At 44.7% G+C, this 144,179-nt stretch overlaps 4 protein-coding genes and 1 pseudogene across 5 annotated transcripts; 2 read left to right on the top strand and 3 right to left on the bottom strand.

Moving 5' to 3' along the window:
• Positions 1-25,735: 25,735 nt before the first annotated feature.
• Positions 25,736-26,873, bottom strand: LOC308650158 (proto-oncogene Mas; the record flags this gene model as incomplete). Its single annotated transcript, XM_081296174.1, has 1 exon — positions 25,736-26,873. Exon 1 carries the CDS (start codon positions 26,708-26,710, stop codon positions 25,736-25,738), a length of 975 nt encoding a protein of 324 aa, XP_081152300.1. The 5' UTR covers positions 26,711-26,873.
• Positions 26,874-65,654: 38,781 nt separating this feature from the next.
• On the top strand, positions 65,655-73,269 carry LOC308649792 (mas-related G-protein coupled receptor member H-like). The gene is given in 4 exon segments (XM_081295634.1): positions 65,655-65,806; positions 66,998-67,358; positions 71,017-71,494; positions 71,496-73,269. Coding segments are annotated over 2 exon segments (999 nt in total). The 5' UTR covers positions 65,655-65,806; positions 66,998-67,358; positions 71,017-71,047; the 3' UTR covers positions 72,048-73,269.
• A 10,941-nt stretch (positions 73,270-84,210) lies between these two features.
• Positions 84,211-91,124, top strand: LOC308649766 (T-complex protein 1 subunit alpha-like; annotated as a pseudogene). The gene is made up of 9 exons (XR_014024434.1): positions 84,211-84,316; positions 84,856-84,966; positions 85,351-85,532; positions 85,759-85,884; positions 88,913-89,088; positions 89,448-89,571; positions 90,029-90,221; positions 90,350-90,498; positions 90,822-91,124. The product of XR_014024434.1 is annotated as a T-complex protein 1 subunit alpha-like (transcript).
• On the bottom strand, positions 91,032-107,783 carry LOC308649765 (acetyl-CoA acetyltransferase, cytosolic-like). Its single transcript, XM_081295585.1, has 9 exons — positions 107,645-107,783; positions 106,874-107,008; positions 103,994-104,175; positions 101,912-102,029; positions 94,218-94,361; positions 93,443-93,565; positions 92,397-92,551; positions 91,791-91,901; positions 91,032-91,394 (listed from the first exon to the last, which is right to left on the bottom strand). Exons 1-9 carry the CDS (start codon positions 107,697-107,699, stop codon positions 91,224-91,226), a joined length of 1,194 nt encoding a protein of 397 aa, XP_081151711.1. The 5' UTR covers positions 107,700-107,783; the 3' UTR covers positions 91,032-91,223.
• Positions 107,784-118,777: 10,994 nt separating this feature from the next.
• Positions 118,778-122,215, bottom strand: LOC308650206 (pre-mRNA-splicing regulator WTAP-like). The gene is made up of 3 exons (XM_081296210.1): positions 122,017-122,215; positions 121,731-121,885; positions 118,778-120,047 (listed from the first exon to the last, which is right to left on the bottom strand). The coding sequence occupies exons 1-3, from the start codon at positions 122,040-122,042 to the stop codon at positions 119,464-119,466; spliced, it is 765 nt and encodes a 254-aa protein (XP_081152336.1). The 5' UTR covers positions 122,043-122,215; the 3' UTR covers positions 118,778-119,463.
• Positions 122,216-144,179: the final 21,964 nt, after the last annotated feature.

Genomic DNA, 144,179 nt, shown 5'->3' with positions numbered 1-144,179 from the left:
ATATTAAAAAGACAACATTTTCCAGGTGTGACGGCACACGCCTGTAATCTCAGTGGCTTTCGAGGCCGAAGCAGGAAGATTGCAAGTTCAAAGCCAGCCTCAGCAACTTAGTGAGGCCTTAAGCAAATGAATGAGACCCTGTCTCTAAATAAAATACAAAAAAGGGCTGGAGATGTGGCTCAGTGGTTATGTGCCCATGAGTTCAACCCCCAGTACCAAAAAAAAAAAAAGACAAATTTAAGACTCTTAGGTCTTGGTGAAGGAGAAAAGATACAGACCAATGGCATATAAAATGCATTCAATGAAATAAAAGCAGAAATTTTTCCTGACCTTGAGAATAAGATGGAAATGCAGGTACTGGAAACATTTTTTTTTAATTAAATATTTTGATACAGGGGATTGAACTCAGCGGCAGTTTACCAATAGGCTACATGCTAAGCCCTTTAAATTTTTATTTTTATTTATTTATTTTTATTTTGAGAAAGAGTCTTAACTAAGTCGCTTAGGGCCTTGCTAAGTTGCTGAGGCTGTCCTTGAATTTTCGATCTTCCTGCTTAGCCACCTGAGCTGCTGAGTTTACAGGTGTATACCACGGTGCCTGGCTAGCAAATCAATTCCAAAAGAACTATGTGTGTAGCTATGGCAGCCTACAGAACAGAAAGAGAGAGAGAGAGAGAGAGAGAGAGACAGAGAGAGAGAGATCCATCTCAAATAAACAACCTAATGATACATCTCAAGGTCTTAGAAAAACAAAACAATTCCAAGCCTAGTAGAAGGAAAGAAATAATAAAATAGAAATAGTGAATTAAATAGAAATTAAAAGAACAATAAAAGGATTAGTGAAACAAAGGGTTGATTCTTTGAAAAATAAATGAGATTGATTACACTTAGCAAACTAACCAAAGGAGAGAAGACCCAAATTAATAAAATCAGAGATGGAAATGGAGATATTATAAAGATGCAACTAAAATCTAGAGAATCTTTAGGGGCTAGTTTTAAAACTTACATTCCAATATATTAGAAAATCTAGAAGAAATGGGTGAATTTCAAGATACATATGACCTTCAAGTGAGCCAAAAGGACATAGATAACTTAAATCGACCAATAACAAGCAATGAAATGAAGCAGTAATAAAAAGCCTCCCCAAGAAGAAAAGTCCAGGACCAGATGGATTTACAGCTGAATTCTACCAGATCTTTAAAGGAGAACTAAGGCCAATTCTCCTCAAATTGTTACATGAAACAGAGAGGGAGGGAATGTTTCCAAATTCATTCTACAAAGAGAGTATCACCCTGATACCAAAACTGGATAAGAACACTTCAAGGAAAGAAAATTATAGACTAATATCCTTGATGGACATAGATTCAAAAATCCTTAGTGAACTATTAGCAACCTAATTCAAGAACATATCGTAAAGATCACACACCACGATCGAGTTGGTTTTATTCCAGGAATGCAAGAATGGTTCAACATATGCAAATCAATAAATGTAATCCAGCACACAGATAGAACCAGTGCAAAGTGCAAAAACTACACGATCATCTCAATAGATGCAGAAAAAGCCTTTGACAAATTCAATACCCCTCCATGATATCAAATCTGAAGAAACTTGGAATGGAATTAGACATAATAAAGACTATATATGGCGAACTCACAGTCAAGGTCATACTGAGTGGGGAATAACTGAAAGTATTTTCTCTAAAATCAGCAACAAGCAAGATGTCCACTCTCATGACTCCTATTCAATGTAGTGCCTGAAAATTTAGCTGGAGCTGTTAAACAAGAGAAAGAAACAAAGAGATACAAATGGGAAAGAAATAAAACAAATATCCCTATTTGCGAATGATATGATCCTATACTTATAATATCCTAAAGGTTCCATCAGAAGATTTTTAGAGCTGATAAACAAATTCAGCAAAGCAGCAGGATACAGAAATCAATAGCTTGTTTATATATCAATAATAAATCTGCTGAGAAAGAATTTAGGAAAATGAGATCTTTTAAAAAGAAACTATTCACAAAAGTTTAAAAAAATATGTAAAACATCTAATCAAAGAAGTAAAGACCTCTACAAAGAAAATTACAGAATTCTTCAAAAAATTGGAGAGTATACTAGAAGATGGAAAGCCCTTCTATGTTCATAGACAGGCAGACTTAATATTGTTAAAATGGCCATAGGCAATCTATAAATTCAATGCAATCCCCCATCAAAACACCAATGATATCCTTCACAGAACTAGAAAAAGCAATTCTAAAATTCATACGGAAAAGAACAAAAGACTCAAAATATCCAAAACCATCCTGAGTAAAAGCAGCAAAACTGAAAGCATCATAGTACTTGATTTCAAATTAGACAACAAAGCTATAGGAACAAAAACATCATGGTTCTGGCATAAAAACAGATACACAGACCAATGAAATAGGATAAAAGACACAGAGACAAACCCACAATACTAGAGTCATCTTGTTTTTGACAAAGGTTCCAAAAGGATATGTTGGAGAAAAGACGGTCTCTTTAACAAATGGTGCTGGGGAAACTGGATACCCATATGTAGAAGAATGGAGTCAGATGACTCCCTCTTATCCTGTACAAAAGTCAACTAAAAATGGATCAAAGATCAGGCAGTAGACAGAAACTTTGCAGCTGCTAGAAGAGGACATCACGGGAAGACTTCAATGTACAGGTACGTGCAATGACTTCTGAATAGGACTCCTCCAGCTCAGGAGATAATAGCAAGAATTAATAAATGGGATGGCATCAAATGTGAAAGCTTCTGCACCACAAAGAAAATATTTAACAGTGTGAGGAAACAGCCAACAGAATGGGAGCCAATCTTTGCCAGCTACTCTTTTGACAGAGGTTTAACATCCAAAAAAAAAAAAAAAAACGCAACAGCAAAATATCCCATTTAATAAATGGGTAAATGAACTGAATGACATTTCTCAAAAAAAAAAAAAAGTAAAAATGGTGAACACTTAGGTGAAAGATATTCAAAATCAGTCATCAAGAAAATGCAAATCAGGGGGCTGGAACAGCAGCTCAGTGGTAGAGCACCTGCCTCACACATGTGAGGCACTGGGTTCTATCCTCAGAACCACATAAAAATAAATAAATAAAGATATTGGGTCCATCTACAACTAGAAAAAAATATTTTTTTTTTTTTAAAAAGAAAGAATGCGATCCTGTTGCCTCAGCCTCCTGAGCCTCTGGATTACAGGCATTTGCTACCATGCCTGGCTAAATATCACCTTCTTAATACAGCTTTCTCTATTTTATGTAAGAATAACCATCAACCCCCTTCCTGACCTAGCCTCCTTACTATGCTGAATTTTTCACTCAATTATCTATCATTAGCCCTGGCAGGCAATATATGTGTTGTTTATTGTCCAACTCTCCACTTCCTAATATGTGGAACAGAACCTTGTTATAGTTACTGCAACTGGAAAGAATTTTATAGATGTTCAATAAATGACAACTTTCTGAGGTAATGGATGACTATGAGAAAAGATAATAGAGAAGTTGAGAAGGACATTTGATGTTACTTAACTGACAATTTCAGAGCAGAAAAGTGAAAAACAAAATAGAACAAAGCATTGTGAGGTGAGAATGAGAAAACACATCCGTTGATGGCAAAGGTTAAAGTGGTTCAGAATAAATAAATCACTGGATTAGCACAGTTTAAAAAGACTGCAGAACTGAGCCCAGAAAGAATGGCAAGCCATATATAAGCCCAAGAAAATAGCTGAATATCACCTGCAATACTAGAGAAGGGACGATTTCTAAGTGTAGTTTCCCCCACAGAGTGTCATTGAATATGTCATTCCCTTGAAAAGTGGTCAAATAAAAGAAGCATGGTCTAGTAGGATTTGAAAAGGCTGGAGTAACCACTTTCAAACAGACTTCTTTACTGCAGGATTTCTTGTAGCTTTTAACAAGTATAATATTAACCTCTGAGAGAAAGTACAACATACAGGATTTCCTTGCCTTAACCACATCATCTTTTTTGGTTATATATGTCTAGTTTCACTTTTGTCACTAATTGTTATGTATTCTGTTATATTTTGTCACTGATTTACCTATTCACAAAGTAATAATGTCTTTCCAAATCCCAAAACCCCTTTTACTACTATAGTTAAACCAAGTTTGAAATCTAAGAATCAGAATACACACAGGCCAACTGTGATTTATGATTGTTCAATATTTGCTACACTTTGTTTAGGATATATCATAAAGGTTCCACTTGGGAAATAAAATCCTGAAATGTTAAAAAAAAAAAGAAAGAAAATGAAAACCAGGGGCTGGGGTTGTGGCTCAGTGGTAGAGACTTGCCTAGTACGTGTGAGACACTGGGTTCAATTCTCAGCACCACATATAAATATACAAAATAAAGGTCCACTGACAACTAAAAAAAATTTTTTTTTCAAAACAAAAAAAGGAAATTCGAATCAAAGCCACACTGAGATGCCATCTCACTCCAGTCAGGATAGCAATTAAATAACAATAAATGCAGGCAGAGATGTAGGTGGTGGCAGGGAACGCTTATACACTGTGGATGGGAGTGTACATTAATACAGCCACTATGGAAATGGTATGGAGGTTCCTCAGCAAACTAAAGATAGAACTACCATGTGATCCAGCTGTACCACTCCTTGGTATCTACCCCAAAGAGTCGAAGCCAGCACACAGTATCAACACTTACAAAGTATGACTATCCCATCACAGCACAACTCACAAGAGGCAGGCCGTGGATCCAGCCCAGGCGTCTGTAGAAAGATGAATGGATAAAGAAAACGTGGCATATATACATGAAGGAGTTTTACTCAGTCAAAAAAGAAAATGAAACTTTGTCATTTGCAGGAAAATGTATGAAACTGGAGGGCATTATGTTAAGTGAAATAAACCAGATTCAGAAAGACCACATACTGTGCATTTTCCCTCACATGGGGAAAAGTAGGAAAAGAAGGGAAAAAGAAAAAAAAGAAAAAAGAAATGTCATGAACGAAGAAGGGAGGGCCCCTGGGGAGGGAAGCGGTGTGTAAGGGGAGGTGTTAGGGAGTGACATTGATCAAATCATGTTAGATGCATGGATTAATATGCCATAATGAAACCTGCCATTCTCTTTGATTAATATGCACCAACAATTGTTTAAAAAAAGACTAAGAGAAAGTACATCAAAATGTTAGTAGTTTTGCTGGTGTGGGTCATTTAATTCTCTATTTTCCACTTCCCAGGTATTTTATAATAAGCATCTTTCAATGAGCTGAAAAAGATGGCATTACTAAGCAAACTCACCTGTGGATGCAGGGGGAACCCAGAGGCAGCTCCCAGCCAAGGAGGGCACATGGACCGGCCTGGGACTCTGCCAGGGCAGGGCAAGGAACTGGTCGGAGCCCAGAGGATTCAGCTGTCTTTGTCCCTGTTGCTATTGTTACCTGAGTCCTTGCTTTGTCCTCCAGGATGGTGTGGGATAGAAGGTGAGGATGACAGAGTTCACTCAGAACATAAGACACCCCCCACCCCACAAGAGAAAGAGCCCCAGAATTAGGAAAGCACCATAGCTGTGGAGACCTTTATAATTAGAGACCCTCCTCTTTTCCCTGTACAGTTGTCTCTGGGGCTCCCATGTTGACTACACCTGCAGAGCAGCCTGGGATGGTTAGCTCAAAGCCCACGGCCGTTAGACTCCAATTCTGACACATGTAAGAAATATAGTCCAAAGCAACATAGTTTTATCCGTTGAGAGCCTGCCTACTTTATAAACCCATAAAACTGTCCAACATCTGCTCCTCATAGATAAGGCAAATCCTGCTTCTCTAAGAGACCCTGCAATTAACCTCTCCAGATAAAGAATCAATAGAATGTATTACACACATCCTAATATACACATAATGCAGTGTGTGTGTGTGTGTGTGTGTGTGTGTGTGTGTACACAGAGGGGGAGAGAGAGAAGAGAGATACAGAGAAAGAGAGACAGACAGACGCTCAGTTATGGGGCTGAGAAGTCCCAAGATCCACAGTGGACAAGCTGGAGACCCAGCAGGAACAATGGAGTAAGTTTCGGCCCCAGTCTGAGCCCTATGGAGGAGAAGATGAGTGTCTCAGCCAAAGACAGCCAGGCAGGGACAGCAAAGTCTCTCTCAGTGTTTTTTGTTCCAACAGGCCTCCAGCAGATTGGATGAGGCCCACTCACATTGGAGAAGGCCATTTGCTTGACCCGGCCTACTGATTCAAATGTTTATTTCATCCCAGAAACATCCTCAGACATAACAAAATAATGTTTAACCAAATATATGGGCTCCCCATGACCTATCAAGCTGATACACAAAATTAGCCATCACAAATCCCAACTGTTGTGTCCCTTTAACATTTTCTGGCCCAGAGACACCCCACCTTGTAGCTGAACAGCATCACCCAGGCACACAAGCCCTCTCTGGGAATTGCCTGCCTTCTTCTCTTTCTGGGTGCTCATCCCACCCCAATTGTCTCTGGGGTTCTACGTGGAGGGAAGCTGCCCTCCTGCACCCTGCCCCAGCTGGGGCCCTGATACTTGCGGTGCAATACTGCCACCTGGTGGTCCTGCCTCTTCCTTCATCAGCCCCCAAACCCCTGACCTGAGGGCAATAGTCTAGTCTAGTCTCCCTGAAGAGCTCTCTCTCCCCACTCTGCCCGGTCTTGGGACTCTTGGGAAAAGATTGTTTACCTCCAAATCACCATGTGCTCTGCATCAAATCTGCCCCAGAGTTTCTTTATTTTCTTATCTCTAGGCCAGAAATTCTGGGCTTGAGGGGTTTGGGGAAGAGAGACTCGCAGGTAGATGAGAGGCACAGTCTTCCATCTTCTGAGCTTCTCTCCACCACGTTTGCAAAGATGGAACTTAAAACTCAAGCCACTTCTCCAAGTGGTCCCAAGCACTGGGGAGACTAGGAGACCCGCCAACTGCCCTGTCTGAACTTCAAAATAAGAACAGAATGAAGCCGTGGAATTCAAAATGAATATATACGCTGAAAGTTAAAGCACTCTCTAGATTCTCCTGACTGTAAACTGCTAAAGAAGTTTATTAAAAATAAATTTTTTAAAAAATTTTTGCTGGACTTGGGAGCCCCTGACTTGGCATGGTTTGGATAAAGAACTCACAAGCATGGTATGGAATTTAGAATCTGAGCTAGGACCACACTGTTTGTGCTTAGCACAGTGTACGGCATGTAGGAGATGCTCAATAAATGTCTGAGCTAATTTGAGTAGATAGTGTAAAGAATTAGGACGACTACTTTGAGCCATATACTGTAAAGGACTATTTTTCTTCCAGCTGGACTCAAATAATCAAATAATGTGACATGGAAAGTATAGTAGTCAATTTATTGTTGTTTTCTTTTTCGACAATAATATAAAGCTCTGGTTTTAGTAAGGTTTGCAAAATAAATATTGAAAGAGGAAAAAATTTCCTTCTTAACCAAACATTCAAGACTTCTATATTTAAATAGTGAGGCTCCCCCCACCCTAAATACCCTCAGGAGGTAGCATTATTACATAACTCCATCTATTGCCAAAACATAATGCAAATTAACTAAAAGGTCAAAACTGTACATTTTTAAATCTCTTAAACATTTTTTTTTTGATGATGGGAAAAAACAAGAAAGGCAACTGCCCTCTGATCTTTCATTTATGTTAAATTTGGCAATTAATAAATATACTTAGAAATGTTATTCCCTTCATAAAAATATTAAGCGAGAGGGATTGTTAATGTTCCCCATAAAAAGATGATGGACAGAACTTATAAAATGCTATTTACAGACTTTCTGCAAAAAGCTAAAGAACAATTTATTTGGCTTATTAGCTCTGCCTATCTCTGAAAGCCAACAAAACTGCAGCCCCCAAGTTGTTAAATGTCAGAAGCCTGTGATCAAATGTCTTGATATCCACCATCTGTCTGAAGCTATTATCTGTGAAATTTTATTTGCTTCTGCCAAATGTAATGTTCCTCCAAAACACAAAGTGGCTGGGATTCGCTCTTGCTTCACAGTGATCTCTAGCACTAAAATGAGCACCTTGGTGGGACCTGAGGGCATGCACTGGCTCCCACTGTGGACAGTCTCAGTGTCCTCAGCCGCAGCTCAGCCTCAATCAGCTCAGCTCATGATTGGGTTAAGGTGACAGAACCCCTTCTTTTAACCAAAGGCTGCAGCAAACCCCTCTGGTGAAATATCACCCACACTTCTGTAGCATTTGAAACCTGAGGTCCCAGGTCTCCAAAGAATCTATGGAGAGAGATGCATTTTTATATGATTGGCTTCTTTGTAATCCCATGTATTTTGTTTTATGCATTTCTAAGAGGGACTCGTGGCCTTTATCAGATTAATAAAGGAATCTGACATACATTTCTCATATACAATATTCAGAATTCAGCCCCAAAGTAGGAGGCATAAAAGAAATAGGACCAAGCATAAAAGTCAATTGCATTTTGGTGCTCTAGCAACAAACAGGAAGCATAATTAAAACAAAGCAAAACTTCCACTGTCTACAATAGCAACAAAATTATCGGGTGCATAGAAATAAATTTAATAAAATGTGTACAAAACCATTAGATAAAAAGTTGTAAAAACTGTTGAAAGCTATTTAATAAGACCTATAAATGGAAAAATATATATATGTTTAAAAACATTTAATCTCATAAGAGCATAATTCTCCCCCCAAATCATATGTGTGTGTGTGTGTGTGTGTGTTACAACTCCAAACAAAATATTTTCTGTTTTAAAAACAGCTGTATTTGGGGCTGGGGTTGGGGCTCAGTGGTAGAGTGCTTGCCTAGTACATGTGAGGCACTGGGTTTGATCCTCAGCACCACATAAAAATAACTAAATAAAGTTATTGTGTTCATCTACAACTAAAAAAACATTTTTTTAAAAAAAGCTTTTTTCAGATATAATTTGTATATCTTACAGGTCTTCCATTTGAATGTACAATCCAATGGTTCTTAGTCTGTGCCTCAATAGGATTTTCATGTCAGCTGAAAAGAGATTCTAAAATGTATGTGGAATGTCAAAGGCTTAAAATAGGTTAGTTCCCAGAGGACAGGATTTATGTGAAAGTGATTTATTGAGAGGCACTCCCAGGAAACGGGTCATGCAACAGGGAATGTAACGGAACCCAAAGGGACATGGGCAGGACACCGGCCGCTTTTGCTTTATCCCTTTTATGTAAAATGGAGAGGGTGAGGAATTGCCTGAAACCCACCCAGGCTTACACAAAGCTCTGCAGTGAAGGCATCGTGGGCTTGCCCTAGGCATTCTTAAGAACTGATCAGTGGGGGCTGGGGTGGTGGCTCAGTGTAAAGCACTCGCCTGGCATGTGTGAAGTCCTGGGTTCGATCCTCAGCACCACATAAAAATAAATAAAAAATAAAGATCCATCGACAATTAAGAAAAAATTGACCAATGGAACCAAGTCAAGGCCCCCCAGAGCCATGTCCACTTGAAGTCCCTGAAGGAGGACCCTTCCTTACCTTTTCCTGGTAGCTAATGGCAAGTTCTGGAATCCTTGACTCATGGACTCCAACTTCTGCTTGTCTCTTCACATGGCCCCCACTGTGGACACCAGCCACTGGATCTGGGACCCACTCTAATCCAGTCATAATCTTCATGATAATTTAGCTAATTACATCTACAAAGACCCTATTTCCTCACAAGCCCACAATGTGATGTTCCAGATCATCACATTCAGAACCTGAATATGGGGACAGGTAGGACTCTATTCCACCTAGTACAGCATGCATGACCAATAATCATAAAAAGACACCCCTCCTCTGAAATGAGTCAGTAAACACAAATTAAGTCTGAACTAGATTCCATCTTCTACCCTCTACACTGGCCAAGATCGACAAGCAGAGAGAGAGGGTGTGAATCAACTAGATTCATGTATTGTGGATGGGAATGTCAGTTGCCCACTTTGGAAGACATTCTAGTATTATTTTGTAAATCTGACCCAGCAGTCTCACTTCCGTGTATAGACTCAAGAGAAATTCTTGCACAAATATACAAGAAGACATGCATTTTAAAAAAACCTTTTTAAACAGCAGTTTCCAGCTTAAAAAAGAAAAACTGGAAACAGCCCACTGCAAAGAGAAGAAGATAAATAAAGTGTGGGAAAAAGCTATTTGCAGAAAGCGCCAGACTAGACTTATTTTTTTTTCCCTCTGTGGAGCTGGGGATTGAACCCAGATTGAACCCAGGGCCTGTTACATGCCAGGCGAGTCCTCTACCACTGAGCTACACCACAGCACACAATACCATTTTTATAGATCTCAAAAACACACAAAAATCAGCTGTCCATCATATCACCTACTTGTGTGATTAGCAGTTACTTGCAAAAGAGAGTAAGGAGAATATTCGGACAGTGGAGGAAGAAGGCAGATCAGTTATTTTTTAGTAGTTCTTTTTAATGAAAGCTTTCTTTGTTAATTCACTTAACATTCACTGAGATACAAAACCTTTCAAAGACCAGGCCTCCCCAGAGGCTTGCTGCTTAGGAGGAAGGGGTGCATGGGCCTGCTCTGGATCAATCTGGCAAAAGAAGGTCTCCAAAATGGGGCATGGGCCAGGGTGCATAGGGACTCTATATTTGTCTTAAACTATTTCGGCTCTTTGATAAAAGATGTAGATCTGACTAACTATTACATAATTCATCTTTTATTCATAATTTTGTGATCTGTTAGCTCTTATCTTTCCTGAACCATTTCTTGCTTCTTGGTTCACGGCTTCGTAGATGCCATGTCCATCGGCCTTCTGTTCTATCATCGAATTCCACTTCTATCTTCTCAAGATGCCCTTCATGTTTCCGAACCCATCTGTGTTCTGTTTTCATTCTGTACCCTCCAACTTGCCAGGTTCTGCTCTGGAACGCTTCTGTCACTTGCTTCCCTCTGGGACAGGACCCCAGGATCTGTTTCCAGCGGGAACAACCACCAGGTGAGAAAACCCCACAAGTAGGGTTTCCAGAGACTTCCCACAAGCAGCATCCTGGCCCCAGAGCTGAGTCTTCCACTACCTAGCTCTTTTCCTGTTGTAGGCAGGGGTAGCGCAGCTTCAGGCAAACTTCCTTTAAAACCTGAAATGAGAACATTGGAGCCGCCCCAGTTCCATTTTTTCCATAAAGTTTAACCATAACATACCAAATCGCAGCAGCTGGGCTGGAGGAGGAAGACAGAATAACAAGGAAAGGGCCAGAACATGGAGCTTTAGTTTTCCAAACTCTGTGCTACTTATCTCTTTGAAAGACATTCATCTTCCCCAGGGATTCCTCACATCATATACATCACACATAAATTTCTCAATTTCCTTTTCAGGATAAACTGTGGAAGCAATTATTTGGTAAGCATAGGAATGAATCTAATGTTTGAATAAAATGAAGAGCACAAGGTATGGAGTCAGACTGTCACAGTTTGGATTTTGGGTCTACCACCTACTAGTTGTTGGATATTGATTTGTAAAATTGAGAGGATAATAGTATGTCCTCATCAGATGGTAAGGATTAAATGAGATAAGCACCTGAAAGTCTAAGAAAAGTGCCTGGTAAATACTAAAGACTATTAGGGTAGTCTCCTCTTATTCAAGTGGAGTATGTTCCAAGACCCCCAGTGATCCCTGAAACCTTTGATAGTACTGATCCCTACTATGCTTCTTCCTACAACCCTTCAACATTACCACTTAGTATGAGAGTTGATCTGTCCTTCTGTGTTTCATATCCTGGACCTCCTTTGTATCACTACTCATATTTGGGAACCATTATTGAGTAAAATAAGGGTTATTTGAAAAGAAGCACGGTGAAACCTCAACCGTCAATCTGATAACAGAGATGGCTACTAAGTGACTAACAGGAAGGTAGCATATACAGTGAGGATACCCTGGACAAAGGGAGGATTCATGTCCTAAGCGGGATGGAGCTGGATGGCACAAGATTTTATCATGCTACTTAGAATGGTATGTGATTTATAACTTATGATTTATATATTTCTGGACTTTTTTATTTAATATTTTCAGACCACAATTGACCACAGGTAACTAAAGCTGAGAAGTGAAGGAAAGGTGTGAATAAGAGGGGACTACTGTGATCTCTACTTCTCACAAGGCAGTCATTTACACAAAACAGAGTATCACAGGAATAGCCTGTTGGTAATCCTTCTGAACTCAGACTCATTAAGAAAAGAATATTGCTATAAGATATAAGGAAGATTCATCACATAAAATCAACCCTTCCCTTCCGTTGAAAACACAGAGAGTACCACACATATTTAAACCTAAAGCTACCCAAGGCTTTATAAAGAAGTTTGGCCTGTTAATTTCTTGTGAGAAATCATAGATTTGAAAAAATGAAGATAGCCTTGTCATTATGTAATTGATTATTGTTCATTGACTGGTTCACATGTAGATCATGCAAAGCCATACATACCACTTAGCTCATAATTACAGGGGTACGGATTGATGATCAATGCGGTGTCAATTGAATGAAAAAAATCTTAATATCTCAGATGAATATTTGCTATCCTGTGGTTGATCTCTTTTCTGAGTTTTCTATTTTGTTACTTCTCTCTAAAACTAGAACAAGGAAGAGCAAGGGTGGGGCCCAGACACCTTGGACTTGGGTCTGGAACCAGTAACTGAAAATCCTTTGATCAAGGAGAGAGCAGGAGGGTAATGTGTTAGGTGCAAGTTTATGGGGAAGGGAGTGAGCGTAGAATGCCTGGTGGCCAAAGGCACGGGGCAGAATGGACACTTGTCATTTCAGGTTGTGGGGTGTGGAGCCTAACTCTCACAGGGGAAGGGGAGGGGGATAGAAGCTCCTACTTCCTGCCCCCTGGCAGCCAGGATGGAGAATGTGAACCCGATGTTTCCAGTGTCACTGGGTGGCATGCAGAGGCAGCAGACAGGGGCAGCCTAACCTCCGGGACCGTGTGGGCAGTGCCAGCAATAGCAGGCTGGCGGGGCTTGGCTCATGGGAGACTCAGCCTCCATGGTACACAGCCTAGAGCCTCCCTTTCTGCAGGTCTCTGAGCACTGCTCTTCTTTAGACTGTGACATGGCACAAATGCAGCACAATATAACACAGCCCAACACAATGCAGTGCACCACACCATAATGCAGTACAACACCACACAATATAACACCGCACAAACACAAAAAATTCAGCACAGCACAGTACAGTGCAACACAGCCAATCCAACACGACACAATAACAGCACCACCTCCTTGCTATAGTCTAGATCTGAAATGTCCCTCAAAGACTCATGTGTTGAAGGCTTGGTCCTTAGCCAGGGGTGCCACTGGGAGGTTGGGGACCCTTCAAGAGGTAAGCCCTCATTGGAGGAATTCAGGTCATCTTGAGAGGGATATTGAGACTCCTTGTCCCCTCCCTGTCCCTCTTTGCCTTGCGGCAGCCAGGATGCAGCTCACTACCTCATGCACTCCCACCATGATACCCTGGGCCTCACAGGCCCACAGCAGCAGTCCAAGCAACCATGAACTGAAACCTCTGAAACTGTGAGCCAAAATAGACTTTTTCACTACTTAAGTTGATTTATCTCAGGAAATTATTATAGCAACATAAAATCAGCATGATAAAATAATGTATAACAACATAACACAATAGCAACCTTCGCAATGAAGCACAGCTCCCCAGAGGGAGGAGGAGGAGAGGGAGACTGTCAAGGTTCACGGGCTTGGAGCTGTGCTTCCCAAACAGCCGGGAGGAAGGGAACTTTCCACTGGTTTCCATTTCCAATCCTTTGTAGATCATTTCTTTTGCAAATTATGATAAAAAAATTGCTGAAAAAAATGGAACAAGAAGGCAAGTTTATTTAAATGCAAGTCCAGTGTTTTAAGTATAGACCTGGAGTTGCCCAGTCTGATTATACAGAGGGCAGTAAAAGCTCAGGCTCACCCCTCCAGCACTAGGCAGCCTGAGAGTCCTCTGCCCAGCAGTGGACCTTCCCGACTGAACTCCTGTCCCACTCCCAGGCTGTGACCTATTCGAGGGCTGAGGCCTCTGTTAGGGACACTTCCTGAAGAATGCAACCCCGGGGAAGAGCCCAGTCATCCGACAGATCCTTCCAAACCCCACGTCAGCCTCCACCTGCCTTCCCCACCAGGCCCTTGGTGGAACTCAGACCAGCTGATGAGCACTGGGAAGTCACTTGGGGTCACCAGTGTCATCTGAGAGAGGGCACAGGTTCATCGAGTCTTGCAGGCCACTTCCCCAGAGTCGCCATTCTGTTAAATCCTCCATGCTGCTGTCACTGGGCGAGGAGGGGAGGCGCGAGGGCCGAGAGGTGCTTGCCTCTCTCGCCTCCGTCCACCCAACCTTACCACCGTAGGGGAAGGGCCGGAAGTTGGTGCCCTAGTCCGTTCAGGCTGCTGTAACAAATTCCTGTAGACTGGGGGACTGGGGACAACGGTTCTGGAGGCCGGAACCAAGATCAAAGCATGGCAGAGCTCTCTCTATCTGGGGAGGGCCACTTCCTGGTTCCCAGCCGGTGCCTTCTGGTTGGGTCAGCACATGGTGGAGGGGAGCAGGCTCTCTGGGGCTTCTTTTAAAGGAGCACTGATCCTGTTCACGCTGGCTTTGACCACAGGACCTAAGGACCTAACCCCCAATACCACCACACTGAGGGTTTATCGGGCAGGACAGTTCAGACCACAGCAGTTGGGCATAAGATCTCTAAGAAAGGCCAAAGCAAGCAGAGGCAGCCTAAGAGTGATGATACTGTATGGGTCACTGTGGACAGGGTGCCCAGCAGCTGTCCTCCCCCTTACTGAAGTACAGTCCCAGAGAAAATGGCAGGATGTGGAATATGGAGAGGGGCCACAGGCTGATGGCCCAACCTTGACCATGCAAAAGTAACACTGACTCTCCTGCCTCACGTGTCTCACAGAAGAGCCTTCAAACCTGAAATCTGACCAGGAAACGCCCTTGATCCTGGTCTGTAGAAATAAAAGGCAAGAATTTGAGGTGCTAAGTCCTCCAGAAATACAATGAGCACTGTCGTATACTCCCTAGGGTAGTGAGTGCTTCTCTCAGCCAGATGCAGAAAGGAAAATCACCTCTCATAGATTTTATCTTTTCTTGGAAGAAAGACAGGAAGCACTAGGTAGCTCAGTTCAACTTTTGCTAAGGGGCCTGGAGGCTTTTAATGATGTTTCGTTGGGCCATTAGACCATTTTATGTGTTTTAAGAAATGTTTTTAGCTTTCTAAATTTGCCTAAGAGAAAATCATTCTAAAAGGCACACTTTGATCCAAAGCACACATCAATGTATCAGTGTGATAACAGTGTGACAATGACCTTTGCAACTGCACTGCTGAAATATTTATCCCACAACTTGGGACAAGGCTTATGTTCCTTGTTGAGCACAGAGCTTGCAAGTGTTAATAAACTCAATATTAGGAATTTTCTGGTTTTGAATTTGTTAGCAACTAGATTTCATTCACACTGTACCCAGAAGCCATATGTGAGATCTTCATCCTTCTGAGAACCCAACAAAAAATTTTTATGCATGAATATTTCATTTCTGATCTCCAAAAAAATTCTAATAATTCTCCATCAATGCAAATAATATAGTTTGGTATGAGTGATTAAAATGGTCCCTGAACATATAACTGGAGTTACATTTATAGCTAAATTACCTTCCACAGAAAATCTCTCTCTTATTTTCTATATCACCTTGTGATTTACCAACAACCAAATTTGTCAACTTTATATCAATCTCATCCACCAGGTTTGAGACAGGATGTCTGTTGGTCCTGTTACAAAGTTAAATCCACCAGGAAACAATGAAGATTTGCCACTTCTGAGGTCAAAATTATCAAATGAATATGTTATGACCACAAGAAAGAGAGTTCCAGAAAGGGGATCCCCCAAAACACTCTGGGTCAGGGGTACAGCCACTGCCAAACCGGGCCACCACATATTTTTGTACAGCCTGCATTATGGTTTAGATACGAGGTGTCCTGCAAAGCTCATATGTGAGATAATGCAAGAAATTTTAGAGATGGAATGACTGGGTGATGAGAGGTTTAACCTAACCAGTGCATTAATCCTCCTGATAGGAAATACCTGGGTGGGTAAGTAGGCAGGGGGTGTGTGGCTGGAGGAGAGACAGGTCTACGGGGGCCTGCCTTTGGGGTGTATATTTAGTCCTTATGAAGCAGAGCTCTCTCTCTCTCTCTCTCTCTCTCTCCCCCCCCCACCGCCCCCCACCATGTCCTAAGCCACTTTTCCCCACCACACTCTTCCACCATGATGTCCTGCTCCACCTTGAGCCTGGGGAATGGAGTCAGCTATCTATGGACAGAGGACCTCTGAAATGGTGAGCCTTAAAATAAACTTTTTCTCCTCTAAAATTGTTCTTGTCAGGTCTTTTGGTCACAGCAGTGAAAAGCTCACAAAAATAGTCTGCAAGCTAAAATTAGTTTTCCAGAGTATATTTTTGCTGTAGTGAAATATGCATAACATACACTTGACTGCCTTGATGATCTTAAATGTTCAGAACAATTGTGCTCCCTGCGTGCACACTACTGTGTGATGGATCCTGAGAACCTTTCGTCTTCCTAGACTGAAACTTGGTACCACTGACCACTAACTCCTTCCCTCCCCACCAACCCCCACCCTTCATCTTTCGCCTCTGCTCTAAGGACCTCCCACGAGTGGAATCAGACAGCAGCTGTCCTTTGGTGCCTGTGTATTTCACTTTGCATAATGTCCCCAGGGAAGAGCTAATGTTTCTTTCTTTGGTGGTGCTGGGACTCGTACCCAGAGCCTTGCATATACGCCACCACTGAGCTGCATCCCCAGCCCTTGGAAGAGCCAACTCTTGCAGGTTACAATTTCCACATGTATCATTTTGCTTACTTGGCACAGCTACTTTATGGGATAGGGGATTTTACCTGATTATAGCAGATGCTGTTGGTTAGCCCTGCAGTCACCTCTGGGGTCACCTGCAGGCAGACGCTGCACCTGTCCCCTCTCCCCCATCCCGGGTCTCTCTGCCTCAAGGTGTTGAGCACAGGAAGGTGCAGAAAAGCTGGGTGCATATTGATAAATGACCTCTTTCAATGAGGGCCAAGAGCCCAGGGGTCAGTGTCATGTCCCTTTTGTCTCTCCAGGAAGGCAGCTCTGAGGTGGGTCCTCTCTGTCCTGAGCCCCTGCACCCCGTCCACAGCCCTGAAGGCTTTCTCCTGCCCCATCTGGACTCCCACTCCCTGTTGACCTCCCCGTGACTCCTCAGCAAGTTACTGGCTTCAAATCCCCGGCCAAGGATCTGATTTGGAGGGACTCCAACTAAGTCGCCAGTCAGGCAGATAAAGTAACTAAAGCTCACAGGGACTAACGTGTTGGCTTTTGCACAGCTGCTAGCGGAGAGTCAGGCTTCCAGTCCTGTCATCTCACTTGAAGCAAGTATTCTTCCCTCTGCTCCTCCTGGAAGGTCTCTGCGTCTGGTGTTGGCTGAAAAGTACCAGAAAAAAGTAACAGGAAGGGAGTGTGGGCCACAGGCTTCCCTGCAGGAGTGCCTGGGCACCTAGAAAGTGCTAAAGACCTCATAAAAGATGCTAAAGACCTCACTCAGACGGCTTTGCGAAATGCTGAACCCAGGGACTGCCCTGGTTCAGCAGGATGTGCCCGATCTGTTAAGATTGCTTATCATAGAAAAACTCAAGATGTACAGAATCAAGGGCGTGAGAGCCTGGAGGAGGGGGGCATCACTTAAGTACTTCCCACCTGTGTGATTAACAGTGCAAAACAGACACACCCCAAACCCAACCAGCTTCCTTTGTGAAGGCTGTGTCACTCAAAACTCACCAATCAGAAACTAAGGCATGTCCTACATAGGAGAAGGGGATTTTTTAGGAGCTGCATCATGAAAGTTTGACTCTTCCAGAAAAGATTGCTTCTTTGTGCCTGACTCTTGCCTCTGAGCAATTGAATTGTTTGTCTCTTATAGGGTAACGTCTCTAATTTAGGTTTGGATGGTTTTAGTAAAAGTTTGTTTAAATAAAGCTTATTAAAATAATAGGTAAAATTTCATAGTAAATCCTAGAAAAGTGAAGTTCAATTTTTTAAAAAATTTTGACTTTATGGAAATTTATCATGATTTCAACCATGTGCTCATTATTTTTAGCAAATGAGAACTCAGTAGTTGATTTTGGCCTCCTGGGGAGGCTTTTTCTCTTGACGCTATATCTCAGAACATAGTCACTGTGTTGTAAGAAGGTTAGGCGAGCCAGATGCAGTGGGGCACACCTATAATCCCAGAAGCTGAGGCGGCTGAGGCAGGAGGATCTCAAGCTCAAAGCCAACCTCAGCAACAGTGAGGCACTAAGCAACTCCGTGAGACCTTGTCTCTAAATAAAATACAAAATAGGGCTGGGGATGTGGCTCAATGGCTGGGTGGCCCCTGAGTTCAATCCCTGATACCACACCCCCAACACACACATGCGCGCGCGCGCACACACACACACACACAAAAGAAGCTCAGGCCACATTAAGGGACTTGGTAGAAACTCTGGTGAACCTCTTTGGCCACATCCACAGCCAAGAACCAGCCATGTGAGTGTGCCATCCTGGATGTCCTGCATAGTCAAGCCTTCGGGTGGCTGAATCCCCAAGCCATATCTGACCGTGACTTTCAACTGCAAGAGACACCGAATGAGAAGCTGAGCTCACAGGATCCCAAATGTTTTGCAAGATTGCCAGTGTAACCTTTTGACCTGCTGCAAGAGTCACAACGCGCACCCACAGCAACACTGATGAGGCAGAGAAAGAGAGACTCCAGCGCCAAGCACGAGGGCAGCCTGTCCTCAGAGGAGCCTTTGTTAACAAAAGCTTTCCTACTAGGAGATTGTGTTCCCCACACAACCGTGAAATGCTAAGGAGTCAAGTGTTAAAAAGAAAAGAAGCCTCCAGTTGTGGGACCAAGGGACCTGCTCCCCTCCTTTCTTCACTCCCACCGCCCTCCTCACCCCTGATTCAGTGGCCTGAAAACCTGGGTGTCCAGTCTTACGATGCACCTTCCATGAGCGTCCTAAGACTGGACAGCTTGACGTTGGGCCCTTCCCAGGGATGGCTTACACAGACAGCCCTTAGCTGGCGATGGCTCCCCTCGTGACTTCTCGACTGTACCCCGTTCTCCTTCAGGACAAACTGTCCTTGGAATTTTGAATTTGGATCCTTCCCCAGGCTGGTGACATGCAGACCCACCCTCTCTCAAGATGCTGGACAGTGGCAGAGAGCCACAGCTCCTGGTCAGCCACGAGACCACAAGGGCAATGACTGAGACTCCAGGGTGCTGTGTCGCCAGGCTGTGATGCTCAGAATTTGGGTGGAGTAAATGCAATTTTGACTCAGGATAGTTTCGATTTACAATGGGATCATCAGATGTAGCCCCATTAGAAGTCAAGGAATGCTTATAATTTTAGAAGGGTTGAGTTAAAAACACAAAATTTAACCTAAAGAGATAATTTTCCTCATGATATTGTAGGGATCCCATAAGGCACCTTCCAGGTGTGTGTGTTTTTTTTTTTAGATAAACATGACAGTGGGGTATATTTTGACATGTTATAAAAACGCAGGATGTAACCTATTACAATTCTGATCCCATTCTTGGGGTTGGAGGTGATGTGGAGTTACGCTGGTCGTGTGTTCACATGTGAGCATGGGAAAGTTATTTCTAGGTGTTCTTTAAACAACTCCATGAAGGCAACTGACGAGTCTGTCCCCATCCCGGCTGGGCACTGGGGACTGTTGGGCACAGAGAATGGGAAGAATGGCATAGGACAGCTGTGGCTCTGCAGTTGCTCACGTCAGTGCCAACAATGTTGTCTACAGAGAGACAACCGGTACATTTGAGGCAGGTGAAAGGGTCGACGTGGACAGGCGGGAGACCTGGGCTCCTTCCAGGTCAGTTTCAGTGTCGCGGGGCTGAGAACCTACAGACACAGCCAGGCCTCCTCGAGATCAAGACAACTGCTGTGTAAACAGAGAAAAAGAAAAAAGGAACAAACTGATAGTGAGACGCCTACTGCCTGGTACCCAGACTCCCACCAAAAAAGGCGCGGTAACCTGATTGAACCAAAGAGAACATGAAGAGCTTGTGAACACTGAACGCCTTGCCCAGGACTGGACAGGGCCTTGCTCCCTGTAGGTCCAGAGAAACCCTAGACCGCAGCCACTCTCTGGTACCCCTCTCCTGGGAGCCCTCCTCTCTGGGAGCTCTGCTTTCTTCCCATTACTCAATGACTCCTCTTACTTTGCTCTTGTGGTTTAGAAGTGGAGTCCCCCAGAAGCTCAGGTGTGAGACACTGCATGGTCAATCCCTAATGGGATTAACTGGGTGGTGACTGGAGGCAGGTTGGGTGCGGCTGGAGGAGGTGGGAACTGGGGACACGGCTTTGGGGTATGTTTTGTATCTGGAGAGTGGAGACCCCTCTCAGCTGCTTCCCTCTGCCACACTCTTGCGCCATCACGTCCTGTCTCACCTGGAGCCTGCTATCTATGGATTGAGACCTCCCAAGCCCTGAGCCCTTAAACAAACTTTTCAGCCTCTACAATTGTTCTGGTCTGATCTTTTAGTTACAGCAGTGAAAACATTTGCCCTCCCGGCTGTGTGGGTGGATTTCATTCTTCAAATTCGTGTAGCAGGGAGAAGGTAGTCCCAGCCACCCTGCTTCCCCAAAACCCTGGCCTTCCCGGCCTGGACTAAAGTTGATGGTGCAGGACGGAGAGGGAAGAGTGCTGTCAGGAAGTCAGTGTGTATGTGTGGGGGGGTACCCAGCCAGGAACGTGCGGGCTCCCCCCCAGCGTGCGAGTTCCCCTCTGCAGAGAGATGCAGCTGGTCACGTGGCAGTGGGGGCCTGTGGAAAGTTCTTCCATCTGCTTCTGATTCCCTTGTGTAAAGGGAACAAGTCATCAGCTGGGAGAGGAAGGGGAAGAGATGTGGAAGGTCTGGGAAGGAAGGTCCACGGTGGTTGACGAGGAACTCAGCTTCTAGAAGGCTCTTCTGAGTCACTGATGCTTGACCTGGGTGTCGATGAGTAAACGGAGTTTGCTAGATGTAAATTAAAAAGAAGGGGGAAAGGGGAAGCCAGTCTACGCAAAGGACAGAGTCCTGCTTTGGTGACAGAGTAACCCGTGCTGTTTACTGAGGAAGGAACATGGCACCGGGGTGGGGGACAGACAGGTTGTATCTGAAGCACTCGCAGGGCAGCAGGGAAGATGGACTTCGGTGGTTGGACACACACAACTGGAGCCCAGCAGAGTTCTGCCCAGGAAACATGGATTTGAGGGTCATTGAATCTGTGTTCAGAAGAAGGGCAGAGGCCAGCAAGCAAATCATGGAGAACCTGGCAGGTGGAGGGAGGAGCAGGACGAGAGCCATGGAAGAGAAGGGGAGATTCCAGATCAGTAGGGTAGGATTCAAAATGAGAGCTAGAAGAAAAGTAGCAAACTAGAACCCAAGAGAAGTCATGTGTTCAACAGTGTGGTCATCTGTCAAATGCTACGATAGGCTAAGAAAAAAAATGGTTTGAAATGGACTGTCCCCTCCCAAAACTGTCCCCTCCCAAACGCATGTTGTGATATGGTTCCATGGGGGTGGTGTTGGGAAGCCAGGCCTGTAAGAGGTGACTAAGTCATTAGGAGGGAGGGGGGGTGCTGAGGGAAGGACAGAGGGGGAGCCCCACTGAGGTGACACGTGGCCAGACGCTGAGGGAGAGGAAGTGAGCAGAGCCTGGGCACAGTTTTCTGGGTGGGGAGGAAACGTATATGCACAGCGCCCAGAAGCAGCAGCATCTTGGCATCTCTGAAGATTGGCAAAGAAATCAGGGGCTGCAGGAGAGAGCAAAGGGCCAGTGAGGGGGCACTCAAGACTCAGACAGGGGCCAGCACGCGTGGAAATGTGGGGACTGCCGCAAGGACTTCAGTTTGAATTATTGAAAAAAAAAAAAAAGACTTGGTGGTAATTCAGGAGCATTCTTGCCGGGGAGGCAGGCGGGGGGGGGGGGGCGTGGGGGTCAGGAAGGAAAGTCTTCAGACAGGGGAAAGTGTGACTGAGGTCACAGCAAATGTGGGGAGGGTCTGAGGCCACTGCCTATGGCCTTTCTTTTCAGTAGTCTGTGACACAAGTTATGAGGAGCAGGTGACAGGGATCCATGCCCCTGAGGGGAAGGCTCCGGATGCAGAGGTTGAAGAGGGGGGGAGTTGGGAAGAGCAGCCCCCCATGAGGACCCGGGTCTGTAGGAGCCCAGCTCTGATGGGCCCTGGGACTTCCTCACCCCAGTAGGCAGCCTGGCTTGGAGCTGAGTTAACGGGCAGGGTACAGGACATGGAGCCGGGGGCAGGGAATTGAGGAGCAGAGTGAGGGAGGGACAGGGACAGGGACAGGGACCCCAGAGCGCTGAGTGGGAGGGAGAGGAATGAGGCAGAGACGCGGTGGACTCAGGGATCGGGAGGAGAGAGCTCAGTGTGTAGGGACCCCAGGCAGCAGGAGTAGAAGGTGGAGTGGGCGAGGCCAGGAGGTCAGGACCAGCCTGCAGAGGGCGAGACTGCAGCCGCTCTGAGGAGAGGAGCCGGGGCCTGAGCTGACCAGAGGCGGGCACCAGTGGAGGACTCTCCTGGAGATAAGGAATGACCAGCTGGGAGAGGGCCAGGGAGTGGGGCGAGAGACAGCCTGGGAGCCCTGTTCCAAAGGACATGAAGAGTGCAGTGGCAGAAGGTCAGGGACAACCCCAACAGAGAGAGATGAGGCAGAGGTGGCCAGGACAGCACGCATATCCAGGACCAGCCACTTGGCAGAGGGCACAGAGAGCGGATTTGCCGTGTGCTTGCCACCCTCAATCTTACCTGTCTTCAAATCCCGCCTGCCTTCAAGAACCCAAAGATCACTTCAGGGGGACATTCATTTTTTACTACAAAAAATGCGACTTGGCTGGGGGTGTGACTCGATGGTGGACCCTTGCCCAGCAGGCTTGAGGCACCGTAACCAAAATAAAAATGAAAAACTAAGACATCTGGCTCCTTCTTGCCCCTCACCACCGTTGCTCCCGGCATCTCCACACAGATGTCTATGTGCGGCTTGGAGCTGCAGCTGGGTGGGGGCGTTCTCTCCTGTGGCAGAGGTCAGGGCCTTCTGCTTGCCTGTCTTTGCCTTGTTCACATTTTGGGGTTTTGCAAATCACTTGGGGCATGAATGCTGCCATCCTTTTCCCTTGGTTAAGGACAGGTGTCACCTCTGAAAAATCTCCCTCACTCCCCAAAATTCTCAGAAATGGCACCTAGTAACCTACAATGTCTGAAGCTAATTGTCTAAATGCCCAAAGGGTATGAATTATCTAGGCTTCTCTCTGTATTTGCAAATTTTCTTGAATCTTATTTTAGTTTTAGTTAAATAAGGATACTTAGGGGATGGGTTTGGGTGAAGAGCGAGAGGGATTTGTCTTTACAACACAACCAGACGCCAAATCCTACTTCTTTGTAAGTCATCACCCTTAAGAAGTTTAGAACAGTCTTCATGTTCATAACTGAACTCAACTTCCCCACTTTATTTGCAAGAAAGCAATAGATGGAGGCTTCAGTTTGTTCACTGTATTTTCCTTGGGTAGAAATCTAGAACCCCTTGTCTTGAACAGTCTTGGGTTCCTCTTGGAGACAGAGATCCATGGTATGGTTTAAAAGTGTGTCCCAAACTCGGTGGCCGTTCTGTGGCACTATGGGGTGGTGGTGGAACCTCTAGGTGGTGGCACTTATGAGAGGAAGTTAGGTCATGGGGGGCATGTCCCTGGCAGGCTCCTGGAGCCCCAGCCCCTTCCCCTCCCTCCTTGTTTCCAGCTGCCCTGAGATGAACAGGCCCCCTGCACCATGCACTCCGGCCATGATGCCCTGGGCCACCCCAGTCCAAAGGATGGGGGCCAAGCACTGTGGACTGAAACCTCTAACCCACGAACCAAGGTGTGACTTTCCCCCTGTAAGTCCATTGCCTCAGGTACTTTTCGCAACAAAAAAAATCTGAGGAGCACAGCCCTCTGGGCACGGGATGAGGTTGACCCCCGTCTCTAGCCCAGAGCCCAGCACTCAGCACCGGGGAGATGACCGGAAACAGAGGGAAACCACTCTGATCCCCAGATCCTGTTCTTTCCCAGGGAAGAGGCTCTGTTTTCTACCAAAAACAAGATCGTTCTAAATGTCGCTGCTCCGGGCCCCATCTGGGCTCCTGACGGCAAGCTGCCTGCTTTCTGAGTCACGTGTCGTCACCCACCGAAAAGCCTCCTGCACCCAGCTTGGCTGGCAGCGAGGTCCCAGCTCGGTGGGAGAGACTCACACATCTCCCCCAGCAAAGCTGTCCCCGCGCGTAAGGGTGACGGTTGTTTCTGAGGACAGGGACGGAGAGGAACAGGCAGCAGGAGAGAGCCATCATCTCCTCACTGGTTCTCTGGCCCTTTGAAGGACAAAGATTTAACATGGATATCAGTGGGCTTCTGGTGGACTTGAACATTTTGCTCACATGAAGGTTCACACGAGGCACGGCCATTTCCAAGGGGAGATATAACCATGCCCGCAGTCCTAGCCAAAGCCGGTTTCTCACTAACACACGGGACCAGCTGCCTGGGGACAGCAACTCTGGGCAGGCAGGAGGCAGAGCCTGCCCTGGGCCCGAGCTGAGTAGAGATGCTGGAGGAGCCGTGCAAAGATCTGTCTTGAGGAAGAACCTCCAGATCCCTCCGGGTGTGGCTGCCTCCCTGACAGCCCTGCGGCTGGGCCTCCTTCCAGGAACGATGGACGAAATGCCTCAAGAAGAGAGGCATCGAGCTGCAGACGCCTGCCCAGGCTGAGGTGAGGACTTGTGGCTACCAATCACCCACCCTGGAGGGGGGTCTTCGGAACACAGCCGGCCTCGCGAGCTTGCGTCTGAGGAAGTTGACGTGCCAGCCCCGAGTCACAGCAGCCAGGGATTCCCCCCGGGAAAGGAAGCCGCAGGGAACTCCCCAGGCGGGCAAGTGCCTGTCTTCACAGCTGACACCAGGCTCCTAAGGTGCCACGCCACGAGAAGCTGTCACACTGCCAGCCAAAAGGCCTTCGCCCAACTCCACCCAACATTTTAAAGATGTGACAATGTCTGGGCAAGATAGAGCTGTGCGCGTGCCCTTTACCAGGCAGAAATGAGTGCTTTGTCTCCCACTTGAGGGCGTGAGGAGGGTGTTTATTGAACATCTGACCACGTGCCAGGTCTTGACATAGCTCCACCTCACCCTCACAGCGACCCTGGGAGTCCAGACAGCCTCTGTGATTATTTCATAAGTGAAGGAGGGAGGGAGGGAGGCGTAGGCAGGTCAGAGCACCCGCCTGATGCCACGGGTGCAGACGGCAGAGTCAGGCTAAGCCCCGGTTCTTCCCTCCACGCTGCACACTTTGTTGTGGTCCCTCTCCTGGTCACAGCTATGGAGTAGCTTTTGTGAATCATAATAAAACGCCACCAGAAGAGCCAGCAAGAGCACAGAGGGGATTGTTGAGTACAGAAGTGACAGAGGCCTGCCGCGGACTCAGGCTTTTCCAGAGGAGACAGGACAAGAGCAGACTCTCACGGCTGTCAGCGTCTCATGCATAGGAAAAGGGCGTCCTTCTGGGATCAGGAGTTTAAACACGCTTAAGTCAGTCACCTGTGCTCCACCACCTCTGTCCACACTTCTGTCCTCCTCAGGCCTCAGACGACCGTCTCGATGGAGATGGTGTGGCCATTGCCCTCCTGGCGCTGAGGCTGCATTTCATCTTTGAAAGCCCTGGTCAGAACCACTTTTAAGGACTCCTTGAACCGCTTCTTCTTGCTGCTGCCCACAAAGAAGTAAATGAAAGGGTTGGCGCTACTGTTGATGGTGGAGAAGAGCAGAGAGAGGTTGTGCAGGTTCCCGAACGTGGACCAGTACTCATAGTACAGCAGGTAGAGGACTCTCATGGGCACGGCGAAGATGAGGAATATGATGATGGTGACCGTGATGACCATGTACAGCTTGGAGGAGTGCGACGTCCACGTGTTCTTTCGGATCTTCACCACCAAGATGGTGCTGGACACCAGCATAAGGGGAATGAAGACCAAGAAGCTCAGAACGGCTATGAAGATGATGACCGCCCTGCAGTCACTTCGGGAGTGACCCTCTTCGCTGTCGATGCACATGACATATTCCATGGTGGTCACCAAGCAAGAAAGCGCCCACAGGAGGGCACAGACCAATGCCGACTGGTGCTTGGGACGGTGGCATCGGTACCAGATGGGGTAGAGGACTGACAGGCACCTCTCCACACTGATGGCCGTCAGCAGATAGAGGCCCGTGTTGTAGCCAAACAGGAAAGTCACCGATAACGTGACGATCGTGTAGTAGTGGCCAGAAGAGAGCTCATAGTCTAAAGCATAGTCGATGGACAGGATGAAAATACAGAAGAGCAGGGAGATGTCTGCGATGGACAGGTGGGTGATGTAGACCGTGAAGGGGCTTCTCCTCATCCGGAAGCAGAGGAACGAGAGGAGAATTCCATTTCCCACCAGCCCCAGTGGGGAGATGCCCATGATGACCCAGTGCACCACTGGGATGTGTGGACGCGGACTCCCCACGGAGGCGTTCCCACTGCTCGAGGCGTTCAGGGACGCTTCCGCGACAGTCGGGGTCACGTTGGACCCATCCATGAGGAGACCTCGGCGGGATGCTTCAGGTGACGGTCTGTGAACAAGCCGGACAAACAAACAGTGAAAAGTGGTGCATTGAAATAAAAGGGAGATTTCTGCTGCGAATCCTGACCTCCAGGTTACTTTTAAGAAGTTCAATGGACTGTGTGGCTCTCTAATGCCGATAAGATGAGACATTCGTCAAGAGAAAGAACTGATTTGGTGATGTTTCCGATCCCCGGTCGCCCCTCATCCTGGGTTACCATCTGCCTGTGGCTCAGAGCCAAGTTCCAGTTGGTGAGCTGGGTGCTTGCCTCCCAGTGGTGTGATCCAGAAGCCCAGGGGATCCTGTCCCTCTGCCATGCAGGTGGGATTCAGGAAATTCCTTCCAGTGGGGCAGGTTCTCCTTCACAATTAGAAGACAAAGACCCCCCCCCATAACTTCAGGAACCCAGAACAAGGACCAGAACTCACTCTACCATGAAGTTAGAAGTTTGCAACTGTGCTCCTCAAGTTCACCCGTCAAACAAGTGCTCAGTGCCAGGTGCTGTTCTAGGCACCGGGACACAGCAGTGCAGGGAACAGAACACACACCAGCCTCTTGGAGTTTCAATTCCAGTGGGAAGGCTGTCAATAGGCAAAGATAAACCACAATGTAAACAAGTTGATGTCCGAGCACAACAGGTGCCGTGGCGGAAAGCAGAGCTGAGCTGGAGAAGAGCAGGCTGGGGTTTCTATTTTGCCTGGAGTGATGGGAAAGATGCCACTCATAAGGTCACTCTTGGGCAAAGACAAGAAGAAGGTAGCTATCCAGCCCTGCAGATACTAGGGAAGACCTTTCTAGGCAGAAGGATCAGCAAGAACAAAGGCCCGGAAGCAGGAATGAGCTGGATGTTTGTAAAGAACAGGAAGAAGACCAGTATGGCCCAAACAGCATGAGCAGGGGCAGAATCCAGCATTCAGGCAGGACAGACAGGTGACGGGGCCAGATCCAAAATAGTGCATAGACTATCGCAAGGATTTCACTCTCACTCCCAGTGAAATTAGAAGCCACCAGAAGGTTCTGAGAGGAGTGACTAATAGGACTCAAGAGTCAACAGCCTCTATGTTCAGGTTAGACTCCAAGGGCTGCACAGCAGGAAGAGAGAGGCCAAATTGGGGCTTTTGCATCAGCCCAGACAGAGAGGACAGTGACATGGACTAGACCATAGACAGCCATACCTAGATGGAGCCTGGATACAACTGGATTTGCATGTGGACACGATGTATGTTCTGGTAGAAAGAGAGGATAAGTGTCTAGCCATTTGTTGAATGGACCAGACAGCAGTGGAGCAAGTTGGAGACTTCTGGAGCTTGAGAGCCTAGGAGACTGCCAGTGGGGACATCCAGTGGAGTACCAGGAGCTGGGGACAGTTGTATGCAGGGATCTAAATGTGGGTGCTGTGTGCAAACAGGCGGAACTTGGAATCCTGAGGTCGGATGGGTATACCTGCAAAACGCCAGTCACTGAAAAGGGGAAGAGGTCTAAGGGCTGAATCTTGGCAGGTTTCAAAGTGTAGAGAGGAGAAGGAAGAAGCGATGGAAACCGAGAGGGCTCCATCAGGCTGAGTGTCCTGAGAAGGGAGGGTGCATCCAGGGGGCAGCCAAGCGTTCAAGGAAGGCAAAGGGAGTGGAATCAACTGAAGCTTCAGCGGATCCTACTGGAAGCTCAAGTGAGATGAGAAGCGGAACTCGGCCATGGGGGCGGAGTCGTTTCTGACCCTGATGGAAGCCATTCTGGTAGAGAGGGGAAAGCAGCCCTGGCTAAAGTGGATTTAGAGAGAATGCGTCAGTGGAGACAGGGTATGGACAAGCCTCCCGGGGCTGGGGAGGGAGGGAGATTTGATAAGCTGAGAGGAATACCCAGCAGGAAGCAATTGAGGCTTCAGGAACGTGCGAGTCTAGAGCTTGGGGATCGCTGGCCTGTGCTGGACAAGGAGCCCCATTAATTCGTGGTGACACAGAGCAGAGCTGTGGCCCAGATGCAGCCTGGTGGGTCGCTGTGGTTGCAGAAGGGGTAGAAGGAAGTTAGATGTTCTCCCTGAAGACACAGGGTCTCTTTTCTCAGCAAACTAAGGCCAAGGTCATCAGCTAAGGGTGAGGAGAGATTCAAGGTTTAAGAAGAGAGGGTGAGAGTGACATGATCAAGTGAAAGAAAAGACCAGGAACAGACAAACAGCAGGACGGCAGGCAGGCCTCGGAGTCCAGCAGCCCACGCTCAGGAGTTTGAAGGACGATAATCCAGCTCGGGTGTGCTGCACCCGGCTACGACCCTGTTGTCCAGGTGCCAGGATGGACCAGGATCTACCCAAGGTTGGAAATATAGATTGGTACAACCGAGAGCAGGGCCCGTGGAATTGAAGTGCAGGGCAAGCGATGGCTATGCCCATGAGCTGGGAAAGACAACAGGGTAAGGAGAAAAGTGAGACCAAGAGGAAGATGACAGCAAACAGCAGCGGGAGCATCAGAGGTAGATCCCAGCTGTCCAGGGATGTGGAGGAGGGGCAGTAGGAGGTGGGGTGTAACTGAGCCGGGTGGCATCGTTCTGGGGTTCTTGGTGTGAACAAGTGCAGGGCACAACCCGCCCAGGAAAGGCTGAGGGAGAGTGCAGGACGAGATCAGGTGGGGTCAGGACCTGCAGCCAGAGCTACCAACATAGATGTCGAGATCGCTGAGAAACAGTGCTGGAGCACAGGCCTCCTGTAGGGAACCACGCTGTGAGCCCAGTGCTGAGCTCGCAAGGACCTGGGAGAGCCACTCGGAGGTCTGCAGGTGCCACGGCGAGACGGCTGGGGGGGGGGGAGTTGATGGCGCATGTCTCAGAGCTGGGTGTTGTGCGGCTGCTGATGTTTGAGAGACGGGGGAGAGGAAAAGAATAATCTGGAATATTCAAAAAAGTCTAATCAGCTCTGTCCACTAGAAATGGAGCATGAGCCACACGGGTAACTGAACTTTTTCTAGTGGCCACATTAAAAAGGCAGGTGGCTCTGATATAAGGGGGCTGACTCACAGTGCGGTTGGGAGGGAGAGCAAGGGAGGAAGATTACCTCTAGATAGGGAATAGGGGTGGAAGGGAAAGGGAAGGAGAAGGGGAATAGCATGGATGGTGAAAGGAGACCCTCATCATTATACAAAACACATGTATGATGATGTGAATTTGATGTCAACATCCTTATATACAATCAGAGATTTGATAAATTATGGTATAATGGTGTATTAAGAATTGTAATGCAGAAGAAATAAATAAATAAATTTAAGAGGTTAAAAAAAAAAGGCAGGTGGAATGAGGGAGACCTGGGCCAAGGGTGGGCGCTCACACACACATGGCAGGAAGGTGCATCTCAGGGTCTTCAGGGGCTTATGGGGCCAGGTCTTGAGGGATCAGTAGGAGACTGTTAGCTGAGGGAGGGGGGAAAAGCACTGAAGGAAAGAGAAGAGCACAGGCAGGGGCAGGGAGACGGGAGGGCACCCAGGGAGACTGCACGGTGGGTGAGGTTCCACAGGGAAATGGACAGCTGGGCAGAGCACGTCGGCTGCTCCTGCCGACTGCTTATCCAACTCTGATGCTTTAAAAATTCCCAGGGGTTGTATATTAAACAAATCTAGGGCTCCAGCATTTAAGAAAGCCTTGGATGGGTTTTATTTAAATGAGCACATTGCTAAGAATTCACCTTTGACGTCTTCCCCAGCCAAACTGACTTTTAGCCTCTGAGGAGAGGGGCCTGGAACCCAGCGGGCCCTGCGTGCTCGCCACCCCTGACCCTGTCCTCCTCGGGGCTCTTTGGTCATCTCTGAGTTACTGGTCTCTGTGGGTGGATGTCTGGGGTATTGAGGTTGGGAAGGCTTAGGGGAGTAGGAGAGTAATTGCTGTCAGCTGACAATGCCACCTGGCTCAGAAGTTTTCACTTTCAACTCCCCAGCAACCAACAGAGACCACGGAGTGAGCGCTCAGAAAGCAGTGAGGATGAGTGGAAGCACTGGCACTGCAGGAGGCCATCAGGGTGACCTCCTGACTCCACGCCCATCCAGTTCTATCCAGGCTCTGCCCAGACACGCACCCATGTTTGAAAATACAGCAATTGTATTTGCAGCGATGTGTTGACCTGGCAGGGACAGTGTGTGGTGTGAGGACAGCTCATCCTAACAGCCCCTGCCGCCCCGGAGCTGGTCAGTAACACAGTGACCAGAGCCTCAGCTGGGAGCAGAGTGCCAGAGGAGTGGAGCGGCGACATCGCCCTTGGAAGGCAGGGCTGGGGCACCCGGGAGGGTCTCATCTCCTCTCCTCCTGCTCATGGGGGCACCTGCTGGGGAGAAAGAAGCCGGTGGAGCATCAGAGGACCACGGCAGGCTCAAGGCCACAGCACCCTTGCCTCCCCGCACTGTCCCTTGCCCCCAGCCAGGGAGGCTGGCAGGGAAAACTACGGGCAATACCAAGGCCCGGCTCGGAGCTGCTGCCACGCCCAGCACCCGGCTCCACATCTGCACTTGCTTTACTGTGCCTGGTGCTCCCAGGCCCACGGGGTGGCAGTGTCTGGAAGCTCAAGTGGGTCCTAGGAGGAGAGATGGCCTGACTCCCATCCAAAGAGGAGCCAGTCTCCCTCTCGAAGGAAAAACAAGAAAGTCTGTGGGCCACGGTCAAACCCAACCCCTCACTTCACAGATGGAGAAACAGAAGGCATAGAGTCGGTTTGTCACTGATGTGGGAAGCCCTGGGCGGGGCCCCAATCCTACCCCTGACTCCCCCAGCTGCTCTGGGGCCTCCCATCTTCACTTCCGTGCCTCCACGGCCCCTGTGCTTGGGCTTTCCAAGCTAGTCTGCCTCTGGTCCTTCCTACTGGGGGACCACAGGCCCCACATTCCCTGAGGTGACCGGCGACTCTTCCTGAAGACTTCTAGTTGCAGCGGCGGGACCGGCCTCTGTGAGCTCTGCCCTTCAGGTCCACGGTGGGGTGGCCCGTGGACTGATCAAACGCCCCTGTGCAGGCTTGGTCATAAAGTAGCCTCTGTTCATTCACACATGCAGCTCTACTTGGAGTCAGCTGATTCCTGTCTGGGACACTCCCTTTTAGTCTTCTTCAATGTCTCACACACCTTTTAAAAATTGAGACCAGTTTTTATGACCTGCTGTGGCCTCCTGCTTTTCCAGCCCATGTCATATTGGAACATTTTCCCTGTCACTGTGCTCTCTAAAACATGGCTTTGTCATCACTTTCACATGTACCAGGAGTTCTGTTTACCTGATCTCCTGGCTTTGGACATAACAGTTGTGTGGTTTTCCAGCATTATTTTTAAGACAAAGCAGGGTACAGCGTCCCCTCTTATCCACAGGGGGCACGTTTCCAGCGTCCCAGGGATGCCTGAAACCACGGACTATTCCACACGGATACACAGTAGGTTTTGCCTTACATATATGCCTATGAGAAGCTTAATTTGTGAGCTGAGCACAGGAAGTGATGAACAACATAACATACAACACTGCAAATAATAATAAAATGAAATAAATTATTAAACATACTATAATAAATTTACTTAAAACCTATGGATCTTCTACTTCTGGAATTTTTCACCTACTATTTCCAGACTGGGATCGACTGTGGGTAGCTGAGAGTAGAAGGGGAAGCCTCTGCAACGGACTCTGGTGGGTACAAGTTTTGAGCACATCTCTCAGAACATTCCCCAGAACATATTTCTGAAAAGTGGAACTGCTGGGTCAAAAGATATATTTTTTGAGATTTAAAGTCATATTTAAAAATTATCTTTCAAAATCACCATATCAATTATACCAACAGAAAGGCTTTCTTTTTCACAGTATATATGCCCCTCTATTCCCACAATATGTTCATTTGTTAGAATTTCTAAATTTGATACATGTTGAAAATGACCTCATTTTAATTTGCAGGTATCTGCCTGTGAATGGTCTGGACATTCTATAATGTTAACATTTCCTTGTATTCTTCTTTAATGGATAATTTTTGCGCTTTTTATCCGTGTCATTTATTGAGCTGCAAGAATTCTTTGTAAATATAACACTTTGTGTCATAAATTCTTTCCCCCCAGACACTGGAGTATTTTAGAGAAAACATTGAGGGATGCCATTTGGAATTTTCTTAAAACCACTACTTTACTATGAAGTCTGACTGTCTTCTCTCATTCTCCTGGGTTTAGAGCTTGAAGGAATTGTGTAGATCCTGCCGCCCACCCCCTTGTCTTACAGGAGTGGAAATTAACTTGTGACCTGTCCCAGAACACAGGACTGGGTAGTAGCCAGAGCCCAGAGTGCCCAGATCCATGCTGTCACTGTTTCCACCCCACATGCCCGCTCACTGTCGATGGTCCATTCATGTGTGAGGGGCACACAGCCATTCATGCAGATGGCAGAGCTTTGGGGACTTCTAGTAACGGCCTGTGTGTCACCAGAAGACACCATCATCACTTGATTGTCAGTAATGATCTTTATCAAAAGCCTCAAAGGAGGGCCTTTTTCTTTAACAAAAGATGGATCGTATTTATTACAGGTAGGGTCTTTATGAAGGCACCATCTATCCAATGCCAAGCCTGTAACGGCAGCCTGACAAACAAGATGAGTTGTTTTCAGAAGCACTGCCTCTGTCCCCACTTTAGTCGGTGAAATGAGGGACTCGGTCTTCACCACATGAGCAAACACTTCTGAGGACAAGAGTGACTGGCCTCAGCTTGTAGAACGAGGACTGACGTCCAGGGGAGGTCCAGGTGTGTCTGTTCATCAGAACTAACGACAGAAATGAGCCAGCTCATTCAACAGCCAGTCCTTGTCCCAAGTCCCCAGAGGGGGTAGACCTTCTCCACTCTCTACCTGTCACACTCACGATGCAGCTGTGGGAGATGCGCCACCTCTCCTCACTTCTATCTCAGCCGCTAGGGCCTGGACGCGCTTTCTCACCCTGGACTCCCCTTCTGCCTTCCTGCGGTCTTCTCTGTCTCTTTATTGAACCTCTTCTTAAAATGCTCCTGGGCCTCAGTGTCCCGCTGCCTCTTGGGCCCCTGTCCTTCTTACACTCGGGGCTCCCTGGATGACACATACACCGATAAAATCTGAATTTACGGATCCTGTGCAGACCTCTCCCCAGATTATGAGACCCCTGTGACCAGCAGATCTGGACATCTCCAGCCTGGCCTTCCACGGGGCACTCCAACCCCGGCCAATCCCAAACAGAAACAGACCTTCCCTGCTGTTCTTACTTCCTCCGTTATGCTTAATATTCCAAGGCAAAAAAGCTAGACATTTCACCAAGTGATAATCTTGGATGTCCACCGCACGAGTCCTTAGAATCGCCATTTCTTTAAGGAGCCTGGTTCCTTTACAATAAAGCAGTGTGTTTAGAAGCCAAGGTCTAAGTGCTAAATGTGCTCATTGCTGTTGGGTGTCACTGTTCCCAGGCCCTCTCAAAGGCAGGGCTAAGGAATACACATGTATTAGGACACAGATGCATAGTCATGCAGACACACAGACCTACAGATGCATATACATATTCTATGTTATACATAACTATACAGAACCATACACACCATCATCTCAGTGTTTATTAATACCACCAAGCTCGTCCTCAACTTCTCCATCCATGAGTTTGTAACTTCCTCCCCTGACAGTGAGGCCCCTGGCTCCCATTGTCCTCCATGTGCTTACTTCTGTGATCAGTCCCCTGTGTGTCAACAACCTGTACCCCACTCCTGCCTACAAGACTCCTCACTTTGCTGGGATATTTCACTTCATGTCAGGCCACCACAGCCCTGGCCCCATGCACCAGAATACACTCTGACCCAGCAGGGGCTTTGACACCCAGGTCCCCTCCACCTCCCATGCAGATGTTCTCCTGCCCTGCCTGGAGTGACATCCCCTGCATTGTCACCACCCCCACTGCCTGGCTGGGCTACCTCACCTGCTCAGATGCCAGCAGCACCCAGCCACTGCGGCTGGTCACAAGCCAGGCTGACCACCAGAGAAGGCAGTACTTAACACACACCACCCAAAGAAATCCAAATAACCATAGGCAGTACCACATCTGGGTGCAAAAGAGGCTTCCCCTGCAAATCAGTGGTCTTTTATTGCATCCTTAAAACATTGCAAATCAGTCAGATGCAGTGGCGCATGCCTGTCTGTGATCCCAGCAGCTCTAGAGGCTGACAGGAGTTTTGCGAGTTCAAAGCCAGCCTCAGCAATGGTGAGGCACTAAGCAACTCAGCGAGACCCTGTCTCTAAATAAAATACAAAATATTTTATTTATTTTATTTTGGGGGGGGGGATGTGGCTCAGTGACTGAGTGCCTCCGGGTTCAATCCCCAGTACTCCCCCCGCAAAATATTGCAAATCAGTTTTATAATCTGGAATCTAGTTTCTGCAGCTGCATAACTAACTCTTATTCATTAATTTGATGAACTGTTCCTTTTCCAGAGACATATTCATCACCCCAAATTGTCTGACATCCTTGTTTTTAACTTGCTGGATGGAAGTAGCTGAATGTGAACCAAGTTCTAATGTTTCCTTGAAGATGAATCATCTTTCTAGCTTGGAGATGTGGAATAAGCAACACCTGGCCTCACCCAAGCCCTGCAGATGCATGGTTCACCCAAGAAATTTTAGACTTCCACAAGGGTCCCGTTCTCCTGAGTGACAGTGCTGCTGGGGAAGTGCAGCACACAGACCGTGCCTTACAACAGAGCCACTGTGACACATGAGGACAGACAGGGTGCACAGCAGCCAGTTCCCTTCTGCTCCCCCACCATTTGCCAACCAGAGCCTCTTCTCTTTCCAAGGAGACCAAAGTCCCTCTTCAAGGTTCCTCTGGGGCCTTTCACAATAACTGTGTGTATTTTCTGAAAGTCAACAGCCCCATTGCTGAGAATGGCCTCCATTCTCAGTCGTTTTGGCAAAGTGCAAAACAGATTTTCGAGAGGGGTTTTGACATTGTTCCAGTTACAATGCGGAGGCTGCTTCCTGTCCTGCCTGTGTCTGGGGCTGCTGGGCCCAGGAGCCATGCTTTTAAGCAAACTGACCCCAGAAGCAAGCCCTGGGACAAGCAGGGTGGCCTCTCCGGACCTCGACTCCTTCTCATAATCGGTATTTGAATGTGCTTCTGGAAGCCTGGGTGTAAGAAATGTCAGAGATTGAAAAGCTGGAGATGAAGCAGTTCTTTGCCAAAGTCTCATGGAAATGCCAAAATGAGATAAGGAATCCGCTCACGGGAAAGCAAGCATGGCGGTTCCCATGGATGGTGAAGGGTGTGGCTCGCAGAGCCATGCCGGGGCAGGTGCACCCACAGCGGGGCATTTACCTCTCAGTGAAGGTGAGAGGACACACGGATGGTGGGGTGACGGGAGGGCGAGGAGAACCACACGGGGGGGGGGGGGTTAAGTGCTGTGCCTTTCTGTGCTCGAGCTTTCTCTAGAGACCCAAGAAGCAGACATCCCGATCACTTGAGCAGTCCTCCATGGCCCCAGATGGCAGCCCACCACCCTGAGAGAGGGCAGGGTCGGGGTGGGTGAGAAAGGAAGGAAGGAAGGGAAGGAGGGAAGGAGGGAGGGAAAGAGAAAAGAGAAAGCCAGCAGAACTCAGGTTCCCGAGTGGGCAGCTGAAACCTGTGCTTATCCCCAGGCAACCACCAAGAGAGCCTGAGCCTGGGCTGCCCCTTCCAGGTGGGAGATCCTGAGGAAAGGACGAGTCCTCCCCTCCGTGTGTGTGCAGTAACCTGGGCAAACAGAGACCCATGTGTGAGATGGAGTTTCCAGGGCAGGGAAGGTGGAGGATGGGAATGCGTGGCGGGAACATCCGTCCTGGTGTTCATGCATCTCCCCACCTTCCCAGCGCCAGAGCCATCTGCACGCAGAAGCAGAGACTCCTGGCTCCCTTTCCAAGGGCTCAGCAGGACCAGCTTACAACACTGGTCTCAAAAGGGAGGGGACAGATTTGACCCCTCTGAGACATTTGTTTGCATGTCTGGAGATATTTGGGGTTATCACAACTGAGAGGAGCATGCTAACTTCATCTAGTGGCTAAACATCTGATGAAGCACAGGACAGCTTCCACAACCCAGAATTCTCCCTCCCAAATCGTCTGCAGTACCAAGGCTGAACGACCCTGCTCCGGGGCAGGCTTGCTGCTGCCTGCTAACTGTTGCTCACAGAGCCCAACAACACCTGTACGTCCCAGCTTACCCCGCCCACCTGCCTGGGAAACGTTGCTCAGATATTCACAGCAAAGATTGAGACTGAGCATGAGATTCTCTTTAGCAACACCTTGTCACCACTGGGATGCATGTGACTTCTGAAGTCAAAAGCTAAGACTAACACCGGTCGGTGCTCACCAAGGAAAGGCAAAGAAAACATTGATTCCGCTCACCTCAATCATGCCCAGTGGCATCTAGTCAAGTGATTTCTCCATAGGAGTCAAATACAGTCACACCCCCGTGAGTCCCAAACTCCTGTATCCATCCTAACACCAAAGGAAGCAACCTCGGCAACCTGCAAGCTCACCCTCGGATCTGAGAATGGATCCTAAGATTCTTCCCTCCTCGTGAGTCAAAACAGCACGGAAGTTTTGACCCTGAAGTTGAGAAACAGTGTCTGGGCACAATTCACCCAGCAGAGAAGCACGTTTTCCAGAATGAAGGCAGAAGGAGACAGAAGCCCTGCCAGCACACAGGGACAGCCCTCATCCAGCGCTGCAGAGGCATCAGCCCAGGAAGAGCTGCCCGGGCGGCTCCCCAAGAGGGAAGGTCTGACTCTGGTTGTCAAGGGCATCCAGAAAATCAAAAACTGGGGTGCACACTCACTGGTGTCCTTCACTCTGGAAGGGTCAGAGGTGACAACAGGGGCAGCGTCCCATCACATCCTGCGATGTCGATGCCCCACCGACCGACAGGTTCTCCGGTCCCAACATCCCCAAGGACGGCTGCAGCCTCCGGCTCTCAAGAAATCAGAGTTGCTCTCCGACTGCTGCGAGTCCTTGAGATGTGCCAAGCAGATGGTCCCACGCTTATCAGCAGAAGCCGAACATCAAATGGCATCATTCGGTGACACACTCAAGTGAAAATCTCCAGGCTGATCCAGAGTGGGAGTGCGCTGGGATGACACAAGGTGCTGAGCACGCTGTGCCGCTGTGGCCAGCCAGCCTGTGGAGACGCCCGCCGCTGTGCAGGAGAAGGGTGACCCAGAGAAATGCCACGTGGCTGGGCAAATCAGATAGAACCACTCAGTTTCCTAGCCCAGCCAGCCTGCGACTCGTCATGTGACCTCTGCCGAACTCTTGAAGGCTCAGTCTCCTTAGCTGTAAAGTGGATCTGACAAAATTCCCTCCCGAGGTATAATGCCTGAGCGAGATGTGGGTCCGGGCTGCACAGAGGGAGGCACAAGGTTAACTAATTAGCTATTCCTCCCCTTCCTACAAGCCATTTGCAGGGACTATCATGCCCAGTTTAGCACAGAAGTCCTTTTACTCCATGGCCCTGTCCCCTTTCTCTCAAGGGACCCAGTGTAGAGCTGAGCAGGAGAATTCCGTCCGGATCATTTGGATCTCAGGTAGCCAAGTCCTGCGGTAATGACCCCTGAGTCCAGTGGGATCAACTCGGAAGGAGTTCCGGAAGATGTGGGAAAGCAGACTTGGGTGGCATGTGCAAACTTGAAGCAAAATGCTCTACAGGAAGGTGACCTGGACTCTGGGGCCACCCCACCCCACCCCCTGCCACCACAGGGGAGGGGCCAGGGGAGAGAGGGTCCTTCCCTGCAGATTTTCAAACTGCAGCCCCGAAAGGAGGCAGGGGGTGGTGGCAAGTGCATTTGCATTACCTGGCCTTGATGTTCCAGGGGAGGAGAAGGTCCACCTCCTGAGAACTCACCTTGCCCAGAGGACAGTCAGAGGCTGAAAGGAAAACAAGGACGTCTGTCTGAAGCAAACTGCAAGGTAGAAAAGAAGGAGCTGTGGGATGGGATCCTTCTTACCACCAGGAGGGGACAGGCTGCTGAGAAGCCTCAAGGGAGAGGAGGGAAAAGCCAGGGGGAAGGGGTGGAACACGCTCCCTGCCCCTCTGCCCATACTTGCTTCTTCTCAGCTCAGAGGCTGTCCAGATTTGGTGGACAGTTGTCCCTACAGGTGCTGCAAAACCCTGAGCAGAGTGACCAACTCGAAGGGAGTCTCCGACGTCATTATTTAAGTCAACAGAACAGAGGACCTCAGCGATATGCTTTTTCCAGCTCATAAAAGAACAGAGATGTCTGTCCACACTGCCAGAGGACAAGTCGCCCAACTCAGAAAACGACAATCACCATGCAAATGAGGAGCCAGCCAGCAGGAAGCTGGGGTGGCCAGGTGAAGGGGCGTCTTAGAGGGGCTGGCCACGGGCTGCTGGCCAGGGGTCTGGAGAGGACGTCTCTCTTCCCCCAGAGTGGGTGGCAGGGGAAGGCGCCAATTGTTTTGTGACTAATTGGCCCCACTAACAAAGCAGGAACTATGGCAGATGGAGCCGGGGCTTTCATTTGTGGTACATAATGATTTATACTTACAGAAAAGACAGCAACTCACAGTAAAAATAAAACTGCTTGCATTTAAGCCACAAATAGGTTGGCTATTTCTGTGCTTGGTTTGTCTTTGTGAGTAATCTTCTTGAGAGGTGGGGAGAGTTTGGGGTGAGGGAGGTGTAGCGAGAATGGGTAACAGGTTGGGCGCCGGGGTACACCCTTGTCATCCAAGTGGCTTGGGAGGCTGAGACAGGAGGATGGAAAAATTCAAGGGCAGTCTCAGCAACTTAGCAAGAACCTGTCTCAAAATAAAAAATAAAAAAGACTGGGGATGGGCTCAGTGGTAAAGCACCCCTGGTTCAATCCCAGTACCAAAAGTAAATAAATAAATAGAGAGAGAGAGAGAGAGAGAGAGAGAGAGAGAGAGAGAGAGAGAGAACACCAACTAAGTCTCAGGAAAAGAAGGGTCTGTGGCTCCCAACTTCCTAAGTGGAAGTTCCAACTTGCATTTCATGAGACAAGTCACCTTTCCAAAGTTCTTTCTCTCCTTAGAGACTCTCTCCCATCAAACAGAGAAACAGAAACAGGTAGAGGGGGCGGGGAAGGGGCTGTGGGAATAAGGGAGGAGGAAGCCTAATACAGAAGGGTGGACCCACGAGGAGCTGAGTGGACCTGTGAGTGGGGGCTATTCCTTGCTTCCACGGGGGGCCCAAAGCCTCCAGTTACTACGGGGCTTCCCAAGGTGCCAACCCCTGGGCAGGGGCTGAATCCCAGGTGTCAGGCCTATGATTAGGGGAAAACGGCCATTAAATGTTTTGCAAAGGCCCAGCACCCGCTTCAAGTTAGGCGGGCCCAGTGCTCATCTCCATAGGAAGCTGGCTCTGGAGTTAGGTTTGCCAACGACACATAACTAAGCACAAGTTGTCTTGGTTCACCATTTGGGAGCAGAACAATGTCAGGTATGCTAGAAATTTGGACTTGCAAACTTGACTGGAGTGATGAGTGGTTCTGTGTCCCATCTGTTTGATTGACAGACTCTCAGAGCAGAACCCGTCCGCCCTCTGCCCTCTGGTCCTGCAGCAGAGTTCTTGGATCTCAGGGGTTAGATAAAAGTCCAAGATAAAACCCTGAGAACAAAACTCTCTCAGGCCAATCTGATCCCCTCAGCCTCTCTGATCCCTTCAGCCTCGGGAAATCTCTGGGCTTCCTGCCTATGCTGCCGGGGGATTGGCTGGGGCTGTTCCAAGTTCTGACCTTTACCTTCAATGCACATTTCTTAAATGTCAAGTCTGAAGAGGTGGTGGCATCTCCTGTTTTCCTCCAGCTAGACGGGTCCACGAGGTGGGGCACAGCAAGAGCATTCTGGACGGCACAGCCACAGCCATACATGGGGAAGACCCACCAGCACTGAGGGAAGCAGCCCTCTGGCTAAACCCCAGGACGGGTGCAAACCGACCACAGCAGCAGATTGCATTCAGATGGGGAGGGGCCAAGCTCCATCCCTGAGTGTCCCCAGCCTCCCCCTGCACTCCAGGATTAGAATCTGCCCTCGAGGAGACTCTTCCCATCCAGCACAAGGGCCTTCAAGGAGCAAGAAGTAGACGTAAAGTGACCCAGAATGAGGTGAGCAGTCCTGACCACACAGCCCTCTGTGCTGAGGTCCCAGGAATATGCAGCAGTTGCTGTCCCCAACAGGAGGGCCTGAGACCCTGCCTGCCACGAGTACAGATCATTGCAGCTGACAGGCAAGGCCTCGCTGGCTCCACCAGGAAAACTCCCAAAGCAAGCATAATCGGAATAAATAAATGCCCTTTCTGAGTCCCCCAGAATCACCAGTGTCATGTCTGCAGGGCTGGCTAAAGTTTACAGCAGGGGAGAATAACTAGAAAACTAACTGAGTGAGGTGTTGAGAAGGATGGCCTGCACCATGGTGCCCGGTTGACAGGGAGAGTGCTAGTGGCTCCAGGGGAGCCAGGACAGGTGGGGAGCAGGGAAGGGCACCCCTCCCCCAGAGGGTATGTCTGGGTCTGCCCAAAAGGTCTGCAGACTCCAATGGTGTGGGAAAATACCCTCACCACTGTAACCCCACACACTTCCTCTCCACCGAGGATCCTTGTGCAAAGAGCCCCGAGATGCAGAGGCCTGCACCCGTCGCCATGATCTCTCCAAAACAGACATCCCCTCAGATAGTCTGCATTCAACTACAGGTGAGCCTATAGGAACGTCAAGGATAATTAATTCCCTACAATCAAATCTGAAGATTGCTTGTGCTTAATGTGACGTGTCTGCCCTGCCTCCATCTCAACACCATCTTGATTACTATGGCTACATGGTAAGTCCCCCAAATTCCATTTTTTGCTCCCAGGCGTTACATGAACATTTGTTAAGTGCTTGATCTTTTATCCCCATTTTATGGATGAGGAAAGTGAGGCTTGCAGGGCCTAAATAACTTGCTGACTCCCATGATGGAGCAAGGGTAGAATAACTCCAAGTCTGAAATTCCCACCTTCATCTAGGACGGGAAAGTCGTAAACTATAATCTCTTCTCTATTTTCCACTCTTCTTCCTCTCATTTTCTTGCCTTCATATATCCAGAACATCACACTAAAGAGTGAAATTTTGTTCTTTAAAGATATTTGGAAATAAGTACAGGGTGGGAGAGGCTCAAAAGCTTGTACTAATAGTTTATAAATTCCTAGTAGGGACTTCAGGACATCTGCAACATTAACATCTCAGTGTGTGGATATACAGCTGATAATACACTCCCAAAGGATGCTTTATAGTGTCTATGTTTTGGGAAATAGAGTAGATGTCTGAAGCCTTAGCATTTATTAAAGGAGGATTTCAAGTTACAGTATTCTACTCTGCCTGACTTGAAGACTTATGATCAAGTAATCCAGATAGTGTGGTTTTGACAAAAGAACGAAGTAGAGTAATGAGTGCAGCAATAGACTCACACATGCAGGACCAAATGATTTTCAAAAAGTTAAAAAAGTGGGGGGAGAAAAAGCGATTCAATGAGGAAAATAAAGTCTTTATAGAACATGTAAATAGTTACATAAAAAAACTCAGTCCCAACCTCATACCATATAACAAATTTAAATTGAGATCATAGATCTAAATATATAAACTAAAATTACAAATTGTATTAGTCTACTTTTCCATTGCTATAACTAAACACCTGAAGTTAGGTACTTATAAGAAAAGAGTCTTATTTATCTCACAGTTTGGGAGAACAAAAGTTCAAGATCAGCAGGCCCCATTCATTTGACCTCTCTCTGGTGAGAGCCTAGTGATGGATGGCATCATGGCAGGAGAGCATGTGAGAAGCACCTCAGAAGAGACAGGTCAGAGAGAGATTCAGGTGTCAGGCTTGAACTTTTATAACAACATATTCTTGAAGAAACTACCCAGGGTCCCATGAGAACTATGTTCATTTTTTCTGAGGACAAACCCCCAATGACCTAACCACCTCGCAGCAAGCCCCACCTCTCAAAAGGTTCTGCCACTCACCATGGCCACCCCGAGGGCCCAGCTTCCCACACATGAGCTCTTGGGGAACACATGGAAACCATATCCAGACTGTAGCAGAAAGCTTCTAGAGACTGCATAAGACAACATCTTGTGGACTTTCTTAGGATACAGCGTTAATTCAGAAAGGAAGAAAGGAAGGAAAAGAGGGATTGAGGGAGAGAGAGAAAGAAAAGAAAGAAGGAAGGGAGGGAGGAGAGAAAAAAACAAAGGAAGAAAAACTGATAAAATGAACTCCTTCAAAATTAAAAACCTCTGCTCATCAAAGGCACAGTTAAAAAAAAAATTCCAGGCAAGCCACAGACTCAGAGAAAATGCTTTTTTAAAAAAAAACTTTTTTCTTTTTATGATTTTCTCAATTGTTGGTATGATATCTCCCTCCCCCATGTCTTTCCATAAAGCTACAGACGTCACATATAAACACACATTTTGGGGAGAAAGACTATGACACAGCTTATATTCTTGGGTACTTCCACCAGAGGACCAGTGAGTTAATTAAGGCATCTACATGCAGCAGAATTCCTTGATTTCTACTTTTGCATTGGAAGGGGAAAGAAAAATAACTTTCAATTAATCATAAAAGACATAGTTAACTGAAAGGACTTTATGATTTAAAACTTGAAGCAGATGCTCAAAGCTATAGTTTCTTTCTTGGGGACATGGATTCTAAAACCTTAATATTTTATCAATCTTACCAAAAAAGATGGACTCTATGTTAACAGTAATGTTTGATGCCCTGGCTCTGACGCCAAGGCCACCCAGTACCTCCTCTGAGCAGGGTATCCATGCAGGCTGTGAGACTGGGCCTCTCAGAGAAAATTCTTGCAAGATTTCTGACAAAGGATTTATACACAGAATGTATAAAGACTTTCTTCAACTGGAAAAAAAGAAAACAGGACATTTGAAAGATAATTTGGTTTTTAGAAATGGGCAAAAGTCTTGAACAAGTACTTTACAAGAGCAGACATACTATTGGCCAATAAGCTCCTGAGAAAGTGCTCGACCTCATTAAACATCCGGGGACTGCAGATTAAAAGCTATGAAAGGCTATTCCATAGCCATTAAAATGCAGGTGCAAAAGATTATGAACCAAAGGCTGTTCACACCGTATGTTGGTGAAGATGTGGATCATTAGAAATCTGAAGGTATTTCCTTGGCTCCCTGGTGTTGCATCACCACTTTGGAAAACTCAGTGGGAGTTCCTGAAACATGAGACAGACATCTGCCATGTGACCCTGAAATTTTACTCTTGGGTATTTATCTATGAGAAATTCAAACCTGTATCCACATGAAGATTCAGATAAGAATGTTTATAACCATCTTACTTATAAAAACTCAAAACTGGAAACAGTGCAGATGTCCATCAGGAGGAAACTGGATCTACAAACTGAAGTATATTCATACAATGGAGTACTATTTAGCAATAAAAAGGAGGAACCTTTTGTAACAACATGGATAAATCCCAAAATCATGGTGCTGAGTGACAGAAGTCACACACACACACACACACACACACACACACACACAAAGATAGTCTGTAAAATTCTAGAAGAGGTGAAATTTGTCTATAGTAATAGAAACCTGATCATTTTCCACTGGAAATGGCAGGCTGGCTGGCAGGGGACATGAGGGCACTTTCAGAGGTGAGGATGTGCCAGGTCTTGGTGGGGGTGTGGCCTGTGTGGGTATATGCATCTACCAAAATGGACCCAGGAGCATAATAAAAATTTGTGTATTTCACTACATATAAATTTGACTTCAACGAGAGTATTTCTTAGCTCAAAAAAAAGTGTTATAGCTGAGTTTAGTCACCGGAATCTTCACACATTTTTCCCTCAGTGGCTAAGGAAAATGATTTGAGTGATTTGCTACTAAACTGCAATATACACATTCAGGCAGGAGCCCACACTGTATCAAATGGAAATGCCTTCTTTGCAAACTCTGAGGAGAAATAAGATTCTGGATTTATTTCTTCTGTGATTCCAAGTGACACACTAAAGTTCCCTGCTGTTTCCTCGCTTCCGTTTCTTCTTTCCAGCTGCTCCACGCCCAAATTATTACTCAAGTAGCTTATGGTATCTGCAACAATTTTGTGGGGTGGAATAAGACTAAAAAATTAATTGCAAGTAGAGGAGTTCAGCATCAGCCTGAAGCCTCGCAGCATCAGAACACTTCAATCATCTAAGCCCAGCACTCCTTAAACTGGCCCTGGATTTCTCTGGCCCACTTAAGATTTCCCCTGGGGAGACTCTCTGGGTCCAGGCTAAAACAGATGAACATGCTCAGTCTACAGAAAGCTCATGTCAATTTATAAGAAAAACTACTGACTCCCAACAGAAAAATGAGCAAAGACACAGAAAATATCCCCTCTCATGATTAGCCAAACAAATGCAAATTTTACAAATGTATTTACTGATTTCAGAGGTTTAAAAGTTAAAATTCCCAATGCTGGAAAGGGTTCCCTGAGAGGTGCTCATAGATGTTGCTAATGCAAATAGTCGTTAATAAATTCTGGTAAGCAACCTGGCAGAATCGCTAGGGCCTTTCTGGGCCCCAACAGTGGCCACCGGTAGAGACCAAAGTATCAAGCAGTTTCCATCATTTTAATAACTGGAAAATTTCCTTGTCCTCTGGATCAGCACCCAATCTGCTACAGAGACACTTGGCCCTCTGTCCCCTACCTAGATTATCATCACATGCTCTCCCTTGTCTAAACATCATGCAAAAATCAAGTTGAGAAAGAATATTTTTGGAGCCTTGCCTTGGGTTCATTCTGCTGGCTGTTCTGAATATTCCCTGGGTGCAGCCGCATACTTGGCCAGCAGTATTTGGGCTGTTCACAGAACTGTAACTTCTAAATTTTCCTTTGGAGATAATGATCAGCATTCCGAGGCTCTACAGAAAAGAGATGTAAAAGAATCAAAACTGTGTTCACAGGTTGACTAACACCCTTCCCACCACACTAACAAAGTCGCCTCTCCAATTTCTGCACCTGGAATAGTTGCATTTCTCCTGAGCAGCAGCCAATTACTTTGTATTGATGGAATACTATAAATTGGGTAATAGGGTATTTTTTTTTCCTTTTCATGCTCAGAAGTCTTAAGACACATATTTGACCTGCCTTTGCAAATGTACCATAAAAGAAAAATGTTCAAAATTACTAATTTAGTCAGAAGTCAGCTTTCTGCCAATAACTGCGGATTTTGGCAAACAATGCCTTTTCATCCAAAAAATCCTTAAAGATACTGAGAAAAGGAAAAAAAAGACACCTCCAAATGATAGTATACTGCATGCTAGGGATGCTACAAGAAACTTAAATGGTGGCAACACTGAATCCTAGCAGAGGGAGTTCTCTAAATTCCATGGTTGCATACATTAAATTACATTAGAGTTACTTGTTTATGGATCTGTTTTCTCACAAAAATTTGCTCCTTGAAGCAGGAACTGTCTTACTTGTTTAATGTTGGTTGAGCCAACAGATAAGTTGAATAAATCAAGTATGTTTAGAATTGGTACCCTAATTTCCAATATTGCTTGTCTTCTCATTCTTTTTATCATGTTGGTCTAATTTTTCCAGCCAGACTCTAAGTCATTTGGGAAAGGAACTGTATTGAGTCCACAGGGCTGAGAATAAAGTAAGGGCTGATTACTGATAGATGGTCTCACAGATGTCTGGCTCCCTGTGACGGTTAGTAAACCTATCAGAGCCCTTGTTGATATTTTGTTGGACCAATCTGTCTCTGTTGATCATAACTAACGCTTAGCAAGTACTTTCCCTGGATGTGGCATGACACAACACTAATGACTTATGTTTGTTTAGGGTATATGTGGGACATCTTTGTCATTACCTTCATATTTTAGAGGGTAAGCAACTTGCTAACTTTCTTTATTAAAACCAGAATGATGTATCATGACGCAGTATGCATTTACTAAGCAATTTTGGTAAAAAATTGCAAAGAACTTGCTGCATCGGTCTAAAATTAACTTGCACAACACCCAAATGCTATACCACATACAGGGCCCATTGCTGAGTGTCCCAAAGAGAGATACTTAACATCTGCAACCCAGAAAAGAATGGTTCAATATTTCGGGTAACTGTGACAACAGACAAGCTACCCAGCTACCATCAGTTACTCCTAAAAAAATATTGTAGTAAACAAAATTAGAAATGAGTGTTGCCTACAAAAGTGTAAAATAGACAACTTGGTCTCAATTTTCATCATTATTCAAGGGAAAAAAGAAAGTACGGTGAACTTCCAGAGGCTGACTTGACCGTGCGTGTGTGACTGCATGTCACCTTGACCTTTGGAGATTTGCTCTTTATTCTGCAGACTCACCACCAGGTAAAGTGGCTAAGAAACAAGATTGTCAAGCCCACCCTGCCGAGGAGCCTGTATTGTCCAATGAGAGACAAGGGATTTTCAGCATTTCCTGTTGAGTTCTCTCCCCCTATGCTCTGGTGACAAGGAAAATTCAGTTGACCACGGGCCCATGTTAGGCCACCTCAGGTCACTGACTGAGTCAGAAGATGCCAGTGTCACTATGTCCTCTGAGTCCTGAGACAGGGCAGGTTCAGAAGTGGGCGTGAGAGTTTGGAATCCTATGTGCTGAGAGGGAAGGATGGATGATGATGAATGCAGGAGACCCCCACAAACAGGGCAAGATGCATGAGCCCTGCCAAGGGCTCCCCACCCCCCAAGGAATCCGTGGAACCATGCAGAAAGGTCAGGTCAGAGGACAGAGGCTTGTGGATGTAGATCAAACCGAGCCCAATCCAGGCTCTTATCAAGATTCACTTGAATTACATTCAAATCCCTTAAATAGTTCTCATACCCTGGGATTGTCAACAAAACAAAACTGAGGTGAAAGATCTAGAAGGCTCTAGAACAGGAAGCCTTTCCTGACCAAGATCTCCAGCATGGCTCCTCTGAAGCTGCATTCTCCCACCCTGAGCACACAAGAGAGAGAAGCCCCTTTGCACTCATAGCTTCCCTCATGGAGACGTGCCCTCCTGGGAGCCGCCTTGCTGTACATGAGCACAACAGGGAAGCTTGCGGCCAGTGGGACCTGACCACAGGCTGCTACCAGGTGATTTTTAAGCCTCATACTCTGCAAATGGACCCATTTATACTCCTTCTACCCCAACGTGCACAGAGGGACAACCCAGTCACCCATTCCCGTCTCCACCTCCAGCCAGACATGAACACCTGAGTTCCTGTGGCCAGAGCAGGGCTCAGCAAACATTCCGTGGTGGTTCTTGGTGGAAGGGCCCAGGGAAGAGGGGGCAGTGGGACACACGTGGCCTCCTGTGTGGGACCTGCCCGTGTTTTCCACCCCATTCTACCACTATCGACCTCGAGTAAAGCCTGGGTTTCTTCCTCTGCAAGATGGAGACAATGACATGCCCATCTCATGAAGCTGCAAAGAAGGAAGTGGGGTGGTGCAAGACATCATTGGTAAGATCAGGGTAATTGACATATCTATTTCTTCAGATATTGTGCTAAAAACTTTCGAAATCCTCACTATTAACTACTTTGAAAGATTGGAGTAATTGCAGTCCAGTGGAACATGCTTCTAGATCATTCCTGAACTCATCTTTCTCTCCATGGGTTCTCAGGAACCCTCTTGGAATCAGTCATTTGGTAGACCTCACCTAAAGCCACTCAAAAGGCAGGGCACATGTACCTCTGGCTCTGAATCACACCTGCACCAAGGGACCTGCGAGTCAGGGTTCTTAACCTCAGGAACACAAATAGGCACCCATCAAGTGGAGTAGAAAGAGAGACGTCACCAGCTCAGAACCTCCGGGAGGACGAAATCAAAGGCATCAGGAGGTGCTGGAAACCACAGCCCGATCCTGACAGCAGAGCCAGCCCCGCAAAGACACGCTGCTGCCTCTTCCCAGTGCAGCCCCACAACCCTGGTACCCAGCACCCTGCACGCACGCGTCGTCTTCTGCTGTTGTCACCCCTACTACAGACAGCACCTGTGACCCTACCCCTTCTGGGCAGCACAGCAGAGGCAAAGTCAGGACCAGGTCTATCTGACTGGCTGTGGCACATCAGATGTCCCTGCCCAGCAGAAGGAGGGCTGGGAAAGGGAGACTGTCCCACGGCGGGAAGTTCCCCCAACATCAGAGGGGCTCAGACACCAAGAGCAGCAACCACACTCCACTGCAGGTTCTCTTGGCCTCTCCAGCCCCGTCAGGCTCCTCATGGCAGGCAGTAAGGGTCCTAGACTACCCCACACTGCTTTAGGCCAGTGAAGGGGGTCCCTGCCCTGAGCCCTCCCTTTAGACTCCCCCATAGCCTTCTCCATCCTGTCCCACCCCAAGATCAGAGGCCCCAGGGCCCAGGCTGTGTGCCTGCCTCCTGATGGAGGTCATATTCAGAGCACCTGCTATTCCAGCCAGAAAGCTCTGAGCCTGCTTCCCAGGCCAGCTAAGCCTTATCCCTTGAGGATAAAGAGCTGCCTGTGCACACACCCCTGGGCTAACGGTGGCCAGGCTGGGGCTGTGTGCAGTGATGTGCTTGAGTTCCCAGGGGTACCCATAATGTGCAAGTGAGACCCCTCATGGTGAGGGGCAGAGCCAAGTTCAGGAAGAGCCTAGGCAGGCTCTGAAGAGTTTAAAAATTCTAAATTTGTAACTAGACTTCCAAATGTTACAGAAGTGCATGTGTCAAGGGGTAGAGGGGCTGGGGATGTCGCTCAAGCGGTAGCGCACTCGCCTGGCATGTGCGGAGCACTGGGTTCGATCCTCAGCACCACATACAAATAAAATAAAGATGTTAAAAAGAAGATAAGGGATAGAATATATTTCACTTAACAGTGCAGTAGCTTGTTAAAAAGAACTTTTGTTGGAGTAGAATATACATAAGATGAAAAATCACCGTTTTAACCATTTTTAAGGTGTACAACTTAATGGCTTTAGGTACGATCACAATGTTGTACAACTATCACTTCTATCCATTCCCAGAACATGTTCATCATCTTGAGCAGCAACTGGGTAACCATTAAACACTAGCTCCCCACCCCACCCACCCCGCCCACCACTCCCCTTCTCTGTCTCTATGGATTTACCTGTTCAGGTGCCACACTCAAGTACAATCATCCATCATTTGTCCTTTTGTACCTGTCTTACTTCACTCAGCCTGTTCCCAAGGTCCTTGCGTGTCACAGCATTCATTGTGTATCAGAATTCCTTTCTTCCTTGAGTCTGCACCGTGTTCTGTTGCGTGTGTAGACCCCATTGTGTGCATGCATTCGTTCATGGGTGGACACTTGGTTGTTTCCCCAAGTGGCTGCCGTGTATCAGGCTACTGTGCACATCGGCGCAGTGGGATCTGTCAAGTCCCTGCTGTCACTGGTGGATCAAATGGCAATTCTCTGTTTAACTATTTGCACCATGACAGGTGACCTTGGGATTGCTGCAGGCTCAGAAGCCCCCTGGGAGGTCATCTCAGGACCCTAGCTCCATCTAGCTCTACTGTCTGCACTCTGAAGCCACCCCAGAGCAATGGCTGGGCTCCCCTGAGCTCCCGACCTGTCCCCTACAGGTCTGGACAAGGGCTACAGAAGGATGAACCAGGGCATACCTCCAGCGACCCCCTCCTCCAGCCACATCCCGCCTGCCTGCGGATACTACACAGGTAGTTCATTCAAACTAGGAAGAAATGACGAGGTTACAGCTCTCACCATCCAACCATTTCACCTCTGAACACTGCATTTTCAGGAGCTTTGGGGGAGCACCCCATATGGGAACCATAACACAGCCCTTGAGTCACACCTGAGTTTATGTTCGTGAGGAGACTTTTGGGAAGTCCCTCAGGAAACAGGAGGGGACTGGAGGTCCAGTCCATTGCCAGGAGCCAATGATGTCTCTCATGTCCTACTTATAGGACCTCCCCAACAGCCCAAAGACGGGCTTGGAGGGTTTCTGTGCTGGTGCCAGTGGGAAGTGCTGAAAGCTCCCGTCCCGTCCTGCTCCCAGCACCCTGTGCGTCATCTGGCTGCCTCTGCCTTATGTTAAATGGTCAATGGACAGAAAGTGTTCCCCTAAATTCTGGGAGCCGTTCTAGAAAATCATCCCCCCGCCCTGAGGAGGGGGTCTTGGGAACCAAAGTTCATAGTTAGGAGTCACATGGGAGGCCCAGACTTGTCCCTGACCTCTGAAGTGGGGAGCATCTTGTAGGCTGGAGCCCACTCTGTGGGATATGACGCAGACTCCAGGCAGACACTGTCAGGATGGGATTAAGTCGTAGGATATCCATCAGGAGTCTGCAGAGAACTGAACTGACTATTGTCATCAGCCGGGCCTGGGAGCCTGGAAAGAAGCACATCTCCTTTCCCTTCTACGGCTTCGCCCCTCATCAGCCTCGACTCCCCAGGCTCCCTCTTAAAACAAACTGTCCATGCTCCAGTGCTCCAGGGGAGGCCAATGACACTCCCAGCCAGGCCTTGGAAGTTCCCAGAACCCTGCTCCCTCAACCAGGGCTGCAGCTAACTCTTAGACTCTAACTCCAGCCAGGGTGTGCAGGGTCCAGGCCCTGGCCCTGGTTCACACACAGAAGCCTTAGCCTCGGGCTAGAGCACCACGGTAACAAGCTCTTCCGAGAAGAAAAATACATCAAAACACGTTTCAAAAAATAGCATCCCTCCCTCTCTCTTGGGAAAGTGGAGTTTGGGGGACTTCACCAGCAGGCAAGGAGCTGCCCCTCTGGGTACCTTACTTTTGGGTGCCATCAAGTGATGGATTTTTTCCTCCAGAAGATTTCTTATAAAGGTGCCCAGCAGGCGGTCAGCCATCTATTCCCAGACAAGTCTGTGGTATAAAACAGTATTTGCTGATTAAGAATAAATCCACAGCTTCCAAAACAAACTGCTCAAGGACTTTGAGTTAAAGATAACAAGTTAATCACACGCACTTACAGTCCACTAAGATGAAAGGGAGGGGACTGGCAACATTAGCAGACGAGAAATATGAGCAACACTTGGGGAGTGATAGTTGGCTCTGGGAGTCAGAACTTCAAGATGGCCCCAGATTCCTGCCTCCAGTGGAAACACCTGGTAGAATCCTTTCCCCTGGAGTGTGGTCCCTAATCAATTGACCAAATTAATGAAAAGTAATGTTATCCTAGTGGGCCCTAATCAGGTCAGTCTTCTAAAGGGATCTGGAGAGTCAATCAATTTAAACTCAGAAACTCAACTAAAAATGTATCTGTGAGGATGTTTTAGCTGAAAATACCAGAAGTTAACATTGGAATTAGTTCTTAAAATAATACATATTTTCTTGCTCTATCACTAAGCCCAAAGATAGAGCAGCGCTAGAGGGGCTGGACCAGGTGCTGTCCCTGTCTCCCTCTGACATCTTTAGTACTGCCTCCTCCTGAGCTGAATCCTGAGGTGACAGGGCTGTCCCAGGTGTCTCACCCACCCCTGGAAATGCCAGAAGGAAATCGTCTCCTAAGTGGCTCTTTTAGAGTCCAGGACATTTCCCCCAAGCCTTCAGCAGACATCCGCTCAGGATTCAGAGCCAGAGCTGAGCGAAGCATTCCTGTCTGAAGCTGGAGGGATGGGATCTGTCACAGGGACCCTGCTCACCTTGGAACCCTCCCCTCTCAAGGCGCAAGCTGCCTCTAGAGGGAGGAATCCTCAGGAATGAGCAAGTTTACATGGACCCTGGGAGGACAAGCCCCGGGTCTTTGACACCAGCAGACCTGTGAGTCAGGTTAGGGATCAGATTAACATATTTTCAGATCTACAGGGGCTTAGAAAGAGAGCTCAACCACTTTAGGTTAGACACTTCTTAAGACAGGCACACCTATTACAATGAGGGCTGTTTGGATCTTGATATGGAAAAAGAAAAGGGGGTGAGCGGCGTATTTGAGATAGTGAGGTAAATTTGAATAGGAAGTGGAGAAGGACCAAGAGCACTGCTAGTTCTGATTGTGACAATGGCATTATGATCATGTAAAAGGATGCCAAATATTTTTGAGAGTGTAGGAGAGAAACGACACGATGTGTGCGATTTGCTTCTAAGTTTTTCAACAATAACAAAAAAAAAAAAATGAAAGAGAGAGAAGGCGTAGAGGAAGTAAGTCTGGCAAAACACTGAACTTGTTCCAGCTAATAAGTGAGGAAGGAATGGGAGACGGAGGACATCACTGTTCTGAAACTCCGTGAAGTGATCATAGACCTCTGCACCACTGGCAAGGTTGGCCAGAAAACTGTAGGTGGGAGTCGGGGGAGACCACCCTGTGCCTCCCAGGTGTTCAGCAGCATCCTCGGCTCTTCCCACTGGGTGCCAGGAGCACCCACACTCCCTGGGCACCGTGATCAAAGATGTCTCCAGAAGTTGCCAAGAGTCCCTTGGCGGCGGGGCTGAAGGAGGACCACGGCCATCTGATCCAGGTGATCACCATCAATGGCCAACAGCACCACAGAGGCGAGACAACCTGGTGGCTGGAAGTGCACACTCAGGAAATAATCCCCCAGAGAGACTGGATGTGAAACAAACTGAGGTTCTCACACATGGAGACAGGGTGGTGGCTGAGCTCCCCGGAGATGTGGGCCAAAGGTCCAGAATTCAGAACCCTCCATGAAACAAATGAGCAAGTTTTTTCAACAAAGACTGCAAGAAAAAAAAAGGTGTGTGTGCGTGGCAAGGGGGCAGGGGGACACCTAAAGACTAACTAAAGGAGGCTTAAGAGACATGTAGAATCATAAATGAATCTTATCTGGATGTCGACTCCAACAACAAGCTGTATTTTATATATTATAACACCAGGTGGATACTTAATGACTTTAGAGAACACTGCTATTTTCTCAGGTATGGTAAAGGTAGTGTGGTTAGGATGTTTTTGTGTTTTGGTTTTGCCTTTCTGTTTTATAATTGTGTAATGAAATATTTACAGATGAAGTTATGCAATACCTGGGAATTGCCTTAAAATACCCAGTGGGCAGGGTTCAAGCTGAAGCCCTAGTGACCTTGTGTTAATTGCTGAAATTTGGTAAAAGGGGCATGGGCACCTGCAACACTCTTTTCTCTACTTTGGCATATGTTGGAAATTTCCCATAATAAAAAGTTTTGCAGTACTTGTGAGAGAGCATTAGGCCTTGCCAGAAACTGAGGCAGCACAGATAGACCCTCTCGCCCTTGAAACCCTGATTCTTATGATTGGACTAGGAAGAGAGCAGGCATGTTGCTCAGGGCAGCAGGCATGAGTTTGTTAGAAGGGACAGGGAAGGGAAAAGGAAGAAAGTGGACCCTCTCAGGGGAGTGAGGGTCGGCAAGTCCCTCCTGCCCTCTGTTTTATTGAGGGGTCTCCGGAAACTTCCAGAATCCTGCCCAGGCCCACTTCTTGACTTTTGACTGACAGCAGGATGACATCAGACTTTCAAGTCCCCACTGCCATGACAGCCCTAGGTCACTTTGGCTCGTGCTGATCAGTTCTAATTGGGACCTGCTTTTACAGATTTTATAGTTAAGGGAAATTATCCTTATGTCCCTGAGTTCTGCAATCTTGTCACAAAAATCCCCCGACACTTTCAGGGTCAATTTTTTTATCAGCATTTCAAGCCTGCATTTCCTCTGAAGATAACAAGTTGTTTTCTAAGGAATGTGACATATTCTGTCTACTTAAAGCAGGCAGGGCTGCAGGTGAATTGCTTCCTAAGAGAAAGCTTGTGGGGGTCTGCACAGGGGGCCCACTTTATAAAAGTGTTCCAGTGATTTCATGTTCCCACTGCTCATGTCTCTCTGTTCCACACGAAATTCACCTCCCTTACACCCTGTCTTTGGAAGCCCCTTGGGATGGCCTATAGGAAAAATAAACCAGAGGGTCCCTAACACAGACAAGTGACCAAGGAAGGTGAGCGTGGCCAGCTGGCTGGGAGCAAGGCCTGACTGAGAGGGCGAGAGCTCCCAGAAAACCCAGGCAGATAGCTCAGAACATTTGCATCTTTACCACATATTTTAAGGCACATGACACACGGAGTGGAAAAAACAAGGACGATGTGAGGAAAAGATAAGAATAGATAGAAAAATGTGAACATTGAAATGTGAGGCCCTGTTTCACTCTGGTGAAAAATAAGAATTCGCTCTTCGAGAAAATATGAAGCAATCGCAGTCCCCCTGTTGAACCTTCGGTGGAGAATATGTCTATGACAGCTGTCCCCACCCATTCCTCATCCAAGGTTCACTTTCTGGGGTTTCAATTAACTACAGTCAACTGCAGTCCAAAACACTAAACGGAAAAGTATAGAAATAATTCTTGCTTCCTTCATTTATTTGTTTGTTTGTTTTGTGCTGGGGATGGAACCCAGGGCCTTGAGCATTCGAGGCACCTGCTCTATACTGAGCTATGACCCCAGTCCCATAAGTTTTACGTCCCGCAATTCTGAGCACCACGAAGAAATCTCACACCATCCTGCTCCTTCCCTGAATCTTCCTTGTCCAGCTGTCTGCCCTGATAAAATATAGCAAGTATATTTTGTGGTACCAGGGATTGAACCCAGGAGCATTCTGCCCCTTTTTTACAATTTTGAGGCAGGGATGCTCAGGCTGGCCTTGAACTTGCACTGATCTTCCTGCCTCAGCTTCCCAAGTAGCTGGGGTTACAGGCGAAGGCAACCACATCTGGCCATTGAAGATACGTTGAAAGAAAGACCACACTCACATAAATTTTATCATAACATATTGCTATAATTGTTCCATTTTATGAAGACTTATTGTTGCTGATCTTTGGGCCTCCTTTATAAATTAAGCATTATCATAGGTCTGTATGTATAGGGAAAACAGTATATATAGGGTTCAATTCTACCTGCTTTTTTAGGCATCCTCTTGGGGTCTTGGAACCTTCTGAGGTTTAGGGAAGGCAACTGAATTACAAGAAAAAGAAACTTGACTAAAAACTAGATTTAATTACACTGAGAGGGTCGGGGCTGGAGAGGAAGTGGTGAGATGAAGCAAAACCCCAACTGGAAGAAATCAATGTTTGAGCAAGAAGGGTAGAGCGCACCCATTGTTTTTATTTTTATTTTTTATTTTTATTGTTGGTCGTTCAAAACATTACATAGTTCTTAATATATCATATTTCACAGTTTGATTCAAGTGGGTTATGAACTCCCATTTTTACCCCGTATACAGATTGCTGTATCACATCAGTTACACTTCCATTGATTTACATATTGCCATTCTAGTGACTGATGTATTCTGCTGTCTATCCTATTCTCTACTATCCCCCTTCCCCTTCCCTCCCCTCCCCTCCCCTTTTCTCTCTCTACCCCCTCTACTGTAAATCATTTCTTCCACTTGTATTATTTTTCTCTTACCCCTCCTTTCCTCTTATATGTACTTTTGTATAACCCTGAGGATCACCTTCCATTTCCATGCGCTTTCCCTTCTCACTCCATTTCCCTCCCACCTCTCATCCCTGTTTAATGTTAATCTTCTTCTCAAGCTCTTCGTCCCTACCCTGTCCTTGGTTACTCCCCTTATATCAAAGCAGTCATTTGGCATTTGTTTTTTAAGGATTGGCTAGCTTCACTTAGCATAATCTGCTCTAATGCCATCCATTTCCCTCCAAATTCTATGATTTTGTCATTTTTTAAAGCAGAGTAATACTCCATTGTGTATGAATGCCACATTTTTTTTATCCATTCATCTATTGAAGGGCATCTAGGTTGGTTCCACAGTCTTGCTATCATGAATTGTGCTGCTATGAACATCGATGTAGCAGTGTCCCTGTAGCATGCTCTTATTAAGTCTTTAGGGAATAGACCAAGAAGGGGAATAGCTGGGTCAAATGGTGGTTCCATTCCCAGCTTTCCATGAAATCTCCATACTGCTTTCCAAATTGGCTGCACCAATTTGCAGTCCCACCAACAATGAACAAGTGTTTTCCCCGCATCCTCGCCAGCACTTGTTGTTGTTGGACTTCATAATGGCTGCCAATCTTACTGGAGTGAGATGGTATCTTAGGGTGGTTTTGATTTGCATTTCTCTGACTGCTAGCGATGGTGAGCATTTTTTCATGTACTTATTGATTGATTGTATGTCCTCCTCTGAGAAGTGTCTGTTCAGGTCCTTGGCCCATTTGTTGATTGGGTTATTTGTTATCTTATTGTCTAATTTTTTGAGTTCTTTGTATACTCTGGATATTAGGGCTCTATCTGAAGTGTGTGGAGTAAAGATTTGTTCCCAGGATGTAGGCTCCCTGTTTATCTCTCTTATTGTTTCTTTTGCTGAGAAAAACTTTTTAGTTTGAGTAAGTCCCATTTGTTGATTCTAGTTGTTAACTCTTGCGCTATGGGTGTCCTATTGAGGAATTTGGAGCCCGACCCCACAGTATGTAGATCATAGCCAACTTTTTCTTCTATCAGACGCCGTGTCTCTGATTTAATATCAAGCTCCTTGATCCATTTTGAGTTAAGTTTTGTGCATGGCGAGAGAAAGGGATTCAGTTTCATTTTGATGCAAATGGATTTCCAGTTTTCCCAACACCATTTGTTGAAGATGCTATCCTTCCTCCATTGCATGCTTTTAGCCCCTTTATCAAATATAAGATAGTTGTAGTTTTGTGGATTGGTTACTATGTCCTCTATTCTGTACCATTGGTCCACCGCCTGTTTTGGTACCAGTACCATGCTGTTTTTGTTACTATTGCTCTGTAGTATAGTTTGAAGTCTGGTATCGCTATACCGCCTGATTCACACTTCCTGCTTAGCATTGTTTTTGCTATTCTGGGTCTTTTATTATTCCATATCAATTTTATGATTGTTTTATCTATTTATACAAGAAATGCTGTTGGGATTTTGATTGGCATAGCATTGAACTTATAGAGAACTTTTGTTAATATCGCCATTTTGATGATGTTAGTTCTGCCTATCCATGAACAGGGTATATTTTTCCATCTTCTGAGGTCTTCTTCTATATCTCTCTTGAGGGTTCTGTAGTTTTCATTGTATAGGTCTTTCACCTCTTTTGTTAGGTTGATTCCCAAGTATTTTATTTTTGGGGGGGATATTGTGAATGGAGTAGTTGTCCTCATTTCCGTTTCAGAGGATTTGTCGCTGATATACAGGAATGCATTTGATTTATGCATGTTGATTTTATATCCTGCCACTTTGCTGAATTCATTTATTAGCTCTAATAGTTTCTTTGTAGACCCTTTTGGGTCTGTTAGGTATAGAATCATATCATCTGCAAATAGTGATAATTTAAGTTCTTCTTTTCCTATTTTTATGCCTTTAATTTCTTTCGTCTGTCTAATTGCTCTGGCCAGTGTTTCGAGGACTATGTTGAACAGAAGTGGTGAGAGAGGGCATCCCTGTCTTGTACCAGATCTTAGAGGGAATGCCTTCAATTTTTCTCCATTCAGAATGATGCTGGCCTGTGGCTTATCATAGATTGCTTTTACAATGTTGAGGTATGATCCTGTTATCCCTAATTTTTCTAGTGTTTTGAAGATAAAGGGATGCTGTACTTTGTCGAATGCTTTTTCTGCATCTATCGAGATGATCATATGGTTCTTATTTTTAAGTCTATTGATGTGGTGAATAACATTTATTGATTTCCGTATATTGAACCAGCCTTGCATCCCAGGGATGAATCCTACTTGATCATGGTGTATAATTTTTTTGATATGTTTTTGAATCCGATTCGCCAGGATTTTATTGAGGATTTTTGCATCTAGGTTCATTAGAGATATTGGTCTGTAGTTTTCTTTCTTTGAAGTGTCTCTGTCTGGTTTAGGCATCAGGGTGATGTTGGCCTCGTAGAATGTATTTGGAAGTTCTCCCTCTTTTTCTATTTCCTGAAATAGGTTGAAAAGTATTGGTGTTAGTTCCTCTTTAAAGGTTTTGTAAAACTCTGCTGTATACCCATCCGGTCCTGGGCTTTTCTTAGTTGGTAGTCTTTTGATGGTTTCTTCTATTTCCTCTATTGTTATTGGTCTGTTTAGGTTGTCTATATCTTCCTGACTCAATCTGGGCAGATCATATGACTTAAGAAATTTATCTATGCCTTCACTATCTTCTATTTTATTGGAGTATAAGGATTCAAAATAATTTCTGATTATCTTCTGGATTTCTGAAATGTCTGTTGTGATATTGCCTTTTTCATCCCATATGCTAGTAATTTGAGTTCTCTCTCTTCTTCTCTTTGTTAGCATGGCTAAGGGTCTGTCGATTTTATTTATTTTTTCAAAGAACCAACTTTTAGTTTTGTCAATTTTTTCAATTGTTTCTTTTGTTTCGATTTCATTAATTTCAGCTCTGATTTTAATTATTTCTTGCCTTCTACTTCTTTTGCTGTTGTTTTGCTCTTCTTTTTCTAGGATTTTGAGATGAAGTATGAGATCATTTATTTGTTGGTTTTTTCTTTTTTTAAGGAATGAGCTCCAAGCAATGAATTTTCCTCTTAGAACTGCTTTCAATGTGTCCCATAGATTCCGATATGTTGTGTCTGTGTTTTCATTTAACTCTAAGAAGTTTTTAATTTCCTCCTTAATGTCTTCTATAACCCATTGATCATTCAGTAACCTATTGTTCATTCTCCAAGTGATGCATGATTTTTCCTTCCTTCTTTTATCGTTGATTTTCAGTTTCATTCCATTATGATCAGATAAGATGCATGGTATTATCTCTACTCCTTTATATTGTCTAAGAGTTGCCCTGTGACATAATATATGATCTATTTTTGAGAAGGATCCATGTGCTGCTGAGAAAAAAAGTGTAACTACTTGATGTTGGGTGGTATATTCTATACATGTCAATTAAGTCTAGGTTGTTAATTGTGTTATTGAGTTCTATAGTTTCCTTATTTAACTTTTGTTTGGAAGATCTGTCCAGTGGTGAGAGAGGTGTGTTGAAGTCTCCCATGATTATTGTATGGTGGTCTATTAGACTCTTGTACTTGAGAAGAGTTTGCTTGATGAACATAGCTGCACCATTGTTTGGGGCATATATATTTATGATTGTTATGTCTTGTTGGTGTATGGTTCCCTTGAGCAGTATGCAGTGTCCCTCTTTATCCCTTTTGATTAACTTTGGCTTGAAATCTATTTTATTTGATATGAGTATGGACACTCCTGCTTGTTTCTGCAGTCCATATGAGTGGAATGATTTTTCCCAACCTTTCACCTTCAGTCTATGTATATCTTTTCTTATCAAATGCGTCTCCTGTAGGCAGCATATTGTTGGATCTTGTTTTGTGATCCATTCAACTAGCCTGTGTCTCTTAATTGGTGAGTTTAAGCCATTAACATTTAGAGTTATTATTGAGATATGGTTTGTTCCTCCAGCCATATTTGTTTATTAATGTTACAAAACCTGATTTGTTTTCCTCTTTGATTACTTTCCCCCCTTTACTGTCCTACCTCCCACTGTTGGTTTTCAATGTTATTTTCCATTTCCTCTTCCTGTAATGTTTTGCCAAGGATTTTTTGAAGAGATGGTTTTCTAGCTGCGAATTCTTTTAACTTTTGTTTATCGTGGAAGGTTTTAATTTCATCTTCCATCCTGAAGCTTAATTTCGCCGGATACACGATTCTTGGTTGGAACCCATTTTCTTTCAGTGTTTGAAATATGTTATTCCAGGATCTTCTAGCTTTCAGAATCTGTGTTGAGAGATCAGCTGTTATCCTGATTGGTTTACCCCTAAATGTAATCTGCTTCCTTTCTCTTGTAGCTTTTAAAATTCTCTCCTTATTCTGTATGCTGGGCATCTTCATTATAATGTGTCTAGGTGTGGATCTCTTATGATTTTGCACATTCGGCGTCCTGTAGGCTTCTAGGATTTGGGATTCTGTTTCATTCTTCAGGTCTGGGAAGTTTTCTCGTATTATTTCATTGAATAGATTGTTTATTTCTTTGGTTTGGAGCTCTGTGCCTTCCTGTATCCCAATGACTCTTAAGTTTAGTCTTTTAATGTTATCCCATATTTCTTGGATGTTCTGCTCATGGTTTCTTAGCAGACTTGCTGAGCTGTCTATGTTCTTTTCAAGTTGAAATACTTTGTCTTCATTGTCTGATGTTCTATCTTCTAAGTGATCTACTCTGCTGGTAGTACTGTCAATTGAGGTTTTAAGTTGGTTTATTGCTTCCTGCATTTCTAGGATTTCTATTTGTTTGTTTTTTATTACCTCTATCTCCCTGTGAAATTGATCTTTTACTTCCTGTATTTGTTTATGTAGTTCCTTGTCAAAGTGATCTTTCATTGTCTGATTTTGCTGTCTCATGTCTTCCTTGAGACTCCAGATCATCTGAAGCATGTATATTCTGAACTCTTTATCTGACATTCCATCTGTTGCAGCTATTACCTCTTCTAGAGTTGAGTTGACCTGCATTGCTTGTGGTCCTTTCTTTCCTTGTCTTTTCATACTGCTTGCGTTTCTTTCTGCTTGGTGAAACTGTTGTGTTTTTGAAATTTTCCCCCTATTTATTTATATTGCTCTTGTATAGTTGGGAGATCTCCCTTGTAGGGCGGGTAGTGGCTGTGCTCCTCCTCTAATTAGGGTGATCTATCTACCACGCTGGTTGGTCACAGGTCTGCCCACCCTGCGGGCGCGGGTGGCAGCTCTGCTCTGCCCCCACTCCAATTGTGGAGACGTAACTACCACGCCCTCGGGTGGTTGGTCCTGATCCGGATGTGGGCGGCAGCTCTGCTCCGCCCCTACTCCAATTGGTGTGATGTGTCTACCATGCTGGTCAGCCTCTAAGCCTGTTCCACCGGTGGGTCGCAGTTCTGCCTACCTTGCGTGCTCAGGCGGCAGTTCTGCTCAGCCCCCACTCCCAGTGGGGGTACCTGACTGCCTCTCCAACGGGTCGCTGGGCCTTTTCCGGACACGGGCGGCGGCTCTGCTCCACCCCCACTCCAACCAGTGTGACGTGACTGCCTCGGTGTTACTTGTCCACCACACTGGCAGGCTACCGGGCCTGTCCTGCCAGTGGGACGCAGGTCTGCCTACCTTGCAGGCTCAGACGGCGGCTCTTCACAGCCCCCACTCCAAATGGGGTGATTTGGCTACCGCTCCCTCGGGTCGCTGGTCCTGTTCCAGGCGAGGGCGGCTACTCTCCTCGGCCCCAGCTGCAGTTGGGGTGTCGTGATACCACGCCGATGGGTCACTTGGCCTGCTCTGGGCACAGGCGGCAGCTCCACTCTGCCCCCCAGGCCCCCACAGCACCCAGCAGGACCCGGACCAAGAAGCAGTCCCCGCAGGTTCCCCAGCCCTGGGCCAAATCAGCTTCGGGAGCCAAAACCCAGCCTCTCCGATCCCGGCCACGCTCCGCTAGGAGCAGGCTCCACAGAGCAACCCCCGCGGGTTCCCCAGCCCCAGGCCAAAGCAGCCCCGGGAGCCCAAGCCCGGCCGCTCCAAACTCTCCCAGCTCGGTGCATGCTCCGCTAGGAGCAGGCCCAAAGACGCAGTCCCCGCGGGCTCCCCAGCCCCGGGCCAAAACTGTTCTGGGAGTCAGAGCCCAGCCGCCCCTCAGCGCACGTTCCACTTGGAGCTGGCCTCAGCACGCAGTCCCCGCAGGTTCCCCAGCCCTGGGCCAAAGCAGCCCGGGGAACCAGAATCCGGCTGCTCAAAGCCCGGCGCACGCCTTGCCAGGAGCGAGCCCCGAGGAGTATTCTCCTCAGGTTCTCCAGCCCCGAGCCTGAGCGATCTGTCTGCGAGACGCAGGCAAATACCAGCCTGAAATCACCTGTTCCGTAGTTGAATGAGCTGAGATCAGTAGAAAACAGGGATGATTACATCAGCTCTCCAAGATGGTGGCTGCTGTCCTCCTCCGTGGTCCGACCGGTGTCGAGAACCGAACTGGACCGCTTCTCTCCTGTCTCAAAGCTGGAACTCAGCACTAAGCACGGCCATTGCACCGCTGGCAGGAGCCCCCAGAATCCGCATCGCTGTACTCCCGCTCTGGTACCTCGCCGCTACTCAGCGCGCGACGCAGACTCCATTCGCGGGGCGGTCTGCCGACGAGGATCTGCTACCCTCCGTGCGGAGAAATCGCCCGCGACCGAGCCCCCGCAGCCAAACCCCGCGCTGTAAATCCCGCGATGTAAATCTGTCCTCTAGATTCTGGAGCACCTCAATTTCACTGGAAATTCCCAACAAGGTAGCCTTCAGCCGTTTCACCTCGTCTTTCTCCCGCACAGTGACGCGGCGTACTGGGGTGATGCATTCCCATCACCGCCATCTTCCCAAGGTACATTCACCCATTTTTTTTTAAATGAAGGGATGAGTCCAGAAGAAATCTCCTGAAAAATCCAAAATAGCTGTTATTTTAAAAGTAGAACAGGAAGTGACAGGAATACGCTCTCTTTGCAAAATGTAAGCCTTTAATGACTCTAATTTCTAACTATATTCCCATCGTGATCCATTTTCTCTTGCTGTTTTCCAAATATAGTGGCCTAAAACAACACTTATTTATCATGTCAGTTTTGTGGGTGATGCATCCTGAGCTTTGGATCCTCAGCTCGGCTCAGGGTCTCACTGGTGGGGGTCAAGGTGTGGACTGTGTCTGAGGTATAGACGCAGGAGGGGGATCCTCTTATTCAGAGCCTCGGGAGAGCAGGACTGAAGCTCTGGGTCCTGGAGGCCGCCTGCAGCTCCCTACCATGCAGCCCTCCCCGTGGGCACTCCCCAGAGCAGGAGCCCCACTCCCCAGAGCCTAGACTGTGGGGAGCCATTCTCACACGTGACTGGGCGACTCCCGGTTTGGGTCTGAGGCGCTCTGCCTGTGTCAGAGCTTTCCCGGCCCTCTCCTGATGAGAGAACCCGTCCGTGGGGGGTGTGACTGACCACTGACCCCGGGGGCCCAATCACTGACCCTGACCTTGGAGTGCGCCCCCCCCCAACCTTCATTGGATGGAATTCTCCCCTGAATTTCTTGTTCCCCAATAAAAGGCTACTCCCTGGCGTGCTCTCTCTCTCTCTCTCCTGCTAGCCCTGAGTAATCCTTGCTGCCCTGCCGGGCAGTTAGAGGTAGGAACCAGAGAGGGGAGCCATCTCGGACCTAGCAATAGAAAAAGGTAACTGAGTCTGTGTGTTTTTTTTTTTTTTTTAAAGAGAGAGTGAGAGAGGAGAGAGAGAGAGAGAATTTTTAATATTTATTGTTTAGTTCTTGGCGGAAACAACATCTTTGTTGGTATGTGGTGCTGAGGATCGAACCCGGGCCGCACACATGACAGGAGAGCGCGCTACCGCTTGAGCCACATCCCCAGCCCGAGTCTGTGTGTTTTATTTCGATCTCTGCTAGCTAACTTTTATGCCAAGAACCTCATTAATGAAACCATTGCGCTGGCCGCATGGTGGAACTAGACCATGGTGCAGCCCAGTGTAACCTCGCAGCAGCTCTGCCCTAGCCCTGTCCTCAGGGTCTGTCTTCTGTGCTTGACTCCCTGGATCTTGCTGGCCATGTAACAACCCCTCCCTGGGCTAGCATTTCTGGAGACAGTGAACTTGATAGAGAGTTTGTCTTGCAGAAGATGCAAACTCACTAATGGGAGTCTGTCCTCCCACCACCGTGGCCTCTACAGGGCTCTCACACTCTGGGCCTCTATCCACCTGCCCTAACCGCCTCAGGGCCAGGCACCTGAGTTCTTTCCAGGAAACCACAGTAAAGCCTGTTGCCCACAGTCCCCCTCTCCCTCTGCCTCTTCTCCAACTCCAGTGCTTCCCTGTGGGACCCGAGAGCCATGCCTGCCTCTGCTTCTTCCTTTATGACAATCATCTTCTTGTCTCCATGTTACGGAGGTGATTAAAGCAAATCCCGAGGACTCTTAGAACAGGGTTCTCTCAGCTTGACCATTTTCAATTGATTAAAAGCAAGCCCCGGGGCTGGGGATGTGGCTCAAGCGGTAGCGCACTCGCCTGGCGTGCGTGCGACCCGGGTTCGATCCTCAGCACCACATACCAACAAAGATGTTGTGTCCGCTGAGAACTAAAAAATAAATATTAAAAATTCTCTCTCTCTCTCTCTCTCTCTCTCTCTCTCTCTCTCTCTCTCTCTCCTCTCTCACTCTCTCTTTAAAAAAAAAAAAAAAAAAAAAAGCAAGCCCCAAGTTCTCCCCCCACTCAAGGGGAGGGGATCACAAAGGGGATCACAAAGGGGATCACTCACAGCAGGGAGCTTGTCTTCTGCCCCTACCGTTTGATTTTTAAAAATATATCGAAAATAATCACCTGCCTGGTGTGGTTTCAGGGACAAGGAACAGAGCTGACCACAGTGACACCATCAAAACATGGCTCCACATGGCTCCACCGAAGCTGGTGGCACCAGCCTTGCTGGAGCTGTCCTGTCAGGATCCAGTTTCTTCTGCAAGCCTCCTTTCAACCCCCTCCTTGGTATCTCATGATCACAGGTGAGCCCTGCAACCCCAAGAAAGAACAGGTGGGGAGCAGCAGTCACCAGCAAAGACAATCCCCCAGGAATGTCCCCTCCCACTCTGCAACCCACACCCCATGCCCTTTGGTCATTACCACCCACAGAGAGGTGGGGTGGTGAGGATCTGGGTGGGATGTGCCTTGGTTGCTGTGGGCCTCGCCAACCCACGCACCTGCCACAGCTGGTGGGCCAGGAGCATGGCGCCCCAAGGTTGTCCTTGGTGTGGAGATGTTGGGGAACACAAAGGCTTCCCGAGCCCGCAGTGCCAGGTGTGCAGAACAACATGCATTTAAAAGAGTAAAATCTGAACCACAAGAAATGTCTTGGGCTCACTGTCGGGGAGCAGAATGGGGCGTTTTCTGATTGGCTGGGGCTTGAGGAGAACTGCCCTGACTGGTGAGTCAGTCTCTATCTAATTGATTGACAGGACTCAGAGGAGGGTTGGCTCCACCCTCTGTCCTCCAGCGTGGCCAACAGGACTTCAGATCTCACTGGCCAGATCTGAAGCCAAAATAAGACCCCGAGAACAGACTGTTGCCAGACTGAACTGCGGTCTTCCAGTCTTCAAGAATCTTGTCTGCTGGACAAGGATCTGCAGAAATAACAGGCCCTAGGGAAGGACTAGGGATCACCAAAGTAGCTCCGCACAACAAAACCCCAAATCCGTGGCCGGTGACTACTCCCACTCACTCCCTGCAGAAAGATCACAGCGACTCAGGTTTGTAGGGAGGGCCCTTCCTCCCCAGTCCTCAGCAAGGGGATGTACTGGGTGGGAGGAGAGAGCCCACCCTCAGGGAATCCCAAATTCCAGGGCTACTTCATGGGGCCCTGACCTTCTGCCTGCTGAGTTCTAAAGCAGAAGCATTCTGTTCCCCCTGCAACCACAGAGTGTCCCCTAAGAATATCTATAAAACCGAATTGTTCCCCTGAATGCTTCTATCATTTCATGGATGTCCCCTCCTGTCCTGTGCATGTGTAGGTGAGCGCGTGTGTGTGTGTGTGTGTGTGTGTGCGCGCGCGCGCAGAGTCCTGGGTCTACACACAGAGTGTTGGTATCATTTGGAAAAGTTAAACAGAACCAATAGTAAAATGTGGTACTGCTCTAGCACCACATACTCATTGTAAAATCATTCACTGTAACATTGTCACACAGATATGAGCTTCTTGCATTGCCTGAATGCTATAGTCTCCAAGAGAGGCTGAAAGGAAACACTGGAAAAGCCAACAAATAACATGTTTCAGACAACATGGTCAAAAGCAGAAATGGGGGTGACTTTGCAAAGAAGGTGACTGCCCCCCTGTGACCACAAGAACACACTGGAATCTTCATGGAAGTTTCTATCCCACTCCCAGGATGAACTGGGCTTCTCCTTGGAACTGCTCCTACCTGCTGGCCCTCCCACCCCTCTGTGCACCAGAATCTCTAGGGACAGTTAGGGATGATGTAGACGGGAGAATGGGGTGCATGGAACACGGGGGGCAGAAGTGGAGTCAGAAAGCCCCTGCATCCAGGAGAGGCTGTGACAGCAGGTTGCAGAGCTGGGGCAGGCCCCTGGAGCCCGAGTCCTCAATGCCCACATTGAATGGGGACGACCCTGACCTCACAGGACCCCTCTGACCAGCCCATGAAAAAGACAACGAAACCCCCAACACATGTAAAGCATGATCTTACTGGTTTATTTCGACTCTCTTACCCTGTTTTTCTTTTAAATCCAGGCTCACTCCCACCACCAAGAATAATAAGACATAAAGTTCGAGGAAGGACCTTTTTGTTTTCTAATGCACTGAGTCCAGGCAGAAAGTCAGTGTGGGCCGTATTATGCAGAGAGCGCCGTTCCCTTATTTGTTCATATTTCTTTCTAGGCGCGCTGTAAGCAGCGCTGGCCACCACACAGGGCTGCAGGGCCTCCAGACCTGGCCTGGCCTGGCCCTGGGCAGACTGCTGCTCGGAGCTCCCTCAGGGATACTGGCCTGGTGGGAAAATATCCCCTGTAAGATCTTGAAGCTTCCCTTGCTGCTCTCCTTTTGCCCTGGGCCCCTGGCAGGGTCCTTGTGGCTGCTGACTTAGTGGACGGGAAGGAAGGAAAGAGAACTGAGCTTGGGTGAGGAACATTCAACATTCACCCCTTTTTGGGACCAGCTCTGAGGCCAAGCTGCTGGCCCAAGGGCCTGAGCTTCCGGTGGAGAGGAGGAAGAGCACAAAAGAGCTGGTGCATTCTTACAGGTCAGTGAGAACACTGGCCCCCACCTGAGAAGAAAAATGGAAACACAGAGCGACATACCCAGGAAGAAACAAAAAATATTAAGAACAGGCTTATGAAAACGTACAGCCTCACTAATCATTAGGCATGCCAATCAAAACATGTAGATGTCAATTTTTCCTTCTCCGTTTTGTATTGTTTTAGGAAGATGCCTAGTACTGAACGGTTGAATTGTGCAAGCTCTCTCTTGAGCAGCTTCTGGAAACAAATTATTTTGAAAATGGTCAGAGTGGGGACTGACATGCATTCAACATTTGCTCTGGTTCGGAACCATAGCGTAGGAGCAATCTAAAGAATGAGATTATCAATCTCCTCAACACCCATGGGATGTACCACCATTATCTCCATGGTATAGACAGGGAAACAGAGATTTGAAGAGACCAACAATTTGCCTGAGGTCAGATAATTAGTAACCTGGAGGTGCATGTCAAACCCAAATCTCTGAACCCAAAGCCCATGGTCATGACCACCATGTTTTTCTGTCTCAAAGCCTTAAAATCCCATATGAGTAATTGTTCCTGTAATAATTCATCCCAAGGAAGTGATCAGAAATATAAGACAGATATACAAGGGTACACCCTGTACTGAAATTATGGAGGCTTATTAACTGCAGATGTTTTCTAATAGGGGAATTATTTTTAAAATAATAAACAAAAGATTAAATATCATTATGTAGTCACTCATCAGCAGTCATATTTTTGAAGAAATTTTAATAGAAACAAAATGTTGATGATATGATGTTAAGTTAAAAAGGCGGGTATAAAACCACATAGACTATAGTTTCCAAGACATGTGAACAAATTAACAGAAGTTATCTTTGGGTTGACAATGAATAATTTAAATTTTAAAATAGGTAGAGAGAGCTGGGCACGGTGGCACATGCCTATAATCCCAACAGCTCAGGAAGCTGAGGCAGGAGGATCACAGATTTGAAGCCAGCCTCAGCAACTTAGTAAGGCTGTAAGCAATGCGGTGAGACTCTGACTTAAAATAAATAAAAAGGGCTGGTGATGTGTGGCTCAGTAGTTAAGTGCCCCAGGATTCAATCCCCAGTCCCAAACACAATAGGTAGGAATTTGCATCCCAACACAAAGAAATGATAAATGTCTGAGATGACGGATAAACCAATGACCGTGACCTGATCATCACACATTAACTGTGTATAGAAAAAGCACAGCACACCCCCTAAACATGTATAGTCACTACGTGTCGATTGAAAATAAAAGAATTCATCTTTGGGTGGTGAAATGGGAAAATTGATTTTTTTTCTTCTTTTTGCAAAGTTTTTGAAATAGGTCGTTATTATTTTTTGCATTCAGAAAAATGCAAAAGAAGTTGAAGCAGAGGCTCCTCTTCCAGGGTGGATTGGGTTTGCCAGAGTAAGAGGGGAAGATGTGGATGGTAGAAAAGGAGCAGGAAGGACTTAGAGAAGGGCCAAGCCACAGACTGCCTGGGACAGGAGGGACAGTGTGCTTCTGAGACTTCCAATAATTGGCTCTCCTGCCCGTTCCCTTCCCATGAAGCCTTACAAGGTAAGCCACAGGAATGCCCTGGGGCCCTGGGGCTGCTTGGGGAAGGCAGGGGTAGAAGGACATTCTCACCAGCCACTGTGGTTGGTGGTGGTGGAGAGGGAAACCCCAGAGTCACTACTGGACCCAGAGACAAGAAGGGGCACAAGTGAAGCCAGCCCAGGGTGGGAGGAGGCCAGAGGGGGGCAGGTCCTGGCTGAGGCTGTTTCCCCCTTGCACAGCTGTGAATGGGGAAAGCAAACCACTTTCCTTCAGTTCTTACAGCAAGCAGCACAGAAGGCTTCTGGGACCCCAAAAGGACTGGGGATTCTCCCTACCAGCAAGCAGGCCATCGGTTCTGCAGCCACAGACACCTCCCAGGTGTCTCCTGCAATTCTAGTGAGTTCTCCAATTCCAGCCTCCACCTGGAGACAGTGTCAGATGGCACCAGCTGAGGACTGGTGCCCACCACTGCTCCCCATCTTCAGATGCCAGTCCCAAGCCCCAGGAAGTTTCCCCTGTGCTTCTGTCTCACAATATAAACCAGGGTCCCTGCGATTGAACCTTCGCTGGGTTCTATTAATTTGCTCAAGTGGCTCACAGAACTCAGGGGAACATTGACATTTAGTGGTTTATTTTAAAGGACGTCACAAAGGATGCAGATGGAGAGGTACATGAGTGAGGTCTAGAGGGACACAGACTTCCATACTCTCTCTCTGGGAACCTCCGTGTGTTCTGCAATCTGAAGCTCTGTGGACCTGTCCTCCCAGGTTTTATGGAGGTGCATGACATTGGCATGATTGGTGACATCATTGGTCATTGGTGATCAATGACCTTCAACCCCTCTTCCCCCACCCCGCCCCCCGCAGGTTACAGGGTGGTGCTAAAAGTCCCAATCCTCTCATCCTGCCTTGGTCTTTCAGTGACCAGCCATATCCTGAAGCTGCCAGCCACCAGCCACTTCATTAGCATGCAAAAGACACATTACTTTGGAGATTCCAAGGATTTCATGAGTGTATGCCGGGAAAAGAGAAAAGACCAAATACATATTTCATAGTATCTCAATTGGTTATAGCTAAGGTTCACTGGCTGTCCTGGACATGCAGCCAAGTCTTAGAAAATGTGTTCCAAGTTTCCAAGGAAGACTGACAAGTGACTCTTAACACAGTCCCATCTGTCAAGATGAGATGGCTTATCCTTTGCTGTCAAGAGTCCACACAGAGAAACAATCTAGAAAGCCCTGTAAGCCCTTCCCTGAATCCTGTTCCTACCCACGTCTCAGTGGGCTGGGGTCAGGGAATCTTCAGGCAACCAGGACACCAGGTAAGGACAGAGAAGTGTGGACCAGGCAGTCCTGGGCCCTGACCCCACAATCCTGCATGCCCGCCCACCCTAGGTAGCCCTTGTCCCCTGAACCCCAGTTCAACAGAGCGATCCTCTTTTCTTCCTCCCTCCCTATTGGCAGCTGGATCATCCTGTCAGCCAAGCCCAAGAGGATGACCCTCAATGTACAGGAGAGAAAGACACAAACAGCTGTTAATTGTGTTTACTGGTGCCTAGAAACTGTTGGGGGGTTATGTGGATATTATAAACAAAAGCCAAGGCATGGGAAAGGAAGAGTATCTCAAGAGAGAGATGGGGCACAAGTTTCTAGACACAACCATGAGCGCTTACTTCTTTGCGCATGGGCTTTTGATCATTGGTACGTTTTTTATCCTTTTTTTTATTTTGGATCCTTTCTCCTAGCTCTGTCCTCTATTTTTGGTAAGAACCCTGTGAAATCTCTTACAGGAAGGCAGGGGACAAATTAGGAACACAGTGGGTTTTTCCACAGGGCCAGAGAGAAAGAATCCTGGTTGGAGGCAATGGCTGGAGGTGAGGTTAGAAGCCCGGCCTTGAGTTCAGTGGAGGAAACCTGGAGATCACAGTGGACTCTGCCTGGGCGGAGAACAGAAGGGGAGAGGAAGGGGGGCAGGGGGTGGTGGGGAAGAAGACGGGAAAACACAGCAGCACACTTCCTCCCACACCACTGTGAGGGAGGATCAAAAACCAACTCACTGTGGGATGCACAGCAAAGGACACCATCAGCTCCATCTTCCATTTCTGACCACAGGTGTGCAGGAGGAAACCAGCGATCCCCAAGAATGGAGCCATGGGCAGTGACCCTGAATCCTTCGGAACCCACACTGATTCCCAGAAACGCCTCCCTGGATGGAGCAACCTGGTCATCAGAGCAGGTGAGGGAGCCCCTGTCAGAGGCTGAAAGAGAGCACGGCCATGTCTACCTTTCCCTGCTCATCCGTGTCCCCGGAGTCACTGGGAACGGACTCCTGATACTGTTTCTCATCTTCTGCGTCAAGAGGAAGCCGTTCACCGTCTACCTTCTGCATCTGGCCATTGCCGACTTCATGGTCCTTCTCTGCTCGTCCATCTTCCAGCTGGTGGACAGCCTCCACCTGCCCAATGACACCTGGCTGAGCTACGTCCTCCTCCTCATGATCTTCGGCTACGACACGGGTCTGCACCTGCTCACTGCCATCAGCGTGGAGCGCTGCCTCTCGGTGCTCTACCCAATCTGGTACCAGTGCCGCCCGCCGCCCGAGGCACCCGTGGGCCGTGGCCTGCGCACAGCTGTGGGCACTTTCGGTGCTGGTATCCGGGTTGGAGAACTTCTTCTGCCTTCTGGCAGCGGAGCCGAGATTCCCAGAGTGCCCACACGTGTGCGCCTTCTCCTGGGTCTTGACCTTCCTTGTCTTCGTTCCTCTCATGATCTTCTCCAACTTGATCCTCTCCGTCCAGGTCTGCTGCCACCTCAAGTCCTGTCTACCGGCCAAGCTCTATGTGATCGTCACGGCCACCGTGGTCTTGTTCCTGGTCTTCGCCATGCCCATGAAGGTCCTGTTCATCATCGTCTACTACTCCAACCCTAGCCACGAGTCTGTGTGGAAGTTCTTCCCCTATCTGCACCTGCTGTCCACCATCAATTGCAGTGTGAATCCAATTGTCTATTTCGTGGTGGGTGGTCTTAGGAGAAGGAAAAGTAGAAAGTCCCTGAAAGAAGCGCTGCTGGAGGTCTTTGAGGAAAAGCCAGAGCCCACTTCAGGTGGGAACGCTGCCCCTTCCTCTCCGACCTCGAGGTCCTGAGGACACTCTTGAGGGTCGGAAGCTATCCCCGTGGGAAAAGGTAACATGTTCTGAAAACACCTCTCTGCTTTCCCACCTGCAGCTCACCTAAGATAAAAATCAGTTCCTTGGTTCCTCCTGGGAATTAGTAATAGCAACAAGACCACAGTCCCCACGATCCACCTGGCCACTGCGGCTTCGTGACAGCTAACCTTTTAGGACACTTATTCTCCTCCAGGCACCAAGCCCCGCGTTTTGCACACATCGTCTCATTTCATGTCTCAACAACCTTAGGAATCAACACTGTTACACGGCCATGAAAGGTGAAGGAGGTGCGGCTCCCAGAGGGTTAGTAAGGTTACGGAGCGTGGAAGGCCCAGCTGGAACGGGACCCGCAGAGCCCGACCCCAAGCCCTTCCTTGCACCATGGTACCCAGGACTGTCTTTGAGAGGTGATATCTTAAACTGTTTGCACTAATGCCTTCAACACCACTCCCCACTGTCTCTCCCTTGCGTCTTCTTTCAGACCTTGTGCTCCTGATTAGTTAGAGGAAAACGTTTTCTTCTTAGAAAGGAATGTGAATTGTTGGAGACGCAAAGATGACTCTGAATACTTACAAGGGACTATCGGCCTGTCCTATAGAAGTGTCCCTATTATTTACATATTAAGAATTCATCCCGGTTCAATCTCCAACACCACAAAAAGAAAAAAAAAAAAAAAGAATTCATCCTGGGATGCGTTGGGGAATAGGAGAGCTATCCCATAAGTCCTTTAAGAATGTCGTCTTGTAATAGTGAACAGGAACTGCCAGGCTTGGTGGCACATGCCTATCATCTGGGCAATGTAGCAAGACTTTGCCTCAAAATAAAACTAAAAGTGGCTAGGGATGTAGTTTACTGGTAGAGTACTTGCCTAGCATGTGTGAAGCCCTGGGTGCAACCCTCAGTACTAAGAAAATTTAAAATATAAAACAAAAAGCAAGGGAATTTCAAAAAGAATCACTGAAGCTTTGCTTGAACATGGAAATTTTCACTTTTGTCTGTCTGTCTCCCTCCCTCCCTCCCTCCCTCCCTTCCTTCCTTCCTTCCTTCCTTCCTTCCCTCCTTCCCTCCTTCCCTTAATCTGTGGTATGGATATATCCATAAAATACAACAGATGGAAGAATACTTTCTTTGCAAAATGTGTACAAAACAAAACCATGTATTTTTCTAGAGAATTTCAGCGCATGGCTATTTCACCATCTCTTCAGCCCACCATTCCTCATTTCTCAATTCAGTTCTGAGTACCCGACTTGAGATGCTGCCAACTCTTTTTGGAATGAGGTGTTTTCTTTTTTTTATTACAAAGAAAACATTTCCTGTGGTCCCAAGGCCCTCTTGATGGACTTCACTATTATAAGCCAAGCCCCAGCACTTTCCAAGACTATTTATAGATTTTGCTCATCCAGCCATATTCTTACTGGAATTATCTTGCAGTCCAACCTGATCATCATGTAACAAATTCTTAAAGTTAATTCCACTTACCTACAGATTTTGCTGAATAGACTATGATTTGGTGGCACTAGGACAGTTCCAACAAATGATTATCACCAGGATGTACTTTTTTAGGATGTACTTTTAATAAACACAATAGTGGAATGATTAAAATATGGAATGCTCAATCAAATTGAGCACAATGGGGACTACCAGAGGCTGGGTGGTGACAACTGCAGGGTACAAAATTTCAGTTAAGAGGAATAAACTTTCAGGACCTACTGCACAGCATGGTGACTGGAGTTAATAGTTAATAATAATGTATTGTATATTTCAAAATTGTTAAAAGTGTGGCTGTGGCTCAGTGGTGGAACACTTGTTCAGCATGATAGAGGCCCTGGGTTCAATTTCTAGTAACAAAAACAATGATAACACCCACCCCCTACCAAGGAAATTGCTAAAAGGGTAACCTTTAAATACAAAAATGAAACAAAACACCACACAAAATCATAAAGTCTGCAGGGTGGTGATATGTTAGTTAGCTTGTCCTCGTCACTGCATAATGCATACATAGATCACATCACATTGTATCCCACAAATACAAAAAATTATTTGTCAACTAAAAAATAAAAAATTGAAAAGCAAGGCTTGAGGAAGAATTTTACATTCATCATTTATTTAACCAAACATTTACTGAAGGCCTCTTAGTTGCCTGAGACTGCTCAGTGGGTAAGTCACAGCCCTGGCCTCAGGGTCTCCCAGCCTGAGAGCTGAAGGGACCAGACTCCTACAGAGTTATTATGCATCTTCCCCAGGATCACAAACTGTGCCACAGACAGCAGGTGCTCAAGAAATATCTGGTCCATAAACAAATATATAAATATAAAATAATATAATAATAGCTGACAAAAATCTTTCCTATAAGGAACTAAAGATATTTTATGGATGGGTTCTCCTAGTTAAATACACAATTAATAACAGAGATCAGTCTACATTGGGAGATGCCCAGGTTTCTCAGGTCTCCCAGTAATACAGAACATGAAATCAAACATTTGCTTCAAAAGTGACATGGAATCAGTGTGAGAAAAAGGACAAAGTCTCATTGAAAAGCTCTCAGAACTGACCTGTGGTTTCCAGACTTTTTCAGAAGGCCTCCTTGACATCTAACAGGAGCTTTTGAATGTTTCTTTTGATATTTTTAACTTATATTTATTTATATCTCCATCATTGATGTGGTTCACCAAAACAAAGTAAATACTAGAGGTTGAAATAATAACTACAGATGGTTGGAACAGGGTAAATATAGTAAGGAAAGAAGAGCCATATTGGAAAGCTCAGACACTTCCCATGAGGGCTGGTGCAGTTGTTAAAGGTAAGGCATCCATTTGTTTCTGAGTTTTCTGGAAGTCAAAGCAAAAAGAAAAAAAAATGTTTAGCAATGAGGGTCGAGCTTATGGTTTCATAGGTATTCAGACGTACACTGTTTCCTGATTCTTACTGGGAGGTCGTGGGGTGAGGTGTCCTCAACGACATCCCATTCGTAAGTGCAGTAGGAAGGTTTCTAATGTACACTTCTCAGGGTAAGCCAAATACATCCCATCAAAGGGCGGTTTTGTAAAGGCAGGCAACTGCCCAGAGAAGGAAGCGATGCTTTCTGAGGACCCAGCTCTGACAGGGCCTCGGGAGTGTCTGGGGATGGAGAATGGCATCTTTTCCTTCTGAGGGTGATGTATAGCTATTACTCCTCACAACTGCTTGTTTGATGAGAAAGGGCTCCAGAGGGTGCACGGCTGCACCTACACTCGGGATTCTTGGTGAAGACACCCTCTCTGTGACATCCACAAAAGGGCAAAAGGAGGTTAACGTTCTCTTTTCAGCACAGAAAATGAGCCCCAGTAGATCACCCTCCATTGCAGGACAGAGCAAGGGTGTGAAGCTGTTGACCGTTCCAGAAGGGTAAAAAACAGGCCATTCTCCTCTCGGCAGCATCTGTGTGTGCCCTTCTTACCACTCCGGCTAGTTGGAAAACTCACACTGGCTGGAGGTGTGGCTCAGTCATAGAGCACTTGCCTAGCAGGCATGAGGCCTTGGGTTCAACCCCCAGCACCACAACCCCCAGAGAGAAAAGAAAAAGAATACAGAAAAAGTTGCAATTGTATTGGTTCTAGGCTATGCTGTTTGTATAGGCTAAAATTATATCCTGTGACTTCAATTTATAATTTTTGATTATTAGTGACTCTGAACATTTCTTACGTTTATAGGCTAGACATTAACATCTGTGTCTGTGTGACTCAGTGTGATTCTAAGTTACCCACCATGTCTCCACCCCTTCATCCACTAGCGGCCCAACATTTTTCTCCTCAATTTAATTGAGCATTCCATATTTTAAGGGATAGTAACCCACTATTGTATTTATTAAAGTACATCCTAATTTATATTTGGTGATAATCATTGTTGGAACAGTCCTAGTGCCACCAAATCATAGTTCATTCAGCAGAACTTTAGCACAAAGAGACAGGCTTACCGGATGCACACTTCATAGATCATTTCAGCCTTTACTCAGGATCGGGACCACACCTACAGGAACAGACCCACTTTCCTGGTGGAAAATGAGCCACTGAACAAAGGAGGGGACTGGGCTTATATAGGTTGTGGGTGATTTAGTGAGCGTGTCAGTCTGGGCACTGAGGAATTTGAGTTTGGGGATGGGGGTCAGTGGCCAGCACCTGAAGAGGCATTATCTTGGAAGAGATTAGTGCTCCCTAGAGACTACCACTTTAGGATTGATGACACATTTTTTCCCCTACCTGCGGCCAGCATCTGAAAGAGATTTACCTTGAGAAAGTCTGGCTTTTCCATTCCCTTTTCCCAGGCCTCATTATTTGGGGGGTTTCATTTTCCATATCCAATAGCTCCTGCCCACTCTGTCAACCATGGCACCCTCAGAGTCACCACATGGGTTAGGGGTTGGTGGGTTCCACCACACTCTGTCCCCTGTGTGAGTGTGTGTGAGTGTCTGTGTGTGTGTGTGTGTGAGTGTGTGTGTGTGTAGGGCTGTTCAAACCTGGGCTCAGATCCCTCCATCAATGCTTGATTGTGGTCCTGGGCAAGTTCCCTGAGTCCCCAAGACTCCCTGCTTTTTCTTGCTCTGAACAGTTTCTGCCGTGGATCTTCCTGGGGATACAGGCTTAGAAGCCACCCTACAGTAAACGCAGCTCTGGCTGTTTTAAGCACCTCTATTGAGATCTACTTCACTAGCCATCAAAATCACCCATCTAAAATGTACAGTTTAATGGCTTCTAGAATAATCACAGGCTTACATAACCATTGCCACAATCTATTTTTACAACATTTTCTCCTTCCCCCAAATAAAGCCCATGCCCATTGGCAATCACGCCCCAGATCCCCACAGCTGTGGATCTCTCTCCGGTCTCTATGGATTTGTCCATTCTGTGCATTTCCTATAAACGGAATCAGACAACGCGTGGTCATTTGTGACCAACTTCTTTCTTAGCAGGTTTTCAACCAATATTACAGCATGTATCTGTATTTCATTCCTTTTTATTGCCAAATAATATTCAGTCGCATGGACACTTCTGATGCCTCCTTTCATTAAGCAGAGAGTGATTCTAGGGTGGTGGTGGGGTAGATGGCTTTCTAACTGTCCATGAAATTAACAGGATATCTAAGGAATTTGATGCATAGTTAGTCTTTCAAATTATGGCTGTACATTTTTTCCAGGTGGGAACTTGATCAAATTTGAGCAGAAACAGCCCGCATATATCCTGGTGGGCAAGACAGATTCTGGGGCTGGCCAACAGTGACACACAAACTTCAAAAATTAACTGATCAGCTGATGGGATTGAGAAACTTTGGGGAAAATTAAGAAGCCTAACCAAGATTCATGCTCACAACAGCAGTTTTCCATCTGTGTATGGAACACCCAGTACACGGAGAAGCACTTACCGTCAAGTTGGGGTTTTACTTAGAAAACATTCTGGCTCTCCCATAGCTTGTGAACAAAAAATGAAGGTACATAGCACAGAGCCCATCTCAGACTTGACCCTGAAGATTTCCAGAGCAGGAGTCAGCATGGCCCATCATGATCATAGAAAAATCTTAACGCACTGACAAAAAGCTTGAATCTGAGAATGTGGCTTCCACATCAACCCAAAAATGACTAGACTGTCAGGCGAACTTCCGAGTGAGAACATGAGTTCCCCTGCTGCATACCCTTCCTGGATACAGACTGATGAAATAGGGGCGAATTATGTGCCAAAACAAAACCATTTTGAGTTTAATGTAGGTGATTTAAAAATCATTCTTCTTATACAATTTAGGTTGTAGGGTCCGTTATCTACTGATTGTGCTCCTAGTTTATGATAAAAATAATTTAGGAGGATACTCATCTTTCTAGTCTGAATGGCTCTTTTTTTCCTGCCCTGGCATCGAAACCATTCCACCTCTTGCTTGTGTGGGAAGCAGAGGACACGGCACAGTTCCTCTCTGTACCTCATGGCCACTACAACTCAGGCATAGGACTGAGGTGCAGCCTATTAGAATCTTCCGGTCAGGACTGTTCCATTCATTAAGCAGATGTCCACTAAGCCCTGCTTGTGCCTGGCACTGTTTAAGGCACTGCAGATAAAAATAATAATAAGTAGAGAAAAAGGACAAAGAGTGACAGAGGTATTATTATGTTTCTGTGGTGGTCAGGGATGGCATCTGTTATTGTTTAGATATGAGGTTCCCCAGAAAAGCTCATGCAAAAGACAATGTAAGAAAATTTGGAGGTGAAATGATTAGGGTGTAAGAGTCTTAACTTAATCAGTGCATTAATCCATTTGAATGGTCAACTGGGTGGTAACGTTAGGCAGGCTGGGCTTGGCTGGAGGAGGTGGGTCACTGGGTGCCCCCATGAGTGGAGCTCTCTGTTTCTCTGCTTCCTGGTGGCCAAGTCCTGAGCTGCTTTCCTCCTCCACACCCTTCTTGAGGTTCTGTGGCACCTCAGGCCCCCCCAAAATAGAGTTGGCTGTCCTGGGACTGAGGCCTCTGAAATCAAGAGTCCTGAATAAACTTCCTCCTCTAATATTGTTCTTGAGGGGTCTTTTGGTCACAGTGATGAAAACAGCATCTCATAGAAGTGGCATCTGAGCAGAGGGCTGGCTGGAGCGAGGAAGCTCCGTTTAGAAATTAGGTGTTGCAGCGGCAGCAGAGCCAAGGGAACAGGAAGGGGCTCCCTGGCTCCTGCCCATCGAAGCTGGGACAACATGGGCACAGAGGTGACAATGGTGATGACGACACGAGACGGTACTGGAATGAGGAACTGACCCGGTTGAGTTCAGAGAAATGGAGCTTCTAAAATCAGAGTGGGACTGAGCAAATCAGGCTCTCCCACGGCTGTGATTTGTCTGCATGTCCTCCGAGGGTCCGTCGTGATTGGAGGCTTGGGCCTTCAGGGTGGGGATATTGGGAGGTAGAGGAGGTTTGGGAGACGGCCTAGAGGAAGGTCTCCCGGTCTTTGGGGGCCAGCCCTCGCAGGGGATTGTGGGACCAGTATATATCTCTTTCTCTGCAGCTCAGGGATGACTGCTGTTCCCACACCTTCCACCATATCCCATCCTCACAAGAGAACAGGCCAGTGTGGCCTCCAAAATTGTGAGCCAAATAAACTTGCCTTCTCTAGTAGGTTAATTGCCTCTGGTGTTCTGTTGTAGCCATGCAAAGCTGGTATTTTCATTTTGCTCTTCTTAGACCTATGACTATGAAAGAGAAGTCGGAGGGTGAGAGAAAGTTGCCAAGCACAGTGAGTGGCCTGTCTTTGTCAGACCAGGAAATGAAATACAGTTTGTTGAAACGTTAAAGAAATAAAATTGATATTGGTTTGTCCTTAGTTGATTGGCAAGGAACAAAAACTGTTCTGTTTCCTCCTTTGTAAAATGGCAATATTAAGAGAATGAACTTTGGATATTTCTAAACTGAGGTTCCCTGTCCCCGCCCATCAAGGCCCTCCATCCATCAAAGCCAGGGACGTAAATTGTCCCAGGGGAAGGTAGGCTACAGCTTTGACCAAAAAGTCACATTCTTGGCTTCTGAGCTTAATTCATACAGAGTTTTGGAAAGATGGAGCAGAGTCGCCTGTATGGAAGCCAAAGCGTTCTTGATTTGCAAAAGCTGCCTCTTCAGAGAGGTTTTGTTTTGTTTATTTTTTTCGCATTTCTGACGACTTGGCATGGCATCTCCATAGCAGGCCTCCTGGATTCTGCGGAGTTGACAGGGAAATCATGGGTAGGAAAAAATACACCACGATAAAGGAGCAATTTTCCATCCAAACAGAGATAAGTGCTCAAGCAACCAGGCTGGTGGGAAGCCGGGGCTGGCAGGCCGGGGGTCCAGGGTGGGAGGGGGGCCACAGAAGAAAAGCCTCGATGGGCTGAGGGACTTCAGAGCCAAAAGGCTCTAGAGCACCTTCCTGGGGGCAGTGCAGGACTCTGAGGGCAACCTCCATGGGAAAACCCATAACCAGGGGAAGTCACACTGGATGGGCGAGAGGCCACCCTTGAATTAGGCAGCTCTGTCAGGAAAACAGATACCACCTGCAGGAATCGGACGGGGCCATTTGGTTCTGTAGATGACAGAAGGGCTGAAAGGGCAGACAGGACGTGAGGACCCCCAGAGCCTGTAACATTGGACTTGGCCCCCTGGGGAGGGGCTAGAGGATGGAAGGTGTTGCTGAGGCCAGGAAGCCTGGGTGCTGCCCAGGAAGCCAAGAGGGTGGCTGACATATGCTGGCTCCTCCACTTCTCCTCCTGCCCCTGCTCCAAGGCCTCCAACTGACTAAACCCAGCTGACACCAGCAGGCATGTCACCTGAGAAACACAGCCTCCAGGGCTGGCCCTCTGAGATAGGTGGCTAATTGCTAGAGAGTGGCTCTCAGGACAAATGGGCTCAGAAGTCACCATGACCCAGGGACTGTGTCAGCCCTGGTGGACCAAAGACTTAGGGTGGGAGCCCAGTGAACTCCAGGCCCAGCCAGAACCCAGGTGCCGAGCAAAGGATCCCAACGCATGCCCATGGGGACAGAAGAGACACACAAGGTTTCAATATATTGGTGGCATCGGGAAGAGAGCAGGCAGCAGCAGGGTTGTTCTCTCTCTTCAGCCACCTAAAAACTGGCTTCATGCACCCGTGTTCCAGGATGCCCGCTCTTCTCCTGAGACAGAATCAGCAGTGCCAGAACCCACCAGGCCCCAGCTCTCAGTGCAGGTGACCCTGCAGGCAGGCTGCCCTCCCACAGTCATACTATGTTGTCACTCTGCTCTGACAGCACCTCCTGCTTTTCCTCCAGTGTCTCTCGCTGTTGGAAATGACTTGAATGTTAATTTCAGTGCTGGGCTCCCCTCCTATGCTTCTAGCCCACACTCCTTGAAACTGGACCTCGATGGTTTTGCTGTTCCTTGGATTCCTGGGGCCAAGCCCAATGCCTCCGCAGTATGGTGCTCAGACGGCATTTGCTGAAGGGAATAAATGAGTGATGGAGGAATGGGGACAATGGGGTCTCTTCCCTCAGCTCTGCCAGTCTGTCCAAATAGCCTCTCTCTGCTTGTGCCATCAGACTTTGTTCTTGGAAATGGGGGCCAAGAGGGCTGCAGAGATGGGCTGAGGCAGCAGGACCTGGAGGGGACACCAGCTCCAGGAAGCGGTGCCATGGGTGGGAAGAGCACCCACCAGACCCGAGGGATCTGGAGCCACACAGCAGCTGCAGCCACAGGCCCCCTGTCCCAGAACCAGCTCCGGAAGCGCCCCTCACCTGCTCAGCACTTCGTACACCTCTGAGAGATTGGAGACCCGTGGGAAATGCAGCTCCTGAAATTGTGGAGAACAAATCACCAAGAGAAGAATACTGTCCATCTGCTTCAGGTCTTGTCCAGTGGCCGCTGAAGTGGCCTGGAGAACCCCATGCCCACCACCTCTTCCTTCTCCTCCAGCGTCCCAACTGCCCTCACTCCTCAAGTGCAGGGCCAGGGACCCAGATCCTGGGGTTCCCCAGAGGGCTCCCCACAGTCCAGGCTGGGAACGACTGCCCACCACCACCTCACACCACCTCCCTCCGCAGATGAGCGTCGGGGTCTAGAAATACGGAACCCGAGGCGCTCCACAGAGGCCTGGACACTTGTGGGATACCAGGCATTCTAGAACGAGAGGGACGGGGAGTGCCTGGCCTCGGAGTCCTAGGAGTTCATCAAAGCTAGAAACCCATGAAGTACAAAAACTAGAGCCTTTCTGGACAAAGAGGGACCAAGGGACCCACTCCTATTTTTGTGGCTTTTTTTCTTGAATAGCTCAATTTAATTACTTAAGAAAAGCTACCTTGTCCACACTTTAGTATCTCTTCTCTCGGTTTTAATTTCACTTCAATAACTTTTTAATATAAAAAGTTACATAAGGCTCATACCTCAAATCTTAGGTAGGTAGTAAACTTTGTGTATACTTTTCCCTGTTCAACAAAATATATAACTTTCATAGAATTGTGATCACTAAGATACTAAGGTATATATACTGATATTTTAAAATAGGCCATTTCTGATTTTGAAGGGATACAAGCTTATACTGTGAAAACTTGTGGCATACAGAGAAGCCTGAGAAATAAATTAAGAATCTTCCCACGAGATAACATTTTAATGCATGTTATTAGCTTTTTGAAGGTAACTCTGCTCGGAATGCATGCACCCCGCTTGCCCCCACAAGTGTGGTCATGAGGATAGAAAGGGCCTAGAGGTAGCTTCAGTGATGGGTTGTCTATTAGGTCTTCCCCACAAAACACCACCATCCCCTGGAGTCCAACACACAACAGTCCAAGCTATTTCATTAAGTGTCAAGACCCATAAAAATCATCACCCAAGCTCTCTTTGGCCATAAAAACAGACATTGGAGGACCCTGTATGGCTCTGCTCCCACAGAGAACTGGTCGAAAGCAGTTCTCTCTCCACGCTTGGAGCCAGTGAGGGAGCACTTGGCACCAGCTGAGGTTTCCAGAATTGGGTCTCAAGATGACAGCAATTTGACAGCTGGGACATGAGACAACACAATGATGGTAGAGAGGGACAGCAGCAGAGTGAATGAGTCTGGATGACACTGGGACACGAGAGCCACACTTCTGACATGGGGACACCAGAGGCTCTCTTCCAGAACTGGGAGAAAGGAAGTGCCCAGGGAGCCCAGAGGACCAACCACCACCAGGGGGCGTGTGCTGAGGTCCCACAAAAGGGCAAGCCCTGTCCTTATGGTTTTTTAGTTGTAGTTGGACACAGTACCTTTATTTTATTATTTTTATGTGGTACTGAGGATCAAACCGAGTGTCCCACACATGCTCGGTGAGCATTCTACGGCTGAGCCACAACCCCAGCCCCACTCTATTTTTGTTTGATTTTTACTTTTTAAGACAAGGTCTCGCTAAGTTGCCCAGGCTGGCCTTGTATTACTCCTCTCCTCCTGCCTCAGTCGCCTGCCCCTGTAGTGGAATCACCTTTATGCAGCACCACGCCCAGCTTAGCCCTGACCTTCAGATGTTTGTCACGTGTCCTGTTTTCTTAACCTGTTTAAAATCACGCCAGGGTAATTTTGTTGTGATTAACAAAATGGTTGACAGCTCTGATATTTGAAAAAGAAAAACAAACCATTAAGGATATCCAATGGCTCCAGACCCCTGCAGGCAGCGTGGGAAGGAAGAGTTGCCCACCCTGTTGGAGGCAGCTCCTGCTCTGGGTCTCAGAGCCTCTACTCCACAGGGCTGGAAGAGCCAGTGCTCCCCTCCAAGGTCCAGGGAGAAGCAAATGAACCATTTAGCTGCAGTGCAGGGACAGCTGAGTCTAGCGTGCAGCGATTGCCGGACACGACCACAGGTTATTGCTTACAAGGGACAAGAGCGTCCTCCCTGCCACTTGGGGCATCACTCTGTAGGGGCCCTTGCTATGTAGGCGCCAGCCCTCCTCCAGCCGGGACCTGCCAACCTACTGTCACAGTTACTCAGCTTTCCCTCTAGGTGGAGGGCAGCAACTGCCTAGCTTCAGCCTTGAACCATGCCACCAGCCTGCAGGGACAGGAGACTGTCTGCATCCCAAAGGAGCTTACACCGCAAAGAAGACACATGTAACTAGGGACAAAAATGGCTTCATAAATAGAAGAAGCACGGCAAATACAGTACAAGGTGACAGAGTAGCACCTCCATGAGGCGGTCACAAGGACCTGGTAGGAGGGAAGGTGTAAGGCACCAGCAGCCCCCAGGAGGCCAACTCCACTCTGCGGCCACCCTGCAGCCACCCTGCAGCCACCAAGCTCATCCTGCACACACTCTGAAGGTGGCAGTCAGCAGCTGATACAGGAACTGTGGAAACAACAGCCAGGACACGTTAAGTGCTGCCACCTCACGCAGCCTCAGACTAGAGGCCATGGTCTCAGCCTCCCACAAGTAGCCTGGGTGGGTGTTTTCGTTTAGTGCCTTTTAAAAATTTTTGCTGCCATCCTGATCTGACTCCCCAACCTCCAGAACCAGGAGAAATATATACATGTCTGTTGCTGAAGCCCCGCACCCAGTCTGTGGTTCATTTCTCCATCACTCACCATTCTGGTTAATAATACCTGACGACTTTAGTGTTGCTTTTGTGGGTGCATGATATATCCAGTGCCAGACATCTTAGCGCATGACTGTTTTCTCAACAGGTTATTATTGCAGCAGAACTTCTGAAAAATGCAGATGAATTAGTCAGACAGAAAATTCATCCCACATCAGTTATTAGTGGCTATCGACTTGCTTGCAAGTAAGATTGTTTGCATTCTCAGGAATTTTTTATTTGACACAGTACTTATAAATAGTGTTTTAATGTTTTGATTAATAATTAAATTTTGGTTTAAAAAAGTTGTGTTTTAACAACCAAGTAACACTTGAACTAGAGCCAGTAATGATTTTTCCCATATGACTACCACATTTTCTTCTAATAATAGACTTTAGTGGCTATGCTTATGGGATAGATTAAAGTTGCCATGATCTGAAGAGGGAGGATTTTCAAGTGTTCTCCTTCTATAGGAAATGGCTGAACAAAAAGTCCTTTCCTTTGACATTTTGAAACTGTTACATGTGATAACATTAGGGCTGGGATTGTGGCTCAGAGGAGAGCACTGGCCTCGAATTGCATATGTGAGGCACTGGGTTCGATCCTCAGCACCGCATAAAAATAAAACAAAGATATTGTGTCCACTCATAACTAAAAAATAAATATAAAAAGTGTCTTTTTTTAATGTGATAACATTAAAAGGTTTGAGTACTGAATTAACTTTTTTTTTCTGTCCCTTTAAACAGGGAAGCAGTGCACTATATCAGTGAAAACTTAATTATTAACACAGATGAACTTGGAAGAGATTGCCTAATTAATGCTGCTAAGACTTCCATGTCTTCCAAAATTATTGGAATGTATCCTTGCATCCAAGTAAAGTTTAGCACCCCTACCCCTTTGGTGGGTAGAGTGCTAGGGATTGAACCTGATTTAGGTTTGGGTTTTTTTTTTTTAAACAGTAAAAGTTTTAACTATCAATTTAATGCAAATTGATAAATCTGTCAGAGACATGACATTGTGTTGAAATTGCCTGTTGCTTTCTTTGTATTTCAAGGGTAAAAATATAATGTAAAGCATGTGTAAGTGATATGAACTGTGGATGGTGATAAGTAATAAGTCACTTTGATAAATATTTTTTCTTTGATGAAATTGCTAAAAAGAAAGTCACTTTCAATTGCCTTTGATTTTTATGTGTACCCTTTGTTCATTCGTTCTGTTGTTATCCTTAACTATCAGCTTAGAGATGGTGATTTCTTCTCTAATATGGTAGTAGATGCTGTACTTGCTATTAAATACACAGATATAAGAGGCCAGCCTCGCTATCCTATCAATTCTGTTAATATTCTGAAAGCCCATGGGAGAAGTCAGATGGAGAGCATGCTGATCAGTGGCTATGCACTTAACTGTGTGGTGGGATCTCAGGGTAAGGTTTGAGATTTAATCATAGAATGAGATTTCTATAGTTAAAATACATCTTTTGTAACTTGAGCACATAAAAAAAGTTAAGATGCGTGCAAACTAAAAGAAATATCTCCCCTTAATGCCTTTATATTTAAGGCTTAATAATTTTAATTTTAATTTTAGGGATAGGTGTATTATGTGAACTGAATATTGTTATAGTTATCACAAAATATTATGTTCACTTATAGGCATGCCCAAGAGAATAGTTAATGCAAAAATTGCTTGCCTTGACTTCAGCCTACAGAAAACAAAAATGAAGCTTGGTGTACAGTGATTATTACAGACCCTGAAAAATTGGACCAAATTAGACAGAGGTATGTTGAGGGGTTTTTTGGTTTGGTTTGGTTTGGTTTTTTAATCTGTTAGTACTGGGGATTGAACACAGGTTCTTGGCGACCACTGAGCCACATTCCCAGCCCTATTTTGTATTTTATTTAAAGACAGGGTCTCACTGAGTTGCTTAGCAACTCACTTTTGCTGAGGCTGGATTTGAACTTGTGATCCTCCTGCCTCAGCCTTCCTCTGCCAGGACTACAGATATGCATCACTGCACCCGGCCCTATATTGAGAGATTTTTTACCTTTGTCAGGGGTGTTTGTAAAACTCCTTTGTGTTGAACCAGGCGACAGTAGACTGGAAAGAATGAGTTTTCTCATAGGACAGAATAGTCATCATTCTGATGGCTATAGAACTGGACTTTTTAAGTATCAGAGTTTTGGAAAACTTAACATTTACCCAAATCAAACTGTTCTACATGAACCTCTAGAAAAAAAATAGGAAATGTGATGATGTTTTAAAAGGGATTTGGGGTGCTATGACTTCTGTGAAAATTGAACTTTTTGTGGAATTTTTGGCTTTATGAATTGATTTGAGATTAAAGGTATAAAAGCCAAGAACCTATTTCCTCAAAGAAGCAGTTCAGACTTTTTGCTACTGTATACTGGATACTATGGACTGCAGATGGTGTTACTCGATTGGCATACAGGAAGAGCTAGTTGTGAAGGTAGTTTGCTCCCAGGGATTTTGCCTGCTTTCTTCCACTTTATCCACACTCATTTTATTATTATTATTATCATTATTTTTAACATGTAGTAACTACATATTTGAGTGCAGTGTGGCTTCACTTTGGGTAATGATCAGACCAGAATAATCATTATCTGTTGCCTCAGACATTTATTTGTATTGGGAACATTCAGAATCCTCTCTGCTAGCTATTTTGAAACATTCAGTTAGTTCTTCCTGTCCCTGCACCCATTCAACTTTTTGCATCTCTCCCCCACACCCTTCCCAGACTTTGATAACTGCTGTTCTATTCTCTACTTCTTCTTGGGAGTGTGTTTTTATTTTTATTTATTTATTTACTTTTTGCTGTTTGGTTACTTTGAAGAAACAACTAACCAAAGACTGCAAGAAATCTTTGCAAAAGCTAGAAATGCTGCCCATCTTCGAAATCTATATGCATGTGTATCCTTTTACTCTTTCCTTCTATCATAGGGGAATTCTCCAGCAGTATGTTTTCCAGAGTCTGTTCCCTTAGAGCCCTCCTTCATTGATTGTTCTTTAACAACTGCATCTTTAAGTCAACTCTTCCTTTGCTGGATTCCACTTGGAGCTCTCCTGTCCTTAAAGCATTTTGCTCATCCACCTGACATAGTTACTCCCTGTCCTTTCTTATCAACCAGGTGCCACAAGAGTGATATAAACATGTTTGCTGGGACTTTACTTTTCGATCCCTTTTTCATCCCTCTTCTCCAGTGTCAGGGCCACTAATAATAACACTAGCATGAAAGTCAGTTGACATCTCCAGCCTCCTTTTTCTTGATCTTTATCAAGCCTTTGGCCAATTCTGTCTTAACATGCCTTTAAAGAGGGGAGGCTTTCCCTCAATCTGGGTTATTCCCAGTCTTTGTCTTCTTGGGCTTACACAGTTTCTGCTATGTATACAACTATAATGTGAGTTCTGAATATAGAGATGGAATTATTTCTTTGGCTTTGTAGCCTTGGTTCTTCAGTATCTGGTACACAGTACTTATTTAGTAGACCGGGTGAGTAGTAGTACTCTATAAAATAATAAACTAGCTAAGTATGGTGGTACATCCTTGTAGTCTGTAGTCTCACTTACCTGAGAGGCAGAGGCAATAAGTATGGTAAGTCTACAGATGAGTAACAGTCGTTTTTGATCATTTAAGTTTTATGTACTGTGCTTGATTGTGCTTTAATACAACTGATAAGTGTCATTAGTTTATAATAATCATCACTACATACGTGTGTCCACTGCATTGTGACAAGATAGCTGCTATAATGCTAGTAGGTGATAAGGATTTTTCAGCTTCATTATAATTTTTTATAGGACCACTGTTGTTTATTTGGCCTATCATTGACCAAAATGAATGCATGATTGACTACTTGAAAAAAATCTTTGAATAATCTCATCTACTCCATGACTTCAATTGTATATTGACTTTGAATCTATATTTCCTTACTAGAGTTGCTTATGATTTATATACTGACTTCCTCTTTGCAGCCTTCCCTGAATAACAGAGACTTTAAACTTACAACATCCCAAACTGTGCTCTTGATTGCCCATACCTCCCATTTACCTGTGCCTGTAGTTTGACTTTCGTTCACGCTGTCGGTCCTCATAAGGGATACTTCTGTATCTCCAGTTACTGTCCCCATGTCTTCAGTCCTTCATCTTTCCACTGCAACTTTCATATGGACATTGGCATCCTTTTGAAAATACAGATTCAAAGGATAGCAGGGTATGGTTCAGAGGTACAGTATTTAGTACTTACCTAACATGCATGAGTCCCTGGGTTCAAGTCCTCACTCCATGTAAAAAGAAGCAGATTTGGTAACACTACTGTTGCTTAGAAACACCAGCATCTTAGCCATATAGACTCTTTAATGTGGCCTGCCAGGTTCATATTCTGGTCCTACTTATTTCTGCAGTTTAACTCTTGATCCCTTTATTAAACATTTGCCCTGAGAAATTGGTAATTCCCGATAAGATTCTTGAAGGCAGGGCCTCCTATTTCTTTCTAACCATACTTGATAGGAACTCAAATTGGAGTTGAGGAGAGCAAAGTGGTTAATTTTAATTTTGCTTCTGGGTAGGAAAGAACAGTTGATATAACTTAGCCTACAGTTATTTCATGGTAAGTATTTTGGAGTTTTTAATTTCGTGGTGCTGGTAATTGAACCCAAGTCTTTGTGCATGCTAAGCAAGCACTGTACCATTGAGCTACACTAATCTTTGTGAAAAGTATTCAATGGAAGTTAAGAGTTGTAGTATTAAAAAACACAGAAAGTAACGAGTTAACGAAAATACTTTCTCTGTAGAGAATCAGATATCACCAAGGAGAGAATTCAGAAGATCCTGGCAACTGGTGCCAACGTTATTCTAACCACTGGTGGAATTGATGATGTGTGTCTGAAGTACTTTGTGGAGGCTGGCGCCATGGCAGTTAGAAGAGTTTTGAAAAAGGATCTTAAGCGTATTGCTAAAGCTTCTGGAGGTACTACAACTGCAAGATCTTGAATAAAAAACCTTGTGTGGATATGCATTCTCTGGCACAAGCCTTACATTGGAGTACTGGCACTGAGCAGCTTCAAAAACACTCAGCACTGTCCACGATAAATATAGAGCTATTTTTCATGAACTGGAAAAGTTCTTTAGTTTGTTGGGAATTCATGAACTGATTTTATTCACTTCAAAATGATATAGTTTCATATTAGTATAAAATATAACTTAATTATCTGATAATTAGCTGTAAACCTTTAATTTGTAATGCATCACTTTTATCGTAAATGTTTCTTTATTTAAGACTTTAATATCATGGGAAACAATATTTAGAGATCTTTTTAACTCCTATAGCAACTATTCTGTCAACCCTGGCCAATTTGGAAGGTAAAGAAACTTTTGAAGCTACAATGTTGGGACAAGCAGAAGAAGTGGTCCAGGAGAGAATTTGTGATGATGAATTGATCTTAATCAAAAAGTAAGAGCTACTTTCCAAATTAAAGCTATGCACATTTCATTGAGTAAAAAATTTCCTTCCCATTTATTTGCTGCTGTAGTCTCTCAGTGATATAAGCAGTTATATGCGTGGGATAAAACAATATTGGGCCATTGTAAATTGAGGTGAAGTTAGTTTCTTCTCTTCTGCATGGTCTAGACAGTGTTTTATATTTTATATATATATATTTTGTTTTTCGTGTGGTGCTGAGGATTGAACTCACAGCTTTGCACTTGCTAGACAGATGCTCTACCACTGAGCCACAACCCAGCCCTCTTTTTTCACTTTTTACAATGCTGGGGATTGAACCCCAATTCCTTGAGCTTGCTAGACAAATGTGGTAGAGCTATCACAAAGCTACATCCCAGCCCTAGACATTCTTTTTGTACAGTATTCATAAATGTTCTTTTTTAACAGTTTTACTTTTTGTTCTTATTAGTACTAAGGCACGAACATCTGCATCGATTATTTTACGTGGGGCAAATGATTTCATGTGTGATGAGATGGAGCGCTCTTTACATGATGCTCTTTGTGTGGTGAAAAGAGTTTTGGAGTCGAAATCTGTCGTTCCTGGTGGGGGTGCTGTAGAAGCAGCCCTTTCCATATACCTTGAAAACTATGCAACCAGCATGGTAAGAGTTGATTTTCAAGAGGGGTATAATTGGCATTTTGTTAACATGCTTTGTCTGGGTTCTTAATCGCTGCTGTGAACCTTAGGATTTTCCTTTTTGAAAAGAACCTAATTATCTTTTCCTTTTAGGGCTCTCAGGAACAGCTTGCAAGATCTCTTCTTGTTATTCCTAATACACTGGCAGTTAATGCTGCCCAAGACTCCATAGATCTGGTTGCAAAGTTAAGAGCTTTTCATAATGAGGCTCAAGTTAATCCAGAACGTAAAAATCTAAAATGGTAAGCATATAGTTTTTCTCCTTTTCACAGTGATCATCATGAGAACATTGTAAGGTATAGGCAATAGTAATCATCTTCTAGGAAGGACCAATGTTTATATTTGGGCTTTCATTGACCAAAATGTTATCATGCAGCACATAACGTGTTTTAGATGTCTGGGAACAGGGTTTCTTCCTTTTTGTATTGCACAGTGCTGTGTTTGTTAAGTGTAACCATAAAGCCAGTATTTCAAGATTAATATTTGAATGGAATATTTGGAATTAACAGGCCACCTAAGCAACCTGTGGGAAATCATTTAATCAGCTATGTCACCTTAATTGTAGGATTGGTCTTGATTTGATCAATGGTAAACCTCGAGACAACAAGCAAGCAGGAGTGTTTGAACCAACTGTAGTTAAAGTGAAGAGCTTGAAATTTGCAACAGAAGCGGCAATTACCATTCTTCGGATTGATGACCTTATTAAATTACACCCAGAAAGTAAAGATGATAAGCATGGAGGTTATGAAGATGCTGTTCCCTCTGGAGCCCTTGATGACTGATCTGAATCTCCCTTTTATTTATAACAATGTTAAATGCAATGTCTTATACCTTGAGTAGTATACATTAAAGTACAGCATGCTATCAACTTCTGTTTTGTGAAGATGGTCTCCATCCTCACTTTGGTCATCACAAACTTTATTAGTTTAAAAAGCTCAGATTGCTTTAAGTAGTGTGGTTAAGTATTTCATCCTCTCTGAACACACATTGCTATTCCCATCCCACCTCCCACACACAGGGCAGCAACACCACGGGTTCCACCAGTTCTCTCCAATGTGTGTAACAGCGTCACAAGAATTCTACAGCCAGATGCTCCAAGAGGATGGCCCAAGGCGATGGCCCCTCCCTCAATGTTGACCTAAGAAGAAAAAGATTTGTCTTAGATCCCTTGATCTCCAGATAGAGGTTAAAATCCCAAATATCTTTGTCCACTTAGTGTCAAAACTTTCAAGCTCAATTTTCATCATGACTGCTTAGAAATAAAATCATAACCTTTGATATGCATTGGTGACAACCTTTTGTTATTTTTTAAAATAGTTTTTAGTTGTTGATGGACCTTTATTTGTGTGTGGTGCTGAGAATCTAACCCAGTGCCTCACGCATGCTAAGCAAGTGCGTTACCACTGAGCCACAACTGCAGTCCCCCTTTGTTATTTTGTAATTAATCTGTCCCAATATCATCCACTGCCAAGCGGACAACCCTAAAAATATCTAATTTCATATTTTCATTGTACTGATTTTTCTTTTTATTTACCTTCTCTGGGTTTAATCCAAGTTCTTTAGCTATTGCAACAGAGACAGCTGCAAAGGGTTCATTAATTTCAAACAGATCAACATCTTCCAGGGACCAGCCTGCCTTTGCAACCTAAAGAAAGATAAATGGGATATAGGTCTGGTTGAAAGGCTTAAAGTTAAACCTTGTTTGTTGACTTACGAAGATAATGTTCCACATTTAAGGATCTCTTAAACTACCACTATGTGGTGTTCCTAGATCAGCCCAATGATTTAGTTCTATCCAAAAGGTTAAGGGTGTGCTGTTTAAAAACATCCCTCAAAAGTTCCAAATTCATAAATATTGAACCAGTAGCATCAGTCATGTCCATGTAAGATGATGGAATAGAAAAGAGCCGAATGCTGCTCTTCATGGTAAGAAACAACTCAAAGCTACCAATAAGGACTTGTGTTTTACAAAGGGAAAGAGCAGATGAAACCTGACAAAACCAAGCACAATCCTGGCATCCCAAGTAGTAGGAAGACTAAGCAGAAATTAGAAGTGAAGTGAACTGAATACAGGAACACAGATTATTGGTCTAAAGAGTTCTTACCTAGAGTGAAGGATGAGATCTAAAGTTACACTTACAGCTTGCTTTATGGCTGGAATAGGTCCTATTCCCATGATGGAAGGTTCCACACCTGCTTGTGACCAAGAAACAATCTCTGCTAAAGGTGAAAGCCCACGATTGTTAGCTTCTGACTTCTTCATGAGAACCACAGCTGCTGCACCATCATTCATTCCTATAAAATGGAAGCGACTTGATTTCCACGATGCTCATTAATTTTACTTAAAAGAATTTCACTTTTCCATTTGAAGACATTAAATTACTTGGCCATCTTGGCAAAGCCATTTGCCACAATTCAGACTTTATAGTGTAGAAAAGCCATTTGGGGCTAGGAATGTGGCTCAGTGGTAGAGCATTTGTGAAACATGCATGGGGCCATGGGTTTGAGCCCCAACACTAAAAAAAAAGTGAATTGGTATGTTTGACCCTGCATGTTGGCATGTGCCTGTGATTCTAACCATAAGAGGCTGAGGCAGGAGGATCACAACTTAAAGGCCAGCCTGAGCAACTTAGCGAGATCCTGTCAAAAAAAAAAAAAAAAATTGTGGATGCAGCTTTGGTAAAGTGCCTTGGTTCAGTTACCATATTGGGAATAAGAGAAAGAATGGAGAGGTTATAGAAGTGGAGTAGTAGAGACTTAGGAAGTCTCTACTGGAATAAATATACTCGGGAATCACAGAAGGGTACTAGGAATTTCTGTATTAGAAAAGCATAAAGGCAGCTGTATATCTTTTTTTCCTTTTTTTTTTTTAAGAGAGAATTTTTAATATTCTTTAGTTTTCGGCAGACACAACGTCTTTGTATGTGGTGCTGAGGATCGAACCCAGGCCACAAGCATGCCAGGCGAGCGCGCTACCGCTTGGGCCACTCCCCAGCCTTATACTGTATTTTCTATGTCTAGTTGGACTACCAAGAAATCAAATTCAATATAGGCTAATGATCAAATAGAATTCTTCCTTAAACTAAAATGAATTTTAAGAACCATTTTGTGTATAAAAAGGTATTCACTTCACTTGTTAGACCTTGCAGAAAATAGATCTCCCCAGATACCCATCAAAAATTGAACCTGAAGCATTAGCTGGGGTGATGGTTCCTGTTCCATCCGTAACAAAGTAGGGCTTTAGCTTGGATACGGCTTCAAGGTTAGTCCCATGGCGAGGAAACTCGTCTGTTTTAACTTCAGTGAGACCTACAAGAAGAGAAGCCAAGATTTAGATTGTCCTGGGAATGATAGGTTTCCCAGAAATGAGGATTCATATTTGGCAGAAAGATTGTTAATATATACCCACTCATTCCAGTAGAAGAAAAGTACAATTACTATATGTTCCAACCTTTCCTGAGGGAGATGTCAAAGCAAAAGGTGCTAGAGTTTGCATCATAGCACTTTTGGCTGGTTAAAACTGAGTGAATCAGGATGTCTTACAGCCAATCTCAAGATTGCCTGGAGGTGAGATGTCAGTTATCAATGAAGGAACTTGATTGCAGCATTCTGTGTTAGACAATGACATGTGACCATTCTCTAGAAGATCCATTCTCTAGAATATGAGTCCCACACAGAAGCAACAGGAATTAATGGATGTTGACTTCTGAGAAGGTTTAGTTTAGCTTATATGGGAAATAGGTCAGCTGTTGCCCCTTAATAATCACAAGCCAATGGCTGATAACAGTTTTCTATGTTACCATGTCCCATAAATACAGCATCTCCTCTCCCCTACATTCAGATATAACCAGGATAATATCATTGCAATCTGAAAAACCTAAGATAAAAATGTATAAAAATTCCTATATATGATTCTTACTATAAATAGGTCAAGGTTTAAATTATGATTTTTATTACCCACCTTTTCTAGAAGATACAAATACTGGTACAATCTCTTTATCAAAATGGCCAGCTTTCTGTGCATTCTCCGTCCTGTTCTGGGACAGAACTGCGAGCTTGTCCTGATCTTCTCGACTCACTTGCCATTTTTTGGCTACATTTTCAGCTGTGGAAAAACAAAGTAAAACCCAATATTTTCATAAACTGGCTTTTGGTAGTTCAAGCTGTCCACACTTAAAGCAGTGCTGACCACACCTACTAGCAGGCTTCCTAGTGGGCTGAGGTGCAATGCTGGGCGCTGTCTGCAATGCCCTGTCCTGGCAGCGATCTGAAAATGCTGCAATGACTTAGGCCACTTTTGCCCCATTTGCTTTAACATTCTCTTTCCAAACCATCTGAGTAAAAGCTGGAGATACACTGTCCTTTCACCCCTGAATTTTAATTTCAGTGTACATGTCCCAAAAACAAGGCCTTTTTTTTTTTTTAACATAACCACAGTTATAAAAATCAGAAAATTTAATACTACTGTCTAATTCTTGGTCCCTATTCAAATTTAACCTATCATCCTACTAGTCAATAGGAAGATATTTTCTTCTTCAGTACAGAATCCAATGCAGGAGTATATATTACATCATTTAACTATTCATCTCTAGTATCCTTTAATCTGGAACATTCTTTAGACTACCTTTGTGTTTCATAAACTTGCTCTTCCAGCTCTGAGATTCTTCAGCATGGTCTGCTCTATGAAAAGGACTTTGAACTACACATTTTCTTTTTCCTCTTTAACTGGAAATTTGAACCCAGGGCCTTGTGCATGTTAAATTTGAGGAGCACGGGCCAGCTATTTTATCAAATGTCCTCAATTTGGGTTGTCTCATGTTTCCTCAAGCTTCTATGTGACAATTTTGCTTAAAGGCAGAATACCACCAAATGATGGCATGATCTTTCTGGAATCTTGTCAGGGCATGATCTTTCAGGAATCTTGTCAGGACATGAAAGTAATCAATGTATCCCAGATGATGTCAGATTTGGTCCCTGGTTACAGTGGTATCTGCCAGGTTTCTAACTCTACAGGTACTATTTTTCCATTTATAACTAATCAGTAAGTTATGGGAAGTTGTTCTAAGTCTAGGAAAATATCTTCTTATTAAACTTCTTCATTAGTTTTAGCTTTCATTCATGATTTCTAATGCCAACATTCTTTTGATATGGACTAACTGGTTTTATATCAAAAAGAAGAGTTTGCCTTTACAGACACTACTGAAATTAAAGCCTCAACCCCAGTACAATAATAGTGGATGATCTCAACACACCTCTCCCATCAGTATATTACTCATCCAAACATAAATGCAGTCAAGATTCTTTGGACCTAAAAAATTTAAATCAAATGGACTTAACAGACATCTATAGAACATTTCATTTGACATCAGCTTAATATACTTTCTTCTTAGCTGCTCATGGAAACATCCAAAATAGAACATATTTGAGGCCACAAAGCAACTCAGCATATACACAGACACACAGAAAAAGATACAAGTCCATGCATCTTATCTGATCATAATAAAATGAAATTAGGGAAAAAAAACTAGAAACACTATTTTAACACATGGAGATTTAACAACACACTTATGAATGATGAATAAGTAAGTGATAGAAGAAATTGGGAGAAATTTAAAAATTCTTAGAATCCAATGAGAATTGTGATATAACATACCAGAACCTCTGGGACACTATTAGAACAGTTCTAAGAAGAAAGATAGCTGAGTGTCACGTCACATAAGAAAATCAGAGAGGGGGCTGAGGAGGATGTGTCTCAAGCGGTGGCGCGCTCGCCTGGCATGCGTGCTGCCCGGGTTCGATCCTCAGCACCACATACCAACAAAGATGTTGTGTCCGCCGATAACTAAAAAATAAATATTAAAAAAAAAATTCTCTCTCTCTCTCTCACTCTCTCTCCTCTCTCACTCTCTCTTAAAAAAAAAAAATAAAGAAAAAGAAAATCAGAGAGAACCCAAATAAATCTAATGATGCATTTGACTTGAGGGTCTTGAAAAAGAACAAACCAATTCCAAAACCAATAGATGGAAGGAAATAATTATCAGAGTCAAAAATCAATGAAATTGAGAAAAACATATAAAAAGGAACAATGAACAAAGAATCTTTTTCTTTGAAAAAGATAAACAAGATTGATTAGCCCATAGCCTAACAAAAGAAAAAGACCCAAATTACTACAATTAGAGATGAAAAAGGAGAAATCACCACAGACATCACAGAAATGCAAAGGATATTAGGGATTATTTTGAAAACTCCAATAAATTGGAAACCAAGAAGAAAAGGATACATTTCTAGATATATATGACCTACTAAAGTTGAATTAAGAGAACAAAAACACCTAAGCAGACCAATAACAAGTAAATGAACATCTAGGAATAACCTAACCAAGGAGATGAAAGACCTCTACAATGAATATTAGAAATTGGAGACAACCCAAGAAAATGGAAAGACCCTCCATGTTCATGGATAATTAATATTGTTAAAATGGCCATTTTGCCAAAATCAATATACAGATTCAATGTAATCTCCATCAAAATACCAATGACATTCTTCACAGAACTAGATAAAGCAGTCCTAAGATTCATTTGAAAGAATAAAAGACTCAGAATAGCCAAAGCAATTTTTTTAAAATATTTTTTAGTTGGACACAATACCTTTATTTTACTTCTTTATTTTTATGGAACCCAATACCCCGCATGTGCTAGGTGACTGCTCTACTGCTGAGCCACAACCCCAGCCCTAGCCAAAGCAATTCTAAGTAAAAAAAAAAAAAGAAAAAAAAATTCTGGAAACATCACAATACCTGACCTCAAATTATACTATAGAGCTATAGTAACAAAAACTGTAAGTGCTGGCATAAAACAGATAATTAACCAATGGTACAGAATAGAAGACAGAGACAAACCCACTCAGATGCAGTCATCTGACCCTTGACAAAGGTGCTGAAAACACTAGAGAAAAAAAAAAAACAGCCTTTTTAACAAATGGTGTTATTCATATGTAGAATAATGAGATTAGCTCTACCCTGGATCAAAGACCTAGGAATAAGATCAGAAACTGCAACTTCTAGAAGAAAATGTGGGGTCAACATCCTAACATATAGGTGCAAGCAGGAAATAATGCCAAAAATTAATACATGGATGGCATCAAATTAAAAGCTTCTGCACAGAAAAAAAGAAAAGAAAAACACCAACAATATGAAGAGAACCTATAGAATGGGAGAGAACGTTTGCTACTCTTCTGACAAAGGATTAATATACAGAATATTTAAAGAACTAAAAAAAACTTAACACCAAAAAACCAAATAACCCAATTAATAAATGGGCAAATGAACTAAACTGACTAAACTGACAGTTCTCAAAAGAAGAAATACAAATAAATGGTCAACCAATACATGCAAATGTTCAACAAAGTTAGCAATTGGGAAAATGAAATCAAAACTACATTGAGATTTAGATTTCATCAACACCAGTCACAATGGCAGTCATCAGGAATACAAACAATAATAAATGCTTGAGAGTATGTGGAGAAAAACGAACACCTTTACACTGGTGGTGGGATTGTAAATCAGTACAACCACTATGGAAATCACTGCAGAGATTCCTCAGAAGACTAGAAGTGGAACCATGTGACACAGCTATACCACTTCTCGGTATTTATCCTGAAGAATTAAAGTCGTCCTACTATAGCATACACACATACCCATGCTGATGGTAGCAAAATTCACAATAGCCCAACTAGGGAAACAGCCTAGGTGTTTGTCAATGACTGGATAAAGAAAATGCGGTACATACACACAATACAGTTTTATTCACCCACACAGAAGAATGAAATTATATAATTTACAGGAAAATAAATAAACTGGAGAACACTATGTTAAGTGAAATAAGCCAAATTCTGAAAGTCAAGGGTCGTATGCCTTCTCTCACATGCAAAAGTGGAGAGGAAAAAGGAAAAGGTGGTAGGGTATGGAACCTCATGAAAGTCAAAGGGAGATCAGGAGAGTAAAGAAAAGAGCCAGGGGGAGGCAGGAGGGGAGAACCACTGGGGAATGATATTGGCCAAATAATATTGTCATGTTGTCATGTGCATGTAGGAACATGTAACAATGAATTCCACCATTACATACAACTATAGTACCCCAATAAAAAATATGGAGATGGGTGCAGTGGCACACACCTATAATCCCACCAACTCAGGAGACTGACGTAGGAGAATCACAGATTCAAAGCCAGCCTCAAAAACTTAGCAAGGCCCTCTCACCATAAAATTTTTTAAAAGGGCTGGGATGTCTCTCAGTGGCAAAGTGTCCTTGCATTCAATTCCTATCACCAAACAAAAAGCATGAGTTATTTTGATTTACCAATTGCATTGTCAATAAACATAAAACCAGGGGCCTTCTAGATAGCTGGCTAATATGTAACGTGGAGTGCAAAAAAATAGTTAAGTACCAGTGCCACAGTCTGGCAGGGCACAAAATGACCGAGCCTCCACGAGGCTGCAACCTTTGGACAAATAGCTTAAGTAAATAAGTGACCTGGAGACGGCACAATAAGCCAGCTTCAGAGAAGGAATTCAGTGCCTTCCCAACCTCTCAGAAGCTACAGCCAGAAGCCATCTTGAGAAAGATCCTGTTATATGCAACTATACTGCTGTAGGGGTACAAAAGCTGGCATAAACACAATCTCCAGGGCTGGGGATGTGGCTCAAGCAGAAATGCGCTCACCTGGCATGCGTGGGGCGCTGGGTTCGATCCTCAGCACCACATAAAAATAAAATAAAGATGTGGTGTCCACCAAAAACTGAACAAACAAACAAACAAAAACCCCTATAATCTCCAGTAACACCCCGCTATGTTGACTGGAAATGCAGTCACATGAGACACTCCTGGTTTGGGGCAGTGTCGCCAACACAAACTTGCACAGAGCTTTACCCTGCTGAGAGCACTCTGGAATCAGTGGTTCCAGTGAACCTGGCTTCTGTGATGGGGAGCAATACCAGTTGGTCTGGTTTTTGCAGGGCCCAGGTCTGAAGGCACTGGGATTGAGGATAGCAGATCACCTGGTTCCCGGGATCCTCAATCAGCCCAGAACTCAGTGATTCAATTGCCACTCACACTTTGGGGGCTCTGGCATTTGCCACAATTCTGGGTCACAGACTAAAAACCTCCAGAGCAAATATACTCCTGGGACAGGTGGCTTTCCACCCAAACTTGGTGAGAAGTTCTTGACTGCCACAGCCCAGCATTTGCCAGGCCCTGGATGTGCAGGCTAAACCCTCTGAAGAGAATATACCTCTGGCACAGCCGACGTCTGCATTAACTCACTGGGCAAGAAAGATCTGACACAACCTGCATGCACCCCAACTGGTTTGAGAGCTGAGGAAATTCCAGCAAACTACAGCCCCCATCCCCGACCCTCACCCAGTACTTGATGGATTCCAACCCTAGGAGACCCAGGGAGATGACGGGCACAGCTCATGACCAGCGGCCCTCACTCGCATTTCCTGAGCACCTTGGCCAGGAGGAATTATTGACTCCTGTTATTTTTTTGTCATTGTTACTTTTTATTATTTATTTTCTTTTAGTCTGTTACTTTATTTCATTTTAAATTTTTAAGTGCCTTTCTCGTTTTTTTTCCTTTTTATTTCTATTTGTATCATTATCTTTCTCTTCCTTCTCCTTTTTATTTTTTTATGTAAGTATTCTCCCCTTGGTGTTTTGTCTGTTTTCGTTTTGCTTTATTCTCTCTCTTTTTCTTCCAGTGCTGAAATTGGGCTCAAGGCCTCATGCACACTAGGACAGACGCTCAGCCTCTGAGCTACAACAGAAGCCCGCTCAAATCCTGGCAGAAAGTTCTACTTAAAGAAGAGGGACATGAGCCCTAAGCTGTGAACCTGTCCCCATGCTGGCTCCCAGGCAGAAACCTCCACAGTGGTGCAGAGAGAAGACGCACAACAGTGGCTGACATCGCATCTAAGTGGGTCCTCTACATCAACCACAGCCATACCTGACCCACTGTACACGGCTGGTAGGACGGAAAGCGATTCCCACAGAGGAGCCGTGAATCCAGCTGCTGCCCTTCCTGGTGAAGCACCCAGATCTGCACTAGTCTCCAGTAAAGACAACAAGAGCTTTAGGGCCAGGTGCTGTAGCGCACACCTGTATCCCAGAGGCCCTAAACAACTCAGTGAGACCCTATCTCTACATAAAATATTAAAAAACGGGCTAGGGATGGCTCAGTGGTTAAGTGTCCCTGGGTCCAATCCCCGGTACCAGAAAAAGAGCTTCAGGTGCTTCAACACAACGGAAGCAGCCAGCATCATCATCATTTATAACAGACCTACTATGAATAGCATCTGGAAATCTCCAGCTCCTGATAGGACTGCCACTCTCATGGTAGAAGTGGCCACAGAGGCACATCCCACATATTATGCTGCCCACACCACTCTGAAGCACCAGAGTGTCTCTTGGTATCGCCCACTCTGAAACACTACACTCTGTGCAAACCCACAAATCACAACTAAAGAAGCTACAGGGAGATTACACACTATGGAGTCCCGTTGAAAATAAACTCGACACATACAACAAACCAATATCCCATGTTTCGCTAGCAGAAGAAAGCCTCATACTAAGAAGGACACCACATAAAAGTGGAAGAGAGATTAATCCCAACAGATTTGCAAATCTCAACACAGAAATACAAGAAATAGAAGGAAAAAAAAAGGTAATGTCACCTAAAGTTCATAACTCCATAATAACCGATTTCAGAAATCTTAAAGTGGATGAAATACTAAACAAGGAATTCAAAAGAATGATTTTTTTAAGCACTCAAACAGTTGAATGAATTGAAGAAAACAATGCAGAATGTGAATGAGCAGTTCAAAAATATAAATTTTGAAAAAGAACCAAAGAGAAATCTTTGAAAAGAAATGAAAAATTCATTTGAAAGCCTCAAGAACAGTGGATTAAACAAAAGAAAGTATTGAAGCTTGAAGACAGATGACCTAAAAGTGGAGGAGGGACTAAACGGGACTCTTAGGGGTTAGGAGGAGGTTCAAGCAGCAGCAGCAAAAGCTACACCAGCAGCATTCCAGCAAGTGGTTTTCCAGGGGACACTCTCAGGAGTGCTGCCCTGTGACGTTTCCTACTTTGTTCTTGATTATTCTCTTCACTTTCTTTGCCTTCGTGTATTAAAATAATCAAAATCTGTCATCTTGGCTTTCTTTTCTCTAGCTTCAGTCTTCTTGGCCCACTTTGTGGCCACACATTTTGTACTGATATCTGCCTTCTGCCAGGCCTGTGGGACATACTGCTGGAGGACACTGTGTGGTAACTTAAGGATGGAGTCAGTTAGCCGCAGGCATTTGGGAGGCACGGCCTACTTCCTTGCCTGAATACACTCCATCCTCCAAAGCCCTGTTCTGAACACTGGCATCTACAACTGTGACCACTTTCTGGCATGAGGCCCAAAGGAAATGTAGGCTAGCCAGCCGATCACCATAAAGTACTGAACACCATATACTTATCAGGGTCCTCTGGGTGCCATTCCACACTCAGCTTGCCAGTTAAGACAAAGGTCAAGTAGGCTGGCTGCTGGATCTGGAGGTTGACTTGTTTCAACCTTTTTAAAGTTAGTGTATTCTCAGCTACCTCTGCCTTACCTGTGATACCCATATGATAGTTGTGAAATGCATCTGTCAGACCATCGCAGAGTATACTGTCAGCCAGCGGCATCTCCCCCATTTTTACTCCTGTTCTCAAGTGAGCCAAATGAGGAGCCTGGAAACAAGAAATAAAAGTGGATTTAAGCCAGAAACAGTGGCACATGCCTGTAATCCCAGCTACTCAGGAGGCCGAGGCAAAGGGATCACAAGTTCAAGCAGTCTGGGCAACTTAGCAAAACCCTATCTCAAAATAAAAGCAAAGAAAAAAAGAGGCGTGCTGGGGCTGTAGCTCAGCACGAAATGCTCCCAGGTTCAATCCCTGGTCCAAAAAAAAGGGAATGACTACTCTCCCACCTACCCACTACCACGGCTCCCTCAACCCTGTCCATTTGGTGTCTTATTTCCTTAAGAATCCCATTTGTAGCCAGGTATAGTGATGCATACCTGTAAACCCAGCTACTCAAGAGGCTGAGGCAGGAGGAATCAAAGTTCAAGGCCAGAATGCACAATTTAATAAGATCAAAATAAAATTAAAAGAAGTTGAGGATACAGCTCAGCGGTAGAGGGCTTGAGTTCAACTCCCAGTACCACCACCCCCTCAAAAAAAAGAAGCAGAATCCCATTATTCTTTCCAGAGAGGGAACTAATTATCTGTAAATTGAAGCAATCACCTAAGGACTTCCGTAATGCTAACAATGTGTTACTTATTTTGACAGGAGACATAATATATACAATGAGAATAAGTAGGTTGACTAATAAGAGGGATTTCTGGGTAGAAATTTCTTAACTTCCACCAACTCACTGGCACCTGTAACCGAATGGAAAGAGTAATGGGCTTGGATCCAAAGGACTTGTATTTAGCCAGGCAGAGTGGCACATGCCCAAGTTCCAGCACTCAGGAAGCTGATTCAAAAGGAGCTCAGGATTTTGAGATCTGCCTGGAAAACATAGCAAGACCTCTTCTCAAGCTGGGCACAGTGGCACTTGACTGTAATTCCAGTGGCTCGGGAGGCTGAGGTGGGAGGATCGAGAGTTCAAAGTAAGCCTCAGGAATGGTGAGGCGTCAAGCAACTCAGGGCTGGGGATGTGGCTCAGTGGTCAAGTGTCCCCGAGTTCAATCCCTGGTACCAAAAAACAAAAAACACCCATCTCAAAGAAACAAAACAAAAGCTGTGCTTAAATGCTGACTCTGGGCATCAATTTTCTTCCCCGTAAATTGGGAATAATATCATCAATCCTACTGGGCTTTTGTGACGATATGTACAAAAGCACTTAAGAAAGTATATCATAGGATCCCATCAAAATCACCGATCATTTTTGCTACCTTCATTCTGCCTCTTTCTGACTCTCTGCAATAGCTGAGAACTGGCCTCTGACTAGTGGATTCCCAGATCAGACCTGAGCCGCCTCAGGGGATATCCTTTGTCTTTTCACCTCTGTGCCAATTAGAGGATGTGACTTAGTGAGACAATTCCCACCTGGCAAACCTACTGGAGAAGAGCACCGCTTTGCAGTTCTCTTTTCCACATTGTTTACCTCCAAAAGGTCAACAAAGTCTGGTCCCTGGGTTTCTCCTTGGCATATGCAGGAAGATAAAAGTTAACATCTAGGGGCTGGGGATGTGGCTCAAGTGGTAGCGCGCTCGCCTAGCATGCATGAGGCACTGGGTTCGATTCTCAGCACCACGTAAAAATAAAATAAAGATATTGTGTCCACCTAAAACTAAAAAATAAATGTTAAAAAAATTTAACATCTAAATTTGACTTTCTTCAAAATGGAAAGAAATTTAAAACCAAGGACAAAACTAACATTATGAGTTTGATTCAGAAAATACTGTATGCTTCAGTAACAATACTTTGGAAAAAATGGGTTCTGTTCCAGTTGAGAGGTTTTTTTTCAAATGGAATTTCCCTTCCAATTTGAAGACTAATACACACTTAGGTAGGGTCAAGGTTGAGTCCAATTTTTGTTGACTTACTATCGATTCCAGTTCTGATAGGCATCAGCTTATTCAGCAATGGTATGGGCACAAGTTTATCAGTGAGAGGTCACTGAGAGGCATTTTTTCAAAGGACTTACCTTGCTCATACTTTCCATGCCTCCTGCAACCACAATGCTGGAGTCACCAACCCCTATAGACTGGGCTGCAAGACACACAGCTTTTAGGCCTGACCCACAGATCATTTGGCAGCTCCACGCTGGAACAGGGTATGGAATCCCTGCACCCATACTGGCTTGTCTAGCAGGATTTTGCCCACAACCTGGAAGAAGAACAGAAGACTCTACACAATCAAGGAGAAAGATAAAATATCAGGGTGCAACTACATGTAAAATTGCCAACTATGCCACCTGCCACTTTTGAAAGCCCACTGCTAAGTTGCACTGAAAGCACAAAGGCCTATAAGTCTCCATGAGTCAGTCTAGCCCTTGAATATAGATTGCCTTGTGCTGCTCTTCAGCTATTTAACAGATAGAAGCTTTCTCCTCCACAAAGAAATTCTTAATACCTTAAAAAGACAAAACCCTAAATTTAGGAAATGATTACTGAACATAACAGTGCTAGCATTTAATAGAATGAAAATGAGGATTCCTATCTGACACAGTGCTTATCCCTAACTGTTTGATTAGTGCCTGGCACACAGTAGGTGCTCATTGAATATTTATTACATGATTGTGGAAGATACCTGGTTTAAGAAGTATGGTGGATCTGTGTCCGTGTGCTACCTCCACTTCAAACTGTGACCTTGGGAAGTTACTTGACCTCTCAAAGTCTCATTTACTCATTTGTAAAATGCAGATACTAGGATTCAAGACATTTATTAAAAGGATTAAGTGAGGCAAAAGGGAAACACATAGCATAGAGTTTACAGGCCCCGCACTTAGTAGGCCCTCAATAAACAAAGCTGGGTTTTTTTGTTTTAGGTTTTTTTGTTTTGTTTTGTTTTACCAGGGATTGAACCCAAGGGCACTCAACCGCTGAGCCACATTTCAAATTTTTTATTTTATTTTATTTTTTTTTAATTATTTTATTGTTGGTTGTTCAAAACATTACATAGTTCTTAATCAAATTTTTTATTTTGAGACAGGGTCTCATTAAGTTGCTTAGAGCCTCTCTAAGTTGCTGAGGCTGTCTTTCAACTTGTGATCCTCCCAGCCACTGGGATTACAGGCATGCACCACCATGCCCAAGTTCACAACCATATATTTTTTTAATTTTTAAAATTATTTAATTACATTTTTAGTTGTAAATGGACACAATACCTTTATTTTATTTATTTATGTGCTGCTGAGGTTTGAACCCAGGGTCTTACACATGCTAGGCAAGTGTTCTACCACTGAGCCACAGCCCCAACCCCCACAACCGTTTATTTTTATCATAATTATGTAAGATATACTATAGAAGTCAGTGAAACAGCTGGGTAGGTATCAGTCACACAACTATAATCCCAGCAGCTTGGGAGGCTGAGACAAGAGGATTGTGAGTTCAAAGCCAGCCTCAGCAAAAAGCAAAGCACTGAGCAACTCAGTGAGACCCTGTCTCTAAATAAAATACAAAAAGAAAATAGGGCTGGGATGTGGCACAGTGCTCAAGTGGCCCTGAGTTCAATCCCTGGTATCAAAAAAAAAAAAAAAAAAAAAAAAAAAAAAAGAAGTCAATGAAACATGGAAGGAGGTATGAGAGAAACCAGTAGTGAAGCACCCTATGAAAAATGAAAAAATCTGAATTACAGGTCTGGGAAAACAGGAAGGAGGAAGGGGCCAGAACACAATCAGGCTGAGGTTGTTACTGTCATACTTTAAAGTCTTGGAGAGTCATGATAAAGTGTCACAATTCATACAAATCTTTTAAGGTTCATAAGGAGAAGCTGAGCAGAATTAGGAAGAGGAACTGCAAATATACGTTGAGTATGTCTGTTCTGAAGATACAAAATCCTCCAAAATGTAAAACTTTTTGAGTGCTGACATGTCATAATATTCCACACAAGATCTAATGTGACAGGTCAAAGTTAAAAGTCAGGTTCCCAAGGGGGAAAAACAAAAAAAAAACACCTTCCAGGCTCTTTAGCTGTGACACAAACTTTTCATGAACCAATTAAAAATATTATATAAAATTACCTTCAGGCTGTGTGTATAAGGCATATATGAAACATAAATGAATTTCAGGTTCAGACTTGAGTCCCAGCCTCAACATATCTCAGTATGTATAAGCAAATATTTCAAAATTTGAAAAAAAAAAAACAAAAAACAAATTGAAAACACTTCTGGTCCCAAGCATTTTGAGTAAGGGATATTCAACCTGTACACAGATAAATGCATCAGGTCTCAGACAGGGTAGGGGCAGAAGTTAGTTTTGGGTATTATGAATTATTACTACAATTAATTAGAATTTATACTATTGAGTGAATATGAACTAATATTTTTGTTTGTTTTGGTGCGGGAAAGTGAACCCATTACCACATACATGGTAACCATGCACTCTACCACTAAGCTACACTCCTAGATCCCCAAAATGAGTATTAATATCAAATTAGGTATGGTCACTGATCACTGATTTATAAACCCAGCAGGAACTGGAAGTACGATGGGGGCATTCTCAGGACTCCTCTTCCTCCAGACAGTGACAAGCACAGTGCAGGCACATAGGAGGAATGTAATACATTTTCACTGATGTGTGGAGGACAATGCATTTCTTCTATGTATCAGGCTGGCCCTGCTTCTAAGGAATGGAAAGGCAGTGTAGGTTAGTGATGTAGGAACATGCAAGAAAAGCATGTAAAGAAGCCGAATCCTGAGCTGAAGAAGTTGCAAGGCTGGGAGAAGGAAGATAGGATAAATCCTAGCAGGGGGAATTTGGGGCAAATGTATGGAGGCACTTGTGTGTGGTGTTGTGTGCCCGGGGTCGGGGGACGGGGCTGTTTCTAATAAGCCCATCCTTTCCTGAGGTCACTCAGGAGTTACCTGCTGCCAAAACATGTCCCAATATAACCTCGGAAACCTCTTCCGGAGCCACTGAGGCCCTTTTCAGGACTTCTTTGATGACAGCCGAGCCCAGGTCCTGGACAGGCACAGTAGATAAGGCACCATTGAATGAGCCTACAAAGAATTGTGGAGAGAGCAGAGATCTGAACCCTGGGCGCGCTGCAGAAGCCCACCACGCGCTTCGGGACTCCAGGAGCCTGAGCCAGGGCGATGGGCGCCATCTAGAAAGGCCACGGAAGGTGTGGATGCGGCCCCACGCTGCCCAAACGAAAGCAGCCGGCGCTCGGGCGGGCCAAGGGTTCTGCCGCACTAAGGAGGTGGAGGCAACCACGGCTGACCCTCGCTTTACCAGACCCGCTCCGCCCAGTGCCTGGGCTCAGACCACCAGTGGTTCAGCCCCAGCGACCACAGCTGACAGGTGGCGTGTCCCGGAGCTGGCCAATCAGGGGTCTCTCAAGAAGGCGCCTCCCTGTGCCAGCCAATAGGAGGGCGTGGCAGCACAGTGGCTCTACCACGAGGAGCCAATTCGAGGATGAGGGGCGGAGCGAGCGCCGCAGGCGGGCAGGGGGCGGGCCGCAGGCCCGGGCTAGGGAGGCGCAGGGCGCTGGAGCCCTCCGGCAGTACTGGGGGTCGCGGGCGGACTATGACCCCTCCTGGCCACCCTTTTCCCACACCACACAGGCCCGACCCTCGGCGCGACTACTGAAGCGCAGGGGGCCCGGACCCCGCGCCTACCCGCCAGTCACTCACCTATGACAGTCCGCGCCGCCGAGACGATGACCACGGGGTCTGGGCCTGCATTCATCTTGCCACGACCACCTCTGCCCAGCGCCGCCTGTGAGTGCGGTAAAGCTCTTCCCGGCGGCTTTCAGGCCGTGCCTGGGGGCGGAGCCTAAGGCAGCTCCGCCCCCGCCGCCTCCGCGTGGTCCGCTCTGCGCAGGCGCGAGCCCGGGCGTCCGGGTGGCTGCAGGACGCGCGGTGTGGTCGGGGCCGCGCTTTCAGGAGATGGGCACCGAGACCAGGCGAGGCGTTGGGGGACCGGGGCCAGGGCGCGGGGTCCGGGTCTGCGGATGCGCACGGACACACCTTGAATCTTTATGTGGACCTCCGAGGGTTTTCCAGAACTAGAGAATGGAGTTAACAAAAGAGTATCTGTCCTCAGCCCAAGACTTAATCCCAAATCCTGCCACCCGTAGGACTGGGGACAACTCCTGGGTATCCTTTTGCCCCCAGTGTCTTCCAAAGTTCCTCCACATTTTGCCTGGTCGCCAGTAACCCTTCGTTCTCTCTGGGCGCTACATGGGTTCTTTGGCGCGACCGGGAGGACTCACCTTGCCTTTGGTGGGCCGGCACTACCGGCCTCTTCTAGAAGGTAAGGAACTGGACTGTCCTCCTGTCTGACAATCAGAATTTCCTTTGATGGATAGTTGACCGTTTGGATGATGAAAGGCAAAGGGTGTGTGTATTGAGCGGGGTCTCTTCTGTTTCAAACTCTTTCTATACCCTTTTGGGCCCAAATCAGAATCTCCTAGCTTTTTTTTTTTAAGATATTGATGAACCTTTATTTGTATGAGGTGCTGAGGATCGAACCCAGTGCTTCATGCATGCTAGGCAAGTGCTCCACCATTGAGCACAACCCCACAACCCCAGCCCCAGAACCTCAGTGCCCTAGTGCCAGCTTTAGCTCTTTCCTCTTGGAAATACCTCTGCAGGCCAGCTGTGGGGCTTCCACTGTTCTGAAAGAATACCCATCCTGTTTGCTTGCCCAGCTCGCTGGCTTGCCTGCAGAGAACTGCCATGTTCTCAGCAAGGCAGAATCTACTATGCTAGGAAGGAAAGGGCTTCTAGGCAAGCACTGCAGTTGGTTGAGAACACTATATGATGGAACAAGAGAACGTGTCACAAGATTGTGGAGGGAAAAGCTGTTGACAAGTCTGGAGAAAGAATCCTCCTGAACTTCAAAGTAGACTGAAAAAAATCATTAGGTACTGGGAACCTACTTTAAGATTTGCAGAGATGTAATGGGTCAAATAACCCAGAGCAGATAATTGCAGTGTAGGCCCCAGAGATGGGTCTCTGAGAGGGAAAAAATTGAATAGTGGTGTTTCCTTTGAAAGAAATCCTTAGGGTCTGGGGTAGTGATGGGAACAGCAGTGCACTGCAATTCTCTGCTTTCTGATAATCCAGACGCTGTTCCCTATCCCCGAGCGTATGAGAGTCCAAGGAATTCAAAGAACTTTCCCCTGGTTTCAGGTTTATTCTAGCATATTTTCCTCTTAACTCTGGCCAGTCTTCACTCTCCTTTGTGGGTTTGCTCTGCTGCCCCTTAACATAATTCCCAAGGTTCCTACTTTGCATTCGTTCCCTTGTCCCTTACTAACAGGCAATTGCATGGCTTCAGTTACCACCTGATGTTGACAGCTGTGAAGTCCTATCCAACCTCCTTGTCTCTTGAGCTGACTGGTCTTCTCTACTTAAGTTTCCCATCAGCACATCAAATTTAACACAATTAAGCCAAAATCATATCGAACTCTTCCCACCTTTGTTTCTTCTCTATTTAAAATCTCACTGAGCAGTCTAACAACTATCTTCTGTTACGAAACCAGAAATCTACACCCTTTGAACTTCACTTACTTCAGGAAAGCTTCCAATTTCCTGTATTTGGTGACCTCCCACTCCCACCCCCTAGTGTCTTATACCTCACCTTACCTTTCATTTACCATATAATTCCTAATTTCATTTGTCTCCTCTACTAGACTATAAGATCTGCATCATGACCTTGTTATGTAGCTCCTAGCACATCAGGGGCATTAAATATGAATATATTCTTCTGGAGACAAGAATAGATTCACTTGTCTCCTGCCTGGAGGCTCTATCTAGAACCAGCTTAGGAGGAAATCTTGAGAAGGTAACTTTTTGTTGAGTGGCATGCAGCAGCTGTCTTCCAAGAAATCCTCAATATTGACTAAAAAGTATGTATGGGCCAGATGGGGGCTAAGAATATTGAGGAGGAAAGAAGAGAAAAAAAGTCTTAAGTTAGATCTAGAATCATGTTACCTGGGCTGCTTAGCAGAGGAAGTGGGTGGGTAACCACCATAATTTCCAAGTGCTTATAAGTAGCCACCATTTTACTGGTATTACAGAGCTAGTTTGTCCTGCAGAGGCTTTGAAACCATTCTTGGTTGTTTCATAAACAGTTGCAAGGATCCAAGTCAGGTTTTAGATACAAAGCAGAATTCACCAACTTACCAATTAGCAAATTGGTATTCGTGTGAGGAGTGGTGAATCCCCAGTGGATTTGCGTAGGATGGAGGTTGGCAGTGTGCTCTGTACCACTAAGGGTAGCTCCACACTGCCTCGTCACAACTGCCCCATAATAGGTCCAGATCAGAGATAATTACTTTATTCAGGGCTATAAAGTATTCATTATAGCCATGGAGACAGATGAATGCCCAAGACACCATCATCATAGAAGAGTAGTGAATAATGATGGAGTACAGGGAATAAAGAGCTATTCGTGTGAGAAATGGGGAACATCTGAGAGACAAAACTGTCAGCATAACTTTCCATAATTCTGTGAAAGTATCTCGGAAGTGGTCAGCCACATAACAGCTGAGGAAACAAGCTCATCCATGGAGCTCTAAGTAACAAGTACTAACAAAACAGATGTTCTTGAAATCTTCCCTGTAGTAGCATAGAGGCATTCACTACTTTATGTGAATGTCAATTGGTCCATCCTTCAAGGCAAGACTTGGTTTTTTTTTTTTTGTTTGTTTTTTGTTTGTTTGTTTTTTTCTTTTACTGGGAAATGAACTCGGGGGCACTTTACCACTAAGCTATATTCCCAGCCCTTTGTGAGACAGTCTCACTAAATTGCTGAGGCCTTGCTAAGGCCAAGGCTGGCTTTGAACTTGCACTCCTCCTGCCTCAGTCTTAAGACTGCTTGAGTTGGCATCTCTGGTTCAAGTACAGTTCTTTTAACTGAAAAATGAAGGAAGACTAACAGTGTCTCAATTCTTGGAATCATAATTCAGCTACCAGCTTTGAGGGGGATATTACTGAGGGAGCTCTAATGGCAACACTCTAAAGGGACAGCTCTAACACTAACCTGCTGAAAAATTAAAGGATTCTTTAAGTAAAGCTATTATTATCTCTTCTTTTTAAAATCAACTGCTCAAATAAATTTTTTAAAATACTTTTAAATTTTTATTGGACACAATACCTTTTTTTATTTATGTGATACTTAAGATCAAACCCAGGGACCCACATATGCTAGGTGAGCGCTCTACCACTGAGCTACAACCCCAACCCTGCAAATAAAAATTTCTATTGGGAGTAGTTTAACAAAGGGAGATGGACTTAAAGGACTGGAACTTCACTGTGATACAGTAGTGGCTGACATTTACTGAGCAGTCACTATGTACTTGGCACTTGCTGTGGACCAAATGTTGGTGCCCCCCCATTCATGTGTTGCATCCCAATGTGAAAGCGTTAGGTGAGTAATTAAGAAGAATGGAGCCCTATGGATAGGATATGAGAAATAGGGCATCATCCTGAAGGATCTAGCAAGAAGGTGGCCCTCTGCAAGCCGGGAAGAGGGCCCTCACTGGGAACCAAATCAACCAGCATGTCAAACCAAACTGATCTCAGATTTCCTAGCCTCCAGAACTGTGAAAAATAAAAGTGTTTGTTGAAGCCACCCAGTCTATAGTGTTTTTGTTAAAGCAGCCCAAGCTAAGACAACATTGTCAAAAAGCATTTAGGCATGTATTAACTCACTTAATGGTATTCTATGGGAGAAAAAAGTGAACCAGAGAGTTTACATAGTTTTTCCCCACTCATGTAATAAGTAAGTGGTAATGACAAGATTCAAGTCCACTAATTCCAGAAGCCGCTTTTTCAACCTGAATATTGTGATATCACCTGTTTTCTTACCAGCAGTCATACCAGCAAACATCATCCAGTTCCAAAAATAAGGAGTATTGACTGTGTACAACCCTAAGTCCTTTATGTTATTCATCAAGGCAGATTCAACAGAAACATGAAAACTGGTAATGTCACATTAAGAAGTCTACACAAGTTTAGTCATACAATTGCACTACTCCTTGAAAAACTAATTTCCTATTGCACACCAGTGATAACAGGACAGGTGAGTTCCATTCCATAGATATCCCCCCTGCCCCTAGTACTGGGAATCGAACACAGTGGTACTTTACTATGTTGCCTGTCTAGCCCTTTAAAAAAAAATTTTTTTTTTTTGTTTAATCTTGAGACAGGTTCTCACTAAGTTGCCTTGAGCTTGTGATCATCCTGTCTTACCCTCCTCAGTTGCTGGGATAATGGGCGTGTACCACCACACCCTGCTCAGGGAATATTAATTTAGCATGTATCAAAATGTTTAATCAGGGGGCTGGGGATGTGGCTCAAGTGGTAGCACGCTCGCCTGGCATGTGTGCGGCCCGGGTTCGATCCTCAGTACCACATACCAACAAGGATGTTGTGTCTGCCAAAAACTAAAAAATAAATAAATAAATATTAAAATTTAAAAAAAAAACAAAATTTGAGAGTCATAGGGATAGAAGAAGGCACAGAGATTCAAACCAAAGGAATGGACAGAATATTAAATGAAATAATTCTAGAAAACTTCCCAGAGATGAAAGATGGAATGGATTGCCAAATCCTGGAAGCCTACAGGACCCCAAACATCCAAAACTGTAATAGACCAAATCCAAGACATATAATTATGAAGATAGCCAACGTACAGAACAAGGAGAGAATATTAAAAGCTACAAGAGAAAGGAGGCAGGTTACATTCAGGGGTAAACCAATTAGGTTAACGGCCGATTTCTCATCACAGACTTTGAAAGCGAGAAGATCCTGGAACAATGTATTTCAAACGCTGAAAAATAATGGATTCCAACCAAGAATACTGTATCCAGCAAAATTGAGCTTCAAATTTGACAATGAAATTAAAATCTTTCACGATAAACAAAAGCTAAAAGAATTCGCAGCAAGAAAACCAGCTCTGCAAAGCATTTTGAGCAAAACACTACAAGAAGAGGAATTGAAAAATAGTGCCCAAAACTAACAGCAGGAGGTATCTCAGTAAAGGGGGAGGAAAGTAACCAAAAAGTAAAACTAGCCAAACTAAAATAAATAAATAAAGAAGCATGACTGGAAGTACAAATCATATCTCAATTGTAACCTTAAATGTTAATGGCCTAAACTCACCAATCAAGAGACATAGGCTAGTAACCTGGATCAAAAAAACAAATCCATCAATATGCTGCCTTCAGGAGACTCATATGATAGGAAAAGACATACACAGGCTGAAGGTAAAAGGTTGGGAAAAATCATACCACTCACATGGCCCTCGGAAGCAAGCAGGAGTGGCCATACTCATATCGAATAAAATCAACTTCAAACCTAAGTTAATCAAGAAGGATAAAGAAGGACACTATATACTGTTAAAAGGAACCATCCACCAACAAGACATAACAATCATCAATTTGTATGCACCAAACAATGGAGCTGCAACGTTCATAAAACAAACTCTCCTCAAGTTCAAGAGTCAAATAGACCACAACACAATAATTATGGGTGACTTCAACACACCGCTCTCACCATTAGACAGATCCTCTAGACAAATCTGAATAAAGAAACTAGAACTCAACAACACAATCAATAACCTAGACTTAACCGACATATATAGAATATATCAACCATCATCAAGGGGATACACGTTCTTCTCAGCAGCATATGGATCCTACTCAAAGATAGACCATATATTATGCCATAAGGCAACTCTTAGTAAATATAAAGGCGTGGAGATAATACCATGCACCATATCTGATCATAATGGAATGAAATTGGAAATCAATGATAAAAGAAGGAAGGAAAAATCCTACATCACATGGAAAATGAACAATATGTTATTGAACGATCAATGGGTTATAGAAGACATAAAGGAGGAGATGAAAAAATTCTTAGAGTCAAATGATAATACAGACACAACATACCGGAATCTATGGGACACAATGAAAGCAGTTTTAAGAGGGAAATTCATTTCTTGGAGTTCTTACCTCAAAAAAAGAAAAAAACCAACAAATAAATGAACTCACACAACACCTCAAAAACCTAGAAAAGGAAGAGCAAAACAACAGCAAATGTAGTAGAAGACAAGAAATAATTAAAATTAGAGCAGAAATCAACGAAATTGAAACAAAAGAAACCATTGAAAAAATTGATAAAACTAAAAGTTGGTTCTTTGAAAAAATAAATAAGATAGAGAAGCCCTTAGCCATGCTAACGAAAAGAAGAAGAGAGAGAACTCAAATTACTAACATACGGGATGAAAAAGGCAATATCACAACAGACACTACAGAAATACAGAAGATAATTAGAAAGTATTTTGAAACCCTATATTCCAATAAAATAGAAGATAGTGAAGATATCGATAAATTTCTTAAAGCATATGATTTGCCCAGATTGAGACAGGAAGACACACACAATTTAAACAGACCAATAACAAAGGAAGAAATAGAAGAAGCCATCAAAAGACTACCAACCAAGAAAAGCCCTGGACCGGATGGGTATACAGGGGAGTTCTACAAAACCTTCAAAGAAGAATTAATACCAATACTTTTCAAGCTATTTCAAGAAATAGAAAAAGAAGGAGCTCTTCCAAATTCATTCTATGAGGCCAACATCACTTTGATCCCAAAACCAGACAAAGATACTTCAAAGAAAGAAAACTACAGACCAATATCTCTAATGAACTTGGATGCAAAAATTCTCAATAAAATTCTGGCGAATCGAATACAAAAACATATCAGAAAACTTGTGCACCATGATCAAGTAGGATTCATTCCTGGGATGCAAGGCTGGTTCAATATACGGAAATCAATAAATGCTATTCACCACATCAATAGACTTAAAGACAAGAACCATATGATCATCTCGATGGATGCAGAAAAAGCATTTGACAAAGTACAGCATCCCTTTATGTTCAAAACACTAGAAAAACTAGGGATAACAGGAACTTACCTCAACATTGTAAAAGCTATATAAGCTAAACCTCAGGCTAGCATCATCCTAAACGGAGAAAAACTGAAGGCATTCCCTCTAAAATCGAACAAGACAGGGATGCCCTCTATCACCACTTCTATTCAATTTAGTTCTCGAAGTACTAGCCAGAGCAATTAGACAGACAAAAGAAATTAAAGGCATAAAAATAGGAAAAGAATAAATTAAATTATCGCTATTTGCGGATGACATGATAATGTACTTAACAGACCCAAAAGAGTCTACAAAGAAGCTGCTAGAGTTAATAAATGAATTCAGCAAAGTGGCAGGTTATAAAATCAACACACATAAATCAAAGGCATTCCTGTATATCAGCAACAAAACCTCTGAAATGGAAATAAGGAAACCACTCCATTCACAATATCCTCAAAGAAAATAAGATACTTGGGAATCAACCTAACAAAAGAGGTGAAAGATTTATACAATGAAAACTACAGAACCCTAAAGAGAGAGATAGAAGAAGATCTCAGAAGATGGAAAAATGTACCCTGTTCATGGATAGGCAGAACTAACATCATCAAAATGGCGATATTACCCAAAGTTCTCTATAGGTTTAATGCGATGCCATTCAAAATCCCAACGGCATTTCTTGTAGAAATAGACAAAGCAATCATGAAATTCATATGGAAAAACAAAAGACCCAGAATAGCATAAGCAATTCTAAGCAGGAAGTGTGAATCTGGAGGTATAGCGATACCAGAGGTCAAACTGTACTACAAAGCAATAGTAACAAAAACAGCATGGTACTGGTACCAAAACAGGCAGGTGGACCAATGGTACAGAATAGAGGACACAGAGACTAATCCACAAAGTTACAACTATCTTGCAATGCAATGGAGGAAGGATAGCATCTTCAACAAATGGTGCTGGGAAAATTGGAAATCCATATGCAACAAAATGAAATTGAATCCCTTTCTCTCGCCATCCACAAAAATTAACTCAAAATGGATCAGGGAGCTAGATATCAAATCAGAGACACTGCGTCTGATAGAAGAAAAAGTTGGCTACGATCTACATATTGTGGGGTCGGGCTCCAAATTCCTTAATAGGACACCCATAGCCCAAGAGTTAATAACAAGAATAAACAAATGGGACTTACTTAAACTAAAAAGTTTTTTCTCAGCAAGAGAAACAATAAAAGAGGTAAATAGAGAGCCTACATCCTGGGAACAAATTTTTACCCCACACACCTCAGATAGAGCCCTAATATCCAGAATGTACAAAGAACTCAAAAAATTAAACAATAAGATAACAAATAACCCAATCAACAAATGGGCCAAGGACCTGAACAGACACTTCTCAGAGGAGGACATACAATCAATCAACAAGTACATGAAAAAATGCTCACCATCTCTAGCAATCAGAGAAATGCAAATCAAAACCACCCTAAGATACCATCTCACTCCAGTAAGATTGGCAGCCATTATGAAGTCAAACAACAATAAGTGTTGGCGGGGATGTGGGGAAATGGGTACACTTGTACACTGCTGGTGGGGCTGCAAAATGGTGAGGCCAATTTGGAAAGCAGTATGGAGATTCCTGGGAAAGCTGGGAATGGATCCACCATTTGACCCAGCTATCCCACTTCTCGGACTATTCCCTGAGGACCTTAAAAGAGCGCACTATAGGGATACGGCTGCATCAATGATTATAGCGGCACAATTCACAATAGCTAGACTGTGGAACCAACCTAGATGCCCCTCAATGGATGAATGGATAAAAAAAATGTGGCATCTATACACAATGGAGTATTATGCAGCACTAAGAAATGACAAAATCATAGAATCTGCAGGGAAATGGATGGCATTAGAGCAGATTATGCTAAGCGAAGCTAGCCAAGCCCTAAAAAACAAATGCCAAATGTCTGCTTTGATATAAAGAGAGCAACTAAGAACAGAACAGGAAGGAAGAGCATGAGGAAAAGACTACAGTAAACAAAGACGAATGGGGGGAGAGAAACGGAGAGAGAAGGGAAAGCATACGGAAATGGTAGGAGACCTTCGATGATACATAAAATTATAAGAGGTCATGAGGGGCAAGGGGGAGGGAAAAAAAAGGGAGAGAATTGAACAACAGCAGGGGAGGTAGAGAGGGAAGATGGGAGGGGAGGGGAGGGGAGGGGGGATAGTAGGGGATAGGAAAGGTAGCAGAATACAACAGTCACTAATATGACATTATGTAAAAATGTGAATATGTAACAGATGTGATTCTGCAATCTGTATTTGGGGTGAAAATGGGAGTTCAAAACACAATTTGAGTCAAATGTATGAAAGATGATATATCATGAGCTATGTAATGCTTTAAATAATCAATAAAAAAAATTTAAAAAATAAATAAATAAATATTAAAATTTAAAAAAAAAACCAAAATGTTTAATCATATAAAAATTCAAATTGTATATTATTTTTCATTCACTTTAGAAGACTGAACAAAAGGTTAATCAAAAGTGCAAAAGCTGGGGTTGTAGCTCAGTGGTAGAGCACTTGCCTCTCAGGTGTGAGGCACCAGGTTCGATCCTCAGCACCACATAAAAATTAAAAAATAGATATTGAGATATTGTGTTCAACTATAACTAAAATATATATACATATATATAATTTTTTTTTTTTTTACCTGCAGGCCAGGCAGTGGTACATGCCTACAATCCCAGCAACTAGGGAGGCTGAGGCGGAAGCCAGCCAGGGCAATCTGTATCAAAAAGCAGGGATGGGGCTGGGGATTCAGCACAGTAGACTAGACGTCTTGCCTAGCAAGCACAATACCCAATAATGAAGGAAAAAAGGTTTTTCATTTTTTACAGTTCTGGGGATTGAGCCTTGTGTATGCTATGCAAGTACTGTACCACTGAGCCACATCCACAGCCCAATACATTATTATTATTGTTAATAATTATTTTTAGTTGTAGTTTGACACAATACCTTTATTTTATTTATTTTTATGTAATGCTGAGAAATGAACCCAGGGCCTCGCACGTGCCAGACGAGCACTCTACCATGAGCCACAACTACAGCCCCCCCAGTAATTACTTTTAATACACCACTTAAGACCACAGATATGTCAGCTAGATAAGCAAAATATAGTCATCATTGCCAAATTAAGTTGAACTTCTGTTACAATTATTGTTGTAACTCCACTTCTGAGGTTCACTGGTTACAAGTTATGTCTAAAAACGATTTTGCTTTTAGCAGAAATGATATGTTTTATATCAACCGTATATAAATATGTTACAGAATTCTAAAGACATGATGTCTTAGTCCTTGATAGTTAATGTATCATTACGTTGAGGGGGGGGAAATGGAACCAGCTTTAGCAATCTTAGCATTTTCTCCTACATCCCAATACCCCCATAGACTTAGTGATATAATATATACAGATATGTTAGTGAAACCCAATAATACTGGCCTATGTTTCAAAACAAACATCACTGACTACAAGGATACACTAATTAACTAAAATCAGGCCACAGAAATAAGCTGCTTTTCAGTTAAAACCAAAAAAATAGCTGGGTGACTATTTTCTTTAGACTTTTCTGTATTTTCAAATATTTTTAAATTATTATTTTTATGTCAGGAAAAAAACATTAAAGTACAGTCCTAAACTCCAACTTCATTTTGCAAAAAAAAGCACAGATTAATCATCATGTGCACAATCAAAACTGATGAATGGGCAGACCTAAATTTCAGCTTTGTGGCATGTTAAAGGATAATGATTAGAAATTCAGCAAGTCAATGAGAATGTAACAAAAGCTAAACATACCCAAAACAACAAAACAAAAGATTTTTACCAATGATAAAGAGTTACAATAAAAATCTTTATTTAGGTTTGGTCAGTACAGGTAAGATATACTGGAGTCACAGAGCAATATGCATTAACAGGATACAACAGTTCATAAAAATTGAGTTAACTATGCACACAAATATCTTCAACATTCAGTCACCTAAAGAGAAAATGCACAGATGTATGGTGGAAAAAGTTGTATCTAACACTGAAACTACTATAGGATTCCATCAACAAGTCCACCTTTTAGTGATAAAAATCTACGGTACTGGGCAAACTTGGCAGTCATAAACCCACATCTACTCTAACAAGTCTGAATGGTGCGGAAGTATATAACAGCATGAGGAAGAATGCCCTTGCACAGCACGGGTTCTAGAGACACAGATTTATACAGACATCATTGTGTTATACTTTTAAGGAAAGATTTCCATTTACAACTTCACATTAACTCATATAAAAATAACTTGACCCTACACAAAATGTCCTTTTAGCAACATTCAAAGTAATCAACTGTTACAATTTCCAAAGTGGCAGAGGTATTGAAGCCAGGGGAAAAAAGAAAAAAGAAAGGGGAAAAAGAAAAGAATCAAACAAAACAAAAACACACCCATAAAAAGGCAAGTTGTGACAAAAAGTATGCATCAATTTTCTGGACAGTATCCTCTCCCAAATTAAATGACACTGTATAAAAATTTGCTGGAAAAATATTACAAAACTGAACCCTGTACATTTACACTTGAGTCCAAGCCATTCTGAACGTGGCGGGAACCCACAGTTCGGTTACCTTTCCCACTCACTGCTTTCTCCTCTTGAGGGTCATGATTGGAGTCTGTGTCATTTGAATGATGTGTAAGAGAATTTTCACTGCCCGTAGGAGAGTCTACACTTTCATACCCCGCACTGATTTGGTTTACGTAACTACTACCTCCTCTGCCAGTTCTCTCCTCTGAGCTGTTGGAGGCCTTATTACCATTCCCTGGAGAAGAAGGAAAGTCATCCTCTGTTGTGTTCCCCTCCCTGTGAAATCCAGACCCAGACGTCCTCTGACGGGAGGAGCTGCCATTGCTTGGTCCATTTGCCAGACGACTGCAGTCTTTACTTGTGGCCTCTGCCTGTTCTACAGGTTCAGAAGATGTAGTCCTGCTGGTACTTGGGGCTGAGGCTTGAGACTGCTGCTGTTGGTACTGAGCCAACTGCTGGCGCGACTCCTTCAGTTGTTGCTGAAGAACTAGAATGGTACTCTGCATACCTTCTACTTCTTCGTCAAGTTGTATGATGAAGTCATTTAGTTCTGTGCAAAGGAGAGTCAAACCTACTTTAATATCTCTTAAAATATTTTAAAATATTTCTCAATAAAGTCATAAAGCCAAGCAGTCAATAAATACTAGGTAAGTAAAGAAATACAACTTTCTTTCTTTTTTGAGGTACTGAGGAGCACTTAACCACTGAGCTACATCCCCAGCCCTTTTTATTTTTTAATTTGAGACCAGGTCTTGCTAAGTTGCCCAGGCTGAATTCAAACTTCGATTTTCCTGCCTCGCCTCCTGAGTGGCTGAGATTACAGGCGTGTGCCACCAAGACCAGCTAAGAAACAATGATGCTAATACCATAACACATTTTAAATTTTTACTTGAAATTTTAAAATAGCCATTCAGAAATGAGTATGGGGGCAAATTGGATACTTCAAGTCATATATTAAAGAACCGAGCTGAAAATGATTCAAGCCATCCTGCTACACATAGCTGGTTACAGCCTGAAAAATATGACCCACATTTACCTGTGGGTTCACCACAGCCAATCCCCTTACTCCTCACCCTCTTAGTCAGTGTCTTAACTCCACAGTAGGTCCAGTCCTCAGGACAGTATGGTTCTTTAATTCTCTTAAGAGGTCTGTGCTGTTACCAAAGAGTGCTTCACATGTAAGAACAAAATCACATAAAATACTACTAGGAGACTAGTTAAGATACACATGTCCGAGCTGGGCCCCATGGCACCTGTAATCCCAACGGCCTAGGGGGCTGAGACGGGAGGATGACGAGTTCAAAGCCAGCCTCAACAAAGGTGAGGTGCTTAGCAGCTCAATGAGATCCTGTCTACAAATACAAAATAAAGCTGGGATGGGGCTCAGTGGCCAAGTGCCCTGAGTTCAATTCCCTTTACCCATACCCCACCCCCAAATACACGTCCGTTAAATTTTTAAAAGACTTTGGGAAAACAAAGTCCCTCACTAATATATAAAAATCTCCTAGTTAACATGTTTACAAGTAGTACAAGTTAACCCCAGTCCTTTTTTAATTCTGAAACAGGGTCTCACTAAGTTGCCCAGACAGGTCTCAAACGTATGATCCTCTTGTCCCAGCCTCTGGAGCCACTGGGATTACAGGTGTTCGCCACTGTGCCCAACTAAAAGGTAGTTTTAAAGGGAGTACTTGGCCACTGATTCTCTTTGTAATTAACCATCAGATATGGTATCCCTCAGTTTAACTGTTCAGTTTGGCTATGTGCCTCACTATCAGTCCTCTTCACAAACAGGAGAAAGAGCACTGGATGCACCTCTACTTGCCCCAAAGAGGACAGTGGCTAACAATTAAACTTGGGTTGTCTTAGCAAATTTAAATATTACATCTCTTATTCACTAGGACCCTGATAGATAAAATTATATTCTTTTCAGACTACTGGAAATTGCTAAACATTTCTAAGATTCACTCTTACCGAGAAATGGTTAAAGATACACCTTTTAACCACCAAACAAAAAAAAAAATTTTCTTATGCAATTTGTGGAGTAAGCATTTAGAGAGGGGGGAAAAATCCTAAAATTAAATGGCTGTTTTTTGACTTAACTAAAAATGTTTCATTCATAATTTTATATAACCAGACAGAGAACAGCATGCACAGAACCTAACCTATGTGATCATGCCTGGCAGTGTTTTAAAGCCAGTGCAAAGTTAAGCAAACTTTTCAAAAAACCCCTTACCATCCTGACTGCTTTTAAGTTCCTCACTATATTTCTTCTGTAAAGCCAACTCTGCTTCAAGCTGTGCAATACGACCCTGGGACAGTTGCCTTCCAAGCTCCTGGTTCTCCTGGATAAGCATTCGACACTTCGCCATTAACTTTTTGCCTGTTTGGCTGCAAAGGAAAGAGCCCACCATCACAAAATGAAGATAAAAATCTCTATAACCTTCTTTGCATTACTACAGCAGTAGATATAACACATACAGAACATAACTACTTCACAATAAATGCCACCCTATAATTACCATCTTCTTTTCTGGAACATGTCCATCTTCTGTATGTCAGTATTTTGCCTATACACCAGCAAAAATAACCCCTATACAGAGAGTACCCAAAAAGCCTTTTTTTATTGTTGTTTCTTTTACATCAATAATCTATTCAACTCAAAATATCATTTAAAATAGAAACAGTCCAGTTAAGTAATACACATCTTGCATATACCATATAAACTACACTCAGGTACTGAGCTTTATCAAACAAAAGTCTTGAAAAGGTACATGCAGTATCAGTCATAAATATACTTTCTTTAAAATACCTATAAATGAATCAAAATATATTTATCCTTGCTAGAAAAACATATAAAATTCCTCCTACTAAGTAGATTCTCTGGCACATGAATATTTCATACTTCTCAAGAATATATCTATTCTGTTAAGTGAAGCACTTTCAGTATTACTATTTTAAGCCTTAAAACTCTTCTGAGCTGGGGTAGCCCAGTGGTAGAACACTTGCCCAGCATGTACAAGGGCCTGATCCCTAGCAGTGGGAATGGAGGGTGGGGGCTCTTTTCTACTCACTCATCAATGCCTCATTTAACTTTTTCTTTCCCCAGCCTAGGGACTGAACTCAGGGACACTCTATCACCTCCAGCCCTTTTTATTTTTTGAGACAGGGTCTTGCTAATAAATTGCCCAAGCTGACCCTGAATTTGTTATCCTCCTGCCTCAGCCTCCCAGGTAGCTGGGATTACAGGCATGTGCCACAGCCGCCCAGTCTCGTTTAACTTTTTATATGAAATATATATATATAGGGGCTGGGGATGTGGCTCAAGCGGTAGCGTGCTTGCCTACCATGCGTGCGGCCCGGGTTCGATCCTCAGCACCACATACAAAAGATGTTGTGTCTGCCGAAAACTAAAAAATAAATAATAAATAATTCTCTCTCCTCTCTCACTCTCTCTTTTTTTTTAAAAAAAAAATATATATATATCATATATATATATATATATATATATCATATAGATAGATAGATAGATATTTTTTAAGTCGCCAAACTGGGGCATAAGTTTTAAAATTTAATACTAATATGCAGCTTAGCTTTTACTGATGTGGAAAAAGATTAACTATGAATCACAACGATCAGGGATTACTTAAGACAAATAATGCAAACATAAAAATGTCTACCAAATTAGGAGTGCCTTACTTTCAATAGCTCCATTTCCAAATGCTAGTGCCATATACTGTAGTTCCTATAAGCACATGCACAGCAATGGCAGAAGTAAAATCAGAAGCCCTGATAACAGCTTTACTTCAGCCTCAGCAATACTGACAGAAATTACTGGTACTTTTAAAGGTATTAATTTAAGTATATAACTGTGATAATAACTTTGGGATGTGGATAGGGACAGTATGACATTCTTTTCACTGAATTAAGCTCAAAATGACTTTATTGGTTAAAAATATTTTAATTCTAGTTTTTCCTTGTTCTAGTAGTAATGCACTTTCCTGATACATTACTTCTGAGTGCATCTGATTCTATCAAGACTTAGAACTTTAAAAATGGGAGCACTTGATAGATAAGTCTTAACCTTTCAAGTAGTATGGCAAAGTTCTTTTCACTATCACAGCTTATGTTCTAACCCAACAAAAAGCCTGTATAAGTTTCCTTACAAAAATCTGTGGAACAGTAAAACCCACTTTAACACTACTCAAATGAGTACGAGGTGAAACTCACGAGTTAGCACATGACAAGGGTTTTATTCTTTCATATTTCAATTATATTAGCTGGTGTTCTTCTTCATTGCTACTGTAGCTTCAGATTTATCCCATTTTTCATAAGCATCCTCAGACTTACCCTCCACTGAACAAGCACTTAGAAACCAAACAATGAGGAAATAAGATATTACGGACAACAACAACAAAAAAGATATAATGAACACCACTGTCAAAGGCAGTGGAATTCTCTCCACTTGGCTACCAATGCTGCAACAACTTTATCTCTTGCAAGGCATACAGCAATTAAATTGAAAATTCTTTTCTATGAATTTAAAAAAGATTAGGAAAAGAAAGCTGTAAAACACATTAATGACCTGACTTAACCCCATATAAAAACATCGAAAATTCTATTGCAAGCTGGGCATGGTGGTATACGCCTATAATCCCAGCGGCTCAGGAGGCTGAGACAGGAGGATCTCAAGTTCAAAACCAGCCTCAGCAAAAGCAAGGCACTTAGCAACTCAATGAGATCCTGTCTCTAAATAAACACAAAAAAGGGCTGGGAATGTGGCTCAGTGTTCAAGTGCCCCTGATTTCAATCCCTGGCATCCCCCCCAATCAGCTCCCAAAAAAATTCTATTGCAAAAAAAAAAAAAAAACATTTAAAAAACTCATCTTTTTATAAATAGTTGATCTAAGATAACATTATCACTTCTAAAATTAGTGATAACTCAAACACAAAAACACTTTTCAAAAAAACTCTGTAATTTTATCTCATTTTTATTAATTATCTCATGTAAAATTTATGTGATGCATAACACACACACACACACACACACACACCAAAAAAAAAAAAAAAAGGCTTGGGGTTATAATCAGGGGTGGAACCTATGTTTAGCATGTGAGGCCCTACATTCAAGCTTCAGCACCTGCCCCCAGCAAACAGGGAGTGGGGTGCAGCTCAGTGATAGAGTACTTGCCTAGCATGTGCAAGGCCTTGGGTTTGATCCCCAACACAACTAAATAAGTAAGTAAAATGTTTAGGAAACAAAACATACAAAATAGTTGAAAGTCAGGACTGGAGGGGCAGGTCTATAACCCCAGCAACTGGGGAGGATGAGACAGAAGGATTGCTACATATTGAGCTGGGTTGCAGCTCAGCTGTAGAGCCCTCCTCCTAGCACATGCAAGCCCCTGGGTTTGATCCTCAGCACCACATAAGAATAAACAAAGGTATTATGTTCAAGTACAACTAAAAAATAAATATTAAAAAAAAAGGAGGATCGCACATGAGGCTAGCCTGGCCCTGTTTCAAAACAAAAATTAAAAAGGCCTGGGTTTAATCCCAGTACCAAATAAATAAATAAAAAGTGTTTGAAAGATGAATAAAAAGTCAGGGTCATTCCTCTCATTCAAATGTTTCTTTCTTTTTCTTTTTTCTCATTCATTCAAATGTTTCTGAAATAATTTTTAAATTATACACACACACACACCCCATTTCTAAAACCAAATAACTCACAAAACAAATACAATGGGAAATATTTGAAGAGAAGGATTTTAAAAAAGGAATGAAGAAATGAACATTGTATTTCAAGGTGAAGGGAGGCCCGGCAGGCTATTTTGCAGAAATGAGCACACAATTACCTATGTGATTAAATGCAAACTGAAAACTGCCAAATACTAAAACATACCTCTTTAAATGTGCTGAAACACAGGCTAAAATGTATGCATTATACACATGAATGAAATATTTTGACTAAAGTGGACAATATGACTCAGGAATCTTTCTCCCATAAAATTAAAGCAGAAAAATACTAAAGTGGAAAAAAAAATACCACACATACACAAAACCCCATTCTACTTGAATTATTGCACACTGATTATAATCGATGGAGCATTATTATTTTTTTTTAAAGAGAGTGAGAGAGGAGGGGGAGAGAGAGAGAGAGAGAGAGAATTTTTAATATTTATTTTTTAGTTTTTGGCGGACACAACATCTTTGTTTGTATGTGGTGCTGAGGATCGAACCCGGGCCGCACGCATGCCAGGAGAGCGCGCCACCGCTTGAGCCACATCCCCAGCCCCGATGGAGCATTATTTGTTCCAAATTAATAATGTATTTTTAGTACCCAAAGAACTTTGGATTTATAGCCTAATTTTACAGAACAAAATTTCATTAAAATAAATTATGATTCACTAAATGGAAATACTATGTAACCATTAAAATATAGTAAACTATATGTACTAAAAAATGCCCAAGAGAAAAAAGAAAGGTGGTGGGGATCTACAAATCATTTGTATGTAATGGTATAATCACATCTGTTTAAATCAATACACATAAAATGATTGTGTATGCATACAAATTATCTTGATGATACCCAAGAAATTCAACCATGGTTACTACTCCTGGAAAGCAGAGTGGAAGAATGAGGTCACATCCAGGAGTGACACTCACTTTTCATTTCTACCTTTTTCCAAGTGTTTCAATTTTACATACAAGCATCTATTATCTTGTTCATTTAAGAGAAAAGTTTTACAATAACATGAATAATAGCCCACAGACCTCAAAGTGACTGTACCTAAGTGGCAAAGAAAGATGCCAGCTAAATTTGAGTACATGTTAATTGATACATTTGATGAACTACCTTTTGACCTACTATAAATACAGTTAGGCCATAAATCTTAAAAAGCACAAAATAAATACAAAAGACTTAATGTGGGCACAATAAGATAATTTAAAACACAATTTTTAGAAGCAGATTTCTTGCTGCAAAGTCACATAAACCACCTCAACCCACCCTCTGCCCCATAAATTCCCTAAAGCACAAACATACAAGATACCTACAATTGATTTGAATGATTAAGAAAGAACTTAAGTCACCCTTGTTAAAACTGCACTTAAACGATGGGACAAGCTGGAACATTTATCTTCTACTCATCTCAGACTCCATTATCACCAAGCGAAAATTCAAATTGGTGACTTATAGAATGTTCTGATGAAAAAAAAATTCATCTCCAGGATTGGATGGAAGCATGAAGAAAAATAATGCCTCATTTATCTAAATGATCATATGAATTTTCTAGAAATGGTCACTATACCTTTTTTTGGTTCGCAAAATGTCTCACTTAGGCCAGCCCATAGTTCCAACATATTATGTCCCCAATCTTCTGGCAGGCACCCTGTGAGACTGTCCCACATTAATTTCTACTACAATACCCTAGGACAAAGTGTCAAAAAGTAATAAGTATCAAGTCTCCTTGTCTTTTATGATACCAGCTGGAACAAAGTAGGTCTTTTAAAAATGAGATAGCTTTTTCCTTCACCTTGAGAGCACAGCAACCATTTTTCCAAAATGAATCTGCTCTCCACAGCCCCCCAAAATTAAAATGTTAAGAGTACAACAAAATCATAGTATTCCTTGAACTTTGGGGAAAAGAAAGCGACCATTCCAAGGCACATTGAATTTAATATCAAGAGTGTAATACAAAAGGCCCCAATACAAGGAAGGAACACATTCCCCCATTAACACCAGTGACAATGCTCTTTTAACATGTGCCTGTTGAATGGGATGGGGACTCATGAAGTTCACTACTGAGAAAAAATAATGCAGTGAGTCTCATCATCACAGCCAGTGTCCTTATACAATCTAGTTGTGAAATGAACGTTCATAACGCTTCACACAGTTTAAACCTGAAGTTCAATACCACACCTTCATGTCTGCACAGTCCTCAGTTGTCTGCTGTTTTTAAAACCATTCAAAGAGGGCATTATGTAAAATTGTGGATGTGTAACCGACGTGATTCTGCAATCTGCATTTGGGGTAAAATTGGGGGTTCATAACCCACTTCAATCTAATGTATGAAATATGATATGTCAAGAGCTTTGTAATGTTGTGAACAACCAATAAAAAAAATGTAAAAAAAAAAAAAAGAAGGGAAGAGGATAGTGACATGCCAATTCCCTTGGCAGAAAGAAGCTACCCTCGGATCCCTGCTCCAGCAACCATGAGTCAACAGGTTCAAGGAGATCGTGGAGTCCGAGGTATTTGGAGGTGGAAAAAATCTGTAAAACAGCTCCATCTTTCATTTTATCCACTCAATTTTCTATGATTGTAGGAAGTAAGTGACGATTAGAACCCTGGACCACAGGACCCAGTCAAAGGAACCAACACCAATTTTGCATAGCATCTCTGTCCATCTCTTCTGTCCTCTGGGTACCTTGCTAAGAGAAATGAACATTATTTAGAATTTTGTTATTAGTCCATAATTTATACTTAATATTTTTAACTAACATGCTTTTCATCATCACTTTCTATGACTTAATAGTGTTGAATTTATACTGTGTAAATTCCATCTAATGTAAATGATGTCTTCTTATTTTTTACCCACAAAATATCCAAACTTACAACCAGAGGAAAAACCATTAAAAACTGTTATAGCAGTAAATTTGGGGTGGGACATCATAGGCAAGAATTACTTTCCAATTTCCTTTCACACTATATTTTCACAATTTATGTATTTCAGAAGTAATATGCAAATTAACCACAGGAAATAAAATACCACTTGACAGTAGAATATATGTGTTTTTCTATTTCCCAGGTCTGTTCGTGATTATAACAGGGGTTAGATATTTTGACTACCTTAATCCGTATTTGTATATAAATTATCTAAGCCATTGCAATATCTGTGGTTTATTCATGAGATTATTTTGAACATGAAAAAGATAATTTATATAAAGCATTTAACAGATAATAAACATTTGAAGAGTGTTAGATATTATTAATTAATCTTATAGTATTCAATTTAAATAGACTTTTTATCCAGAAAATGATAGAAGACACTCCTTCTAGCTTTCACAAACCTAAATTATAATGACGAGTTAAAACGATGCATAATAGAAGACACAGGGTGAAATAAACTGTTTTGGAAGCAACAACGATTTTTATGATTTCCTCACTTTATCCTAGAGTGAAAAAAATGAGGGAAAAACCTTGAGTAAATACACCAAGTATTATATTCATCATCTACTATAGGCCAAGTGCTGAAACCTAGTAGTGAGCGACATTGATAGGTTCCCTATCCCTGCTGAGCTTGCACTTCATGATGAAGGACAAATATTAAGTGCATAATGTTCAACTGCGGTGAACATGAAGAAAGAAACAGCAACAAACAGGCCTCTTAATTAGTGAGATCTGAGTCAACACAGACTTCCTTGAGGAGATGGCAAGATTGCGTACCTTACATGGATATAAGATGCCATTTTTTTTAGAGATTTGAAATAATATGAACTGAATTTTCAAACTTACACATGTGGATGTAATAACTGTAATGAAGCCATCTTAAACAGTAGATTCTGAAGTTCTGGGCTATTGAACATAGCTAAAATTGCTTTGGGAAATCCCTCAAGTTGTAAAGGGAAGGAGGGAAGGAAGGAAGGAAGGAAGGAAGGAAGGAAGGAAGGAAGGAAGGAAGGAAGGAAGGAAGGAAGGAAAGAAGGAAGGGGGAAGGAGGGAGGTAGGGAGGCAAGAAAAAGGGAGAGAGAGAAAGAGGAAAGGGAGAAAGGGAGGGAGGGAATAAGAATGGGAGAGGGAGGAAAAGAGAAGAAAAGAAATCAGTATATGTAGTAATATTTATGTGATATTGACAAGGTTAAATTTTAACTGAACCCTACTATGTGCCTGGAAAATAGCAAAAGTTAAGAAATCCACCCACTCTTCTGTGTTCCAGGAAAGGATTTAGTTTAAAGAACATATTTTTCCAGATGGCTTAGATAAGACTTTCAGCTGACCCTTATTTACCTATGATGAAACCAGACAGACTCTGCAAGTTCTCTCTCTCTCTCTTTTTTCTTTTCTTTTTTTTTTTTTTTTGGACTCATATATGATTAGCTAAACTGCACACCCTTACTGACCAATGAGAACAAAATGCTTATTGACCAAATAAGAGCTTTGCTCTTTCCTCAAGGTCTCTGAACTTTAGCCCAACCTCAACTAAATCAGTACACAACTCCCTCTATACAGGCCCTAGAGAGAGGAGGCTGGTCTCAGAGTAAAACATTCTCATGTAACCCTTGCATCTGTCTTCCCCTCAGCAGTCACCCAGTTCTTTCTACTCTTGTTTACTACCCTATTCACCTAACAAGTGAGAGGCTTGCCCTTTTCCCAGCTTGCAATAATCCCTTCAAATAAAGTGTCTCTTTACTAAAGTCCAGATTTGATTTTGGACACTATCTACTGGAATTCAATCCAAAATCTCTCAATAAGTCATGGACAACAGGTTGACTCTAGCATTTGAAGAATTTAATGTTTCTCAGTTATTGAACAGATAAAATGTCTACCTGGTAATGCAGCACACATACCAAAAAAATAAAAAATAAAAAATTATGTAGCTCCAAACATAAAAATAAATAAATAAGCTAAAATTACAAATTGTATTAGTCTACTTTTCCATTACTATAACAGAACACCTGAAGTTAGGTACTTATAAGAAAAGAGTCTTATTTATCTCACAGTTTGGGAAAACAAAAGTTCAAGATCAGCAGGCCCCATTCATTTGACCTCTCTCTGGTGAGAGCCTAGTGATGGATGGCATCATGGCAGGAGAGCATGTGAGAAGCACCTCAGAAGAGACAGGTCAGAGAGAGATTCAGGCGTCAGGCTTGAACTTTTATAACAACATATTCTTGAAGAAACTACCCAGGGTCCCATGAGAACTATGTTCATTTTTTCTGAGGACAAACCCCCAATGACCTAACCACCTCGCAGCAAGCCCCACCTCTCAAAAGATTCTGCCATTCAACATGGCCACCCCGAGGGCCCAGCTTCCCACACATGAGCTCTTGGGGAACACATGGAAACCATATCCAGACTGTAGCAGAAAGCTTCTAGAGACTGCATAAGACAACATCTTGTGGACTTTCTTAGGATACAGTGTTAATTCAGAAAGGAAGAAAGGAAGGAAAAGAGGGATTGAGGGAGAGAGAGAAAGAAAAGAAAGAAGGAAGGGAGGGAGGAGAGAAAAAACAAAGGAAGAAAAACTGATAAAATGAACTCCTTCAAAATTAAAAACCTCTGCTCATCAAAGGCACAGTTAAAAAAAAAAAATTCCAGGCAAGCCACAGACTCAGAGAAAATGCTTTTTTAAAAAAAAACTTTTTTCTTTTTATGATTTTCTCAATTGTTGGTATGATATCTCCCTCCCCCATGTCTTTCCATAAAGCTACAGACGTCACATATAAACACACAGTTTGGGGAGAAAGACTATGACACAGCTTATATTCTTGGGTACTTCCACCAGAGGACCAGTGAGTTAATTAAGGCATCTACATGCAGCAGAATTCCTTGATTTCTACTTTTGCATTGGAAGGGGAAAGAAAAATAACTTTCAATTAATCATAAAAGACATAGCTAACTGAAAGGACTTTATGATTTAAAACTTGAAGCAGATGCTCAAAGCTATAGTTTCTTTCTTGGGGACATGGATTCTAAAACCTTAATATTTTATCAATCTTACCAAAAAGATGGACTCTACGTTAACAGTAATGTTTGATGCCCTGGCTCTGACGCCAAGGCCACCCAGTGCCTCCTCTGAGCAGGGTATCCATGCAGGCTGTGAGACTGGGCCTCTCAGAGAATATTCTTGCAAGATTTCTGACAAAGGATTTATACACAGAATGTATAAAGACTTTCTTCAACTGGAAAAAAAGAAAACAGGACATTTGAAAGATAATTTGGTTTTTAGAAATGGGCAAAAGTCTTGAACAAGTACTTTACAAGAGCAGACATACTATTGGCCAATAAGCTCCTGAGAAAGTGCTCGACCTCATTAAACATCCGGGGACTGCAGATTAAAAGCTATGAAAGGCTATTCCATAGCCATTAAAATGCAGGTGCAAAAGATTATGAACCAAAGGCTGTTCACACCCATATGTTGGTGAAGATGTGGATAATTAGAAATCTGAAGGTATTTCCTTACCTCCCTGGTGTTGCACCACCACTTTGGAAAACTGAGTGGGAGTTCCTGAAACATGAGACAGACATCTGCCATGTGACCCTGAAATTTTACTCTTGGGTATTCATCTATGAAAAATTCAAACCTATATCCACATGAAGATTCAGATAAGAATGTTTATAACCATCTTACTTATAAAAACTCAAAACTGGAAACAGTGCAGATGTCCATCAGGAGGAAACTGGATCTACAAACTGAAGTATATTCATACAATGGAGTACTACTAAGTAATAAAAAGGAGGAACCTTTTGTAACAACATGGATAAATCCCAAAATCATGGTGCTGAGTGACAGAAGTTAAACACACACACACACACACATACACACACACACACACACACACAAAGATAGTTTGTAAAATTCTAGAAGAGGTGAAATTTGTCTATAGTAATAGAAACCTGATCATTTTCCACTGGAAATGGCAGGCTGGCTGGCAGGGGACATGAGGGCACTTTCAGAGGTGAGGATGTGCCAGGTCTTGGTGGGGATGTGGCCTGTGTGGGTGTATGCATCTACCAAAATGGACCCAGGAGAATAATAAAAATTTGTGTATTTCACTACATATAAATTTGACTTCAACGAGAGTATTTCTTAGCTCAAAAAAAAGTGTTATAGCTGAGTTTAGTCACCGGAATCTTCACACATTTTTCCCTCAGTGGCTAAGGAAAATGATTTGAGTGATTTGCTACTAAACTGCAATATACACATTCAGGCAGGAGCCCACACTGTATCAAATGGAAATGCCTTCTTTGCAAACTCTGAGGAGAAATAAGATTCTGGATTTATTTCTTCTGTGATTCCAAGTGACACACTAAAGTTCCCTGCTGTTTCCTCGCTTCCGTTTCTTCTTTCCAGCTGCTCCACGCCCAAATTATTACTCAAGTAGCTTATGGTATCTGCAACAATTTTGTGGGGTGGAATAAGACTAAAAAATTAATTGCAAGTAGAGGAGTTCAGCATCAGCCTGAAGCCTCGCAGCATCAGAACACTTCAATCATCTAAGCCCAGCACTCCTTAAACTGGCCCTGGATTTCTCTGGCCCACTTAAGATTTCCCCTGGGGAGACTCTCTGGGTCCAGGCTAAAACAGATGAACATGCTCAGTCTACAGAAAGCTCATGTCAATTTATAAGAAAAACTACTGACTCCCAACAGAAAAATGAGCAAAGACACAGAAAATATCCCCTCTCATGATTAGCCAAACAAATGCAAATTTTACAAATGTATTTACTGATTTCAGAGGTTTAAAAATTAAAATTCCCAATGCTGGAAAGGGTTCCCTGAGAGGTGCTCATAGATGTTGCTAATGCAAATAGTCGTTAATAAATTCTGGTAAGCAACCTGGCAGAATCGCTAGGGCCTTTCTGGGCCCCAACAGTGGCCATCGGTAGAGACCAAAGTATCAAGCAGTTTCCATCATTTTAATAACTGGAAAATTTCCTTGTCCTCTGGATCAGCACCCAATCTGCTACAGAGACACTTGGCCCTCTGTCCCCTACCTAGATTATCATCACATGCTCTCTCTTGTCTAAACATCATGCAAAAATCAAGTTGAGAAAGAATATTTTTGGAGCCTTGCCTTGGGTTCATTCTGCTGGCCGTTCTGAATATTCCCTGGGTGCAGCCGCATACTTGGCCAGCAGTATTTGGGCTGTTCACAGAACTGTAACTTCTAAATTTTCCTTTGGAGATAATGATCAGCATTCTGAGGCTCTACAAAAAAAGAGATGTAAAAGAATCAAAACTGTGTTCACAGGTTGACTAACACCCTTCCCACCACACTAACAGAGTCGCCTCTCCAATTTCTGCACCTGGAATAGTTGCATTTCTCCTGAGCAGCAGCCAATTACTTTGTATTGATGGAATACTACAAATTAGGTAATAGGGTATTTTTTTTCCTTTTCATGCTCAGAAGTCTTAAGACACATATTTGACCTGCCTTTGCAAATGTACCATAAAAGAAAAATGTTCAAAATTACTAATTTAGTCAGAAGTCAGCTTTCTGCCAATAACTGCGGATTTTGGCAAACAATGCCTTTTCATCCAAAAAATCCTTAAAGATACTGAGAAAAGGAAAAAAAAAGACACCTCCAAATGATAGTATACTGCATGCTAGGGATGCTACAAGAAACTTAAATGGTGGCAACACTGAATCCTAGCAGAGGGAGTTCTCTAAATTCCATGGTTGCATACATTAAATTACATTAGAGTTACTTGTTTATGGATCTGTTTTCTCACAAAAATTTGCTCCTTGAAGCAGGAACTGTCTTACTTGTTTAATGTTGGTTGAGCCAACAGATAAGTTGAATAAATCAAGTATGTTTAGAATTGGTACCCTAATTTCCAATATTGCTTGTCTTGTCATTCTTTTTATCATGTTGGTCTAATTTTTCCAGCCAGACTCTAAGTCATTTGGGAAAGGAACTGTATTGAGTCCACAGGGCTGAGAATAAAGTAAGGGCTGATTACTGATAGATGGTCTCACAGATGTCTGGCTCCCTGTGACGGTTAGTAAACCTATCAGAGCCCTTGTTGATATTTCGTTGGACCAATCTGTCTCTGTCGATCATAAGTAACGCTTAGCAAGTACTTTCCCTGGATGTGGCATGACACAACACTAATGACTTATGTTTGTTTAGGGTATATGTGGGACATCTTTGTCATTACCTTCATATTTTAGAGGGTAAGCAACTTGCTAACTTTCTTTATTAAAACCAGAATGATGTATCATGACGCAGTGTGCATTTACTAAGCAATTTTGGTAAAAAATTGCAAAGAACTTGCTGCATTGGTCTAAAATTAACTTGCACAACACCCAAATGCTATACCACATACAGGGCCCATTGCTGAGTGTCCCAAAGAGAGATACTTAACATCTGCAACCCAGAAAAGAATGGTTCAATATTTCGGGTAACTGTGACAACAGACAAGCTACCCAGCTACCATCAGTTACTCCTAAAAAAATATTGTAGTAAACAAAATTAGAAATGATTGTTGCCTACAAAAGTGTAAAATAGACAACTTGGTCTCAATTTTCATCATTATTCAAGGGAAAAAAGAAAGTACAGTGAACTTCCAGAGGCTGACTTGACCGTGCGTGTGTGACTGCATGTCACCTTGACCTTTGGAGATTTGGTCTTTATTCTGCAGACTCACCACCACGTAAAGTGGCTAAGAAACAAGATTGTCAAGCCCACCCTGCCGAGGAGCCTGTATTGTCCAATGAGAGACAAGGGATTTTCAGCATTTCCTGTTGAGTTCTCTCCCCCTATGCTCTGGTGACAAGGAAAATTCAGTTGACCACGGGCCCATGTTAGGCCACCTCAGGTCACTGACTGAGTCAGAAGACGCCAGTGTCAATATGTCCTCTGAGTCCTGAGACAGGGCAGGTTCAGAAGTGGGCGTGAGAGTTTGGAATCCTATGTGCTGAGAGGGAAGGATGGATGATGATGAATGCAGGAGACCCCCACAAACAGGGCAAGATGCATGAGCCCTGCCAAGGGCTCCCCACCCCCCAAGGAATCCGTGGAACCATGCAGAAAGGTCAGGTCAGAGGACAGAGGCTTGTGGATGTAGATCAAACCAAGCCCAATCCAGGCTCTTATCAAGATTCACTTGAATTACATTCAAATCCCTTAAATAGTTCTCATACCCTGGGATTGTCAACAAAACAAAACTGAGGTGAACGATCTAGAAGGCTCTAGAACAGGAAGCCTTTCCTGACCAAGATCTCCAGCATGGCTCCTCTGAAGCTGCATTCTCCCACCCTGAGCACACAAGAGAGAGAAGCCACCTTTGCACTCACAGCTTCCCTCATGGAGATGCGCCCTCCTGGGAGCCGCCTTGCTGGACATGAGCACAACAGGGAAGCTTGCGGCCAGTGGGACCTGACCACAGGCTGCTACCAGGTGATTTTTAAGCCTCATACTCTGCAAATGGACCCATTTATACTCCTTCTACCCCAACGTGCACAGAGGGACAACCCAGTCACCCATTCCCGTCTCCACCTCCAGCCAGACCTGAACACCTGAGTTCCCGTGGCCAGAGCAGGGCTCAGCAAACATTGCGTGGTGGTTCTTGGTGGATGTGCCCAGGGAAGAGGGGGCAGTGGGACACACGTGGCCTCCTGTGTGGGACCTGCCCGTGTTTTCCACCCCATTCTACCACTATCGACCTCGAGTGAAGCCTGGGTTTCTTCAACTGCAAGATGGAGACAATGACATGCCCATCTCATGAAGCTGCAAAGAAGGAAGTGGGGTGGTGCAAGACATCCTCCCAGTAGGTGCTTGCCAACCTGAGCTGCTGTTGCAGAGTCCTTGCCCCTCTGCTGTGGTGGGCAGGCCAGTGAGGGTCAGAGAATGTGCCATCTGAACTTCTGTCTAAATCTTCAATAAGTCACTTCTTTGTTTTTACAATACAAACTGTAAAAAAGCCAACTCAATAGAACTGGTGGGACTTGGGAAGAAGGTAACGGAAGATCACTGGAGTGGTGTGGTGGGGACCGTACAATGAAAAAGTCCAGTTTTCCAGGGCTGCTGGAACAGCGAGCAGAACTGCGTTCTCTGACACTATGGAGGCTCAAAGTCCAGGCGTGAGCAGGGTCAGGCCTCTCCAGACTGGAAAGAATCCTTCCTTTCCCCTTCCAAGCCTCTGGAGGTGGCCATCCACTCTTGGTGTCCTTGTCTGGGCTACAGCACCCCAGTCTCTGCCTCTATGACCACATGTTGGATTAACCCAATATAAATTCACTCCACCCCAGGATGACCTCATCTGGATTCATTATATCTGCAATGACCCTGTTTCCAAATGAGCTTCATCCCAACATACCGTGGGTTGGACTTCAACATATTTTCTGGGGGACACAAATTCAACTTGTAACACCTGCTTCTGCACCAGGAAGGCACTGGAGAACATTCTCCTGACCTGCTCAGGTAACTCTGGAGACCCAACGTCCCCAGGTAGGAGGTGTGGGCTTCCCGTGGGGCCTGGCCAGCTCCCTGAGCACACAGGATTCTTCTGGACCCCAACCCAGCCCTCTGATAGTTATGTGTTCAGAGAAAACAAAAGCATTTCCACATTATTGAAAAATCCCATGTGCAAGCTGAGGGATGGTGCCTGGGGGAGCAATGATTGAGATGAAAGGAACCAGTTCCCCTGTCGCCGTCCTTCCTGTCCCCTGTCTGTGGTGGTACAAGGTGTGTGCGGTCATCAATAGTCATTGACCTGCCCCCTGAATCATGCTAATTTCTTTGCATATAAAGTACATATCCATGAAACTGATTTTTAAAAAGACTAAAGCAAGCAAACTGTCCAGGAAAAAACAGGGAGTGAGCAGAAACAGGTACACGGAGATCTGTCTCTGGGCTTTTTTAGCACATATCCTCGCTAGATCCTAAACAGGCAATTGGTATGTGAACCAATAACCAATGGCCCTATCTTGTTTTCCCCTCCAGCAGGACCCCTGCAGGCCCTTAGTAGATACTCAAACTCCCCACTCTGTGGTGGAGGACTGTGAAGGAGACAGCTGCCCCTACACCACAGGCAGGCAGAGCAGGGCAGGGCCTGGGGGATGGAGGAGGCTCTCCTTCACTGTGGACAATGAAATGACCTTAGGGACACCAGGAGCAAGAGGGTCAGCTCAAGCTGAGTCTTGCCCAGCAGATCCTCATCCCCTGCATGTGGAAGGCCACCCTGAGGCTCTGCCCCATCTGGACCCCAGTGACTTTCTCCTTCTTCCCAACCTGTCATGGTTCATCCACTCACTGTCCATGGAAAAGGTTGCTCTGCAAGATGTTCCTGATCTTTCTGTCTTGCTCAAATCATAGCCCCCTTTCCCCCTTTCCCGTGTCTGCGGCAGATGACCTTATAGAGTGAGGCAGGCTGGGCCAGGGACAAGCCTTCAGGGTCCCATGGTGAGAACGTGGTGAGGCCCCACAGACTTCCTTTCCTCCAGGTGTTTGCCCAACCAGAGAGGAGCTTGGACTGTCCCCACTCTGTTTCTCCAGAGTGGCGGGTTCCCACCTGGCGTACTGGCCAGCACCGGGCCGTGTGTGGGCTCTGCGTACCCGCTCGCCCTGTGCAGGATGGAGTTGCTGCTCCTGCCCTGGAGCCCACACCTGGGCTAGGGATCTCCACCTTGCCCCTGATGGCATGCATTTGAGGCTTACACCCACCCGGGAGAGCTCCTTCCCCACATGGTGACCACCGTCCCACCCCCAATCCGAGGAAGCAGAATCATCCGTCCAGCCAGATCTGTCTACGTGGTGCCCACAGGGAAAGCTCAGCACCAGGCAAGAGAGTCTCCTGTGGATCATGACATCTCGTCCACCTCCCTTCTCCTCTCCTACCTATGCCCACTGTGTAGGTCATCCGTGACAAAGTACTCAGGCTGGGGGATGAGGTTGGAAGCCCAAGGTCAAGGGGTTAGCAGAGTGACCTTCCCTTGATTCATACGTGAGTACCCACCATCACAAGATCTTTTCTCTATTTGTGCAACCACCTGCGTCCTAAACTCTTCTTCTTCTGAGGACACCAGCCATCTTGGACCAGAGCCCACCCTTATGACCGCATCTTGACTGAATCCCTCCTTTAAGGCCCTAACTCTTGATGGGTTGCCTGCTGAGGTACTGGGAGTTAGAGCTTCAACACATTTATCTGGGGGACATGGTGCAGCCCACTACAGTGAATAAGGTCCTAAACTGTTGCAGCTCAAGACACAGAGGGGTTCTGGCAGTTGACCATTTTGTTCCTGTCTTTAGAGCCCAGAGACTCTCTCTGCCAACAGCTCCCAAACCCCCTCTGTCTGGCAGGCAGCCATGGCCTATTCTAGTCCAAGATGCTCCAAACCACGTTGGTGGCTGCTTGCTGTGGTCTTGTGTTTTGTTCCTGATATCAGTCGCACAGTGGAATGGGTTTTCTGTTTCTTTACTCCTTCAAAAAAGAAACGGGTGGTCAGGCTCCCACTTGAGTCCCCAGCACAAAGGGGGAGCCTGTAGTCTCATCCTGGAGACTTGTGGGCATGCCAATGCTCAGGACCTGTGGAAAGTTCCATGACGTGTCTCCAGTCGAGGCCTTCTGGGTAGTGATTGGTGGGCAGTTCTGCATGAGCCCTTCCCTCTGAGGTGTGTCCCCCGTGCACACCCAGACACCAGAAGGTTCTGGCAGGAAGCCCATATGCTGGGATGCTGAATCCAGTGGTAGATTCTGCCTCAAGCAGACCCAGAGCTCTCATATAGAATCCTCTATTCTGGTCAAACACAGTGCTGTGAACTTCTCAGCAATTTGGGAGTATTGCAAGTTCAAGCCCAACCTCAACAACTTAGCAAGACCCTGTCAGAAAGTACGAAAAAGGGGCTGGGAGTGTAGCTCAGTGATACTGCACCCCTGGGTTCACCCTCAGTATAAGTTAATTAATTAATAAAGCCAACACTTCTGTGGTTTGGCTTGATTTTTTTTTTAAAGAATCACTATAATCTGTCATGTTGGATAAAAAATTTGCCTCCTAGAAGTCTCAAGATATCATCTAATATCTCCAGAACTAGTAGACATTTCCCAGGGGAAAGAGCAGCTGTTTGCCAGCACCATAGAACATGCCTCTGAGGTACTCAGGACTGGATCGCATTTCACTCCAGTTCCACAGTAAATTGTGGGGCCCTTGTAAACAAAAAGATCTGCTCTCTGTTCATAACTCCCTCAGCGCAGGGCCATCCCACCGTCTTCCTCTGTGTCTTCCCTTAGCTGAAGTGGCACGGAGCCACTGGTGCCCTGGACTTTGCCACTCTGTGGGGAGGGGCTCTCTGCTTCGATCTTAGCCAATTCTCCCCCAGGAAAAGCTCCTGCCCTCCTTGGGCCCAGGGTTACTTAACCCTTCCTGGGAAGACTCTCAGTTACCTGCAGACAGGACAGCAGGAATGAGACCCTGGCCTTCATCACTCAGCTTCAGCCTTCGTGGACCCAACAGTTATAGCTGTGACCACCATGTGGCCCCAGCCGCTGTGTGACCCCAGCCAGGGGTCCTTCCCTCTGAGGTGTGTCCCACGTGAAAGATCAACCTCAGACATGACCAACAGCGACTCCACATCACTGTCCTGAACCCCGTTCTGAAGGGCCAACCCGAAATCCAATATGGCGTAAGGTTCAAATCTCACTCTCAGACAAAGAGTGCTCCCCCACTCACCCTCCCTCTCCCTCCCTCTCCCTCCCCTTCCCTCCTCCCCCCTCTCCTCCCCCTTTCCCCTCATTATTTTTACTATGGTAAAATCTACACATTGTAACATTTGCGTCTTGATTACCCTGAAGGCTGCAGTTCAGTGTTAAGCACATTGGCATTGCTGTGCAACGCTCTCCACCCTCCACCCATCCCCAGAACCTTCTCACCTTCCCAAACTGAGACTCTGCACCTCTGTACCCATTAAACATTAAGTCCCTGCCCTCAGTTCCTGGCCACCGCCCTTCCACGTTCTGCTTTCTTCCTCTGTGATGCTGACTTCTCCAGGCACCCTGTGTCCTTCTGTGACAGGCTCATTTCACTGGCACAGCACCTTCAGGGTCCATCCACATTGTACCTTGTTTTAGAATTTCTCTTCTTTCTAAGTTTGGAAAAATATTCCAACATAGTATAAAGTATGTTTTGTTTATCCATGTAACTGTTAGTGGACACTTGGATTGTTAGAGGATATCTTTTAAAAAATAAGTTTTTATTTTAATGGATCTTTAGTAAAATAGTAGCAATTATACATATTCATGGGGTACAGTGGGACATTTCAGTACATCATTGGTAAGATCAGGGTAATTGACATATCTATTTCTTCAGATATTGTGCTAAAAACTTTCAAAATCCTCACTATTAACTACTTTGAAAGATTGGAGTAATTGCAGTCCAGTGGAACATGCTTCTAGATCATTCCTGAACTCATCTTTCTCTCCATGGGTTCTCAGGAACCCTCTTGGAATCAGTCATTTGGTAGACCTCACCTAAAGCCACTCAAAAGGCAGGGCACATGTACCTCTGGCTCTGAATCACACCTGCACCAAGGGACCTGCGAGTCAGGGTTCTTAACCTCAGGAACACAAATAGGCACCCATCAAGTGGAGTAGAAAGAGAGACGTCACCAGCTCAGAACCTCCGGGAGGACGAAATCAAAGGCATCAGGAGGTGCTGGAAACCACAGCCCGATCCTGACAGCAGAGCCAGCCCCGCAAAGACACGCTGCTGCCTCTTCCCAGTGCAGCCCCACAACCCTGGTACCCAGCACCCTGCACGCACGCGTCGTCTTCTGCTGTTGTCACCCCTACTACAGACAGCACCTGTGACCCTGCCCCTTCTGGGCGGCACAGCAGAGGCAAAGTCAGGACCAGGTCTATCTGACTGGCTGTGGCACGTCAGATGTCCATGCCCAGCAGAAGGAGGGCTGGGAAAGGGAGACTGTCCCACGGCGGGAAGTTCCCCCAACATCAGAGGGGCTCAGACACCAAGAGCAGCAACCACACTCCACTGCAGGTTCTCTTGGCCTCTCCAGCCCCGTCAGGCTCCTCATGGCAGGCAGTAAGGGTCCTAGACTACCCCACACTGCTTTAGGCCAGTGAAGGGGGTCCCTGCCCTGAGCCCTCCCTTTAGACTCCCCCATAGCCTTCTCCATCCTGTCCCACCCCAAGATCAGAGGCCCCAGGGCCCAGGCTGTGTGCCTGCCTCCTGATGGAGGTCATATTCAGAGCACCTGCTATTCCAGCCAGAAAGCTCTGAGCCTGCTTCCCAGGCCAGCTCAGCCTTATCCCTTGAGGATAAAGGGCTGCCTGTGCACACACCCCTGGGCTAACGGTGGCCAGGCTGGGGCTGTGTGCAGTGATGTGCTGGAGTTCCCAGGGGTACCCATAATGTGCAAGTGAGACCCCTCCTGGTGAGGGGCAGAGCCAAGTTCAGGAAGAGCCTAGGAAGGCTCTGAAGAGTTTAAAAATTCTAAATTTGTAACTAGACTTCCAAATGTTACAGAAGTGCATGTGTCAAGGGGTAGAGGGGCTGGGGATGTCGCTCAAGCGGTAGCGCACTCGCCTGGCATGTGCGGAGCACTGGGTTCGATCCTCAGCACCACATACAAATAAAATAAAGATGTTAAAAAGAAGATAAGGGATAGAATATATTTCACTTAACAGTGCAGTAGCTTGTTAAAAAGAACTTTTGTTGGAGTAGAATATACATAAGATGAAAAATCACCGTTTTAACCATTTTTAAGGTGTACAACTTAATGGCTTTAGGTACAATCACAATGTTGTACAACTATCACTTCTATCCATTCCCAGAACATGTTCATCATCTTGAGCAGCAACTGGGTAACCATTAAACACTAGCTCCCCACCCCACCCACCCCGCCCACCACTCCCCTTCTCTGTCTCTATGGATTTACCTGTTCAGGTGCCACACTCAAGTACAATCATCCATCATTTGTCCTTTTGTACCTGTCTTACTTCACTCAGCCTGTTCCCAAGGTCCTTGCGTGTCACAGCATTCATTGTGTATCAGAATTCCTTTCTTCCTTGAGTCTGCACCGTGTTCTGTTGCGTGTGTAGACCCCATTGTGTGCATGCATTCGTTCATGGGTGGACACTTGGTTGTTTCCCCAAGTGGCTGCCGTGTATCAGGCTACTGTGCACATCGGCGCAGTGGGATCTGTCAAGTCCCTGCTGTCACTGGTGGATCAAATGGCAATTCTCTGTTTAACTATTTGCACCATGACAGGTGACCTTGGGATTGCTGCAGGCTCAGAAGCCCCCTGGGAGGTCATCTCAGGACCCTAGCTCCATCTAGCTCTACTGTCTGCACTCTGAAGCCACCCCAGAGCAATGGCTGGGCTCCCCTGAGCTCCCGACCTGTCCCCTACAGGTCTGGACAAGGGCTACAGAAGGATGAACCAGGGCATACCTCCAGCGACCCCCTCCTCCAGCCACATCCCGCCTGCCTGCGGATACTACACAGGTAGTTCATTCAAACTAGGAAGAAATGACGAGGTTACAGCTCTCACCATCCAACCATTTCACCTCTGAACACTGCATTTTCAGGAGCTTTGGGGGAGCACCCCATATGGGAACCATAACACAGCCCTTGAGTCACACCTGAGTTTATGTTCGTGAGGAGACTTTTGGGAAGTCCCTCAGGAAACAGGAGGGGACTGGAGGTCCAGTCCATTGCCAGGAGCCAATGATGTCTCTCATGTCCTACTTATAGGACCTCCCCAACAGCCCAAAGACGGGCTTGGAGGGTTTCTGTGCTGGTGCCAGTGGGAAGTGCTGGAAGCTCCCGTCCCGTCCTGCTCCCAGCACCCTGTGCGTCATCTGGCTGCCTCTGCCTTATGTTAAATGGTCAATGGACAGAAAGTGTTCCCCTAAATTCTGGGAGCCGTTCTAGAAAATCATCCCCCCGCCCTGAGGAGGGGGTCTTGGGAACCAAAGTTCATAGTCAGGAGTCACATGGGAGGCCCAGACTTGTCCCTGACCTCTGAAGTGGGGAGCATCTTGTAGGCTGGAGCCCACTCTGTGGGATATGACGCAGACTCCAGGCAGACACTGTCAGGATGGGATTAAGTCGTAGGATATCCATCAGGAGTCTGCAGAGAACTGAACTGACTATTGTCATCAGCCGGGCCTGGGAGCCTGGAAAGAAGCACATCTCCTTTCCCTTCTACGGCTTCGCCCCTCATCAGCCTCGACTCCCCAGGCTCCCTCTTAAAACAAACTGTCCATGCTCCAGTGCTCCAGGGGAGGCCAATGACACTCCCAGCCAGGCCTTGGAAGTTCCCAGAACCCTGCTCCCTCAACCAGGGCTGCAGCTAACTCTTAGACTCTAACTCCAGCCAGGGTGTGCAGGGTCCAGGCCCTGGCCCTGGTTCACACACAGAAGCCTTAGCCTCGGGCTAGAGCACCACGGTAACAAGCTCTTCCGAGAAGAAAAATACATCAAAACACGTTTCAAAAAATAGCATCCCTCCCTCTCTCTTGGGAAAGTGGAGTTTGGGGGACTTCACCAGCAGGCAAGGAGCTGCCCCTCTGGGTACCTTACTTTTGGGTGCCATCAAGTGATGGATTTTTTCCTCCAGAAGATTTCTTATAAAGGTGCCCAGCAGGCGGTCAGCCATCTATTCCCAGACAAGTCTGTGGTATAAAACAGTATTTGCTGATTAAGAATAAATCCACAGCTTCCAAAACAAACTGCTCAAGGACTTTGAGTTAAAGATAACAAGTTAATCACACACACTTACAGTCCACTAAGATGAAAGGGAGGGGACTGGCAACATTAGCAGACGAGAAATATGAGCAACACTTGGGGAGTGATAGTTGGCTCTGGGAGTCAGAACTTCAAGATGGCCCCAGATTCCTGCCTCCAGTGGAAACACCTGGTAGAATCCTTTCCCCTGGAGTGTGGTCCCTAATCAATTGACCAAATTAATGAAAAGTAATGTTATCCTAGTGGGCCCT

This window comes from Spermophilus citellus, assembly GCF_964194105.1.
Source record: "Spermophilus citellus genome assembly, chromosome: 5".
NCBI lineage: Eukaryota > Metazoa > Chordata > Mammalia > Rodentia > Sciuridae > Spermophilus > Spermophilus citellus.
Note: the sequence above shows the minus strand (reverse complement) of the source record. Positions and strands in the feature narration are given on the sequence as shown.

Excerpts from the sequence above, each read along its gene's own strand:
- LOC308650206 (XM_081296210.1), bottom strand. The coding sequence starts at position 122,042 with ATGGACATGTTCCAGAAAAGAAGATG. Across the intron at positions 121,886-122,016 it reads ATGTTCCAGAAAAGAAGATG|CCAAACAGGCAAAAAGTTAA; the intron begins GTAATTATAGGG and ends TTTCCTTTGCAG. Across the intron at positions 120,048-121,730 it reads ACTTAAAAGCAGTCAGGATG|AACTAAATGACTTCATCATA; the intron begins GTAAGGGGTTTT and ends TCCTTTGCACAG.
- LOC308649765 (XM_081295585.1), bottom strand. The coding sequence starts at position 107,699 with ATGAATGCAGGCCCAGACCCCGTGGTCATCGTCTCGGCGGCGCGGACT. Across the intron at positions 107,009-107,644 it reads GGCGGCGCGGACTGTCATAG|GCTCATTCAATGGTGCCTTA; the intron begins GTGAGTGACTGG and ends AATTCTTTGTAG. Across the intron at positions 94,362-101,911 it reads CTATCATATGGGTATCACAG|CTGAAAATGTAGCCAAAAAA; the intron begins GTAAGGCAGAGG and ends GTTTTTCCACAG.